At 35.2% G+C, this 144,179-nt stretch overlaps 2 long non-coding RNA genes across 2 annotated transcripts; both read left to right on the forward strand.

The window, feature by feature from the left end:
- Positions 1-47,555: 47,555 nt before the first annotated feature.
- LOC309630572 lies at positions 47,556-92,762 on the forward strand. The gene is made up of 4 exons (XR_014245758.1): positions 47,556-51,069; positions 76,474-76,532; positions 86,472-86,504; positions 91,752-92,762. It is a non-coding gene; the product is annotated as an uncharacterized lncRNA (long non-coding RNA).
- LOC309630640 lies at positions 51,081-74,368 on the forward strand. The gene is made up of 2 exons (XR_014245854.1): positions 51,081-57,524; positions 63,375-74,368. It is a non-coding gene; the product is annotated as an uncharacterized lncRNA (long non-coding RNA).
- Positions 92,763-144,179: the final 51,417 nt, after the last annotated feature.

The following is a 144,179-nucleotide window of genomic DNA, read 5'->3' on the forward strand; positions in this document are numbered from 1 at the left end:
TACGGAAACACCAAACACATAATAGACCTTCGATAAACACCCCTCCCCCTTCACCCCTTCACACACTCCATCACTTTGCAAGACTTCGGATTACATGTTCAGAGGAATTAGACTACTTCTTGTTTTAAGCTGTCAATGACACTGCTGATGTGTTGAGAATTAAGTTCCTAATATCCCCTTTCCCCTCTATGATGCAGAACTATTATCATTGACACATTTGACAACTCTGGGGGAAGTGACTGCCAACATGTTTTTGTAAAAGTTAGATTGACAGTTCAGAAACAGAATCGTCCTCTAGGTTTTATGACAGGAAATCCTTACAGCATCTTTAGCACCTTTAAAAGATTCCTTAAGAATCTCTTTCTCTTGTACTTTAGACATAGATAGAAAATCTTGAGCCCATACAGAGCATAAAACATTTAAGTGGGCTCTGACTCTCTCCAGGCATGGTGAAATAATGAATCAATTTTGATACTGACAGCTCAACTACTAGCAATAATTTTCTGCCACGTTTTACTTTCTTCTCACTGACCACATTACTTCTGTTCTCTTTAGATGTGGAACACAAGTGTTGCTTGCTTAGGAAGAACAAATTTTCATATAGACCAATGTACCACCCGAGGAAAAAAGAAGACTCCAATTTCTTCCCTTTTAAGGTTCAAGAGTATTAGATCATAAGTGCCAAGCTGAAATGGCACAGCCTATGTTAAGCAGCAGAATTAGATACTCAGGGCTGGTAAGCAGGGAGTCTTCACTTAGAGAAACCTAGACGTGCTCAGTGCTGGTTAGAGAGGGGTGGGTTCAGAAAATAGCTTCCTGCTGAGGCTAGACATCTGTCTAGGCTTAAACCACCTAGAACTGCAGATCCGCTTCGTAAACAGCAGTTGTGTTCATGAGGGTAAACAAAGAACTCCGATATACAGATTTTGAATAGCGTGGGTTGGTGGAAAGAACAATCCCTAAGTTTAACACAAGAGGGGAGACCACTGAGTTTTCCCTTCTGGACCGCGAGGAACCCTGCTAAACCAGAAATGTCATCACCACAGCCTGGTCAGGGCTGACCTGGAACAGGCTGTCTGTTTGTCTCCAACAGCAGAAATCGTCAGGTTCGGTGCCTTGGCAGAGAGAACAGGGAGCCTGGCAGCATCGAGCAGGGAGCATTTCCAAGATGACCTGCCAGCCGTGTGTGACGCCAAGTCTGACAAGGCTGGCATCGTGCAGCAGCCCCACAGGGGGCAAGGAGACCTTGGTTCTGGGTGGGCGTGAGAGACCCAGCATGAGACAGGGGGCCAGAGGGCCGGTGCTCTCACAGCAGTGATAGTGATGGTGCTGGTGACTAAAGGTGGAAAATCTGAATATACTGTTAAGAGTCAAAATATCCCGCTTCCAGATCTGAAGTAGCATCTGTAACATACCCCTATATCCCAGGTCCCCGGCATCTTGCAGTGATTATGAATCTCCCTCTCTCAAGAGTGGTTCATTTTACAATGCTGAGGAAAAATGATGGACACTGACATTGTAAGCCCTTTGGAGAGTAGAACTGACCCAGGAAGACTAGGCTTAAGAATAAGAGGAGGGTGATTTTCTAGTTCTAAGGTGGAGTTTGGGGATCAGGGCAACTTTAAAAGAAATTTTTTTTAAATTTTATTTATTTATTTATTTTTGGCTGTGTTGGGTCTTCATTGCTGCGTGTGGGCTTTCTCTAGTTGGAGCGAGCGGGGGCTACTTTTCGTTGCGGTGCGTGGGCTTCTCACTGCGGTGGCTTCCCTTGCTGCGGAGCATGGGCTGTAGGCACGTGGCCTTCAGTAGTTGTGGCTCACGGGCTCTAGAGCACAGGCTCAGTAGTTGTGGCACACGGGCTTAGTTGCTCCATGGCATAGGGAATCTTCCCGGACCAGGGATCAAACCTGTGTCCCCTGCACTGGCAGGCGGATTTTTAACCACTGCACCACCAGGGAAGCCCTCAGGGTAGCTTTTTTATTCTAAAAGATTATTGAACACACACACCTATTTTTTTTGGGGGGGGGGCGGATTTAGAAAAATGATAAAGTGGTAAAATGAAGATAAATAATAATACCCCAAGCAAAAGAAAGCTTTCAGCTAAATCCAATTTATCTATCCTTTATTCTACATGGAATACTACCATATCTTTTTATATAATTCTAAACTCTTCCTAGGTGTATTTCCTCATCTGCCAATTTTATTTATTTATTTATTTATTATTTATTTATTTAATCTCTTTTTATAAATTTAATTTTTTTGGAATATAGTTGATTTATAATTTTAAAAGGAAAACACAAAATGCTTTGGTGTTGCATAGTTTTTCTATGCTGGGCTGATCGTGTAAGCTGTTCTTTAGCATTTTATAAACAAACAAACCAAAAGGATAATTGACTCAGGATTAAATCACACCCCCAGTTACAAATAATTGTGAAGAGTAGCTTGCATGAGTTCCCTTTTACTACATAACACACCACACAACAGGGCACTGCTGGAAATCTGAGTAGCCCTTCTACTGGCGTCGCCTGGGATTACTTCTGTCGCCTGGAATTATATCTAACAGTTTAACTGGGGCTGGAGGGCCCAAGATGACCTCACACTATTTGGGGTGCAGGCGAGGCTGTTCTGACAACACTCCTGATTTTTTTTAATGCTTTTGTTCAAGCTGACAGTGTTTATTTGAAACCACCTTATATCTTTCGTATGTATTAGCAGGAGGTATTAAAAATACAACTTTGTTTCATTGGCAGTCCTAGGTCTTGTATTACTTTGATGATGGTTTGCTGGCTGGGGAGACGAGGCGTGAGATGACTTTATTTTCCAACACAAAAAATATTGGTCCTTCTGATTTCATCAACTGTGTTTAAAATGTACAGTTCTATTTTTCTTTCGGCTCTTTCTTCCTATATCTGATCCCATGACACTAAAAGAAGCCAATTAGCTTTTCAACATTCTCCCTGAAAGCCCTCTTAGGCAGTTCATACTAGCTTCCAAATTACCCCAGGCAACGTTTTGGCCAATTTTCCTGCCACTAAATAACCAAGGTCGCCTTTTCTCCAGACTCTGATGGTTTTCTTAGGGCCTTTGTAGTCTCTGGTAGCAGCCTCTTTGAAACCCTTCCCATCATCAAGTCCCAAAGTCAATGTCACATGCATTACAGTCTTTTTAACGATTATTATTACAGCAATACCACACTCATATATACTGATGTCTACGGCCTGCATTAAAAAAAAAATCCCCCAAATCAGTAGCTTAAAACAATAATACTGCATTTTTTCTCAGGATTTGATAGTGTGTTTCTTCTGTTGGTCTTCCCTGGGGTCACTTATATGGCTTTAGTTACCCGGACGCCCTGATGGGAGTTGGAGGGTATATAATGATCTCAGTCACAAGTCCAAGGCCTTCCCTAGGATGGTTGGAATGGCTGTGATATCTGGGCATCTCTCTCCACATGGTCTTTTATCCCAGACATCATCACAGTGAAAAACAGAAGTTTTTGCCCCTGTGTAGCAACTACCCTGGGAGTTTGCAGTGAAGCATCTGGTGGTTGGTCGGAGGCTCCTATTTGTGGAAGGAGTCGGCAGTCAGAAAAGAGTGCAGCGTAACACAGAAGAGTGTGAGGACAAGATGTTACCCACCGGCCACCTCTTGTTTGTCCCACATTCCATCTGACGACCAGGAACTTCAGGGAGTTAATGATGTGACCTCACTTCTGCTTTCCAAGTCACAGGCGAGTTTTCGTTTGGCCAACTCTAATCTGGAAACATTCCAAGATGGTCTCTGGGAAGAGACCCCTGCTTACCCAGGTGGAAACAATATAAACCACCATATTTCTCTCTTTAAAAAGCACTTCATTTTTCCGTGTCTCACTTCCCTCACCTACAAAATTGCAATATTAATACTGTAGCAGTTAGGGTCCCAGCAGGAAACAGATGCAACACTCATAGGTAAGGGATTTAATGGAGACACTAATTGGGTGGGGTTTAGGGAATCAAAAATGGCTCTGAAGCAACTCATTGATCTAGAGGAGCGATTCCGGCTGAGGGAACAAAAAGAACCATGAAGAATCTGGAAACCAACAGTACACTATATCCATTCCTTGGCCTGAAGGGAATGGTGTTAGAGAACGCTAAAGACAGCATAAGGCCATGGAAGAAGAACAACCCAAGCAGGTTTTAAATGAGAATGCAACACTACTCCCAGGTCTGTGCCAGGCAAGGAATAAGCAAAGGGAAGGAATCCTGCTCTCCAGACTTCTGAACCATTGCCAATCTAGCCATTGCCTGAAGCCAAGAAGAAGCTGGTGTGTAAGAAGCTTGGATGATGTGGTCTCTGAAGGTCAACTGCTTGGAGAAGAGCAAAGGGTGAAGAAGAGAAAGGGATGGATGTGGGCAAGCAAATGGGGAAGAATGGGCACAATCCAACCTTTCCAGTAGATTTCAGTAGTAGAAATTATGTGTGTGTGTGTGTGTGTGTGTGTGTGTGTGTGTGTATATATATATATATATATATATATATATATATATATATATATGTATCTTCTGTGAAGGGAGAGCAGAGGAATATCCTCTCTTTTCTCAGTCTGGGCTCTAAGTAGAGAGAAAAATAGAAATAAAAGTCTCCCTGAGAATTTCTAAGAAGAAACCTCTATTCGAGGGGTTGTGATTAGGCTTCATCTTACATACATGACCTGTAAAATCTTGAGGCAAATATTTTATAAATTCATCTTGGCTTGGTGTTGCCAACCAGGAGCCTAGCAGAAATAAACCCATATCGGGCTTCCCTGGTGGCGCAGTGGTTGAGAATCTGCCTGCTAATGCAGGGGACACGGGTTCGAGCCCTGGTCTGGGAAGATCCCACATGCCACGGAGCAGCTGGGCCCGTGAGCCACAACTACTGAGCCTGCGCGTCTGGAGCCTGTGCCCCGCAACGGGAGGGGCCGCGATAGTGAAAGGCCCGCGCACCGCGATGAAGAGTGGCCCCCACTTGCCGCAACTAGAGAAAGCCCTCGCACAGAAACGAAGACCCAACACAGCCAAATAAATAAATAAATAAATAAATAAATAAAGTAGCAAAAAAAAAAAAAAGAAATAAACCCATATCCTTGCTGAATCAACTTACCCTAAACCGAGGACTCAAAAAATTCCCCAAAAATAAGTTCCAAGAAGCATGTGTTCACAATCCCACACTAATTAAGTAGTAGAATGCAGCTGTCATGAACAACCTTCCAAATGAAGAAGTGGGTGGTCTATGGAATCAAAACTGCAGACTACAGATACTGAAATTATCAGATATAGGATAGAAAATAAGTATAATATACTTATTAGATTTAAAAAGTAACGAAATAAACTGAACAGGTTACAAAAGCAAAAGAAAATTTAATCAGGCTGATTTTTTAAATAACTAATTATATAAATGAAAAATCATAATTAAAAACATAAATTCAAATAATTGTTCAATCAGAAGCCTAAAGTGTAACTAAAGAGAGTGTTAATGGGCTGGAAAACAGAGACATCAAAGAAAGATAGGGCACTAAGAGATAAGGGGCTACACTCTTATATTTGAGAGGCGAGTATACTTTAAGGCGAGAGAGAAAAGACCTGGAATAAGCTAATCAGAATTCCAGAGGAGATAGCAGAAATTATGGGAAAGAGGCAATAATAGAAGATATAATAGCTTAATTTTTCTAAAAATAATTTTAAATGCCATTCTCCTATTCAAGAAACCCATTGAATCCGAAGAATTCCACACCTAGACACACAATAGTGACACTGCAAAAACAAGAACAACTTTAAAAATGCAGTCATACAGAGAAGAAAATTTTTCAAAAAAAAAAGGAATGACAGACTGATGATTTACTAAAGAAAATGAAATATGAATGTTTAAATTACTGAATGAATCAGAGCAAAAATAATGCCTAACTTAGAAGATAAAGACAAGTTAAATAAAAAATTCTGAAAAATAGTCATATATGATGAAAGGGAGTTGGTGAATAAAATTATTCATGAAGAGGTAAAAATATTGATTAAATTTATGTAGCGTTATATTTTAAAAGTTATGTTTAAATCACTTGAGTGATTTCAAATACTAGAAACCAAGTGTATATTTTCACACTAGTAGCAGAAAAAAAATGACATGGAAGAGAAACCCAGTCAATCCAAAAGAATGAGAAAGAAAAAGGAAGGGGAAAGTAGGGGGAAAAAAAAGATAGGAAGTCACAGGGATAGCACAAAATAGCTGAACAGAAATAGGTCTAAATATGGCAGTAAACACAAACAGTATAAGCAGATGCAATTCTTCAGTTAAAATACTGGGTAACAAAACAAACACAGCTATATTCTCTTTACAACAGCCACATCTAAAACATACAGTAGTTATAGTGACAGATCCAGCAAAAAAAAATGAAAGAGTAATTATATAGCAAATTTAAACAGCATAAAAGATCAGTAAACAAGATGGAACATGCATTACCTTTATAATTAGAACAATGTTAATTTTAAAAACTGAAAGTAAATATCTTTAAGTTCTGAGAAAAGGCTGTACTGATCAGTGTGGCTATAGGAGACACATTTTTCTTTCCACTTGGTTGTACTGTATTTGCCAAATTTTTCTACAGATATGTGTTATGTTTATAACTGGAAAGCCATGGAATAAAATAGTCATCTCACCTTAGTTGTGCAAAGAATGTTGTGCAAAGAATGTCAGTTCTCTTTCCTCTACTAAGAGGAGTTTTTTTTCTTTTTCTTCCAGTTTTACTGAGCTATTACTGACATACTAAGGGGAGTTAAGTTATTGATTGGAATATAATATTTAAGGTTCTAAAAATAACTATTTTTTTAATATTTGAAAAGAATGTGAAAGAAAAAAAGAGTGGTATTAAACATTAAACATTCATCATCGTTTTACCACATATTTTGAAGTAGCCATGTGGGTTTTGAACATTTTGACCAAGCCAAAAGATCACATAAGTAAAAAGTATTGCTTTTTGCAATAAAAAGCAAACAGAAACATAAAGATAGGTATAATTTATTGGTCCATTACTATGTGCCAGTAGTTTTGCTATATTATTTAATTCAATCTTGACAATGCTCTGAGGAAAATACTATCATTATACCCATATTACAGATGTGGAAACTTCTGACACAAAGAAATGTAGTCAATTTCCCTGTAAACTGGTAAGTGGTGGAGCATGAAATGTGTAATCTAAGGAGAAAAGAGGCACCTGCCATGAGGCTCACAGCAACTGCAAGATGCTGTCTTTCTTTCTGACAAGCATAACATCATAAGATTAGAAGAGATTACTGTACATGGTCCTCCATAACCAAATATAGCAATGACATAGACCTTGAAATACACTGTTAAGCACCAAAGTTTTCTTTAAACTGTAGAAGTGTTCTCCCCTTCTCATTCCAAGGCGATACCTTCTAATTCTAATGATGGGTCTATAAAATGCCTGCCCTTTTCCTTTCTCATTAATAAATCAATAGTAAGTAATGACAGCCTGAGAGGTTGGGGGGGGGGATGCTATTTGGTAGAAACACGAGAAGTAGTCCTTTGAAAAAGTTTAGTAAAGTATCTCCACACACACACACAAGTCCACCAATCCCTAATTAGTGAAGCCCAAACTAAAATTATAGGTTACAATTACTCTATTTCTAAAGTTATACTTCTAAGACCAGTCCCATGCTTTCCATTCTAGGGAAATCATTAAGTCATGATTTAAATTCCACTTCAATTTTCTCATTTGTTTGCTGAGAGTAAGAACACGTGAATATTATTTCTAAGAAGCATGTGACAAGCTGATCATGCAGAAAGAAAAAAAGATTTTACATTCATAAGCTTAAACTATTGCGAAAGATGGAAATATGAATAATTTAATCTACAATACCTTTCTATCCACTCTTAAGGAATTTAGAGGCAAAGTATTTGGAAATTCCACCGTCACTTTCCTCCCAATTCTTATCCTTTTCTTGGTGGCCAGAGGGACTATTTTCTGTTGATCAAACAAGAGCACATAATATATGATTCTCATCAGAATGTCTGGTTCAGTATTTATTAGAGGAAAATCACAGACCCAGAAGCAATATCAGGCGTGTGCTCCCTCATTACCTATTACTTTCTGAAGCAGCACAGGAATTTAGCAGGACTTGTCAGACATCAGATTCCTGGAGAGGAACCCTGACCCTTGAATTACGGAGATATCTAAGTTTTATGATTGGGGAAATGCCAACCTTCATCCTGGTAATAAGAGGGGCTGGGATCCAACAGCAGTGTGGCTTGAGAAGTAACGGACCCTCGGCCTTGTTCCACTGTATCATCATTTATCAGCCATGAGAAGGTAAGCCACTCTGCCTTAGGTCAGGTTCTCTAGAAGCAGACCTGAGGCAAGGATTCTTGAGCGGATTATTGATGGAAAGAGTGCTCTCAGCTGAATTCAGGGTGGGTAACTGGATTTAACTGAGGAAGGTGTTAGGCAAAGAGGTGGGTTCAGCAGAAGTCTAACCTTAGCCTGATTTAATGGGGGCAACTCTGGAGCATGAATAACACCACAGAGTTGCCCCAGCCTGAGGCAATGAAGCTGACCTTTGTGGCCAGTGTCTATTAGTAACTGGCTATGAGCTGCCTCTGAGGGAGTCCTTTACATCCCTGGCATTTCTGGGTGCATTATTCCCTTTAGTCAAGGACAATTCTCAGGAGAATGATAGAGCTGTGTGCTGTTCACAGCCAACACTCAAGCAGCAGAGGCTGAATATACCGGCTTGGTAATAAAGATCTGGGTGGGGCAACAACAGTGTCCACCAAGCCTCCAAGGTCTGATAATGGGGTCCTGGGAGACAACTCCTCAGAGGGACCCCCATCCTAATCTGATATGTTTGGGACATAGTTTTGGAGTCTCCTCATCTCCACTCTTCAGATTGTTTGTATCTTTTCCTAATATTCTTTATATCTTATGTACTAAGTGGTCAATCTATTTAAGTAGAATTGGAATCTATCATTTTTATCACATTTGTTTCAGAAACAAGTGCGGCAAGCCCATGTGGTAGTTCTGTTGGCTCACTTGGTCTGCACTGGGGTTATTTCCTTTATTTGGGGACAGGAATGGTGGAGGTCACATGGGTCATGGGGTTTAGTGCCCCCTCCTCAGGATTCCCATTTTACTGAACTATGTAGCACTGTGGAAACGGCAGGCCATCTTGGGCATACCATACCAACCAAAGGTCAACTTTTCCCACTCCTGAGGTAGATTTTGACTTTCAGTCCCTTGATTTGTTTCTATGCTTCCATGTTGGAGGCCAAGATAAATCTTCTGGTCATAGTACTGATTTCAATAACACAAAGACAAAGTCAAGATAGGACACATTTTGCTTGCTAAAAAGACTTTACTTCAGAAAATCAATGAAAACAGAAAAAAATAGTGTGTGTGCCTCCCACTGTCCACTTCAATATGGCCAGTGCACTAGAATTCAATAGGACTGGATGTAGAGTCCCAGAGAGAACCTGGCCCTTGAGTAGTGGGGATTTTTGAGTTGTGTGACTGAGAAGAGCCAGCTCCTCCTCCAGCTTGGTCAGCAGGCTGAAGTTCAAACCTGGAGACTGCAGCTGTCCAACATAACAGAAACTTGTTCTCTGGCTTGGTTCTACCACTTCAGCATTCACAGTTAGGAGGCACTAGCTTGAATACAGAATGTAGGTTGCAGCTCATTTAACTACCATTTACAGCATTTCACTATAGCCAATTTCCATAGAATCTTAGAGGAAGCCTAGAGGAGTTAGGAATCAGTCTCGAAAAAGTTAAAATCTTACATCAGTTTTCATACAGTAAAAGTGGAATCTTTTTTTACAGTGTGATCTCTCTGACTAGGAAGAAGAAACTTAGACTCATAAGATAGAGCTGAAAGGACTTTAGCATGCACCTATTCCAAAATCCACATGGTAGAATTAAAATAGAATTTTCAGTGAGATAAAGATACCAATTTCATCAAACTCCATGTGTCAGTTCATGTCCTCTGAGAAGATGCCAAGATGGGATTAGACTTACAAGAGCTTTTATGGGGAAATGACTGTCTAGGATAAAGGGAAACAAACGGGAATAGGCAGGGCAAACATTCAAACTATGATGCAGGTCTGACACTTAGGAAAGGGGAGAGATAAAGAAGGATTGGATAGAAAGAGTTTTGTACATTTCTAAGGAATTTTCTGCCAGGATGATAGGGTGTGCTCAAGATGACCTCTGAAAAACAAAGGGTTTGAATTCGAGGGTCCACTCATACGACGATTTTTTTCAATAAATATACAGTCAGCCCTCTATATTCTCTGGTTCTTCATCCCAGGATTCAATGAACCAGGGATTGCAAATTTAATACACAGTATAAGGTTGGTTGATTCTTTGGCAACAGAACCACGGATATGGCCCAGGAGGTTGTGGGCTGACCATGGGACTTGAGCATCCTCAGATTGTGGTATCCTCAGCATGTCCTGGAAGCAATCCCCCTCCTCCATATGGAGAAACAACTGTATTGTCATTATAAGTACATTTGGCAAATAAAAATATGAACGCACAGTTAAATTTAAATTTCAGATCAACAACAAATAGTTTTTAGTGAAGTATGACCTAAATATTGTAGGCATACCTATACTAAAAAATTACTAATTGTTGATTTGAAATTCAAATTTACTTGGGCATCCTGTATTTTATCTGGCAACCTTAATTAAAGGAATTCCCTGCAGGCAGGAATGGAATGGCACTAGTACCCCCACTGTGCTTAGTCATCGTGTGGGAACAACAAGAAGCAGTAATGCCTTGATACAAACATTGCAACTGAATGAAAGAGGTAGCAGCTGGCGCTGTCAGTCAACTACACACCTCACAGTAGATTATCCTGAAGGAGATGTGAGCAGCATAACCTCGCAGCTGCCACAGACTTACTAGACAACCTACAAAAACTTGGAGCACTTAATACGCATTTCCTAAAGATTGGAGACACCTAGTGGGCTGATGTCTGACTCTTGTTTGAAGAACCTAGAGGGCAAGGGAGAAGCTGGCTAGCTGTTAATGGAGGAATAAAAAATTAAAGACTGCTTTAAATGCCCTTCATTTCCAGAGTGTGTCCTGGCAAAGAATGTGTGTGTATTTTCTATTGCAAAGGTGGGTCAGAAAGAGGTGATGCCAACGTAGGGTGATCTTAAATACTGTCAATCAAAGACGACTGGCTAGGATGGACCTAGGTTAGAGACTACTGATATCATCAATGAACAGGGGCTGAGGAAGACATTAACAGCAACCCAGAGATGCATCACTGGAATCAAGGAGGCACAGGTGAGAGGTCCCAGTGAGGAGGTATCTGCAAATACAAATGAAAACTCTCTATAAGTCACATTTTGCTGTGGCAATAAGTGGCCTCCAAATCTCAATGGCTTATAATTACAAAACATATTTCTGGGTGACAAAATGGCAGCCTCCCGGAGAGCTCACATGGACAAATATTCTCTGGGGCTTCTGCCACTAGTGGCTCTGTCCCCACAGTGAGCCACAGCCAACCCCACCTCCCCAGGAGACACTCCAAGACCTACAGCTGTGTGGCTGACAGGATCTTGGTGTTCCAGCCAGGTGTCAGGCCTGAGCCTCTGAGGTGGTAGAGCCGAGTTCAGGACATTGGTCCACCAGAGACCTTCTGGCCCCAAATAATATCAATCAGCAAGAGCGCTCCCAGAGATCTCTGTCTCAACGCTAAGACCCAGCTCCACTCAGTGACCAGCAACCTCCAGTGTTAGACACTGCATGCCAAACAACTAGCAAGACAGGAACACAACACCACCCATTAGCAGAGAGGCTACCTAAAATCATACTAAGTTCACAGACACCCCAAAACACACCACTGGACATGGTCCTGCAAACTAAAAAGACAAGATCCAACCTCATCCACCAGAACACAGGCACCAGTCCCCTCTATCAGGAAGCCTACACAACCCAACACACTGAACCAACTTTACCCACTAGGGGCAGACACCAAAAACAACGGGAACAATGAGCCTGCAGCCTGTGAAAAGGAAACCCCAAACAGAGTATGTTAAGCAAAATGAGAAGACAGAGAAATATGCAGCAGATGAAGGAGCAAGGTAAAACTGACCAGACCAAACAAATGAAGAGGAAATAGGCAGTCTACCTGAAAAAGAATTCAGAGTAATGATAGTAAAGATGATACAAAATATTGGAAATAGAAAGGAGAAAATACAAGAAACGTTTAACAAGAACCTAGAAGAACTAAAAAGCAAACAAACAATGATGAACAACACAATAAATGAAATTAAAAATTCTCTAGAAGGAAACAATAGCAGAATAACTGAGGCAGAAGAACGGATAAGTGACCTGGAAGATAAAATAGTGGGAATAACCACTGCAGAGCATAATAAAGAAAAAAGAATGAAAAGAATTGAAGACAGTATCAGAGACCTCTGGGACGACGTTAAATGCACCAGCATTCAAATTATAGGGGTCCAGGAAGAAGAAGAGAAACAGAAAGGGACTGAGAAAATATTTGAAGAGATTATAATTGAAAAATTCCGTAATGTGGGAAAGGAAATAGTCAATCAACTCCAGGAAGCACAATGAGTCCCATTCAGGATAAATCCAAGGAGAAACACACCAAGGTACATATTAATCAAACTATCAAAAGCGAAATACAAAGAAAAAATATTAAAAGCAGCAAGAGAAAAGCAACAAATAACATACAAGGGAATCACCATAAGGTTAACAGCTGACCTTTCAGCAGAAACTCTGCAAGCCAGAAGGGAGTGGCAGGACATATTTAAAGTGATGAAAGGGAAAAACCTACAACCAAGATTACTCTACCCAGAAAGGATCTCATTCTGATTCGATGGAGAAATTAAAAGCTTTACAGACAAGCAAAAGCTAACAGAATTCGGCACCACCAAACCAGCTTTACAACAAATTCTAAAGGAAGTTCTCTAGGCAGGAAACACAAGAAAAGGAAAAGATCTACAATAACAAACCCAGAACAATTGAGAAAATGGCAATAGGAACATACATACCAATAATTACCTTAAATGCAAATGGATTAAATGCTCTAACCAAAAGACATAGACTGGCTGAGTGGATACAAAAACAAAACTTGTATATATGCTGTCTACAAGAGACCCACTTCAGACCTAGGGACACATACAGACTGAAAGTGAGGGGATGGAAAAAGATATTCCATGCAAATGGAAATGAAAAGAAAGCTGGAGTAGCAATATTCATATAAGACAAAATAGACTTTAAAATAAAGACTATTACAAGAGACAAAGAAGGACACTACGTAATGATCAAGGGATCAATCCAAGAAGAAGATATAACAATTGTAAATATTTATGCATCCAACATAGGAGCACCTCAATACATAAGGCAAATGCTAACAGTCATAAAAGGGGATATCGACAGTAACACAAACATAGTAGGGGACTTTAACACCCCACTTTCACCAATGGACAGATCATCCAAAATGAAAATAAATAAGGAAACACAGGCTTTAAATGATACATTAAACAAGATGGACATAATTGATATTTATAGGACATTCCATCCAAAAACAACAGAATATACTTTCTTCTCAAGTGCTCGTGGAACATTCTCCAGGATAGATCATGTCTTGGGTCACAAATCAAGCCTTGGTAAATTTAAGAAAATTGAAATCATATCAAGTATCTTTTCTGACCACAATGCTATGAGATTCAATATCAATTACAGGATAAAAAGTATAAAAAATACAAACACAGGGAGGCTAAACAATACACTACTAAATAACCAAGAGACCACTGAGGAAATCAAAGAGGAAATTAAAAAATACATAGAAACAAATGACAATGAGAATACAATGACCCAAAACCTATGAGAAGCAGCAAAAGCAATTCTAGGAGGGAAGTTTATAGCAATGCAATCCTACCTCAAGAAACAAGAAAAACCTCAAATAAACAACCTAAACTTAAACCTAAAGCAATTAGAGAAAGAAGAACAAAAAAACCCAAAATTAGCAGAAGGAAAGAAATCATAAAGATCAGATCAGAAATAAATGAAAAAGAAATGATGGAAATGATAGCAAAGATTAATAAAACTAAAAGCTGGTTCTTTGAGAAGATAAAAAAGTTGATAAACCATCATCCAGACTCATGAGGAAAAAAAGGAAGACTCAAATCAACAGAATTAGAAATGAAAAAGGAGAAGTAACAACTGACACTGCAGAAATACAAAGGATCATGAGAGATTACTACAAGTAACTATATGCCAATAAAATGGACAACCTGGAAGAAATAGACAAATTCTTAGAAAACCACAACTTTCCAAGACTGAACCAGGAAGAAATAGAAAATATAAAGAGACCATTCACAAGCACTGAAATTGAAACTGTGAATAGAAATCTTCCAAAACAAAAAAGCCCAGGATCAGATAGATTCACAGGCAAATTCTATCAAATATTTAGAGAAGAGCTAACACCTATCCTTCTCAAATGCTTCCAAAATATAGCAGAGGGAGGAACACTCCCAAACTCATTCAACCAGGCCACCATCACCCTGATACCAAAACCAGACAAAGATGTCAGAAAAAAAGAAAACTACAGGCCAATATCACTGATGAACATACATGCAAAAATCCTCAAGAAAATACTAGCAAACAGAATCCAATAGCACATTAAAAGGATCATACACCATGATCAAGTGGGGTTTATACCAGGAATTCAAGGATTCTTCAATATACACAAATCAGTCAATGTGATACACCATATTAACAAATTGAAGAATAAAAATCATATGATCATCTCAATAGATGCAGAAAAAGCTTTTGACAAAATTCAACACCCATTTATAATAAAAACTCTCCAGAAAGTAGGCATAGAGGGAACTTACCTCAACATAATAAAGGTCATATATGACAAGCCAACATCGTTCTCAATGGTGAAAAAATGAAACCATTTCCTCTAAGATCAGGAACAAGACAAGGTTGCCCACTATCACCCCTATTATTCAACATAGTTTTGGAACTTTTAGCCACAGCAATCAGAGATGAAAAAGAAATAAAAGGAATCCAAATCGGAAAAGAAGAAGTAAAACTGTCACTGTTTGCAGATGACATGATACTATTCATAGAGAATCCTAAAGATGTTACCAGAAAACTACTAGAGCTAATGAATGAATTTGGTAAAGTAGCAGGACACAAAATTAATGCACAGAAATCTCTTGCATCCTATACACTAATGATGAAAAATCTGAAAGAGAAATTAAGGAAACACTCCCATTTACCACTAAAACAAAAAGAATAAAATACCTAGGAATAAACTTAGCTAAGGAGACAAAAGACATGTATGCCGGAAAGTATAAGACACTCATGAAAGAATTTAAAGATGATACAAACAGATGGAGAGATATACCATGTTCTTGGAGTGGAAGAATCAACATTGTGAAAATAACTATATTACCCAAAGCAATCTACAGATTCAGTGCAATCCCTATCAAACTACCAATGGCATTTTTCACAGAACTAGAACAAAAAATTTCACAGTTTGTATGGAAACACAAAAGACCCTGAATAGCCGAAGCAATCTTGAGAGGCAAAAATGGAGCTGGAGGAATCGGGCTCTCTGCCTTCAGACTATACTACAAAGCTACAGTAATCAGGACAGTATGGTACTGGCACAAAAACGGAAATATAGATCAATGTAACAGGATAGAAAGCCCAGAGATAAAGCCATGCACATATGGTCACCTTATCTTTGATAAAGGAGGCAAGAATATACAATGGAGAAAAGAAAGCCTCTTCACTGAGTGGTGCTGGGAAACCTGGACAGCTACACGTAAAAGAATGAAATTAGAACACTCCCTAACACCATACACAAAAATAAACTCAAAATGGATTAAAGACCTAAACTCAAGGTCAGACACTATAAAATTCTTAGAGGAAAACATAGGCAGAACACTCTATAACATTAATCACAGAAAGATCCTTTATGATCCACCTCCTAGAGAAATGGAAATAAAAACAAAAATAAATAAATGGGACCTAATGAAACTTAAAAGTTTTTGCACAGCAAAGGAAATCATAAACAAGACGAAAAGACAACTTTCAGAATGGGAGAAAATATTTGCCAATGAAGAAACTGACAAAGGATTAATCTCCAAAATTTACAAGCAGCTCATGCAGCTCAATATCAAAAAAACAAACAACCGAATCCAAAAATGTGCAGAAGACCTAAATAGACATTTCTCCAAAGAAAATATACAGATTGCCAACAAACACGTGAAAGGATGCTCAACATCATTACTCATTAGAAAAATGCAAATCAAAACTATAATGAGATATCATCTCACACCAGTCAGAATGGCCATCATCAAAAAATCTACAAACAATAAATGCTGGAGAGGGTGTGGAGAAAAGGGAACCCTCTTGCACTGTTGGTGGGAATGTCAATTGATACAGCCACTATGCAGAACTGTATGGAGGTTCCTGAAAAAACTAAAAATAGCACTACCATATGACCCAGCAATCCCACTATTGGGCATATACCCTGAGAAAACCATAATTCAAAAACAGTCATGTACCACAATATTCATTGCAGCACTATTTATAATAGCCAGGACATGGAAGCAACCTAAGTGCCCATCGACAGACGAATGGATAAAGAAGATGTGGCACATATATACAATGGAATATTATTCGCCATAAAAAGAAATGAAATTGAGTTATTTGTAGTGAGGTGGATGGACCTAGAGTCTGTCATACAGAGTGGAGTAAGTTAGAAAGAGAAAAACATATACCGTATGCTAACACATATATATGGAATCTAAAAAAAAAAAAAAAAAAAATGGTTCTGAAGAACCTAGGGGCAGGACAGGAATAAAGACACAGATGTAGAGAATGGACTTGAGGACACAGGGAGGGCAAAGTGTAAGCTGGGAAGAAGTAAGAGAGTGGCATGGACATATACACACTACCAAATGTAAACTAGATAGCTAGTGGGAAGCAACCACATAGCACAGGAAGATCAGCTCGGTGCTTTGTGTCCACTTAGAGGGGTGGAATAGGGAGCGTGGGTGGGAGACGCAAGAGGGAAGGGATATGTGGATATATGTATACGTATAGCTGATTTCACTTTGTTATACAGCAGAAACTAACACAACAATGTAAAGCAATTATACTCCAATAAAGATGTTAAAAAAAATATTTCTCATTCTTGTTACTTGATAGCTGTGCTTTCACTGGAGATTAGATGGATTGTGAGAGCTCAGAAGTTCCTCTTTCTGTGTGTCTTATCCGTCAAGAATCTATCCTGGAAGAGAAGCAATACGGAGGGCATGCTGTTTTCATGGCAGACAACAGACTCAAAAGAGGAGGAGCTGAAACACACATGCCTGGTACCACCTCCACTCAGAACTGCTGACACTGTCACATCTGCCCATTTGAATGGACAAAGCAAGGTGTATGGCCAAGCCCAAAGCCATTAGGATGAAGTGCCGATTGGGAAGTAAGATGAAGTCACATGGCAAAGGGCATAGGAGAATAATCCTATTGAGACAGGCTGGGACCTGGGACCTGGGACCCTTTGCTGCAGTGCTTGCACCTGGACAAACGTCTCCTCCAGCAACAAAATACAAACTAACTATAAGGGACTGAAAGTAACTGTGTGTATATACAGTTGGGGCAAATTATGGACAACAAGATACAAAGTGATCCAAAAAACCCAACTGCCACTTCTGAAGAGCCCAGAGTAAAAGCAGGGTACTGCGCATGCCCCCTGCACTCAACAACACCAAAGTGGGGGGCAAAACACCTAAGCCACCCTTCCGACCTGACCTCTGGACACACCCTTACCCTCACCCCACATAAGGAACAAGCTCACCTCCCCTCAGGGAGTGAGCAAGGGAACGTGTTACTTGTTTTAGCTCCGTGATGCTGTAGCAGGGTCCCCAATAAAGCCTTGCCTGCATTTCTTTTCTGGCCTGTAATTAATGTCTATGGATTGGGGAAGGCCAAGAACCCTGGTCAGTAACACTATCACAAGGAAGAAACATCTATTTTGGAATTATTATTGGTTGAAATGTGTACCCCCCCAAAAAAAGGTATGTTGGTGTTCAAACCCCCGGTACCTCAGTATGTGCTCTTATTGGGAGACAGGGTCTTTACAGAGGCAATCGATAGAGTTAAAGTGAGGTATTAGTGAGTGGCCTAAACCAATAGGACTGATGCTTTTATTAAAAAAAAAAAAAAAAGCAATTGGGACACAGAGACACAGATACAGGGAGAAAGTCATGTGAAGTTCAAGATTTTCTCAGGTAGAGATCAGGGCAATGCAGCTACAAGTCCAGGAATGCCAAAGGTGGCCAGAAAACCACGAGGAGCTAGGAGGGATGTAAGGAACAGTCTGCCTTACAGCCCTCAACATCTTGATCTCAGACTTCCAGCCTCTAGAACTGTGAGACGCTTCATTTCTGTTGTTAAGCCACCCACTTTGTGGAACTTTGTTATAGCAGCCCTAGCAAACTCATAATGGAACAGTGATCTGATTTATCACAGATCACCAGGAGAACACATTAGTTTTAAACATCTGCCAAGTACAGAGAGTGCCCAAGCCAGATCATCACTATAGCTCACAACAAAGAGAAAATTGCCTGCTCCCTTTTCTTCTCACTCCTTTTGATACACCAACCCTTGAGGGATCAAAAACATTAGACTTCCTTGTTTAAACTGAGGCTAGAAGAATCCTCTAATTGACATAAAATTCAGAGTTTTGGTTATTATATAGGGATGGACAATTTGGTTACTGAATTGAGGTCATGTTTGTGACTGAAAGTGACCAGAAGTCTTTATAGTACTTAATAATAGTCAGAGATGTCATGGGCACCGCTGAAGTTTTTTATTCAAGGCCAAGGAAACAATTAGGCCTCAGAGCAAATTTAAAGAGGCAATAAAAAACAACAAGAAAAGTAGCTGTAATTATATTCAAGAGTTGTACTTGCTTGAAAAAAACACAGTTATTTTACAAATGAAGAAACTTGGTTTCAGGGAATGTAAATGAGTTGCTTAAGGTCAAACAACTAATTAGTGGCAGAGCTGGGACTAGATCCAGATCTTTCCCATTCCCTGTTTAATTTCCACTGAACTCTGCTAACTTATCTTGTAGACTGCAGAATTATTTTTAAACTATCAAAAGGGCCTTTTTCATACAACCACACTGGAAAACAGTTTGGCAGTTACTCAAAATATTAAGCATAGGGTAACCATAAGACCCAGCATCTCCACCCTTAGCTATATATCCGAGAAATGGAAACATATGTTCAACAAAAACTTGTACACAACTGTTCATAGAAGTGTTCGTTATTCATAATAGTCAAAAAAGTTGAAGCAAACCACTGTTCATCAACTGACGAATAGATAAACACAATGTGGTATACCATCTAAGGAAATATTATTCAGCAATAAAAAGGAATGATGTTCGTTAAATAGACTGATTGTGGCAATCACTTCTCTATATATGCAACTCTAGAGTCATTATGTGGTACACCTGAAACTAACAATGTTATATGTAAATTATACCTCAGCAAAAAACAAATAAATAAAGGAATGAAGTACTGATACATGCTACACAATGAAAAATCCTCAAAAACATTTTGCTAAGTGGAAAAACAGGTCATTAAAGACCACAAATTATATTATTCCATTTATATGAAATGTCAAGAATAGGCAAATCTATAGATAGGAAAGCAGGTTAATAACTGTCTATGACTGGGGAAATGTCAGTAAGTAACAAGAAATGATTGTTAATGGACACAGTTTCTTTTGGGGGTAGTTAAAACGTTTTGAACTTAGTGGCAGTAGTGGCACAACTCTGTGAATATATTAAAACCATTGAGTTGTACAATTTAAATGAGTGAATTTTATGATATCTGAAATACATCTCAAAAAAGATTTTTTTTAAAAACAATACATTTTCCCTAAAGTAAAATCGTTCTATAGTTAATAATTAGTTTTACTAAACCAAAAGAAATCTTCATGTGTTTACCAATTTAAATTTTTCAACAATTGTTTCCTTTTGGTCTCCAGCTTAGGCAAAAACCAGTGGAAAGCGTGGTGTCTGGTTCAAGTAAAGACTTGCCTTACTATACACACAAATAAGGCGGCTTACCAGTTTATCTAGAAAACATTGCATTGAGCTTTTCACACTAAAGCCAGCATTTTCACAGCTCTAACAAATTTTAGTGGGCCTGAATTTATTTCTTGCCCTCTTTTACAAACTCAGCAGCTCCTGTATTCATGTGTCATCACTTTGCTTAGAGCAGTCTCACTCCCAGAAGACATCTTTCATGAGTTAAGACTTAAAATGTAGTACTTTTACAATGGAAGAAATAATGACCTTCCGATACCCAAAAGAGTGTGTAGTGGTTAAGTCTCTCTCCATCCCTTCTTCAAAACACTATTAGAATCACAGGAGGATACTACGTAAGCTTAAGAAGTATAACTTTTAAAATGTCATATCCATTTCTCCACCAAGTTACGAAAGTTAACTCTTCTATAATTAGATGTATCTGTAGATAAAATATTACTATAAATCATGGTTTAAATATTTTGGAATATCAAGCACCACAAAATTTAATCACTGGTGATCATTTAACTCCATAGTGGGACCTTAACCACCTTCTTTTTCCTTTTAGTGTCTCCATCACAAACACAGTAAGTTCACTCTAGAGAAGACGTTAAACGATTTTGCAGGAAACCTTAGTGACAAAAGTGTATAAAATATTTGGAAGGTAGTTGGAAAAGTGAACTTGGGAGGTTGTTATAAAATAGATAGAGAAAATGTAAATAATATTACTGACTAAAGATACCTCACATTATTCTTAAGAAGATATTTTTGCCTTCAATCTGTCTGACCTCAAGCCTCCTTTCGTCAGCAATGATTTCCTTTACCTTGGTGAAACTCTTGCTTCTGTTGGCTCTGTAATTTTATACAAGCTTTTTTCTAAGCCTTCATTTTGCTCTGTATTTTTTGGTTCCATTCATTTTTGTCTTCCATTTTCTCTCATGAAATCATGAAAATTAAGAGCTCCCTGATCTTGGAATCTTTGTTTACCAGGGCTCTTTCTCTCTCTCTCTTTTTCTCTTTCTCTCTCTCAATTTCTCTCTCTCTTTCTGATGTATGATCTCTTGAACTCTCTCTTTAAGCAAAAGATTCTAGGCCCATAACAAAAGTAAAACAATAGATGAACAAAGAGCAAAGCATAATGTAAGTGAGAGAAATAGGAATTTGAAACATGGTATAATAGCAAAAACAAAATAAATACTAAAATATTTTAAATAATATTTCACAACGATATTGCTTGGGAAGAACATAGTAAGTGGAGGCATCATGGTTTGGAGGTTGTAACAAGAGCTTTTGCCTCTGATAAACTTGGGGCTAAATTCTAATCCTGTCACTCATTAAGTATTTTACCTTAAAAAACTTAACACATTCTCCAAGCTTCAGTTTCTACATATAAAATTTGGATAAAGTGTTCTTAGGGGTGTGTGTGTGTGTGTGTGTGTGTGTGTGTGTGTGTGTGTGTGTGTTGTAATGGTTTAAAGCAACAAGTGATGTCATATCTGTTCCCAGAACTCAACTAAAATTCACAGCTGAAAATAAAAGGCCTTAAATAATGCATTCTATGTCTAGTGAATTACCAACCTTGGGCATAGGCCCTAATCACAGGACTCGATCTGACGCATTATTTGAGCAGAACTAACACAACACTCATCCCCCTACACACCTCTGCACAAACTCTAAATCATTGCTCTATGATAATTTCTGTTATATTAAAATTCCTGAGTCAGTGGGTGGGGTGTTCAGGGGTCTGAACTGGTAAAGCTGCTAAAACATGGAGAATTTGGCAGAAAGAGATGGTGAAGCAGAAAGAGAGAGTGCCCAGTTGACAGTCTGTTTTCTAACAAAAGCATGGCAAGAATATGTGGGTTTCCATGTGAGTCAAGTGTCTAAGAATTAAAATAATCACAGCGGGCTCCAAAAACCCAATATTTGTACCCCTGCTTCATAAAGGGATGCTTTCCAATCTATTCAATCTACAGGTCTACTTTGGGGATCTCCAGGAATATTTTAAAGATTTCCTCATAGAAGTTCTGTGCAGTTTTTATCATTTTACTCCTATGTACGTTCTCTTATGCATGGTTATAGAAATGGTGTTTTTATTCTTAAAACGCCTTTTATCTGGATATAGTTTGCATATGTGATAACTACTTGTTTTTTGGGTTAGTTCTATAATCTGTTACTTTAAAATTATTACATTGTTATAGTAGTTTCTTGGTAAGTTATCTTTATATTAGTTTCCTAGTGATGCTGTAACAAATTACCGTAAACTTAATGCTTAACATAGCACTAATATACTCTCCTGCATTGCTGAAGGTCAAGAGTCTGAAATCAGTTTTGCCAGCGTAAGACAAGGTGTGGACAGGACTGGCTCCTTCTGGAGGATTTAGGGAAGAATCTCTTTCCTTGCCTATTTCAGCTTCTAGAGGCTGTCTGCATTCTTTGCCTCACAGTTCAATTTCTCCATCTTCAAGACAGCAGTGTTCCATCTTTAAATCTCTTTCTCTCTGTACTTGTACTTCCATTGTTACATCCTTTTCTATCTGACTCTGACACCTTCTGTGTCCCTCTAATAAGAACCCTTGTGATTACATCAAACTCACTCAGATTATCCAGGATTATCTCAAGTTCCTTAATTCAACCACATCTGCAAAGTTCCTTTGCCATGCAGGTCACATGTTCAGACACCCCAGTGACCAGGACCTGGGCACAGGTGGGGAGCATTATTCAGCCTATAACACTCTTTAATTTCTAAGGTATCCTATCATTTAATACACAACTAAAGAAAGTTAGACCTCTTCCTTTAAATTATTGTTATAAGTCTACTTTCTTAGCCTTGCCCAACTGCATTGGCTAAATCTGGCAGTAAAATGTTAAATGATTTCAGTGATAATGGGACATTTGGATGTGTTTTTTTGAAAAAAATGTTCAATTCCTCTGCCCATTTTTAATCAGCTTTTTTTGTTATTGAATTGTATGAGTTCTTTACATATCTTGAATATTACCCCCTTATTCAATATATGGTTCACAAATATTTTCTCACATTCCACAAGTTGCCTTTTCATTCTGTTAATTGTTTTACTATGCAAAAGATTTTTTGTTTGATGTAGTCCCACTTGTTGATTTTTGCTTTTGTTGCTTATGCTTTTGGTATCATATCCAAAAAATCATTGCCAAGACCAATGCCAAGGAAATTTTTCCCTATGTTTTCTTCTAAGAGTTTTACAGTTTCAGATCTGTGTTTAAGTCTTTAATCCATTTAAATTAACTTTTGTGAGTGCTGTAAGATAGGGGAGCAATTTTATTTTTCTGGACATGGTTCTCAATTTTTCCCAACATCATATATAAAAGAGACTATTCTTTCCCCATTGAGTATAACTGGCTCCCTTGTGAAATATTAGTTGAAGGGCTTTCTTTATTGGGAGTATTTTCATTACTGATTTAGTCTCCTTACTTGCTACTGGTCTATTTAGACTTTCTATTTCTTAATGATTCAATGTTGGTAAGTTGTATATTTCTAGGAATTCATCCATTTCCATTAGCTTATCCAATTGTTGCAATATAATTGTCCATAGTATTCTCTTATGATCTTATGTATTTCTGTGATATCAGCTGTAATGTCTCCTCTTCCATTTCTGATTTTATTTGAGTCTTCTCTTTTTTTTATTCATCTAGATAAAGGTTTGTCAATTTTGCTTATCTTTCAAAAAAAGAGCTCTTAGTTTATTGGTCTTTTCTGTTGTTTTTCTGGTCTCTATTTCATTTATTTCCCTTCTGATCTTTGTTACATTCTTCCTTCTGTTAACTCTGGGCTTAGTTTGTTCTGTTTTTTCTATTTCCTTGAGGTGTAAAGTTAGGTTATTTGAGATCTTTCTTTTTTATTAATACATGCACTCATTGCTACAAACTTCTAAGAACCACTTTTGCAGCATCTCATAGGTTTTGGTATGTTGACTTTCCATTTTCATCTGTTTGGAGATAGTTTTTGACTTCCATTTTGAGTTCTACTTTGACCCATTTGTTGATCAGGAGTGGGTTGTTTAGTTTCCACAAGTTTGTAAATTTTGTACCTTCTCTATCGTTGCTGACTTATAGTTTTATACCATTGTGGCCAGAAAAGCTACTTGGTATAATTTCAATCTTCTAAAATTTGTTAAATCTTGTCTTGTGGCTTATCATATATGACTTATCTTTGAGATTCTTCTGTGTGCACTTGAGAAGAATGTGTATTCTGCTGCAGTTTAATATATGTCTGTTAGATTCATTTGGTCTAAATGTTAGTTCAAGTCCAACGCTTCCTTACTGATTTTCTGTATGGATGATCAATTCATCACTAAAAGTTGGGGATTGAATTTCCTTATTATTATTCTATAATTGTCTATTTCTCCCTTCAGATCTGTTAGTATTTGCTTAATATATTTAGGTGGTTTAACATTGGATACATATATTTTTATGATTGTTATATCTTCTTGATGAGTTGACAACTTCGTCATTGTATAGTAACCTTCTTTGTCTCTTTTTACTGCTTTTGGGTCATGGTCTCTTTTGTCTGATGTAAGTATAGCCACACCTGCTTTCTTTTGGTTTCCACTTGCATGGGATATCTTTTTCTATGCCTTTACTTTGAGGCTATGTGTGTCCTTAAAGCTTAAGTGAGTCTCTTGTAGGTGGCATATAGTTGGGTCTTGTTTTAGGTCCTACATAGCATCTTTTGATTGAAGAATACAATCTGTTTACATTTAGAGTAATTATTGATATGTAAGGACTTGCTAATGCCATCTTATGAATTGCTCTCTGGCTCTTTTGGAGTTCTATTATTCTTTTTTTTCATCTTCTGCTGCCTACCTTTGTGAATTTCCGTAATGGTATATTCTAATTACCATCTCTTTATCTTTTGTGAATCTACTGCAGCTTTTTGCTCTGTGGTTACCATAGGCTTACATAATATATCTTACAGATATAAAGTCAATTTTATGTTGATAACTAACAACTTAACTTCAATCACATACTAAAACTGCCCTTTTATTTCCCCCCTTTTGTGTTTTTGATGTCAAAATTCACCTTTTTATATACTGTGTATTTGTTAACAAATTATAGTAGCTATAGCTACTCTTAATATTCATTTCCTTTTATCTTTATGCTATAGTTAAGTGATTAGCACACCATATTATAGATTTAGAGTTGTCTAAATCTGACCTTTACCACTGTGTTGTACATTTTTGTATGTTTTCACATTACTAAATAGCATCTCTTCATTTCAGCTTGAAGAACTACTTTCAGCATTTCTTGTAAGGTAGGTCTAGTGGTGATGAACTCCCTCAGCTTTTATTTATTGGGGTAAGTCTTTATTTATCCTTCACTTCTGAATGATAACTTTTCCAGATAGAGTATTCTTGGCTAGCAAAATTTTTCTTTTAGCACTTTGAGTATATAATTCCACTTTCTCTTGGCCTGTAAATTTTCTGCTAAGAAATCTACTCATAGCCTAATGGTTTTTTTGTTTTGTTTTGTTTTTGTAGGCTGTAATCTTTTTTCTCTTACTGCTTTCAGGATTCTCTCTTTGCCTTTGATTTTTGACAATTGCATCATAATGTGCCTTGGAGATCTTTTTAATTGAAATAATGGGGTGATCTATTAGCTTCATGAACTTGGAGGCCTAAGTTTCTCCCTGGGTTTGAGAAATTCTCAGCTATTATTTTTTTAAATAAACTTTCTGCCTCTTTCTCCCTCTCCTCTCCTTCTGGAACTCTAATGATTCTTATATTTGTTCTTTTGATGATGTCCAATAGATAATGTAGGTTTCCTTTGCAGTTTTCCTCTTTTTTTTCCTTTGTTTTCCTCTGAATGGGTTATTTCAAAGTTTTTATCCTCTAACTCACTGATTCTATCTTCTGTTTGGTCTGTTCTATTATTGATGCTCTCTAGTGCATTTATTATTTCATTCATTGAATTCTTCAGCTCCAGAATTTCTATTTGGCTCTTTATTACGATTTCTATCTCTGTGTTAAATATCCCATTTTGTTCTTGTATTCTTATCCTGATTTTGTTAAATTGTCTTTCTTTGTTTCCTTGTATTCACTGAGCTTCCGCAAAACAACTATTTTGAATTCTTTATCTGGTAATTTGCAGATCTCCATAATTTGGGTCTGGTTGCTTGAGGATTATTTTGAACTATTGACAATGTCATGTTTCCTTAATTCTTCAAGTTTCTTAGAGTTTTGCCTTGCTGTTTTTCAATTTGAAGTAGCATCTTCTCCTCCAGTCTTTACTAGCTGCCTTTAGGTAGGAGATACCTTTCACTTGACCTGCTTATATCTGGGGCTTTCTCTAACGTTGTAGGGATACACCTGGTCCATGTTTCTTGCTCCCTCTTGTGGCCAAATTCTTAAGCTTGTATGTCTTCTCTCCACCTTACAAGACACCAGGCTAGCTGTTGTTAACCTTGTTTTTGTTTTCCTGAAGGTAAAACTAGAGCTGAAGATTGTGGTTTTTCCCTTACCTGCAGACATTGGCTTGTTTTCTGTGCACACTCCTGAACTCACTTTCGCTGCCACCCTTGGAGCATGCATAAGGAACTGGCTACAGAGTGGCGGTAGGTGTGGGTTTGGCATTCAGGGCACTGGGGGTGACCATGGGCCAAGCTGGGGATTCTCCGTTGAGGTTCTCCTAGAGGCTTAGAGGTGGGCTTCCTGCTAGAGTCCAGATTTTGTTGTTGCTTTGGGTATCTGAAACTGCACTATATCAATGTACATCACATAGTAGAGGTGTAAAACATATCTACTGGTGCATCCCTATTTTAGTAAATTGCAATTACTACTATTTCATTCAACTTGCAGCTTTAAAATCATCTTCAGTTCTGATTCCACATTACCACCAATCAGTGGTTTATTCCTATTGTGTACTATTTTTAACTGTCTCTAGAAATAATTGTTTTTATTCCCACTCACATGTCTACCACCCAGATAGCGTTGTCCTGTATAATCTTTTTTTCAATTTGTATTCCATTTTATATAATCATAAATCATAGAAACAATTTTGAACTTTTTTTACATAAGGCTGTATAGGATTTAAAATGAAAGATACCTTCTTTGATGTAAACCCTATCTATGTTCACATTTTCTCAACTCCACTCTGGTCCCAAAACCATTTATTTTACAGTCGTTAGAGGAAACATCAGTTAATATTTTGTGTCCTTCTTCATCACTGTATACAATTTACAGATATACACACAGTGATTTTATATTATAAAAATTTGTATTTTAAACTACATACTTTTCATACTACATATGGTTTTGTATTTGACTTCATATTATAACTTGAACTCAGTTCTATGGCAATACGTATATTTATTGACCTCATTCTTTTTCAATATCTTTTCAAAAACCACACAAATGTCTTTGAGAATATTATAATTTCTTTAAGATAAATTTATAGGACTGGGATTGTAGGGCCAAATACTGTGCATTTTAATTTTCTATATTTTTTCACTACAATAACACAATTTCCACTACAAATATATTTTGATATATTTGCATAGTATGAGGTTATGAGACAGCTATATTTTCTTTAATCTAATATATATTAAATTGTTTAAATACCATTTACTTAATAGTCTGTTCTTTCATTAGAGTATTGAAATATCCTCTACTCAAGCATAAAATTTCCATATGTGAATGGTTCAATTTCTGGTCTGTGTTTCATCGATCTACTTATGAGTCCTTGTGCCAGTTGGTACAATATTTTAATTATGAAACCTGAACAGTAAATTTTGATACTCTGATAGCATAAATTGATCTAACATTATTTTGATCCAAAAATGGTCTTGATTTTTAGGGTATGTTTACACTTCTGAATAAAATTTAGAGTCATTATGTCAAATTTTTAAAAAATATCTTTAGCATTTTAATGAGGATTGAGTTAGATTTATGGATTAGCATGGAGCAGAATGCTGTCTTCAAATACTGAAATTTTCCCTGCAATAACTCAGTATTTTCTTTTGTTTACTTCACTTATATCATCATATTTTATACAAATTTAAGATATATTTTGTAATAAATATTTTACATTTCTTTTTTAGACCTTTTTTTGCACACGTATGTATTTGTACATAAATACACAAAAGTGTCAGTATGCACATACACCAGCCTAACAGTTGGCCAAAACTCAGGGACCCTTAGAAGACGTCTGGACTCTTTCTGCTCTAAGTTCCCAATAACCTGAAATTCCTAGTTTCCTCTTTTTATGTTTTTTCCTAGTAAGATCACTGATCTCTGGACCCCATCTCCCTATGCCTCTAGTAGAAAACCATGATGAGTACATAGCATACACAGAGGGTGGCATTTCTCTTCTCACTGATCACAGCAATGCCTTAAAAAAATTTCACCTATTTTGTTTCATTTCATACCTGTTTACTATGGGAGAGTAACTCTAATATTTATTGATCTGTTGTGGCAGGAACATGGAAGCCCTCCTACTTTTAACATATTTTTATTGTGTAATAAAAGAACCAAATAATATTATGTGCACCATAGTACGAACATGTGAATTGTAATAATAAAATGAATATTTCTTTACCTACCTCCCACTTTAGAAATGAAAACATACTAACCCTTTAAACTGCCTAACACCTTTGTACTCCATCTCTCTGGCTACCCTCCACTCCCCAGAGTCTCCCTCCTGAGCACCTCACTCCTCTGCTGTCCCTTCCTCCTTCTCCGCCTCTTCCATCTTACTGTGGTTCTCTCCCGACCTCCTGAGCTGTCCTCGCCCTTTGCCTCTTCCTCATCTTGCTCTTTCTCCTTCTTTTGAGCTTCTACTTTGATTTCTACTTGAAAAATAGTTTTCTATAACTATTTTGCTTCTTTTTCTTCTCTTACTAACATTATGTGTTATTTATTTTATTGGATATAATGCTCTTTCTTTTCCACACTCTCAATTTGGATAATAGGTTTACTAAACTTTAACCTTTATTTTTTTCTACAACTATCCCTTGCTGTATTATTAAAAATAGTCCTTGATGGACTGCTTTCACCAGGGTCCACCTGTGTTTGATATGTGATTTTTTTTCCATTATTGTTGATAAATAATTAATCTATAATTTCCATTTGAAGTTTTCCTGTGTGTCATTTAGATAAATATATTTATTTAAATAACAAAATATGGGATGTATTTAAATATATTTTGATTACTATTTTAAAAATTAATTGAACTTCAGCCAGAGGATATTGTGTAAATCGATTTTTCTTAATATGTTATTACTTTTAAAAATGTTTTATATATGCTTCAGAAGAACAGGACTATATATATATGCATGTGTATATATATATACTATGTCCATTATATATAAATCTGTGTATTTACATATGAATGATTATTACATTTTATAAATATATATTATAATTTTTATTCTACTACACTTACCAGTAATCAATACAATTGGACTGAAATCTCCTACTGTGATGAACAATGGAAAAATGGATTTTATCTATTTATTTATAATTATAGGCATATAATTATATAATATTATTATTTTAGTAGCAACATATGATTATATTTCTCTGCAATTTCATCACTATTTAAAAATTTATATATTTAAGGTTTTTTACTATTTTAATTTTTCTGGATAATTGAACATTTTATTACTTTTATATCAGTAACAGTATTTTGTCTTAAATCACAAATGTTATATGCCTGATATTTCTATAATTAACTTAGTATTATTTTCTTTAAATTGCCGACTAGTACTTTTTTCATCATTTTTTTCCACTTTTTTGATCTAATGTTTTAGCTAGGTCTCACAGTAGGATACAGAATGTAAATAAAAATCTAATATGAAAATTTCTATTTTCAAAAAGTGGATTTAATCACATTTATTTTATTTACTGTTATGTTTGAACTTGTGTCTACCATCCTACTTTTTGTTTTTGATATCCCATTTTCTCTATGTTTATTTTTATTTAGGGATTTTTTTGAATAATTGAATTATTCTACTTGTTGGGTTTCTTTTTTTCATTCTTTCACTTTACTAGTTTGGAAAGTTATATACTGTTCCTATTTCTTAGAATTTACCCTTAAATTTTGCCCTTCAAACTTAATTTATCAAAAGCAAAACTTAATCAATATATTAATCCTCCTAAATGAAAAGAAAATCTTAGAACGTACTCTCTGATCAGAAAATTTGACTGCTGCTTTTGGTCTTTTTAACTCGCTCAATTTTAACATTATCACATTATTTTATACAAATAATATCTGCTCTGTATACCCATATGGTTACCAATTTTTTTAATCAAAATTGCTTCTCTTCTTTTTTTTTTTAAACTAAAGTATATCCTTTAGAAGTTCCTTTAGTGAAGCTCTATGGGTAGCCTTAGTTGTTGTTTATCTGAAAATGTCCTTATTGCCCTTGTTCTTGAAAGATACTTTTACTGAATATGCAATTTGATTTGGTTACTTTCTCAGAATATTTTAAAGCTATTTTCCACTTTGCCTGGTTTCAATTCTTGCCACTGAAAAGTTTGCTCTGAGTTCAACTGTCCTTTCTTTGTAGAGCATCTATCTTTCTTTCCTTGGTTGTTTGTGTTTTATCAACATTATTAAGGTTTAATTAACATGTAATACAATTCACACATTTTAAGTATACAGTCTTGAGTTTTGACAAATAGATAAACACATGTAAGCACTAGCTCAATTGATGTATAGGACATTTTTATTAACTAAAAATATTTTCTTGTCCCTTTGCAATCAATTCCACTAAACCCATCCCCCAAGTGACCACTGATATGTTTGCTATTTCTGGAAATTAGCTTTACCTATTCTAAAACTTCATTCAAATGGAGTCATTCAATACGTACAATTCTGTTCTGATTTCCATTACCTGGCTATCGCTGTGTTACCACATGTTCATTTGTTTTACTGCCCATTAGTATTCCATTGTGTGAATGTCCACAATTTGCTTATGCATACACCTGTCGATGCACATTTGGCTTGTTTCTAGTTATGTTATGAATTAAGATGCTTTGAGTATTGTATACAACTCCTTTTGTGGACACACATTTTCATTTCTTTTGGTTATTTACAAGGAGTATAATTTTTGAAACATGTGGTAAGCATAAATTTAAATTTATAAACACATTGCCAATGTGTTTTCAAAAATGGTTGTATCATTTTACCATCTCGACAGTGATACAAGCATTTCAGTAGCTCTACGTTTTTGTCAGCATTTAATATTGTCAGTTTTTATAATTGTATCAATTCTAGTGGCTGTGAAGTGATATCTAATTGTGATATTAACTTGCATTTCCTTGATAAGTAAATAACATTTTGTTTTTTTCATGACCATATTAAGTGTGGGTTAATATCTGGACTTTATTCTGTTTCATTGACCTAACTGCCTATCCTCATGCAAATGCCATATATTATAGCTTTATGACACAGCTTCAGATGAAGTTTTGTATATTCTACAACCTTATTCCTTTTCAAAATTGTTGTGTGTATTAAGAAAGTCTTGAATTTTCATATAAATTTTAGAATACACTTAACAAATTCTAAAAGAACAAAAGTGTGCTGGACATTTTTTTAAGGGGGAAAGATAGTTTTGAATCTATAGATCAATTGTGAGAATAATGAACTCAATACTATTGAATTTACAATAAATAATAAATATGGTATAGTTCTCCATTTATTTAGGCTTCCCTACTGTATTCTTCATTTTTTTATACTCCTTTGGGTAAAGGGCTTGGACCTCTTTATCAAATATATTTCAAAGCAATTTATGATATTGATGGTACTTTACTGGTCTTTCTAGTTTAATTTTTGCTACTACCTAGAAATAACATTATTTTTGAATGTTGACTTCTAGTCTGTGCCCTTACTAAATTTACTAATAAATTCTACTATTTTTATCAGGGTTTACTATCCTTGTTAATATTGCTGAATTTTACTTGCTAAGATTTTGTTGAACATATTTAATTCTACGTGGAAAAGGAATATAGATCTGTAATTTTCTTTTATTTTCATTATATGTGTCAGATTTACTTATAGAAGTTATGTTAACCTAATAAAATAAGATAGAACATGCTCCTTCCTCTATTTTCTAAAGACTTTTTGCAAGGCTGGTGATATTTCTTTCTTAATTGTTTGTTAAGAATGCACCAATGAAATCACCTTGTTCTAGAGAGTTCTCCCTGGGAATATTTTTATTGTCGTTGTTACAAATTTAATTTCTTTGATAGGAATAATTCAGATTGTCTATTTCTTCTTGATTCAATTTTGATAAGAAATATATAGAAGTTGTTGAATTTTTAATGTGCCTCTTTATCTGTTTCCCACATTTTACATCTCCTTATATCTTTTAGCTCTGCTCTGAGTAATTCCTTCTGATTCTATTCTGGTGAAAGTTTTTTTTTTTTTTTTTTTTTTAGCTAAATCTAATCTGCTTTTCACCATTTTATTTACATGTTTGATGCTTCTCTATTTTGTATTTCTAAGAGTTTGATTTGTTTTATTTTCAAATCTCACCAAATAAATATGATAAACTTTTGATTCTGGCTCTTTTTCTCTTATTTCTCTCCCTTTTAAAAAAAAATTAATAGTTTATATATGGTTATATAATAATTTTAATTTGTGTGAATGCTAAGTGTCTAAATGGGAGATTCTTTTATGCAGAGAAATTTGTGATTGTTTCTTGCAAAAGCTAAGTGTTCTGCCTTCCTACAAAATTTTTAGAGCACTTGGAGGCTCTCTGGACTAGTGCAAGAGTCTCATAGGCAACTCCCCCTCATGGTGCTCTGTCCAAAGGCTCAGTCATCTAATAGAAATACAAATGCTTCTGCAAATGCTTAGTGCTCATTGCTCTGCTGTTTTCACATTTTGCTTTTATAGTGGTAGGTAACAAATACCTTAGCTTTTTTTTTTTTAACTTATTTTTTAAGCCTATCAATATATTATAAAGAATATTATTTTTTATTTCCCCAAGAGGTTGTTGTTGTTGTGTTGTTTAATAGGAGAACCCTTTAGGTAATCAAGTCCCCACAATACCTAAAGTAAGTGTTAGGGCAATGTTTTGATACCTAAAATATTTTAACAGTGTTTGCTTTAAATTTAACTACATTTACTTTAGTCTTCAATATCCTATTTACAACAGATATTCACAGAGGTTCTACTTCTGTGGACAACATCAGGAAGCAAACCTAACATACAGATTGTATGTTTTTATTTCACCTATAATAAAAAATTTCAGGGCTTCCCTGGTGGCACAGTGGTTGAGAATCTGCCTGCCAATGCAGGGGACATGGGTTCGAGCCCTGGTCTGGGAAGATCCTACATGCCACGGAGCAACTAGGCCCGTGAGCCACAACTACTGAGCCTGCGCGTCTGGAGTCTGTGCTCCGCAACAAGAGAGGCCGCGATAGTGAGAGGCCCGCGCACCGCGATGAAGAGTGGCCCCCACTTGCCGCAACTAGAGAAAGCCCTCGCACAGAAACGAAGACCCAACACAGCCATAAATAAATAAATTAATTAAAAAAAACAAAACAAAACATATACGTCACATTTTCAAAAAAAAAAAAATTTCAAATAAGTAAATCATTCAGAAAATGTATTTAATTTTCCAAAATCTAGACATAAGGTAGAAAGTTTGACATTACAATTTCTATGTGGTCATTTTTACTACTATTCACAACTTTCAATCAGTTTTTGCAAATGTCATTTACTCACCCAAATTGAGTGTTTAACTAGGTCATATCCTAGATCTGTTCACTGCAGCAGAATAATAGAATACAGAAATTACTTTAAGAAATATTATAAGAAATGTATGACTTCTTCTTTTGAATAATATGTGATTTGTTAACGTTTGAAAAAATAAAAGAAGAGAGGACTATAGGTTATACATGTCAGAAAGCTTTCTCTAGAAAAGTAACAAGGTTTAATAGTTAAACTTTTTCTTATTATGAATACACTCAGGTATTGTGAGACTTTCTCCTAAATCTTCAAGCAATCTTAGGTTATTACATTCTCCCTGAACATTTGAACATGAATATACTGCATAGTGTGGTTCTTGTTCAACACCCTTCCATAGTATATTAGCCTATCTCAAGTACATTTGCAACATCCAATAACGGAAAGCTGTTAACCATTCCTAGGTCTGAAGGGGCAATGAGAAGGAGAATATGTATTGGTTTACAAAGCCTTCCAGAACAAAGTGCCACAGACTGGGTGGCTTAAACAACACACAGTTAACCCTCAGATCCTTGGGGGATTGGTTCCAGGACCCCCACTGGGTACCAAAATCTAGAGATGCTCAAGTATCTTATACAAAATGGCATAGTATTTGCATATAACCTATGCATAGCCTCCTGTATACTTTAAATCTTCTGTACTTATAATAACTGATACAATGTAAATGCTATGTAAATAGTTCCTGGTGCATGGCAAATTCAAGTTTTGCCTTTTGGAAATTTCTGGAATTTTTTTTCCAAATATTTTTGACCCATAGTTGGTTGAATCAGCTGATGTGGAATCTACAGATACAGATAAATTTATTTTCTCACAGTCCTGGAAGCCAGAAGTCTGAGATCAAGGTATTAGTAGGGTTAGTTCCTTCTGAGGGCTGCGAGGGAAAGATCTGTTCCAGGCATTTCTCCTCAGCCTGTCCATGGCTGTCTTCTCACTGTGTCTTCACACTGTCCTCTGTACATATACCAGACCCAGAGATAGCTGTAGCTATAGGAGAGTGGCCACTTGAGAGAACCCTCTGGTAGAGGAACAGGGCTAGCCACTGGCAAACTCTAGCCCAGCAGGGAGAAACTAGGCGAATAGGTGCCCTATCCATCTCCCACCTTGTCCTCTGATCCCCTCTCAATGACAACAGCAAATCCCAAAGGAAAACACAGGGTACAGAGCCTGCTTGATTCTGTCCTTAGAAGTTGGTCTTGTGGGGTACAAAACAAGCCGGTTCACAATTCTAGTTTCTCTGATGAATTATAATACTTCAACAGCTCTTTCAAATACATGCAAACACGTCCCTCTCCCCCAATTATACATATTAAATTGTGATAGTAGGGTCTGTTTCTTATTAACTATATTTGGAAACGTGGCCACAGGGTAATGAATTATATAGTCTATCCAGACTATATAGAGATGTAAAGAATCTTAGAGAAGGTTCTTTAATAAAGGCTTTTACAACTTCTTAAATGAACCAATTTAAACAAATGAAGAATTTTCAATAGGTTAATTTACTTGGATATGGCAAATCTGAAGAGAGGTCTAGGCTAGGACCTTGCCTTCAGTTTAACACCAAGCTTATAAATATAATTTCCATAAAAACAAATTGCTACATATTTTAGCTTGTGTGAGAGATCCAATTTTCCAAAATGTTTTTGTTGTGGCAGTTGGGAACTGTACGGCCTACTTAATTTCAATTATCAGAATCATTTTGACTATTATTCTACCCACAAGGACCACAGCAAAAGCTTTCTGCGTACACACAAAGTTTGATTTCAGCTAGCAGCTGTTCATTATAAAGGAAATGCTTTTGATGGCCTTTATTCCATAACACTTAAAACTATTTGGCAACCAAGAATGCTGCTTTCCCTAGGCTTCAGTGTACTTTTTTTTTCATTTTGAGTTGTTTCTCATCTACTTTATATATCTATTTGATTGCCCCAATATGTTCCTTTCATAGAAAATAGGAAAATTCAGTTACCTATAATAAAATTGCTTTACTTGACCCACCTCTGGGTAAAAATAAAATGGACAGAAGGTTTTAAAATAGATTAAGTTACCCCAAACAGGCCCCTTTTTATGAACACTTCCCCTATAAGTAGTCCTGCCCCTTTCTGAAGGAAGGGTGGAGCCACTGCTTCTGGAATAACTATTTTTATTTGAAATCTTTAACTTTTATCTCTGAGATATATTAACATTTTTACGATCACAGTTTTTCACAGGAATATTTTAGAGACACCCATCAGACCTAAAAATATGATTATCAGTATGAAACACTTTGTCCTCAGTTTCTTCTCCCCGATATGTACATGTTCAGTCTCTGCTCTCACTAATGCTTATCCTGGAAGGGAGTTTGTTCCCTGCACAAAATTATGGGGATGGGATGGACATGGGTTCCCAAACTTCGGGTTGAGGTAAAAAGACATGTCCCCAGATATTGCAATATCTGAATTATGAAAAAATAATTTTTCTAAATGGTTGTTAGGTTGTATGGTCCTATGACCATATTTGGTCAGCTACCTTATCAACTCTTGTGGACTAACAACACGTCTTAACTATGAGTTGTAATGTTTTTCCTCGGACAAATGTTGGTCCAAGTTTCTAACAACTTGACAAAATATGTTTGGAATTTTAGTGCTTAAAAGTTGAGAACATGTTCTATTTAGGTCTCCAAAATTACTTATTTGATGAAATATAAATAAATATTTTAAATAAAAATATCTAAAAAACATCCTTTATATATATTTATAGTTGAGTAGAAAATTAAGAAAAATATTACTGCAAATGTATAGAGGATATCATGAAGAGCGGGGGGAAACAAGGCTTTAAGAGAAAATAGACCTGAATTCCTGCTCCATCACCTACAGTCTACAGGTCCTAAGGAGGCTTTCTTATCCCCTTTCTGCCTCAATTTTCTTTTCATTGCAATGGAAGTAGATACTATCTAATATAATTGTGAAAATTAAATGAGATAACATATGAAAAATATTTAGTGTGATGTTAGCCTCAGAGTGGCCCTTGTTAAATACTGAATTTCCTCCTTGCATTGTTGATCCCACAAGTATCAGAGAGCAGAATTTACGGCACAGTCAAACACCACAGTCTCAGCTAACGGCCACTTTATTTTAAGCAACAGTAGTTACCGCAATATTCCAACAAAAAAAGGAAAAAAAAATATGAACAGACTCTTGGAGATTTGTCTTCTTTTTCAAATATTTTTTGACTCCTTTACATCAACACACTCTTTCTGATTTTATTCATTGTGAAGTGGTTAAGGATAGGATTTGGGCTTTGGAATTAATTTCCTGATATGACTGCCCCAAAGGCCTTTGTGGTAAAGAGTCTCCCTGCCTCCCAGGTCCTTCCCCTTGTGTGCTTCTTAGATAAGACCCCCACAAAGCTTACCAGAACCCCATTCTTTTTGGTTTGAATTGACCAATCCAGCTCTAGCCTAGGAACCCCAAAGTACTCCACCCTTGGACCCTAATGAAGTCATGCTCCCCAGGTCCTGTCTCTCTCTGCCTGTACCCTGCCTTGATCTCCCCATGTGCCCCCCAACCCCACGCTTGACATGTACTTCCTCCAGGACCTCTGAATAATAACCTCTATTCTAATTCCTTTGTGGTATTTTATTGAACCCAGGCTCACCATCTGACACCCCTAGCCTCTACTTAACAAATGCTAATTTAACAAAGTCACAACAGGGACTTACCAAGTTATAGCCATATTTTGTTTTATAAACAGAAGCACATTACCTCATTTGATGTATACTTTATCTTCATGAGTTGACTACGTGCATTTAGTTATGTGTACAATATTAAATGTGCCAGAAAGATACCTATTTTCAAACAATTAAGGTACTTAAATGATATGCAACACACTATGAAGTTCAAACTATATTTTTAAAAAGGAAGGCTAAAAGACTTTAGGTTATATCCATATGATTTAAAAAAGATATTTCCTATCCAAGTGACCACTTCAAATAAAAACTCTATGGGAGTATGGTTTCCGGTATGCTGCTGGAGAAGCCTTCTACTGATTCTCTACCTTTCCTTAATCTTCAAATTCTATGTACTTATAATCAAACACATTAAAAATTATAATGGCAAACTGAAAAGTTTCTCCCACCCTTAGTTCCCACTCATTTTTTGTGTATCCCACTCCCATTCATTTCTTGTGTATCTCCCCAAAATTATTTTCTGTATTAACAAGAAAATTTAAATGTTATCTTTTCCCCTTGTTTAAACACCCACTCACACTATTATCTATTTCACTGTCACCATTTGGAGTCATAGATAGATAGAGAAATATATAGATATATAATATCTATATAGATATGTAGGTAGCTTTCTATGTATATACATATACATATATACACATATATACATAGACATACACTGTTATGGTTAACCATCAACTTGACTGGCCACAGGGTGCCCAGATTAAACATTATTTCAGGATGCATTTGTGGGGGTGTTACTGGATGAGATTAGCATTTGAATCACTGGACTCAGTAAAATAGATTGTCCTTCCCAGTGTGGAGGGACTGAATAGAACAAAAGGCAGAGGTAGAAGGAATTGGTCCCTTTTCTCCTGCCTCACTGCATGAGCAGAGATATCTCATATCATCTTTTCAGGCCCTCAGTCTAGAATTGACACCACTGACTCCCCTGATTCTCAGGCCTTTGAATGCAAACTGAATCACATCACTGGCTTTCTGGTTCTGCAGCTTACAGATGGCAGATGATGGGACTTCTCAGCCTCCATAATCATGTAAGCCAATTTGCCATTTATATATACATAAATAACTGAGTCTAAGAATGTATGTATTTCTAAGTTTTTTTAGAAAGTGTCAAATTGCCCTCCATGGAGGTTTGACACTTTACATCCACCAACACTTTATGATACTGGCTCTTTCCTCACAACGCACCAACAGAGGTATTGTCAAATACCTTTTGGATATGCACCAATCTAATAGGTGAGATATGATTGCTGATTATATCTTTTGTGTTGATAATCCTGCTCATAAATAGATGCATAAAGTTTCCTACTGAGAAAACTAGAAACAGTGACTTTCCCTTCTTCAGCCTGGGTTTTCCCGTATACATTCATGAGAAATATTTGTAATAGCTTTACAGAAGAAAGATGAGAGGTAACACTTTTTGAATGCTGGATATTAGGCACTGGGCTAACTGCCTTATGGATATTATCTAACTTGAATCTTACAACAACCCTATACAGAAGTTATTATTATTTACATTTTATAGATAAGAAAAAGGAGGAGGACCAGGAGAGGTCAACGAACTCACGCCAGACCACACAGATTATGAACGGTGCAATCAGATATGAACTTGAATTGGTCCGACTGCAAAGTATATTGATTACATCAGGAAGTGATTATAAGAAGGTGTGGAAGGGCATTTATCTATGCTATATGACATACTTTGCCATATTACTAGCATTTGGAAATGCATATTTTATTTGACAGTATTTATAAATCATGTGTTTCCCTCTCAGAATAACTTGTAGTGCAGAAATCCTTCCATATGCTAGAAGTTTGTCGGGTTCTTTTGATGAGGGAGAGAGTGTCGTTCTGTAGCTTGCTTGCTTATATATAATCACTCAGCTACAGCATGTATAAATTTAGAAATGGTATTCCCACAGAATTAACTCAGAACAAATTTCCATTCCTGCAGACCTCACATGACTGATAAAAGATACGTGTGCAAGGCAGTACTGTCACAAAATAATGAATTTTTAGGACTTCTTTCATTATTTATACAGGTAATAGCAATTTGCAAATTAAATGTGTATTATTTAAATTTCCAAATTCAGATACAATTAAATTCTAAACTTTTAATAAATAAGCTAGTTACTTTTCTTACAACTGTAACTCAACCTTCCCACTTGACAGCTATGTGACCTTGGAAAATTTTACCTAAAATTTCTTGGAAAACTTTTTTTTCATCTGTATATAGTGTATCAGTATACAAGTCAACACATGTTTTGAAAATCCAATGAAATAATCTATGTAACTACTTACAGTGATTTTTTTCAGCAAATGGTAATTATGATAAATAGTGGAAGTAGTATTCCATGGACTTCATTGAACACAAAGTTCTCTGTACTGGCAGTCAGGGGAACTGAGGTTTACATCCATCATGGCTCTGCTTTCCCCTTATCGATATTGAACTCGGATAAGCCACTTTAATTGGAATTCAGATTTCTCGTGTATAAAATGAGTCAAAATAAAGTCGTTTGTCAAGAAAAACTCTAAGGTCATAAGGCCATTTAAAGGCAGTTTATAGATTTTTTTCTAATTCCAAAAAATTGAGACAAGTTTTATACTCCTTTCTACCCTGAGTCTCTTGTACAAGGAAGAGCGATATGCTTCATGTCTTTCATTGCTTTAGTCAAAGTGGCTGCTGCTTCTGATACCCATTCACTCTCAGATGCGTTCCCAGGAGGTCGGCCTAAAATCTCCAAGTCAGGAGACAAAACGAAGGCACCCTTGAGCAAGAAAGGCCCTGATTCCTTAATCCTTCTCTTCTAGAAATATAAGTGTCTTCTGGACAAAGAAATATATCTTCTTCCTACAAGATACCTCTTGTATTTATTGTTCAGATCATAATTATAATACAGTGGACAGTTTTACCTAAAAAGTTTGCCCTGATAGTTTAAAAATGGCTCAGAAAAAATTCTAGATAAGAGCACTTTATTTTAAATATATTGGGCAATACTCAAAAATACATAACCTACTCACATTTTCAACTCACATTAAAAATATCATTTGATAAAAAAATAGTCCCCCAAAATAGTTTCTACCTTTTTTACATTTTTCATGATTCTGTGTTTGTAGAACTTTTCAGACCATTTAGAGTCATAGAAAATTAACTTTCCAACATATTGTGGTAGAAAGATGCTGCTGCTGACAGTGATAATATGACTCTTGTTTGAATTTTGTAAAATAAACAACAAACGATATTCTCCATCGTAAACACATATTGAATACCTACTATGTACAAGGCACTAAAGCTAGATACTGTGATGAATACAAAATTATAGGGCATTATTTATAGTTCTGAACACTTTACAATCCAGTGATAGCACATAAATATTTCAAAATAACTAAAACAAAAAGTATGAGATAACTGCTAATGTAGAAATAAAAGTCAGAATCAACAGTCGTATAAGATAAGGGGAATATATTTCTTCTGACTATCAGGTGAGACTTTTTGGTAAAGAGAGATTGATTTTGGAGTATATGGTGGATTTTTTTAAGCAGGTAGATTGTAGAAGTTTTTACATCATATGAACTGAGATAACTTAATCTCCTCAGATTTAGTTATTCAATTTTTTTTTTTTTAATCAGAGGTATTTATTTATTTATGGCTGTGTTGGGTCTTCGTTTCTGTGCGAGGGCTTTCTCTAGTTGTGGCAAGCGGGGGCCACTCTTCATCGTGGTGCGCGGGCCTCTCACTATCGCGGCCTCTCCTGCTGCGGAGCACAGGCTCCAGACGCGCAGGCTCAGTAATTGTGGCTCACGGGCCCAGTTGCTCCGCGGCATGTGGGATCTTCCCAGACCAGGGCTCGAACCCGTGTCCCCTGCATTGGCAGGCAGACTCTCAACCACTGCGCTACCAGGGAAGCCCTAGTTATTCAATTTTTATGTATCCACTCTGCCCTCTGAATTCTACTTTTATAAATGTATTGCTACATGATTTTATTTCTGTATTGTTTAAAATAATACAGAATATTAAATGAAATTTATATTTAATTTATAAATAAAACTAAATAAAATTTAATACATTAAATTTATGAATACAATAAGAATGTTGATTGTCATGTGCTGTTGGAAATATTGGCTAATGCAATAAGAGAATTCTTAGAAATAAAAGAAGAAATCTAAATTATTTGCACCTAATAGGCTTGTCTCACAAGAAAATCAAGGGAAACAGAAACAGACTCACAGACTTAGAGAATGAACTTACAGTTACCAAGGGGGAAGGGTGTGTGTGGTGGGGGGGAGGGATAGTTAGGGAGTTTGTGATTGACATGTACACATTGCCATATTTAAAATGATAACCAACAAGGACCTAGTGTATAGCACAGGGAACTACGTTCCATAGCATTATGTAACAACCTAAATGGGAAAAGAATTTGAAAACAATAGATACATATATAACTGAATCACTTTGCTGTACACCTGAAACTAACACAACATCGTTAACCACCTATACTCCAATATAAAATAAAAATTAAAAAAAAGAGAAACAGGAAAAAAAATCAATCAATTAATAGAAGAGAGCTCATTTAATTAGAAAATAAATCTGAATACACTGAAATATTTTCTTATGCAAACAAACAGTAATTAATTGCAAACGTGTGATGGGAAATTCCATTCATAAAATAAAACAAAATGTTTAAAATACTTAGGTATAATCTTAATAAGAAACATGCATACACACATTCCAATTACACTAGACTCCATTATATTACGCTATATCTTAGTGACTATGCTCAAGATATCAAAATGTAACTGAGACAGCGGCTAAACTGTTTCTAGAGGGATGGTGGGAAATCACAGGGAAACCAGATGTCACCAGAGGCTGTGCCATCCTTGTGAAAACAGCGTTGTTGGGAAATAAAGAAGGAGTTGCTTTGATGGCCTAAATCCACTTCTCTCGTGAGCCCAACTTGTTTATTTCCCTGAATTGACAATAAATTACAATCTTAAATGACCAGAGTTAAAATGTTCAGACTACTTTTGTGAATTCTAGCATTAGAGGCTTTCCAGGGAGTTTTGAAATAAGGAACTAGCAGCTGAGAAATGTGGGTTTAAGGGAAATAAAGCCTGATTATTATGGGGTGGAAACATCACACACAGTAATGTGTATCATGAAAGTGCGCCTTCAACACCAGCTAGACTGGTAGTTGACAAATTTCTAGACAAATACTGAATAACTGCCAAGATTATAGATGTGCAAAGGGGTAAAACTGAAGCAGAGAAAGGCTCATACAAATCGTCACTTATCTAGCTCTTCCTGTAAAGAAAAAGGAAATGTGTTTGTGTGTGTAGGAATTAGGCAAAAGCAAGTACATCTCACAGCAAAGAAAAAACATTAATAACATATTGATCTAATTCTCGCCAGCCTTGTTTTAATGTGTGCAGGAGCCAAACGTTATTTATTTATTTGTTTGTCTTTTTTTAATATTTTAATTTTACTGGAGTATAGTTGATTTACAATGTTGTGTTCGTTTCAGGTGTACAGTGAAGTGAATCATATATATTATACATATACATATATTCATTCTTTTTTAGATTCTTTTCTCATATAGGTAATCACAGAATATTAAGTAGAGTTCCCTGTGCTATACAGTAAGTCCTTGTTGGTTATGTATCTTATATATAGTAGCGTGTCTATGTTCACCCAATCTCTTGATTTATCCCTCCCCTCCACGTTGTTTGTCTTTTAATAGACCTTTGTTTCAGTTAGGATGAGGTTCAGGTGTTGTCTAACAGAAACCCCAATACGTGGTTTAAGAAAAGTAGAGGTTTATTTGTTTTATTTTATTTATGTCCAGAAAGGCCAGAGATAAGCAATTCGGAGTTGTCATATCAGCTACATGGTCTTCAGGGATCCAGACTCCCTTTACTTTTCTGCTCCATGGTCTTTAGTATTGATTTTCACATGTACCTCATGATCAGAGGTGGCTTTGTAAGCTCTAAGCATCACACCAATATCCCAGGCAAAGAAATGATACAAGGGAATAAAAGAAAAACTGCATAATACTGAGGTGAGCCAGCTCATTTAAGGATGCTCTAAATCACAACTTCTACTTACTTCTCATTGATCATTCCTAGCTGCAAGAAAGGCTGCAAAATTTAGGCTCTTAATGGGGATCACTCTTACTCAGAATGAAATCTGTTTTGTTTTAAGTAAGAAAAGGGAGAAAAGATATTGAATAGGTAACTAGCAGTCTATGCAACAACCTCTCTTATGAAACGGAACTGAGATTTAGAATTCTATGGTTTGCAAATAAATTTGGTTTTTAAAAACTACATTCAGAAACCTGGCCACAGAAATAAGTTTCTACTTGAAACAGATTCTCTTCAATTAAAACACTGGAACTACATTTAATCAATGAAACCTCCATACTTAAATCACAGGAAGCACTTTTTAAAATTTCCTTTGGGAAAACAGATGAATATTTAAATGTTACTGCATTGATTTACTATGCTGCACATGATTTTAAGGGTGAGCCACAATTAACTGAATTTTAATGGTTTTAAGACAATGTAGATAAATAGTTAAGAGAACTGTTATTGATTTTACTTATGTAGAGGATAACCTTCTAAGGTGTTAAAAGAAAATAAATGGAGAAATTATCTGCTACTTGAAATTTTCACAGAAATCATCCATAAAACAGTAGGGAATTGTTGCCTATTTTAAGGATAGATCTATGCTTGTTTCTTCAATATATTATATTATTAGTAGTAAAATACATAGCTATAGGTCTATTTTTTTTCAAACATTTAAAAATAATTATTGTTCCTGCAAGAAAATAATTAAATGGCAATATTTTCACAGAATTTCAAAAATCTTATCTTTTTCTTTCCCTTTCTATTGCTGTTATCCGCTAATTATATGGGAATACAGCTCTGACAAAGGAAATTTTATGTCTGTAAATTATCTGGTGTTCTCACAGAGGCAGAATGGAATTTTTTTTAACATTTGCTAATGGCAACGAGGAAGTTCATCTAGATCTGTGTATTTTGGCAATAATCAGAGGATTCTTCATAAATACTTCTTAAAGGAGGAAATAAATAAATTAATTTGAATTTCGGCTAAAATGGAAACTGAACATATTTGTTCAATTATTTGTATGACTGCAGATGATATGTTGCTGAACTAGAGAGGGAAAACTGAAATAATAGTCTTAGAGCAAGGAAAGACAGTGAGCGCAGAAAAGGTTGGAAAATCAACCTGAACTCAGAGCATTTTGAAAATCATATGTAATGTTATGCTACATTACTAAAGTGACAGCATTCCACATGTACACCTGCACTATTCCAGGTATCCACACACAAAGATTAATAAATGCCCTCTCTCACTATTCATCTCTAAGTGGGCGGTCAGTAACTAGTTTAATGTTTGTAGCAGGAAAATGCAAGATAAACATGGGGAAATTTTTGTTTTAGTCGGCATCAGAAGGGGAAAAACACTTTAAATAATGTCTAGGTATGAATTAATTCATGATAAATTCAAGGATAGATTTGTCAGATATGAGAGAAGTCTGCTAATGGCTAATACTCAAAATCTGAACAACAAAAAGTGAGTAATTACATAACAGAGCTACCATATGATCCAGCAATCCTACTTCTGGGCATATATCTGGAGAAAACTACAATTCGAACAGATACATGCACCCCAATGTTCATAGCAGCACTATTTACAATAGCCAAGACATGAAAGCAACCCAGATGTCCATTGACAGATGAATGGATAAGGAAGATGTGGTACGTATACACAATGGAATATTATTCAGCCATAAAAAAGAATAAAATAATGTCATTTGCAGCTATATGGATGGACCTAGAGATTATCGTACTAAGAGAAGTCAGACAGAAAAAGACAAATATCATATATCTCTTATATGTGGAATCTAAAAAAATGATACAAATGAACTTATTTACAAAACAGAAATAGACTCACAGACATAGAAAACAAACATGGTTACCAAAGGGAAAATTGCAGGGAGGGATAAATTAGGAGTTTGGGATTAAAATATATATACTACTATATATAAAATAAATAACCAACAAGGACCTACTGTATAGCTCAGGGAACTATACTCAATATCTTGTATAACCTATAAGGAAAAAGAATCTAAAAAAGAATATGTATACATATATATATAACAGAATCACTCTGCTGTACACCTGAAATTAACACAACACTGGAAACCAACTATATTTCAATAAATTTTTTTTTAAAAAAGAACGCAATTAGGCCTGAAAAAGCCATGAGTACATGATTATAATTAAAAGAGAAAATAAAATTATGATACAGAAAATTCAGTTCAATTGATTCTTACCTAAGTTTGCAGTCAAAAAAAAAAAAAAATGAGGGCTGCGATGTGAGGCACATCATTCCATTGACAAAGCAACTGGAAAATACTTATGTTTTCACAGCACTTTTTTGAAGTGCAAAAAAGCTTCAGAAAATGACACAAATCATGACTGTACTGGTCAATAACTTTTTACAGACTGAATACACAAGTGTAACACAAGACATTGAATATTTGTAGCATCCTACAAGACCCCTCCTAGTCACTACTGAACACTTGGCATTATCTTTTGCAAAGTGATGATTTCAAGTCCAGTGCCCATGTTTCTACTGGGTTGTCTTCCTCTTTCTTATTGGTTTGTCAGAGTAAATTTTATATTCCTAACATAAAACCTTTTCCAGATATCTAGTCTCAAATTGCGGTTTGCCTTTTTTGCTCTCGTAATAGAGAATTTGATTATTTTTATTTTAATTATTTCTAATTCATAAACTCCTTCCTTTATAATGGGTTCTTCCAATCCTGGGTTCCCTGACAGCCATAAATTCTATTTTATATTCTCCAATCCAGTAAGCCTGCCACAAAGTTTAGGTCATTATTATCTATGCAGTCTCTGCGTACCATGGAAAAATTGGCAAATTCCCAGCATGGAAAAGGCAGCATAAACTGTAGTGCTCACACTGATGAACTGTGCTTCTTTCTGGAATAAACTATTATCTATTCTCTAATGTTTTCAAATAACTACTTTTAAAATTTTTAAACAGATTTCATATTTCTCTCATCTTGAGAATTAATATGATATTATCAAAAGGAAAAAGCCCTACTGTGATTTTATAAGTCAATTACATACCTTATTCTGATCACATTTTCAAGTTATTACTGTAGTAACAGTGGTAGGCATTTGTTTTGTTTGTTTTATTAATTTGTGGTAGTCTATAATAAGTTAAGGATTTAAACTGCAATTCCTACAACAACCAGTAGAATAATAAAACAAAAAGTTATGACTTACAAAGTCCATGGCAAATGAAACTGAATACTAAAATAAAAATATAAATTTGATTAATACAAAAGAAGAAAGCAAAAGAGTAAAATAAGAACATAAAAATAATGAGAAATATAGGAAACAAATGGCAAGATGGTAGATGTAAGCCCCAAATTTTCTGTAATTTCATTAAATGTAAAGGAACTAAACATTACAATTAGACAGAGATGGTCAGATTGAATGGAAAAGCAAAATACAACTACAAACTATTTAAAATAGATGTGTTATACATATACAAACATTAAAGTTAAAAGGAAAAGCACAAAAAATATATAGCATGCAAACAGTAAGCATAAGAAAGCAATGTGGATTTATTAATTGTTATCAAAGATGTCTGGATAAAGATATTTAACAGACATATATATAGACAGAGATTTTATAGTGAAAAAAGAATCACTTCAGGAAGATGACATAAAAATTTTAATTTTACAGGAACCTAATAACAGAGCTCCAAGATTGATGAACTAAAAACTGACAGAAATAAAGGGTAAAACAGACAAATTCATGACTGTATTTGAAAAATTAAATACTTTTTCCTAAGTGATTGAGACAATCTATAGTAAAAAGTAATTAATAATATGGAAAATTTGAACATCACTATCAACCAACTTAATCGAATTGGCATATATAGGACTCTATACCCCAAAACTTCATAACACTGAATATTTTTATATGCACAGAAAATATTCAGCTAGAAAGACTATATGGTGGGCCATAAGAAATTACATTAATTCCCAGGTATTCAAACATATAATGTAAGTCTCAATTCACAGTACAATTATAAATCATAAACAAAGAGATATTTTGAAACCCTCAAATTTTTAAAAACACACAAGCATTTCTAAGTCAGCTATGAATCAAAGAAGAAATAATAAGGGAAATTAGAAAATATTTTGAACTAAATAACAATGAAATTGCAATGTAAATGTAAAAGATGCAGCTGATGTTGCATTTAAATAAACTTTTTGTTTAGAATGATAATATTGAGAAGAAAAACATAATTTCAATTATGTAAGCATCCAATTAAGAATGTAAGAAAAACAGAGCAACTTAAGCCTAAAATAAGTAGAAGGAAGGGAATAATGAAGATCAGAAATCAATGAAAAAAAGGTAGAAAAAATCAACAAAGACAGAAGTCAATTTTTTAATTGATAAACACATAGAAAGTCTGATGAGGAAAAATGGAAATATAACACAATAAAAGCATCCAGGAATGAGAGAACATACCTCAAGGACAATATCACTAATATTAAAATAATATTAAAGAAAAGTTATGAAAAACTTCATATCAATATATTGAGCAAGCCAAAACTGGACTAATTCCTTGAAAACACAATTTAATAAAAATGAGAAAAAGAACACCCAAATAGACATATATTTGTAAAATAAACTGTAAAATAAACTGTATTCATAACCACAGCTTTTACACAGAGAAAACATCAGACACAGATGGTTTCACTGATTAATTCTATCAAACATTTAATGAAGGAATAGTACTAATCTTAATGAAATTCTTTCAGGAAATTGAGAAGGAAGAAAGATTTTTAATAAATTTTATAAGGACAACATAACTCTGGTGCCAAAACCTGACAAAGACATCATGCACGGGCAAACACACACACACACAAATATACAAATTCCCTTCATGATTATAGATGTGAGCATTCTTCATAAATTATTAGCAAATCAAATCCAGCCATATATAAAGATAATACATCATGAATGATCAAAAAGTGGGGTTTATTCTAGAATGCAAGTTTGCTTCAACTTTCAAAAAAGAATTACGTGTATATGTGTATAATTCAGTACATTAAAACAATAAAGAATAAAATTATATGGTGATACTAAAGATCACATGCTTGATTTCAAGAATTACTATAAAACTACAGTATACAAGACATTGTGGTGATGGTATAAAGATAGACAAATAGATCAATGGACCAGAATATGATCCATAAATAGACTCACACACAATTCTGTCAACTGATTTATGATAAAAGGATCAAAGCAATTTAATAGGCAAAGTATATGTAGTTCGATAGATTTTAATCGATCAACTGAATGGAGAAAAAAATGAACATTTATGCTGTCTTATACAGTACTCAAAAATTAATCTGGATTTATCATAAATCTAAACATAAAAGCTAAAATTATAAAGTTTCACAAAGAAGCTTGGGGTAGGATAGAGAAATCACTGACTTTTAAGGTGTAGGATACACCTTAAACTTATAGAGAGCTGGATGTCAATTATATGTCAATTAAACTGGAAAAAACTTTAATTAAAATTCCCATTAATTCTTGAAGAAAATAAAAATGAAAATCTGAAACTTGAATAAATTGCTTGAAATATCTGTATGTCTGACAAAGGAATTATATTCAAAATATATAAATAACTCCTACAATTCAATAATTAAAAAGACAACCTGATTAAAAATGGAGCAAAATACTGGAATGGACACTTCACATAGAAGGATAGGCAAATAGATAGGTACAATATGCTCAACATTAGTTATCATTAGGAACTGCCAATTAAAACTACCATGAAATATCACTGCAGTCACTCTAAAGGTTAAGCTTTGAAAGACTGACAAAATCAAAATATTGGTGAAGAGATGAAGCAACCAGATATCTGAACACTGCTGGTGGGAGAATAAAGTGTTACAATCCTTTTGTAAGATCAGTTTATTTTAAAGTTAAACATATATGTACCCTAGGACCCAGCAATCACTTTTAAGTATTTGCCCAAAAGAAATGAAAACATATATCCACACAAAGACTTGTATTAGCATGTTCAGAACAGCTTTATCCCTAATAGATAAAAACTGGTAACAGCATATCCTCTATCAGCAGGAGAATGAAAAAAATTTTGGTATATTCATGAAATGGAATACTGCTTATCAATACAAGGAACAGAGAAAGGGATGGTGTACAAAAGAACATTAATGAATCTCAAAAATACTGCACTGAGCAAAATAAGTCAGATGCAAAGGAGCATACGTTGTAAGCTATCATTTAGATGACTTTCTAGAAAAGGCAAAACTAACCTATTGTGATAGAAAACAGGCTAAGTGCCACTAATTAGAAATGTAATGACAGGGCTTCCCTGGTGGCACGGTGGTTGAGAACCTGCCTGCTAATGCAGGGCACACGGGTTCGAGCCCTGGTCTGGGAAGATCCCACATGCCGCGGAGCAGCTGGGCCCGTGAGCCACAACTGCTGAGCCTGCGCGTCTGGAGCCTGTGCTCCGCAACGAGAGAGGCCGCGATAGTGAGAGGCCCGCGCACCGCGATGAAGAGTGGCCCCCACTTGCCGCAACTAGAGAAAGCCCTCGCACAGAAACGAAGACCCAACACAGCCATAAATAAATTAATTAATATAAAGAAAAGGGCTCAAAATATACAAAGTTAAGGGCTTCCCTGGTGGCGCAGTGGTTGAGAGTCTGCCTGCCAATGCAGGGCACACGGGTTCGAGCCCTGGTCTGGGAAGATCCCACATGCCGCGGAGCAGCTGGGCCCGTGAGCCACAACTGCTGAGCCTGCGCGTCTGGAGCCTGTGCTCCGCAACAAGAGAGGCTGCGATAGTGAGAGGCCCCCGCACCACGATGAAGAGTGGCCCCCGCTTGCCGCAACTAGAGAAAGCCCTCGCACGAAACAAAGACCCAACACAGCTAAAAAAAAAAAAAAAGAAAAGAAATGTAATGATAAAACAAGTACGTTGGTGAATATGTTCTATTGGACTTAATAGTTCTTAATTGGACAGTGGGTTACATGATTATATATGTTTGAGAAATCTCATAAAACCACAAATTTTTAAAATGTGGATTATACCTCAAAAAAAAAGAAAAAACTTTATGGGTGATATGGCAAAAAGTAAGAGTAAAATCAAATGAAAGTAAAAGGTAAAAAAAAAAGCATACTATGTAGACAAATTGGATGAAACACAGTGTCTTGTGTAGAGAAGATATATTTAGGGTTAGAATATTTTTAGATACATACTCTTCTGTTACCTATTATATTACAGACAATTTAGTTCTCTCTGAAGGTGGATTCTCCACACCAGAATGCAGGTTGTTTTATTTTTTTTAAGTATGATTTCTCTCTTACGTGGACATCTAAACAGGTAAGATAAAATTCTGCATCATATTTCTTTGGGTAATATTAAGCTCTTACTTGATAAAGAAAAGTGACTAAGGCACAAGCTAAAATATGAACAATTCAGTATATACAGTCAGAGGATATTCAAAGTTTATTCAGTTTACAATGTGACCAGGCCCTTTTTTAATCTTTTCTTTATGCTACTGTTATATACTATTTTATGACACAACAATGCCTATACTAGACATGAGATGCTGATGGTATGTGTTTAAACTCAACCATTCAATGTGACAGAAAGCAAAATTAATTGCTGATATGAGATTTGAGACTTTACAAATCCCTCTCTAACTTTATTGGAAATTTATATTCTGGTCTCATCTTTCTAACCTGTTTCTCTCCATTTCCCCAACATCTGCTGTATTTACAATTCCCTTCTCTTTTCCACAAACACTCCAAGCTCTATCTCACCTTAATGAATTTGATCACTCACTTTCTTCCGCAGCACATCTTTACTTTCTCTGAACTCTTATGGTATTTTAAAGTTAATAGCATTACGTTTAGCCCTTAAATATATAGTCTTCACTTTTTGTGTCTCATATCTTATTGCGCAAATTAGATTTTAAGCTTTTTCAGCACTTTGTTTTATATTTTTATATATGTATATATATATATACGCACATACACACACATACATAGATATGTATATATATATCAGTAAAGTTTATTGTCTACAGATTTAATAACATAAATAATTGACATGTTTTTATTTTTACTCTTCAAAGACCAAACCTTATTAGAATAGTGTCAGATAGTGGATAGAATATTGTAATAGGGCAGATGTCCATATTATAGACTTTACTCTCCCATTTACAACAAAAGTCAGCTTAGAAAATAAGTAAAAACGTTATCTCCACTTCTTTAGACTAAGAAGCCAGCAATAATATCAAGTATGCCTATCTCACCAAAAAAATACTTGTGGGAATTACATAAAATATGTGTGTAAGGAATACCAAGAAAAATAGTCTAAAATAATAACTGATTGGAGGGGGAGAAAAAAATAAGAGAATGAGGAGTGAATGAAAGGAGGATGAGGAGACGGAGGCTGTAGAGAATGAGCAACAGTGGAAAGGGGGCAGGACGAGGGTGGCCAGAGAAGAAAGAAATGGCCAAGGAGGAGGAGAAAATAAAATTATTTTCTCATGAACATACTACATAAATTCACCAAAAATACTATAACTTCAATGGAATTCAGTAGACTTAGCATTGGCTAGCCATTCAAGATGTCAAATCACCGGAAAGCAAGTCATAGGATGACTATGTCTGCCTCTGAATTTTCAAATTTAGCAGGTGCTGCAATACATTTCCTCATTGTATTAGCTTTAAAAGCTAATGGGACTTCCCTGGTGGCTCAGTGGTTAAGAATCCGTCTGCCCAGGCAGGGGACATGGGTTCGATTCCTGGTCCGGGAAGATCCCACATGCCACGGAGTGAAGATCCCACGTGCTGCAGAGCAACTAAGCCCGTGCGCCACAACTACTGAGCCTGCGCTCTAGAACCCACGAGCCACAACTACTGAAGCCCGCATGCCTAGAGCCCGTGCTCCACAACAAGAGAAGCCACCGCAAGGAGAAGCCCACGCACCGCAACGAAGAGTAGCCCCGCTCGCCGCAACTAGAGAAAGCCTGTGCGCAGCAACAGACCCAACGCAGCCAAAAAAAGCTACCACACCAAAAATGTGGACTTAACTTTTAAAATATAAACTCAGTGTGGCAGACAGATTTCTCTCCAAAACCCCCACCCCCCTGATTATTCAAACACTAATCTGTGAAGGGATTTTGTAGATGAAATTAAGGAGATGGACTTTAGAATAGGGAGAGTATCTTGGATTATTCAGGTGAGGCCAATGTAATTGCAATGAGCCCTTAAAGCAGAGAACTTGCCCCAGATGGACTCAGAGAGATGTGGTCGAAGAAGACAGAGAAAAGGGACCAAAGGAGAAATCCAATTACTCAACATTTCCTATACCTGCCATTTCTTTTTCATCTATCAGCCCTTTGTACAAGTAGTCATCATTGAAAATATAAAATGCCTTCACTCTTTTCTGTCTGACTGAAGTACCCATTCTTCAGAGCTATTTATTGCCTCTGATATGCTACCTCAGCTCCTTAGGGCACATAGTGTGTGCTTCTTTTATGATCCTTGCTTATTCAGCAAGTAACGAGTATCTCCTGTGAGCTAGCCACTGTGCCAGGTGATGAGTAAGAAACAGTCCCTGCAGTTTAAAAGTATCACCTACTAGACAGCACATAGCTTGTAGTGACTGATGTTTTCTTGTACTGATAGGAGAAAACCAACCCTACTGGAATATCTAACATAAGTATGTTTTTCTAAAGTTTCCAAGACACATGTTCTATATTTTATGATTTTAATCTAAAATATCCATTAGCTCCAAAAAGGTAACTTGATTTTATTCTCAAATAATAGCCACATTATTCTTGTTATACTCATTTATAGGGGTGTAAATATCATTTTCTTCATTAGAGGGAGAAGTAATTCCTTGATATTCCAATAACTGCACTGAATCAAACATAGATATTTCACAAGACATCATTATGTCATAAAATGTAAATAGGAAACGTGAGGAAGCTCATTGCATTTGCATCTTAGAAAGCTACGTGAGCCAAAGATTAAACACTTTAAAATAGCTTGCTTGCTGGGTCAAAAAGGCATGTGGTTATTCTTGCATCACATATCAAGACCATTATATGGTCAGAGATAAACTCTTTCAATGTGAAAAACATGCCACTTGCCATATGGCTGTTGGATTCATGGTCCAATTGTAAAGTCTATTGTGTGTGACGGTGTGGCTGTTTCTTTCTAGTTATCTATGTGAGACAGATATTTCTTTTCAGCATTCCATTCCCCTTCTGGTCTGTAACCGGCATTCTAATTTACACAAGTAGTCTCAGTTTTGTATTGTTTTTATTGGAAATACAAAAATAAGACAATGTCTAGTGTCCATAGCTTTTGGTGCAGCCTCCTAAGTACAAAAGCATGTCAGAACAGTGTTACACCCATTTTGGTTTCAGCAGAGTACAAGAGATCTTGGTTGTATACATGTTACAAAATGATTTGATAAAACAATAATATAGTATAGAGTAGTCACATGGAGTTATTTTTAAATGTTAAGTTTTAATTTCTAACAAGGGCAGTCAATTCAAAATTAAAATGTGTATTTTATTCATCTAATTATTTCTAGATATTGATACCAAACAGATAAGTTACAGATGATTTATTTCAAGTCCTCCCTACAAATACCTGCCAAATACTAAGCTTCAGAAGAAAAAATCACTTACTGTAAAAATAATTCACTATGTGATTCCTATGAGAAAAACCTTCTACCTGTTATATGAAAAATATGTAATTTTTATTTACTTATTATTATAACAAGTATTGAAATCCTTTAATGTGAGGCACTGCTCTTGGTGTAAGCTTATCACACTGAACAAATCAAATGAGGTCCATGGAGATTGATTGTAAAAATAAAATAAAAGTGAGTGAGCTATGCCTGGTGATAGGTGTTACTATTTTAGTTAGAGTGTTCAGAGAAGAAGGGTACAGACGTGAGAATCAGCTGAGGGAATGAGTGGTGGAGATACCTGTGGATAAGATTTGCAGCCTCCAGAGCCCCTGATATAAGAGTGTGGTTGACTTGCTGGACACACCACAAAGAGGTAAACAATGTAAGCTAGGAACGAAGCTGAAGGTCATGATAGAAGAAATAGCCAGGGTTAGATTACATATGACCTTCTAATCATCACAAGGATTTAGAACTCTATTTAGTTTTCTATTATAAAAAATTGGGGCAAGTGGCCAACCACTTACGTTTTTAAATTGTTACTCTGACTACTCAATGGTAAATAAATTGGTGAGAGAATGGGAACAGTGAGTCTAGTAAAGTGGCCTATGTAATAGTCCAAATAATTAATAATAATGATGTGAAACAGTATGAGAGCTATGGAAATGGCAGAAAATAGATTTGGGAAATATTTTGAAGAAAGAGTAAGAGTTTCTGGTCGATTAGATGTAAGGAATGAGAAAAAGAAAGGATACATGTAAAAGAATGAAATTAGAACATTCTCTAACACCATACACAAAAATAAACCTAAAATGGATTGAAGATCTGAATGTAAGAATGGATAATATAAAACTATTAGAGGAAATCATAGGCAGAACACTCTTTGACATAAATTGTAGCAATCTTTTTGGACTCACCTCCTAGAGTAATGAAAATAAAAACAAAAATAAACAAATGGGACCTAATTAAACTTAAAAGCTTTTGCAAAGCAAAGGAAACCATAAACAAAAAGACAACCCAGAGAATGGGAGAAAATATTTGCAAATGATGCAACTGACAAGGGATTAATCTCCAAAATATACAAACAGCGCATGCAGCTCAATATCAAAAAAACAAACAACCTAATCTAGAAAGGGCAGAGGATCTAAATTTGGCATTTCTCCAAAGAAGACAGATGGCCAACAGGCATGTGAAAAGATGTTCAACATTGCTAATTATTGGAGAAATGCAAATCAAATCTACAATGAGGTATCACCTCACACGAGTCAGAATGGCCATCAATAAAAAGTCTACAAACAATAAATGCTGCAGAGGGTGTGGAGAAAAGGGAACCCTCTTACACTGTTGGTAGGAATGTAAATAGGTACAGCCACTATGGATAACAGTATGGAGGTTCCTTAAAAAACTAAAAATAGAGCTACCATATGATCCAGCAATCCCACTTCTGGGCATATATCCAGAAAAAACCATAATTAGAAAAGATACATGCACCGTAATGTTCAATGCAGCACTATTTACAATAGCCGAGACATGGAAGCAACCTAAATGTCTATCGACAGAGGAATGGATAAAGAAGATGTGGTACATATATACAATGGAATATTACTCAGCCATAAAAAAAAGAATGAAATAATGTCATTTGCAGCAGCATGGATGGACCTAGAGATTACCATAAATACTAAGTGAAGTAAGTCAGACAGAGAAGGACAAATATTATATGATATCACTTACACAGGGAGACTAAAAAAAAAAGATACAAATGAACTTATTTACAAAACAGAAATAGACTCAGACTTAGAAAACAAACTTATGGTTACCAAAAAGGAAAGGTGGTGGGGGGGAGGCTTAAATTAGGAGTTTGGGATGAACATATACACACTACTATATATAAAATAGATAATCAACAAGAACCTACTTTACAGCACAGGGAATTCTACTCAACGTTATGTAATAACTTAAACGGGAAAAGAATTTGAAAAAGAATAGATACATGTACATGTATAACTGAATCACTTTGCTGTACACCTGAAACTAACAGAACACTGTAAATCAACTATACTCCAATATAAAATTTAAAAAATTTTTTAAAAAGGGGATACAAGAAAGTCTCTAAGGTCCTTTCCCTGGGCAAGTGGGTGAATGGTGATGTCCTTCCTTAAGATGGGGAGTAGCGGGGTTCAGGGTTCAAAAAACTATAGTTGCATCTATTGAGTTCAAGACACTTGTTAGACAACCAATGGAGATATCAAGTTTGATATTGGATATATGAATGTGGACCTCAGGGAAAAAGATGTGACTTGAGATACAAATTTAGGAGTCATTAATCTTTAAATTGAATTTAAAAGTATGGGACTCCATGACATGACTTAGAGAACAGACATGAAGTCCATGGTCTAAGTCATGAGACATCATAATATTTAGAGTGTAAAATGATAAAGACATTAAAACTCAGGAAAGAAAGTGAAGTTGGAGAAAAACAGGAGTGTGTGGTCTCCATGACAAAGTGAAGAAAAAGTTTCAAGAATGAGAGAGTGATTGACTGAATCAGATAGTTTTGAGGGTGGAGTAGGTTGTGGACTGAATATAGAACTTTGGATTTGGCAATGTCTGAAGTCCTGATTTAAATGGATGCAAGAAATAAAGTAGAGAAGGGAATACAAATACAGAGTCAAAGAACTATGGATGACTTTAGTGAAATGGTAGTTGGAGATAGACATGGTGGTGTGAGTATCAAGGTAGCCAGGAACTTGCTAGGAAGTAGGTGGTCACAATGGCCTGGGGGGTGATGATAAGCAAGGGGAGTCTCTACAAACTGTAGGCTAGGTAATTCATGGGAAGTGAAGGGATTTTTCAAAGAAGAACTTAAGGTTATAAGGAAATTTGAGTTTCTAGAGAGCACATTGGAAGTGTTGAGAGTCTAGGAAAGGATGTACAATCAGGACAGCTTGAATATGAGGGTAAGAGTCCTGGTGATCAGAAATAGCCTGGGAAACTTGGACTTTTTGTGATTAGGTTAATTGGCATCATCCTAAGCCTGACTGTTGTTTCAATAGATAATGGATTCCAATTCTACTTGGGACTGGTCTCTCTGGCATTCTGTAGTGTTATGGCTGGAATTTCTGGTAAGAGAGGAAGGACGGGGACAGGGTCTCTATAGGAGCATGATTAGCTCTGCTGATCAAAGTATTGTGGAAGCCAGCTTGGGGTCTTTGGGACAACTCTGTAGAGAAAGAATGATTATATGAAGTGAGTACATGTATGAGTGTGAGAGTGAGTGTGTGTGTGTGCTTTTCTCTTCATTCAACAAATATATTTTGTATGTTTTCAATGTGCTGGATTCTGTGTTAGTACTGGAGAGACAACAGTGAGCAGAATTGAGATACTTCCTTTCATGTCACAGTTGTTTCTTTTATCTTCATTGTGGCCTAGATAGATTTCAAAATCTACCTATAGGTTAAAATCCCTAAATAGTAAGTTGTCTCTTAAAAATGCTACATTACCAACTTTATTCTCATTTTAAAAATAATCTTGGAAAATACAATCCCAAAATAACATCTGACAATTTACAATCTGTGGACACCAGATCCCTATTTTAGAGGCGTCTGGTAGTCATTTAGTTTCCCACTAAATTGTATATGTTTAGCATAAACTCAATATCTTAAAGTTTGTGAGATGTTAAGTTTCATACTTATGATTTCTCTTAGCACTGTTTCTTAATTGTCTATAAAATCTTTGCACATCAGAATTGCTGTTGGTTAATAAGAGAAATGAAATCCAGTTTAGAGATTTCAATTTATAAATAAAAAGACATTCATCTGACTTTCCTCTAGCTCCTGTGAGAAAGCTAATTTAACAGTATAAAATATTCCCTCCAGGTATCTAATCCTTCATAAATTGACTTAAGAGATTTTCTATTTGACATAATAACCTTCCAAGAGACAGGATTGCTTAATTTAGGCAGGTTTAATTGCCTCTGTAACCACAATTTCGAAAAAAGCATTCAAAAATATTAAACAGCTTACACTTTGTCTCTTTGAGAAAAATAACAAAATGCTTCTAATGCTTCTGCTTCTATTAATTTTGAGATTTTATACGAGGTTTGTAAGGGTATTCAGAATTGGATGAGGGCTGATACCTACAGTCCTTAATTATAAGAATTGATTCATGTCACAACAATATATAAAAGGGAATATAATTATTTTTTTAAGCAACTAATTTTTCTTTGTCTACAGACCCTGACACATGTTCTATTATGTATTTATGACATCATTAGTATGGAGAAGTAAAACATGCAAAAATAAGAAAAGAGTAAACTGGATCATTCATAATTTTAAATTTGTCATCCAAATTTTGCAAATCCAAAAGAAAAATTACAGACATTTCAACACTTAAGATCTACTTTTTTCCTAAGATGGCAAAGAACAGGTGTATACGACATGTCAGACTTACATGGAAAGGATGCCAGAGACATTTGTAGTGAATTGGATCCAGACCACAATGACCTCAATTGAAATTGAAAACTTCACAGGAGACTGATTACAGAAGTGGGAAGTTAAAGATATGGAAATTACACTTGATAGACATGACACAATTTTAGCTAAAAATAAGAGCACTAAAAGCTATAAAAATGGAAAGTAATGGCCTGGAAAACAAGCAAGGAGCATGCAGCACCCAGGGCTTTTTTCTCGAAATAGAGATTTTTTTAATTGTACAGAAAAATAATTGTTATTGCTCTGATTTAATTGCTCACAGAAAACTAATGTTGTATACTCTCCCAAAATGTGGAACTTTTGAAACATCTGAAAATACTTCCTCAATTAAAATGCATGTGAATAATTTCAAGAACTTTCTCTACTTGGAAAACTCTATGGTTGAATACTAATGAGGGAGGAACATGAAAGAATTTAGTTGACAATTTAGCACTATTTGCAAAGCTTAGATCTTATATATTCTCAAAATATTTGTGATGTGGAGGCAAGCTCCATTTTAGACTATAAACTCCTTGAAAGTGATAGCAAATTCATATATAACTTTTTAACACTCACTCCCGAAACATCTCTGGCGATTCTTTTTTAAGAAGCAACGACCCTTCCACCTTCTCCACTTGGCCTTTAAGTATATAAATGCGTGAGAGCTCAGAAATTCACCCAGAGCTCATCTGTATTTACTCTTCCTTCCAAGATGATCTCGTGTCTCATGGATTTTAGTGTCCTAACCTTTCTGTTGAGCCCAAGAGTTTATGTGCAACAGTACACAAAAGCCTTCAATAACTGCACATGGAAGTCAAATACATAACTCAGAGCTGATATTGCCAAAACAGAATTGTATTTTTTCTTCATCCCTCAAACCTTCTAGCCCCAAGATTTCACCTTTTCAGTAGAAAGCATCATACCCCAAATACCTGGGATAGAAGACTCTGTCACCTCTGATATTTCTCTTTCTCTCACATCTCATACTCTGTTTCTTAGCATGTCGTATCAGCTCTACCTCCAAAAACAGTATATAAAAATCAAATTCTCACTATCTCTTCCTAGTTCAACACTCCTTGTAGTACGCTGTGGATCACTGACATTTGAATGGAAACACAATAAATTTATCACTAGGGAAGTCAAAGTTTCTGCCTAAGACCTAAAAACGGAAACTTGGTTCAATTTATTTCAAAAAGCATTTATTCAGCAGTGAAGTTCCAGAGACTGCAGAAATAAAATGAATACGACATAATTTTTTTACTTACCCAAACTTCTGTAACATTTACTCCATGAAAGCCCTATTGAAAACATTTTGCACATATTAACTCTTTTAATCTTATAGTGGCCTGTAAGGTACAGGCTGTCGCTGCCCAAATTAAATTTCACAGATGGGGGAACTGAGGCTCAAAGGGATTCAGGGAAGTTCCCAAGGGCACATGGCCTGATACACAGCAGAGCCAAGAGTTGAACCTGAGCCTCTGGCTTCAGTTCCTGAGCAGTTCACCATCGCACTGAGCTCTCATTGTCCCTGAACAAATATATACCCAGTGGGGGAACCGTAAGAACAATTTTAGTGCATAAAAGAATGCGTTGAAATAAAGTCATGGCCACCGTGTTATAGAAACACTCAAGGGTTTTTTTTGTTTGGTTTGGTTTTTTTAGTGGGTAATATTTTCTAATTTAAGACATGTTGAAATACATTCAGTGAAAAGAAAATGCTATGGGAAAAGCTGAGAGGTGGGAAATAGCATTTTTATTAGGACCAAACTTCACTTGGCAAAGGGAATCAGATTCATTTTCCCATTTAAAGTATGTTTGTTTAGTACCTCCTGCAGGGCAGGTCTCATTCTAGGCAGGAGGGATACAGGATATATTAAGCCCCTGCTTCTAGATTCTAGAGGGAGGAGAGAGAAAATAATCAATTAGCCAAAGACATCCAGATAATAAAGAATACTGTGAAGGAAACAAAATGGGATGAACTAACAGAGTGACACACATGAGGGAAGAGCACCATTGTGAGATGAGAACACCTCTTCCAGAGGCCATAGGGCAGAAATAAGATTGTTGGTTCTGGAATTGTGATGAATGTCATTGTGCTTGAACAAGGAACTGTAAAAGGAACTGTGTAAGATGAACTCTGGGAGTAGGCCGGGTCTATACAATAGAGAGCCTTAAAGGTCATGGTGAGGAGCTTTCAGTCGGCCCTAAATGTGATAAGAAACCTTTCCAGGGTTGAAACAGGAAAGCAACAGTATTTGTTTTATATTTTGAAACTTAGCTGAGCTGCTGTGTAAAACCACAGAATTTGTTACAGTCTGCTGTGGGTCCACACCACTTATCTACTTTACTCTGAGATCCAGACGGAAGAAACAAGCCCTGTCTAGGGCCTCATTGTTCTAGCGGGAAAAGAAAATTAGCAATGGTACCACCACATGATGTCCTTAAAAGTTCTGTCTCAGAGGTGATAGACATCACTTTCACTCGCATTCTAATAGGCAAAGCGACTCATATGGCAGAGTCTAAAGAGTGGGGCAAGGAAGTATACATAATCCTTTACAGGGAGGGGCCACGAATAATTTGAGAAGGTAAAATGACCTACAGTAATCATGGTTGCTGTAAAAAATTTCTAAAAACAGAAAATTAGACTTTGAGGGTAAGCGGTGTAGTCTAAGCAAGTCTAAGCAAGTATACATAATCCTCTAAGCAAGTATACATAATCCTTTACAGGGAGGGGCCACGAATAATTTGAGAAGGTAAAATGACCTACAAAAATCATGGTTGCTGTAAAAAATTTCTAAAAATAGAAAATTAGACTTTGAGGGTAGACAAGTAGTCTAAGCAAGAGGTGACTTTGACTCGACTGAGAGTGACAGAAGAGGAAACGGAGAGAAGTAGACAGATTTGGGATATGTTGTGATGACCACGCTGATAGGAGTTGATGATGGACTGAATGAGGATAGGGTGGGGAGGGAGAGGGAAGAATGAAGGATGACTCCTGTTTATAATAGGAGAAGCTGAAGATATCCTTGACTTGTGATGGTTTGCACCATTCAAGTAGTATCGAAAACTTTTCATCTAAATATGGCAACTCCTGATATTTTGTCACCAATGTCATAGCTTACCTCCTTTCTCCATTTCCAGGAATAATAGATTGCACAAATATCAAAATTATGTAGACCTTTTATAAAAACTAGAAAAGTATTTTAACAGCAAGAAAGAGCCGAGGTTGCCATGATTTATTTCTGTTTAATTAATGAACAAGGAAATAAAGGACTATAATAGTGCCTACCACTAGAGAACACACTAAAAGAATTATGAACAAAGCCTTTTTATTTTCAGATCCCCGTCATGTGATATAGATGTGCAGAACAGCATACCATCCACCCCAAAATGATATGAAGCTCCTAACCTACCAGACACATATATTTTCAGTGATTAAAAAATAATAATAAAAACCATTGTTGGCACAAGTTGAGTAAAAAGACACTTTCACATAATCCTGGAGGAGGCATAAATCAATCCAATCTTCTACAGTACAATCTGACAGCACAAACTGAGTTATGAAATGTATCCATTTTTTACTCCGAAGATTTCTATTCCTAGGACTCTATCCTAGACAAATAGATATAGTAATAGAATCTCCTTCATACCATCGCGAATATCCACTGAATCCACACAAGTAGAGCTCTTAAAGGAGTGTGCCACATAGTAAATGTTTATCAAATGCTAGCTATTATTCATTTTACACTTATGTTAATAGCAATGGGTGTAGTTTTTAAAAATCTGGAATGAAATACTCAAAATTTTAGTAAAAAGTCATCAAAACCTTTATTTTTATTTATTTTCCACATTTTCTAAAATAAGCATATATTATTTTCTTAAGTCTAGGTAGGAAAAATGTTTTTAAAGAGGTACAAGTTAAAGCTAAGACCACATGACAGAATAAGTTCATTTCTTAGCTTGAATACATGAGTCTATTGCAAGGACTCAGTTGAATATGAAGATATAATAATCTACTGCAAGAAAAATATCAAACAACGTCACTTGCGGGGCTAGGGTTTCAATACATACATTTGCAGGGGACAGGGGTAGGCACAAACATTCAGTCCATAACACCTAAGAAGTGCAAGAAAGATTTTCTACAAACTTTACTTTTGATGGGGAACTCATAATTGGATTAGATTGGCATAACTCTCAATCTCAGTCACTTTCTTCAATTCTGAAAATTATGTCTTAGTTTCCAAGATTTAGTGTTAAGGTTGCCACCACCTGTGAGGGATCTTTTGTTCATACATTGTACCTGTGAGACACCTGCCTTACCTTTTCACATGACCCATGGTGAGTTCTCTGTTATATTTGGGCCATGTTTAGAATATGGGAATATTTTGCAAGGCTACTGATGGGTAAATAATCCAGACAGTCCGAATAATTATTCTTGCTCAGGGTGCTCTTGATTCTCCCAAAGTATTGCTGAAAAAATGATACATGTTCTTTATTTTTTAGGGGCTCTTGGGACCCACAAACCTGTCTCTCTTTTCCCTTCTGCAAAACTGAGGCAAAATCTTTCACAAGAACTTCTCCAAAGCATGATATCTAAGCCATGGATCCATTTTCTTATGTTGTTCACATTTCTAAAATAAGACTTTGGAGGCAAAGTCTGTATTTTTCTTTTCTATTATGTCACAGACTCTTCCCTGAGGGTATTATTTCAGGATACGCTGCCATCTTAAAGGTATGGAAGGAAAAATTTTAAACACAGGGAGCAAAAAAAAAACACTCAATATAAATTAACACCTCAAGATTGGAGAATGAAAGGTTTTCCATTGGATTTGGCAATAAGGAAATTGTTGGTACTTCAGAGAGAGGTGTTTTAGTGGAATAATTGTGCTAGAAGGCAGAATGCAATTGGTAGAAATTTGAATGAGACATAAGAAATTGCAAACAGCAAACAGACTGAAGAAACATGGCTATGAAGAAAGAGAAATATAGAGTGTTAAATAAAAGAAAATAAGGGGTTCATGGAAAAAATTACTTGTGAAACAAAACTATGTTACTTATTGACATTGGATATAGACAGTATATTTTCTATATCAAAAATCACATCCCTGTATATATGTGTTAGCATACGGTATTTGTTTTCTCTTTCTGACTTACTTCACTCTGTATGACAGACTCTAGGTCCATCCACCTCACTACAAATAACTCAATTTCGTTTCTTTTTATGGCTGAGTAATATTCCATTGTATATATGTGCCACATCTTCTATATCCATATATATGGAATCCCAAAAAAAGGTTCTGAAGAACCTAGGGGCAGGACAGGAATAAAGACGCCAACATAGAGAATGGACTTGAGGACATGGGGAGGGGGAAGGGTAAGCTGGGACAAAGTAAGAGAGTGACATGGACTTATACTACCAAATGTAAAATAGATAGCTAGGAAGCAGCCGCATAGCACAGGGAGATATGTATAGCTGATTCACTTTGTTATAAAGCAGAAATTAACACACCATTGTAAAACAATTATACTCCAATAAAGATGTTAAAAAAATTTTTTTAATTAAAAAAAAAAATCACACCCCTTCATGCACCTTGTACAACTATTAAAACTACTGTCTCTTTTGCCACAAAAGGAGATAATATTTTAAATCAGCACCATCCAGAATTAACATCTTGGACAAACTCACTTTCTAGAGCAATATGAAATAGATTTTTTTCATGAAAGCATCAGCCTTTCAAATAAAAAAATAATGGACAAAAGATGAACCAACTACCTACTGGTCCCATCTAAGAAATTGCTTAACCTAACGAACAAGCAATGACTCTGAGTGGTAATTCATAAACATTTATATGCTAAAATATGCTAAGGGATTACCTAAATGCCCTTCCCATACCCAACTTACATGAATCAGTTAAGAATATGTCACAGTTACCTCTCTCACCCTCTTTAAATTTATTCCCCTCTTCCAGAACCCCAAACATCTGCAAAAAATATTATTTCATCTATGGGCACGTAATGTTTGTTAAGTGTATTACAAATCAGAGTGAATAGCTATTCCACTGATTTAGCAATTTTGTAATTGTGAGAAATTTTAAGAGGTGTGGTGCATTTCACGATTTATCATTTTGCCCTTACGGAACTCAACAATATTTGGGGGAATTAATTTTGTGTAATAAATGGAGATAAGGGGATATAGTTTAAAATAGACTTCCTTTTAATTTGTCATAAAACCTATTCTTAAAACTGACACATTTTAATAAAAATTTAATACTAAGACTAGTAGGACTTTATTTGATATATTCATAATCAATATGTAGGAGTAACAGAGTCAAACACTTAAACCCAGTAACATTGAATGATACACTAATACAATTGATACAATAATAAATACAATTGATTTTTTATGACTAGTTGAAAATATGATAAATAAGATAAACAGAATATTATCCTTCTGGGTTCTAGTAAGACTTATAATTTTAGGATGAGAGCCAATAGGTTTTATAATAAAAAGAAATTACGTCATAAGCAGAATAAAAAGCATCAAGGTAAATTTATTAATATGTACCTTTATTACATGACACATGGCGAGCTAACAAAATTCATCATAAATCCTTTACAAAATTGGCCTTAAATTAAAAGACACGTGAAAAGGAGCCCATCTAAGTAAAAATCAATGTGCTAAATTGAGTTACTCCTTCCAGTCTGTTATATATAAAAGTCAAGTATCTCCCTCAGTTGAAATATCTCAACATAACATCAGCTGAAAAAAGGTCTACATGGGGAAAAATAGAATCTGATGAGAAAAAAAAAACACATTAAAAAAAATGTTGGTTATACTACATTTAAAGTTATTACAAAATATTGGCTATATTCCCCGGGATATACCTTACAACTTTGAGCCTAAGTTAAACCCAATAGTTTGTACCTTCCACTCCCCCATCCCTCTATTGCCCCTCCCTCACCTCCCCCACTGGTAACCACTAGTTCGTTCTCTATATCTAGGAGTCTATTTCTTTTTTTTTATATTCACTAATTTGTGGTATTTTTTAGATTCCACATGTAAGTGATGTCATACAATATTTGTCTTTCTCTGTCTGACTTATTTCACTTAGCATAATGCCTTCCAAGTCCATCCATGTTGCTGCAAATGGCATAATTTCATTCTTTTTTATGGCTGAGTATTATTCCACTGCATATATATGCCACATCTTCTTTAGCCATTCATCTGTTGATGGACACTTAAGGTTGCTTCCATACCTTGACAATTGTAAATAATGCTGCTATGAACAATGGGGCGCCTGTATCTTTTCTAGTTAGTGATTTTGGTTTTTCAGGATATATATCCAGGAGTGGAATTGCTGGGTCTTACAGTAGTTCTATTTTTAGTGTTTTGAGAAACCTCCAAATTGTTTTCCACAGTAGCTGCACCAATTTACATTCCCACTAACAATGCAGGAGTGTCCCCTTTTCTCCATATCCTCACCAACATATGTTATTTGTGATCTTTTTGATAATAGCCACTCTGACAGGTGTGAGGTGATATCTTATCTTGGTTTTAATTTGCATTTCCCTGATGATTAGCAATGTTGAGCATCTTTTCATGTGCCTGTTGGCCATCTGCATTTCCTCTTTGGAAAAACGCCTCTTCAGTTCTTCTGTCCATTTTTTAATCACATTGTTTGTTTTCTTGATGTCGACTTGTATGAACTGTTTATATGTGTTGGATATTAATCCCTGACCAGTCATATAATTTGCAAATATTTTCTCCCATTCAGTAGTTTGTCTTTTCATTTTGTCCAATGTTTTCCTTTGATGTGCAAAAGCTTTTAAGTTTAATTAGGTCCCATTTGTTTATTTTTGCTTTTCTTTCCTTTAGGAGATGGATCCAAAAAAATTGCTGCGATTTATGTTGAAGCGTGTTCTGCCTATGTTTTACTCTAGACGTTTTATGGTTTCTGGTCTTACATTTAGGTTTTTAATCCATTTTGAGTTTATTTTTGTATATGGTGTTAGAGAATGTTCTAATTTCATTGTTTTACATGAAGCTGTTCAGTTTTCCCAGCACCACTTATTGAAGAGACTATATTCTTGCCTCCTTTGTCATAGATTACTTGACCATAGGTGTGTGGGTTTATTTCTGGGCTCTTTATCCTGTTCCATTGATCTATGTATCTGTTTTTGTGCCAACACCATACTGTTTTGATTACTGTAGCTTTGCAGTACAGTCTGAAGTCAGGAAGCATGATTCCTCCAGCTCTATTCTTCTTTCTCAAGATTGTTTTTGCTATTTGGGGTCCTTTGTATTTCCATTCAAATTTTAAAATAATTTGTTCTAGTTCTGTGAAAAATGCCATTTTAAAATTGAGTACAACAAACAATAAATGTTGGTTGATATAGATGAAGATAAAGACATATAGGTAGGTATAGAGATACAGAAATAGATATATGCTTAGTTAACAAATATTGACTGAGTTTAAATGAACAATTTAATAATAATTCCTTTTTTTAAAAAAGGCAATGGGGTCATGATTAGCAAAGTGTACACTCAGTTCACCGATTAACAAGTCACTTTTAACATTTTTCTTCCTTGTTTTCTATCTTTAATTCCTAACAATTAATATCTCCAAAATGCAGACAAGTCTGAAATTTAAACCTGTCCATTTTACTGCTTATCAGCACTTCTTACACTGGATGAGTAGGAGGAGATGCATAAGCTCATGATTAAAGGGATATTCTCCATTAGCTCCATGCTGAATCATTATGAGTATGTCTTATGCCTCCCTTTCACTAATATGAAAGTGAACAATTATTAGAACATTCTAATAAATATATCTCTGCATTAAGTACACAAATATCCATTAACAAACGGGTATTTCACGTTTATTCTTGTTTCTAAAGGAGCATCATTATCCCTGACTTCACTGTTCTCTTAAATTTCAGGAATTCCACCCAACTCTAAGCATGTTTTAAAACAATGTAAACAGGCATGCACTATATGTATCAGACAGCCTAATTCGATAGAAATGATTTAAAACAACAGAGGAGCATGACCTAGATAAAGTTTTGCACCACCTGCTTTATTTTGCATTTATGTAACACCGGAAATCCAAGATTAAATAACTTGAAACTGTCTTACTCCCACAGAATCTAATTCACTGTTTTTCTCTAGACACTGCCTATATTTTCCAGATATATTTTTCCAAAGCAAATAACATAAATTAATAAAATGAAAGTTGTTTTAATTCTTAAAGTATGCTGCAGATATCATCCCTTCTTGCTTTCTCTATGACCTAAATCAGTTAAATTCCATTCAGGCCTTGAAGCAGTAATTTTTCCACATCACGGTTTCTTTCTTGCTGCCTATAATTAAGGCATACCTTCCCTAAACTGAAGGATACCCCCCTTTATCCATGTCTTTTCCGTACTTTTGCACTAATTCCTGAAATTGTAGACTCTACTTGACACATTTTTTTGTTGTCAATGCAGTTCATTTTAATGTTTAACTTCATCTATGGAATTAACTTTTATAAATATTCTGCAATAAACTAGGACCTATTTAACATTTAGCACATGAGTATCCTGAGCCTTGAGATGGTTGTGAACTATCTACAGCCACACTGGCAACAAAATGCATGACAAAGTCAAGCTAGACTATAGCTCCTAACTTCTGTGCATATCGTTCAAGCATTTTTTTTTGAAGTCTCAGATTAGTGAATACTCTCAAAAGTTTATAATATTTCTGCTGAACCATAAATCATAAGATATTATAAACACAAAAAATTGAGGACAAAATTTAAAGACAATTTTTTACTTGCTATTTCACCGGCAAACTTTTAAACTGAGTAATCCACACCAGCTACCTCCGTTTCTCACCGTCCCTGTCCCTTCATGCTCTGTCATTTGACTCTCAATAGTCTACTACTCTAACCCCAGTGATGAAGGCCGCATTGAGCTGCTATTTGAACACGTTTAGGCTTTTTGAAAATTTCTCATCCTTTGGCTTCTGTGAGAATAGACTGCTACACTATGCTAACTTTCCTTCTGCATCATCAATCACCTCTTCTCTTATTCCATTTGTCCATCACACTCCTCAAATATGAGTAAGTTTCAAGGTGGTCTTCAGCACTCTGTGTCTTAGTCTACATTTCTTTTTCAGATTACAACAAATCTTGTAGTTTCATTTTTATTTCTATTCATGTGACCTACTAAACATGCAAACATACACATATCCATAGACTTAAGTCTACATGCACATTCTTGGATGTTCATATATGCATGCACATATATTTTCATATATACATGGATACGTGGATATGTCATTTATGTTATTTGTGTGTATGTGAGGATACATGTGAAGATAAAAGGATACAGACAGATGAATATATAGATATAAATCTCATGTCTCCCCTGAGCCCAATTATCTAATAATCTACTATATATGTGTGTGTGTGTGTGTGTGTGTGTGTGTGTGTGTGTGTGTATATATATATATATATATATATATATACACACATATATATATATCTACCTCAATGCCCTATCATGCCAAATACTATATACTTAAAATGAAATCTGTTAGAATTGTCCTCTCGTGGAACTACCTTAGCTCTGTTGTCTTTTAGTTGTACATATGAGCCTATCTTTTTTTTTTTCATAATACAACCGATGACTTTATAACATCACTCCTTTTTTTACCCTTTTTTTTCTTAGTCTAAGTTTTTATAAACTTACGCCAACTATATTTATAATTTCTAACAATATTTGTCTATAATCTTCTTTGTGGACATTTTAATTTATTCCCATTTCTAGTGAAATATGATTCTAAAAATAATTTAATTGTAAAAATAAAACAAATATTAACTAGGCAAATGGAATTTATAGGTTTTTTTTTTTTTTTGGCTACTCAAACCTCAAACTTCTGTAAAGTCTTCACCTCTTTCACTGAAGCTGAAGTAGTAAGACAATTTTTGTTATTTTTTCCCACTGAATTCTGTAGTTCCCTTACCTGCCACATTGCCTGAGTTGTGGACCTAAAATATAGGCCTAAGAAATCCTACAAGCATTTCTGCAAAATCTAAAATATGTATGTGGCTATATCTTTGGATATTATGAAATTATCTGCTCAGACATAATGGACCTATTGAAAAAATAATTACAACATTTTATTTGCATGGCAAACCCTTCTCTAAAGACCTAACTTTTTTTTTTCTCCTTCATTTCTCTAACTTACAAAGAGTCATTCACTCATCCTGCCTGGAAGATGATTTACATTAACTTCTGGGTCATAATTACATTATCTGTGACTAATACATTTACCTCATTAATTTGGGAATGGATTATCTACAAATATATCACAAATGGTTTTTCCATTTTGATTGGTATTCAAAATCATGTAAAAGTGAAAACAAACATACTGCTCATCCTCAAAGTTCTAATTTCTTACATTAGATAAAATTAAACTCTGCAGGGTTGACTTAAACTACCAATATTCTGTAGATTGTGCAGTACAAAAGTAAAATAATAATAGTAATAATAATATGATAGCTAAAGAAATATGGTAAATATGATTAATTACTCTGTCTCACATTTCATTTAGACTGCCACACAGTTAAGACTGTTGTAATGACTGATAATAACCACATTGAAAAAAGTAATAAAACACAGATATCTCCTTTAAAGATGGCATTAAGTTACATCTAGTTAAGAAAAGTAAAATCAGAATTGGATGGAAAAATTCCATCAGTATGAACTGACCGGCTTGAGCAAGTTCAGGGAAGGTAAATCTCTACTCTCTTCTTTTAGTTTTTATAATTGTGTTTCCTCCATATTAAGCTGATTTTATTTATTTATTTTTTACTTGTATCATCCATTTTATTCATTAGGTTTTATTTGAAAAATAGAATTCTTTTAAAAAAAAAAGTGTAGGTAACTGCAAGTCTATCCCAATCCATCAAGAATCTATTTCACTTATATTTTGGAGGCATTTATATCCCCTTTTCCATAGACTGAAGAACATTTTTCATTGTGTGATAATCCCTACAGGAGATACCCACCTTTCATTATTATAATTATTATATGTTCTTTTCCCCTGCAAATCTCTTTTTCTCCCATCTTTTCTTTCCTTTCTTCACGTATATCAGAATGAAGAGTGTACAATATACAATAAGGATATCACTGTCAGAGGCAGCATCGGGAAGATTCCAGAAGAAATTTAAAAATTCAGTTTCTTCCTTTATATAGGTTTAAAAAATTGAGCCAAATTCATTTTTCAAGATGAATCATGTTTGCTTGGGATCATCACCCAGCCTCAACTCCATAAACAAAGAAACTATTTTAGCAATTATTGAATGGAATATCAAGGATTATCCATCAAGAATTATCTGTATAATAATTTTACAAATGTTGACTGAATTTGGCAAATGATATATAAACCTTTATCTAAAACAGCAGGCTATTTATTCTAAGATTTATTAATATAAATGTTTTAAAGAAGACATAGTTCTTATCAAATTGAAATTCAGTTAAGATGAATATGTAAAGCTTATTTTATATGTACAATAAATATTTCACATCTAGCAGCTCTCTATATAATTTTTCAGTACATGCAACATTATTACAACATGGGTTAGCATTAAATGAGAAAAAGGAATTATAATTGAATGTAGATTACAAGAAATGAAGGGTAAAAGGCAATAATGTTCAGTATATAAACAGATACTAACAGGAGATGCTTACTTAATTTTATCTAGGCAATATTGCTTGAAATTAAAACTTTAATGAATGTAATTACTAGTGCATAAGTAAAAGAATATTAAATCCAGGTATAATTTTTCATTAAAGATTTTAAATCACTTCCTTTTTTTATTCTGTGGTATAGTCAAGAAAAATATCAACTCATACATTATTGTTATTAAAATAATTATCTCTTTTTATGTAGTTAAGAACTTAATCTATATGCAGAAAATACTACAGAATAATTAAAGGAGGAAGTTATAAATGTTTAAATGTGCTAAATATCAGATATACTGAAGAAATTTAATAATAGTTCATTGCCTACTTACTATTCTGTTATAAATGGAAAAAGAAGTTGCTTATAAAATATTAAGATCCCATTTTCAACTACTACAAAGCCACGAATTTCCATATTTAAAATAAAGTCTATTTATAAAATCATATGTCAACAGTTATTCAGCATCAAAAGCAGAAGATGTTTCAAGTTATTTGAAGTTGTTATTCTTGACCCATTTTAGAAATAATACATAGGGCTCAAAAAAAGATTACTTTCAAATGAAAGAATATAATCTGACACATGTGAGAACAAATATTTTCATATGATATATGAGAGTAGTGCAACAAAACAAATTAAATATTCATTGGTGTTCAAAGGCACATAATCATAGAGTATATCATAATTTCTTATAGAACTGAAACTAATTATAGGATGGAAATCTCCCACTGGACGTTTAAATATGGATTCATAATTTGTATCTTTTATACAATTAGTTTCTATTTCTATGTTAATGTCTATAGGAAGCAGCATTATTGCCTCAAGACCTTCTGAAATTTATCTACAAACTATTCTCATGTAGGTTTATTTAAAAAAATACTTTATGTCCCAACCTACTGATATTCAGTCTTTGGGAATTTTTAATAATGTACGTTCCCAGGCCTTATCTATAAAGGCAAAATATCTGGGAAACAATATGACAAAACTGCTCGATTCCCTTTTACAGTCATCAGAATGTCTTTAAAGTCCATGTGCCATGAAGCAAACTGAAAATCAGGAAGAATCCAATTAAAACTGTAGTCATTTGTTTAGGTATATATTGTCAATCTTTCTATAATATGTAATCAATTAATCACAAATACATTATTCTGTAATACTGAAAACAATGTTATACGTTCTATTATAGCAAATATTTTAAGTATTAATTAATTGTAATAATATTAAGTATTATCTAATAATATTGATACTAATGTTGCTACTTAGATACATACATTTTCTTTTCAAGCTAGGCTTAAATAACACCTTTAAAGATTATAACGAGATAGGAGGCAGTGCTTCATGATATTAAATCTTTATCTTCTATAAATAGCAATAGCAAACCTTCATCTAGCAGTTGTGTGTGTTCAGCATTGTTCCAAAAGCCATATAAATATTAACTCTTATAACCCTTAAAACCTTATCAGTGTTGTTATTTTACAAATAAGGAAACAGGAACATAAAAATAAGTATTTTGCCAACATCATGTAACTAGTATGAGACAGAGCAGGGATTCACACTCAAGTAGTCTGACTCCAGAACCATACTCTGTGGTTATTATGCATCGTAATTTATACATGGTATTATTTCCTTGGTGATTTAGAGCATTTGACTTTGGATTGAGTGTGTTAGTGTATATAGAAATATCTGCCACCTGGCAGGCATTGTCAGTTTTGGTTTTTTTTTTTTTCATTTCTGTCCTGCGGTAGGATGCAAGTTTCCATTTTCATCTACAGCACTCTCTTCCATCATGAACCATGCATGGTTCCTTTTACATAGGTGGCTTCAATCCAAGACCTATCTCTGAATAAGTGTAACAGTAAAGGGCATTTATTTCTTGCTGGTAACTTGGCTCCAAGTCAGTTTCCTTTTATATGAAGAAGAATCACAAGCAAAGATTTATTGGAAACCATCTTTATTACTAATTAATCAAACCTAGATAGGATTTCCCTCTCTACTTTCAGAACAGCAGATTTAAATTGAAAGGAAAACCAGACCTATTTTTGCATTTTTGAAAATTAAAAATACTAACAGTACACCACATCAGTCGAAAATTTGATCAAAACCTCAGGATTAAAACCAATGTATCATTTTCAAAAGAACAAGATTTCTGGCTCTTTGTGATATTTTAAAATTCACACAAGAGATGGAGAATGAGTGACAAAATGGGTAATAGAAGGTATTGGGGGATTATATACCAAGGTTACTTATTCTAGAAGATGCAGAACTGCACCAGAGACTGATACTTTGGCAGGATGAAATATGGTATTTCATGGAGAATTTCCCCCAGTACTTCATAAGCAAATCTTCAATAATGCTGACAATTTTCATTTCCAATAACTACTGATAATTTATTTGCACAAAGGCAATTGTCCTTATTAAATATATAGAAAATTTGAGATAGGCTGTAAAGATTTACAAATGGCTTTCCTAATATTTAAAACACCAATGATTTACCAATTTATTTATTTTCCCTCTCTGTACTGGCCACCAGCTTTTCAGGGGGAATCAATTACCATTTCCATATATCTTTTCAATTGACTTTGACCTTCCATGCTTGGAGATCCTCTCCAACAGCAAATGATCTCTCTGGATCCGTCAGCATCTTAGTCCCTGGATAGCCACAACTTTTATTTTTAAATCTTCCTTTCAGCAGTTCTACAGCACTAAAGTTAATGGCTTGCTAAACCCTGGAATACCATTAAAAGCAGGAGTCTGCACATTTGTCTTTTAACTTCGTGTCTGTTCTACTTTCCATTCTTCTTTAAACAGTTGCTCTTCTGTAAAGGCTCAGTAGGGAGCTGTTCCCTACAGACTCAGTCAAGTGTTCACTTTCACTGGGCTTTCTAGCAGCAGATTTAATACATTTATTTGGACAAAATCAAGCCTTTGTGATACGTGGTAAGCTCTCAATTTACCTAACAGCAAAACAAAAAACAAACCAAAAAGACAAAACAGACCCTTGTATTACCAATCTTAAAGACATAACATCTGTCAAATATTTCTTAATAAATTATTTTTAAAGAATCAACACTTTATAACTCCATAAACAAGGAAGAAACTCCCATATATCTCCTTCATATAAAAAATAAGTAAAAATAAAAATCCTCTCTATAGTTTTTATAGCTCTGCCCTTTGTTTTGAAATGTAAATTATAAGAAAACAACAAATGTTCTGTATTAAAATATTTAAAAGTAATAAGTTTACCTAAATTTCTGATGATATCATGTATCTAATCTAAAAGTCATTCAAACTCAAGAAAGAAGGGTATTGCCTACATCAGGTAAATAATAAGCTAATATTAAGGCTTTTTTCATGAACTATCAGCGCAACTCATAACCAACCAATAATGGAAGTAGTATTATATAGAAATTTTTCAAGCCTTTAGCTAGTGGTATTTGAAGGAGTGTGTATAAACAATGCCATATCCAAACACACACACAAGACTGAATTAGTATTCCTTATATTGTAGGAAGAAATATTGAACGCACACACATATTCGAATCAAATACAAGAAATGAGTACACAACCACAGAATCTCAATTTCAATTAAAATTAGCAGATGAGAGAAGGTAATACACTGTAGTTTGTCATTAGCACAAAGAGGATCTGATTAGTATCAATGAAACTTATGGCAACACAGTACTACTAGGCCTTACAACAGGTTTCACTTGGACCCAACATTAAGTTAATAAGAGTTTTTAAAGCAAACATCATCTTATTTTCCTGGATATCTCATCTTCTCTTGAATGCTGGATGCATAATTAATGAAACCAATTCAAGTACAGGATATGCAATACTAAGAATAAATTGTAGGAAAATATTCATCTCATTAGTCTTGATATAAAATCACTTAACATAGGAAAAGGGGAAAACAAATCTGTTCTACTTGCTCTGTGAATGATCTAATCACTTTTAAAAATGGCAGGAGAGGGGTAGATGTGGATCAAGGGGAAGAGAGAACATACAATAAACCTCAAATGTCATTCATCAAAGGATTTAATTCTAGAGTCATTGCTTTATTAAATTTTGTCTACCCTCTCCATACTTCTAAATAAAAAACAAACATGAGTTAATACCTGGGCCTGAGATTCCATCACAGCAACTCTCACTGAAAATGTCACCTTACAGTTAGGAATTTGATATAATTGTACTAATTACATCTGATTTAGATTCCTTGCTGAAATTTTATTTTAACAATATGTCCTTTTAGCAATGTTTCACCATCTAATAATTAAAATATACTCCCTAATGATGGTAGATACACTTTTTTAATTCATAAAAAGTAAAACTGAAAATTAAAACTAACTCCCAGTGTTTATAAAGAACAGGGAAGTTTTAATTGCATTATCACCAAACATTGCATGAGAGAGGAATACGTCGATGACACAGTTGTAACTCATGAGAAGTAGTATGTAGTAGAAGTAGAATGTAAGTAATGGTTAGTCATTCTGACCTAGCAAGATGTTTCTGTTTGTCATAATGGAAAATCCCTCTTGGTGAAGATGGAATGTGTGTCTTTAATAGTATTCAAATTCTCTGTTCGTAGTCACCCACAGGCAGACATTTCCAAACAACCAAGCAGTTGGTATTGTGTAAAAAAAATTCCATACACTTCTCAGTGTGTTAAATCTGTTTAGCTATTGTACCACACTTTAACTTATACCAAAATGCATGATCCTCAACATAAAATCTATGTGAATCAAAAAACGGTAGCAAGTCAAATCAGACATGTCTTTCCAAAAATATATTTAAATGCTGCAGTTTCTTAGAGAGGAAGCCTCGGCTTTAAAACAAACCAAAATAAAGTTGTTTTGTTTTTTTGTTTTTTTTTGCTAGGAACAACTGATTCCTTTTTTAGAGTTCATGAAACACTGCCAAAGGAAGCAAGGGCAATGGTAAGCAGAGAATGACTTGGGCTCTCCTTTTGTTATAGTCTATATGGCATTCTGAGTAATACTTCATCTAGGGGACAAAAAAGGTTTCCATCGCTTGAATAAACATTAGAAATTTTCTGTATTACACCACAACTGCTATCATTGCCTTTGCAAAGACTTGAGAGAAGACAGGATAAATCAAAGACTAGCCAACTAGAACAAGAATTGAACCAAAAAAAATGGGGATACATAAAGAGTTCAGGAGCATACAATGACTCAGAATTTCCTGAATAAATGGGAAATTTCACTCACCATTTCCTCGTTGTGTAATGTCACTCTCAATTCTACCATAATTCATCTTGTCTCATTAGAAAATGAGATATTAACATTTACGATTATGTCTACCTGTTGGGAGGTAGTTTGTTTCCCTGTCAATGAGAGGGCATTGGTGCTCCTCATCTTTTAAATATATCCTTAGCCTTATCTGTTAAAAATGAATCAAGTATAGATTATTCATGACACGATGTCACAATTGTGATCTGTTAATATTTTCTAGCCATCATTGTGATAATAGCCTACTTAACTCTCCAACATTAAAATACTTATTTTCAATTTGGAAAATCTTTTTTCTTCCAAAATAAAATAACTACATGTCTAAAATCTGTCATGAGCTAGTAGGAAGAAAGTGCCTCTGTACTCAGTGTTCTACTGAATCACAGTACTTGTACTCTAAGGACCATCAACATTATTTTAATTATCCCCACTAAAAAATATTTTAAAGTACCCATACTCTTTAGAATACAGTTGTGTATATATTCTAAAATATCCCATTAGCCTGTGGTAAATATGACTCCTTAAACCATAAAGTCACATTTTCACCTGAAGAATTGCTTTGGAAACTGAAAAATGATACCATGTGCCTCCAATATGTGCACTGGATTTCTGTAGCAAATGCTTTGTGGGAATGAAAAATATTTTCACCCTAAATTATTCTGAACTTCGTATTATGACACACAGAACTGAATAAGCACGTGTTAAAGAGAGCAAACTAAACACCTAACCAACTGAGTTTATTCCTGATCACAGGGACTTCTAAGGATTACAGGCATCAGTGCTGCCAGGATGGAGGTCGCCCAAAATGGGTAATAGTGTTCAGCCTATCTAAATTCCCCATATGGGTTCATTTAACTATGGTAGACTTCCTTTCATGTTCTGAACTATTATGTTGTGATTACAGATAGCTGCTGAATTTACTGATGGGAAAATTAAAAACTGAGTAAATAATCTATATCAGTGTATCAAATATTATGGAATCATTTCAAAGAAAAGAAAAGGCTCTTAGTGCATACCAATATTTAAAATAATTAGTTATATCTCAAAGGAAATTTTTAGATACACTTTTCAGTTGTCAGCAATCATGGAAAATAGAGCAATACTTTAAAAAAATTATTTTTTCATTCACAGCATGTCTTCTCTTACATATTATACAGGTTCTTACGATTAAGGATAAAATAAACTTCTAAAAATATAATTAAGAAAATATTAAAATAAGCAAAATTAGAAAAAAAAAGTGTAATTTAACAACCAGTAGATAAGACAGAATATATAAAGTGATGAAAAATTCTGCATAATTATTGTGTTTATAAATCAAAAAACTGAATTAATTTTAATAATTTAAATTTAGTCAATAATCCAATATAATAGCTTAAAAAGTGAAAAATGCAGAAGACTGAGTTTAGGAAAGTAATAAGATCACTAAGGAATATTCTCTCTCCACACAGTGTCCAACCCTTTACCCTCAATACACACACACACACACACACACACACATTAGCATCTATTCAAAAATGACCAGCACTAGACATATTTAGTACTATATTAGGTCAGACTTGGAAAATAATTATAGCAATTCCATCATTACATAAAAGTTTCCAAAATTTTAGAAAGTAATTAGAAGTTACATATGAATTTTTAAAAGCAAAACTAATCAAGCTGATATAAAAAACATACTTCTAACTAAATCTTCATCAACATAAAACAATACCCTAACCTACTGAGTATAACAAAGCATTAAAAAATAAAAGCCATGGCCATACTTTTTATCAAAAAATAGAGAGGAAATAACTTTATTTCTCTACACCTTCCACATATTTTCTTTTTGTTTTAATCTAGGTCTTTCATGTTAAAAGCTCTTCTCAGATGTCTAGGGACCCATTTATGTCTTCCCATATTTAAGGCAGCAGTTAAAAACTATAAGGAAACGCCATGGTGCAGAACCAGAATGTTTTGATTTGTTGGCTTTACTATAGAGTAATCCTGCTGGGTCACTTCGGTGAGGAGAACACTAAACAATAGTACATTTATATTGTTTCTTTGGAGCTAGTTAGGTTTCCCAGAAGAAAAGCCTATCAATTTCCTACCTGGAAACCACTACCACTATGGAAGCCTAGAAGAATAAGTGACTCACTCTACAGTATGGAGAATTTACTTAATTTTTCTTTAGTGTATGGTACAAACTAGTTCATAGTTCAGTAGTTCAAATTCAGTTGAGATCAGCTTCTCCAGAAAATAAACCTCTAGACTTCTGCTAGCATTTGTCTTTGTGTGTGTGTGTGTGTGTGTGTGTGTGTGTGTGTCTATGTGAAGGATAATCCCAGTTTCTGGCAACTTACTAAACAAAGCTTCAACTGATATTACTGTTTGCATACCCACATCCAGCCTCATTTTCAGAGGGACCTCATGCCATCACTCCTGAGTATTTGATAGATTTTTTTAGAGCAAACATGTTAGGCTTCTTGTACTGCTAGCTTTATTTCAGCTTTCTCTAGTCATCTTAGTCAGTCACAATGTATGAAAATATATTGAAAATCTGAGGGAACTAGTCAAATTCTATGCATTCTAAGCTTTTTAAAATTGTCTATTAGATAATTGCAAATAAATGAGTAACATACCCAAAAACAATAATACACTTATTAGGGTGCTACCAAGGAAAATGGAAGTGTAGGGAGCACTTAAGTTCCATTCCTCCACTGAAACAGTGATTGATCTGGCAAAAACTGTCAGAATCAACTTTTTCAGAATATTGGAATCTAATAAAAATCTTACAAAAAATCAAGGGAGTGCTTAATGAATAAATAAGCTCCTCAACTTTTGTAAGAGAATGTTGTGGAATTTTGCTTACCTGCCTACCACCCACCCCTCATTACCTAGATCAGAGGTGACCATAGGGATGTAAGACCATGTTTCTTGTGAAACTTCCTGGTATCACTGAGGTGCAAGAACAAGAGTACAGATCTTGTTCTCAAAGAATTATTATTATACATCAAGTCCTGTCTTGTAGCCCCCTATGGAATCTTCTCAAGGATTTGTTTTTGTTTCCCCTCCTTTGGAATTCTGTCAGAGCTGGAATGACCACTCTGTGGCAATTATTGAAAGCATTTAAAGATATACACTACCTGCTACCATCTGGGGTAAGATAAAACAGATGGGGCAAGCAGCAGACAGACCAAAAAGCCTAGGAAGTAAGAGGTTGGGGTAGGAGGAGATACCTTTGAAATAAAGCTGTTAAAGAACTCCTGTATGGGGATTCCAGAAGTCTGTTGCATGTGCCCAAAGCTAGATGAATTCTCAGAAAAGAACTGAGAAGAGGATAAGCTTCCACTTCTGGCTATCTTTAAACAGTAAGTGAAGGGTAAGGCAGAAATTCAAATAGTCTGACTAAGCATTGAAGGAGAAATAATATTTGAAATAATAATGCCTGAAAACCTTCCAAAACTGATGAAAGACATGAATCTACACATTCAAGAAGGTTACCGAACTCCAAATAAAGTCAATGTTAAAATATTCACAGCAAGATACAATCAAACTTTTGAAAGACAAAGAGAGGAGCTTGAAAGCAGCAAGAGAAAAAATGACTTGCCATTGACAAGGGAGCCACAATAAGATTAACAGCCAATTTCTCATCAGAAACTGTGGAAGTCAGAAGGCAGTGGAATAACATATTTAAAGTGCTGGGAAAAAATGTCAACCCCAAATTTCATATCCAGCAAAACTAACCTTCAAAAATGAAGGAGAAATAAAGACATTCCCAGAAGAAAATAAAAGCAGAGGGAAATACTGGCACTTGACCTGGCCTCAAAGAAGTGCCAAACAGATCAGTAAACCCAAGCCATATGAAGAAATAAAGGACACCAGTCAAAGAAACTACATAGGTAAATGTAAAAAAGTTGTATTATTGTATATTTGGTTTGTAATCATTTTTGTTCTCTATAATATTTAAAAGACAAATGAATGCATAATAATTATAAATCTATGTTAATGAGTACACAGCATATGAAAGATATAATTTGTGACAATAACACAAAGAGGGAGAGATGAAGTAGTATAGGAGCAAAGATTTTGTATACCATCAAACTTAAGTAGGTATTAATTCAAACTATTTTTTAATAGATTTATCCCCATGGTAATCATTAAGAAAAAAATCTTTTAAAATATACAGAAAAAGAAATGAGAAGGAAATTAAAATCATGCCCTACAAAAAAGTTAAACACAAAAGAAGGCAGTATTGAAGGAAAAGAAAGAAAGAATAAAAATTGTATAAGACATATAGAAAAAAAGGCAAAATGGCAGAAGTAAGTACTTCCTTACCAGTAATTACTTCATTTGTAAATTTTTAAGCTCTCCAATCAAAGGGCAGAGTTGGCAGATTAGAATTTAATAAAAATGACCCAACTATATGCTGTCTACAAGATACTCAATTTAGATCCAAAGATACAAATAGGATGAAAGTGAAAGGATGTAAAATCAGATACTATGTAAATAGTAACCAAAAGAGAGCTTGGGTAGTTATAATAACATCAGATGCAATAGACTTTAAGTCAAAAATTGTTACAAGAGACAGAGAAAGACATCATATATTCAAGAAAGCATCACTCCATCGAGAAGATATAACAAATATAATCAGAGCCTCAAAACAGAGGCCCAAAATATATGAAACAAAAATGGACAAAAATGAAGAGAAATAGTTCTACAATAATGGAGTATTCAATGTCCCACTTTCAATAATGGATAGAATAACTATACAGAAGTTCAGTAAGGAAAAAGAGGAACTGAACAACACTGTAAACCAACTAGACATTAACAGAAAAATATAGAACATTCCACCCAAAAACATCAAAATAGACACCCTCTTCAATGCATATGAAACATTTCCCCAAGACAGATCACAAATATTAGGCCACAAAACAAATCTAAGTAAAATTTAACAAACTAAAAATCATACAATCTATCTTCTCCAAATACAGTGGAATGAAGTTAATAACAGAAATCAATAACAAATGGGAAACTGGAAAAATTGCATATATGTGGAAATTAAACAACAAATTCTTCAACAACAAATGGTTCAAAGAAAAAAATCACAAGGAAAATGAGAAAATACTTTTGAGATAAATTAAAAGCACAGCATAACAAAACTTATGGGATGAGGCAAAAGCAGTGCTCAAAGGGAAATGTATAGCTGTATACGCCCATTGAAAAGGAAGGAAGTTCTCAAGTCAATAATACAGCCTTTCACCTTAAGAAACTAGGAAAAGAAGAGAAAACTGAGCTCAAAGCTAGCAGAAGGAAGAATATAATAAAGGTTAATGCATAAACAAAATTAAGAATAGAAAATAATAGAGGGAACCTATAAAACAAAAAGTTGATTCTTAGAAAAGTTTTTAAAAAATTGGCAAACCTACAGCTAGATTAACTAAGAAGAATGAGAGAAAATGAAAATTAATAAAATCAAAATTGACAGTAGATCCATTACTATTAAACTTATAGAAATAAAGGTGATTATAGGATAATACTATAAACAATTGTATACCAACAAAATAGCTAGTCTTGATTAAATGGACCAATTCCTAGAAAGACATAAACTTCCAAAATTGAGTCAAAAAGAAATATAAAATCTGAACAGATCTGTCACACATAAGGAGATTGAATCATTAATTAAAAACCCTCCCAAAAAAGAAAGGTACAGTACCAGATGGCTTTGCTGCTGAATTCTACCAAACATTAAAAGCAGAATTAGCTGGGCTTCCCTGGTGGCGCAGTGGTTGGGAATCTGCCTGCCAATGCAGGGGACACGGGTTTGAGCCCTGGTCTGGGAAGATCCCACATGCCGCAGAGCAACTAGGCCCGTGAGCCACAATTACTGAGCCTGCGCGTCTGGAGCCTGTGCTCTGCAACAGGAGAGGCCGCGATAGTGAGAGGCCCGCGCATCGCGATGAAGAGTGGCCCCCGCTTGCCGCAACTGGAGAAAGCCCTCGCACAGAAACGAAGACCCAACACAGCCATAAATAAATAAATAAATAAATTTAAAATAAATGTGATTTGAATAAAATATAAAATCTGGTAAAAAAAAAAAAAAAAAAAAAAAGCAGAATTAGCACCAATCTTTCTCAAGCTTTTCCAAAAAATAGAAGAGGAGATAACATGTCCTAATTCATTCCACGAGATCAGCATTACCCTGATACCAAAGCCAGAAAAAGACATTAAAGGGGAAAAAAAGTTACAGGCCAATAAGACTTATGAATATAAATGCAAAAAATTCTCAACAAAATACTAGCAACCTGAATTCAACAGTATATAAAAAGGGGTATACATCATGACCAAGTGATATTTATCTCAGGAATGTAAGTATATTTTAACATAAGAAAAATCAACGTAATACACCACATTAAGAGAACTAGGGGAAAAACACATGATTATCTCAATTTATGGAGAGAAAGCATTTGACATATTTGAACATTTCATGATAAAAAAAATTCATCAAAATAGGAGTAGAAGAGAATTTCTTCAACATGATGAAGGATATTTATAAGAAAATCCCCAACTACCATCATACTCAATGGTGAAAGACTGACTTTTTCACCCTAAGATCAGAAACAAGACAAGAATGCCCACTTTTGGCCCTGCTATTCAACATTTTACTGGAAGTTGTAGACAGGCAATTAGGTAAGTAAAATAAATAAAAGGCATTCAAATGGGAAAGGAATAAGTAAAACCATCTCTAATCACAGATAGCATGATTCTATACATAGAAAATTCTAAAGTTTACACACACACAACTATTAAAGTTAATGAACAAATTCAACATTGTTGCAGAGGACAATATCAACACACAAAAATCAGCAATCAATTGTATTTCATTACACTAACAATGAATACTCTGGAAAGGAAACTAAGAAAATAATTTGATTTGTAATGGCAACAAAAAAAAATTATTTAGGAATAAATTTAACCAAAGAGGTACAGGACCTGTATAGCAAAAACTAAAGTCCTGCTGAATGGAATTAAAGAAGATCTAGATAAGAAATATATCCCATGTACATGGATTGGAACATTTATTATTTTTAAGAAGGAAATAATATCCAAAGAAATCTGCAAATACAATGCAATCCTTACCAAATCTTGACAGCCTTTCTTGCAGAAATATAAAACCTGATTCTAGAATTCATATGAAATTGCAAGGGACTCCACATAGAGAAAATAATCTTGAAAAAGAAAAACAAAGTTGGAGGGCTCACACATCTTGATTTCAACACTTAGTACAAAGCTACAGCAATAGAAGCACTGTGGTACAGACATAAGAATAGACATACAGATAAATGGAATAAAATTGAGAATCCAGAAGTAAACCCACACACGTACGATCATTAATCTTCAACAAAGGAGGCAAGAATATACAACGGAGAAAAGACAGTCTCTTCAGCAAGTGGTGCTAGGAAACCCAGACAGCCACATGTAACTCAATGAAGTTATAACTCTCCTTCACAGAATACACAAAAATAAACTCAAAATGGCTTAAAGACTTAAATATAAGACATGACACCATAAAACTCCCAGAAGAGATCATAGGCAAAACATCCTCTGACATAAATTGTACCAATGTTTTCCTAGGTCAGCCTCCCAAGGCAACAGAAATAAAAGCAAGAATAATCAAATGGGACCTAATCAAACTTATAATCCTTTGAACAGTGAAGGAAACCATAAACAAAACGTAAAGACAACCTGTGCATGGGGAGAAAACATTTCCAAATGATGCCACCACCAAGGGCTTGATTTCCAAAATATACAAACAGCTTATACAACTGAACAACAAAAAAGCAAACGACCCAATTGAAAAATGGGCAGAAAACCTAAATAGATATTTCTCCAAAGAAGACATACAGATGGCCAAAAGGCACATGAAAAGATGCTCAACATCACTAATTATTAGTGAAATGCAAATCAAAACTACAATGAGGTACCATTTCACACCGGTCAAAATGGCCATCACTAAGAAGTCTACAAATAACAAATGCTGGAGAGGGTGTGGAGAAAAGGGAACCCTCTTGCACTGTTGGTGGAAATGTAAATTGGTGCAGCCACTATGGAGAACGGTATGGAGGTTCCTTAAAAAACTAATAATTAGTGATGTTGAACATCTTTTCACGTGCCTGTTGGCCATCTGTATGTCTTCTTTGAAGAAATGTCTATTTAGATTTTCTGCCCATTTTTTGATTGGGTTGTTTGTTTTTTTGATATTAAGCTGCATGAGCTGTTTGTATATTTTGGAGATTAATCCCTTGTTGGTTGTTTCATTTAAAAATAGAATTACCATATGATCCAGCAATCCCACTCCTGGGCATATATCCAGACAAAACTAATTCAAAAAGATACATGCACCCCTATGTTCATAGCAGCAGTATTCACAATAGCCAAGACATGGAAATAACTTAAATGTCCATCAACAGATGAATGGATAAAGAAAATGTGGTACATACATACAATGGAATACTACTCAGCCATAAAAAAGAACAAAATAATGCCATTTTCAGCAACATGGATGGACCTAGAGATTATCATACTAAGTAAAGTCAGAAGGAGAAAGATAAACACCATATGATATCACTTATATGTGGAATCTAAAATATGGCACAAATGAACCTATCTATGAAACAGAAACAGACTCACAGACATAGAGAACAGACTTGTGGTTTCCAACGGGGTGGGGTGGTGGGGGAGGAATGGAGTGGGAGTTTGGGATTAGCAGATGCAAACTATTATATACAGGATGGATAAACAACAAGGTCCTACTGTATAGCACAGGGAACTATATTCAATATCCTGTGATAAACCAAAATGGAAAAGAATATGAAAAAGTATATATATATATCTATATCTATATATATATATATCTATATCTATAAATATATAGATATGTATAACTGAATCACTTTGCTGTACAGGAGAAATTAACAACATTGTAAATCAACTATACTTCAATAAAATAAATTTAAAAATAAAAAACACTGATGGGGGAAGAAAGTAATATTGTCCACAGTCTATACTCACACACGTGCTTCACACACATATACATATATATGTGAAAGCTTTTTGAAAACATGAGAAAATGGAAGAATATTTAGTAAAATTAACATCAATAATTTCAATTCACCTCATGAGATAACACAAAGATTGGATTATCAAATCACACTCAGATGTATCAGTGATTAGGTGATATCCACACTTACTAAGCAATTTTAATAATACCAGTAATTTCAAGGCTCAGGCAAAACAGAGTGGTCTGGGACTGCTGATTAGCCCCCCATCTCAAGTCAACATTGAAATCTCTACGTAATAAATACAGTCCTATCAATTACACAAGAGGGAGTTGTTTCAGACTTGAAATACCTCCATTTTACACTTAGAGTTACAAAGCTTACATGACGTTTTCTAGGGAGCATTGCTCCACAAGTTAATACATTTCTGGTTTCTTGATCATAAGAAATACTAGATTAACCAGGTATATTTTGCTAAATGCATTTCACAGATAAGGATTCTCCCAATAGTAAATACTATTAACATATCTGACAAGAATTCTGTCTGTGTTTACAAGGGCATTTGACCAAGACATCTTTTTTTCTTTACCAGGGACATCATTTTAGGAAGGAAAGAGAACAGAAGGTAAGCCTGTTGTTAACCATTTCTGTCGGGCTTTACTATAAACAGCAAAAGAATTTGTTCAAATACTTCGTTCAAAGAATTCAATGTTCAAATAAAGAATAAAATAACAATCTTATCTTTATTTAAGCAATAACAACAAATAAAATATTGAAATAAAACATAGAATTTAAAACTCTGTGGATTATAATTTAAATCACAATAAAAATATTCTAGAAATAAATTTTTTCACATGTGATACAGAGTCCACATGTGTTTTATAAAAAGAATTCATTCAAGTTTACAAGAAAAATGACAGGTCACAATAATAAACTTTGAAACATATAAATAGTGAAAACAAGAGAAAATAAAAAGAGTGAGTAAATAATTGGGAAAATGTTTATCTTCGATAATATGAAGAAAAGTTAAGTGATGACTTTTACATTCTAGGCTAGCAAAACATTGTTTTCAATAATGATACAAATCTTCTTAAGGCTAAAAAGAAGCTTATTTTCTAAATTTATAGTTTATTTTATAAATTGGTTCAATTTTGAAGAAAAATATGAGTATATGTATAATTTAGATATAAAATCATTACATTACTAAAAGAATTAAGTTTATAATTCACAGAATTCAAAGTTCATTGCATAACAATATCTTTGTGGAATTATAGTTGAACAAAAATTTGGTAAAAACAGGTGAATAATACTGGAGAAATTATTAATATTTTATTTAAAATTAATTCAATTATAGTAAATAGAACAATCATAAAATGTTTATAAAATGTATTTTACATATAAAATTACTAAATATCTATGCTATAAAGTTAAAATACACAAAACAGACTCCATTTTATTATGGTCATTTTCAGTGCAAATATGTAAAGAATGTAAGCAGTCCAAAGATAGAAAGATTCACAAGTGAAAACAATTTTTTTAATATTATAAAAAATTTGAATGCTTATGTTGCCTTTTTCTAAATGGTATCCGCAATTGTTATATGTCCAGTTGAAAATTTAGGAGAAAGAAACTAATCCAAAGAAGTTAATGGTTACATATAAAGGTATTTACCCTGGATTAATTCATTCATTCAACAAATAGTTATTGAATATCTTCTAAGTGCCAGGTGCTTGAAATATATAAGTGAATAGATAAAACCGTTAGTATCTTATTCCTTTTTATCTAACAAAAAATAGTGTTATTTTTCCCATTCATATACTTCTTTAAAATATTAAATGTCCCATCATGTCTTTAAGACATTAAATTTTTGTCTAAAATAGCACAGAAACTAGATAATCTTTCAATTTTTTACCACATTTTCAAAAAATGTAAAAAAAGGTCATAAACAAGGGAAAGCAATTGAGAAAAATCAAACCATTTTAGAGAAAAATTTGGTCATGATACATATGTATATTTACAAACAAAAAGCTGGCAACTTCAGATTTAACATAGTCAAAATAGATTTCAAAATATCCATAGTATAATCTATAGCTTGGTTCCAAATATACTTCTCGCTACATATTCTCTTTGAATTCAAATTCAATTAATTATTTTTAATTGCTTAAATACCTATGCTTTCTCTCTCACCTGGGAACCCGGCACCTGCTGTCGCCTTGTCTAGGACACTGCCTACCCTTAGATCACATTCTTGGTTTAATCAACTTATACTCAATCTTCAAGACATTTCTTCATTAGGCTTCCCTCAGTGTTGGTTTGCAAACTCAGGAGCTTCCTGTGTGACATCTGAAATTTGTCCCCATACAGAAGAAGAAGGAGAGACCAAAGAAAGAGGCAGACCACTCCAGATTTGTAGACAGCAGTTTTAATAAGCAAGGGAACCTACCAGGCTTGTCTTGGGCAGCTGCATGATGCGTAGATCTCTGCACCCACCCTCCAGAACCTTAAGAGTTTATTAGGAGGTCTGAAGGGTTCAGTCACATCTACTGTCCAGATGGTCTCAAGGACACATTGCTCTCTGGAGTCTGTGTCCTTGAAAAGGTCGCAGCTGTGGGAACCCTGGGCAGAATATACATTCTAAGAATGGGGGAAGGATGCGGTGCCTCTGCCTGCCTGCATCCAGTTTGTGGGTCAACTTGCATCACATCTGGATGACTTCCTCTAATACTCAGAGAGAATTTACCTGACTTCATAAAGATGTTGATTTTCCTTATTATGTTTTCCATTGTATTTTATTTCTCTATTTGACAGCTTTTGGTTATTTTCTTTACACCAAATTGTTAGGTCCTTGGAGTCATGGGCCATTAACATCACTGTGCTCCTCCACAAGTGTGCCTGGCTTATCATAGGTGCCATCCAATGAGTGCATAAGACACAACCACTGTTCCCAAGAAGCTCATCATCTTTAGTAGATGGTCACATGGATAATGGTATAACAATACATTAAAATAAGTGTAGTAATGGAGAAAGTTTTATAAGGAGAACAAAAAAAAAACTCTAGAGAAAATTATATTCTAATTTAAAATATTTAATCTGGGGGCTTCAAAGATGTTCTTCAGTAGTCAAGATCAATAACAACGTTTCAAGGAGAGAGGTTTTTGGTGCAAAAACTGTACAAGAGGATGTTGTTTGAGAACCTATAGATATTTACACATGGTACAGATATTTACATACAGCTGAAGCATCAGATGGAAAAGAAGGTGGATATGGGATGAATTCAAAGAAACAGATAGAATTTACTGTGCCTGATGTAGAATGAGAAACAGGCAAAATACTATGAAACCTCACAAGGAAAAGGAAAAAGATTCAGTAAGGAAAACTTAGAAGGGATGTTCACAAAGATGGGATAAAATAAGAATATCTTAAATATAGTTCACAACAGGCATTTCAAAATAAACAGATCCAAAGCAGAATTCGGAATTACCCACAACCCACTTCCACCTATTCCTCCCAAGTCTATCCCATCGGAGAAAATGGCAGTACGTTCATTTGCTGTGAGCAAAAACCTGGGAGTCATCATTGAGGACTCTTCTTCAGCCCCTACATCAAATCCGTGACAAGTCTCATTGACTCTACTTCTACATCAAACTATAAATCTGTCTACTCTCTTCGTGTCCAGTGTTACTCCCCTATTCAAACCACTTCCCTCTATCACCTAGTCCACTGCAATAGCTCCCCATGTGATCTCCTTTCTTCCATTTCTGGCTTCCTAAAGTATCTCCACACAATAAAAAGAATGATTTTTTTCAAAATGAAATCAGATTACGCCATTCCTCTACTAAAAAACTCTAACTGCTCCCTATTTCATATAGAATAAAATCCATCTTTTTGTAAAAACTCATGAGGTCCTTCATTACATAGTACTATCAATTTCTGAAACAAGGATAAACCAGGAAAGGAGACACACGATAGAGGATATACTGGGGTTATAGAAGAAATGGAAATAGAGGGTGATGGCGAAAGTGTGCTAAATCCTCATCTTCCATAGAAATGACAGTAGATGATATTTAACGTCATTAAGCAAAAAAGGAGCAGTAAAATTATATTATTTAGAAATGCTGAGGTGTTTACTAAAAAAAAATATTTGAAAGTTTCAGTAAGAGGTCACTCTTTTTATTAAAAATTATTTATTTAATGAATGCAAGGTGATTGAAATTTAATTTTCAAGTGGTAGATAATTCCTTGGATATGAAAATATATCAGATCATCGTATACAGCAGACTGCCTGCCAACTTATTTTGCAATGCTAGTATGCAAACCTCTTATCACAAACTAATAAAGGAAAAAATCTCAATTGTATTTATAAAAACAAATGATAAATTAAAAATACATGATTAACAAAAAAGCCCAGCAGCATTTTAAAAGAATAATGCAGCATGACAAGTTAGGACTTATCCCATGAATAAAAAGATGATTCAATCATTAGAATACCTGTCAACAAAATTCCTTTTACTAAAATATTTAAGGATCAAGTTTATGAAGAACCATTAGAAAGAACTTGATAAATTTTGCAGCCATACCAGAGCTATCTTTAAGCATGGTAGAGTAGAAAGTTTCCAAGTCCAATAAGTACTGAGGTAGGAACCAAAAGTAAAGGTCTACTTTTAATAAAGATTACTAAAATCAGTTTCAATAAAACCAGAAAGAAGACAGGGCTGACCCTTATTGCTTCTGACACTGAATAGTGATGAGAAATTTCTAACTAATGCAATGAGAGAAGGCACTGAAACTGAATTACAAAATCCTATACAAAAGGTGGGAGGTGACATTATCATTTTTGATAAATGATGAGATTATATCATTAGAAACCTAAAAGGCTCTACTAAAAATATCAGAACAATAAGAATTCAACTATAAATCATTTTTTGCTACCATTAACCAAAGAGATATGGAATTAACAAAAATCAGCAAAATTATAAAATGTCAAAGTAAATAAAAAAGAATGCCAAAAGACCCTCTTGCAGAATCACTACTTAATTATGTTAAATGACAAAACAGGACAACAGTAAATGGAGAAACAGGTCATCTTCCATTAGGTAAAAACCTAAAAACCTAACATTATTAAAAATAAGTTTCTCCCTAATTAATATATGAATTAAATTGTGATTGCTGCCTCAATGTTTTAAGATGTTTTAGTATTCTTGTACGTGGCGACAGGAATTGACAAACTGATTTCTCTAATTATGAGTCTCAATTATGGGACTCTCATTTCCCTGGCTGGTGACTGGTTTAATAATGGGCTTATGAGCATTTTTGGTCTGTCAGACATGTTAGAAAATCTGTAGAGTAAGACTTCTGGGAAAGTATCCACTGTTCCTAAGGTATAGTTAGAGGAAAACAGTCCCAGCCCCATTTTCCTAGGAATGTTGCTGTATCCAGATAGGAAATCTGGACCTGGAATTGGTGTTACCAAGTCAACAGAGGATGGGAACACACAGATGACACTCGAACTATTTCTGATGAGAAACAATAACTTTCCTTATCATTTAAGCCAGTTTGAGTCAAGATTATTTGCTGCTTAAAGGAGTCCAAATGATATAACTTAGTTGCACATTTGAAAAAGCAGTATGAGCAAGTCTAAACAGTGGGCCTGAAACATGCTAAGAGGTTATTAGGCAGGAAGTTCTGTACTAGATAAGGTAAATGATGAAAGAGGCAGAAAATGTTGATGTATACCTTTGAAAGTAGCCGCCAACAATGTAATATAAGTGAGGTCAATATAAGTGTAAGAAGGATACCCAGTATAAGAAGGATATTTTTGTGTCACCATATAATTTTATTTTCTTCTAATATCCCACATTTCCTGTTTTTTTAGATAAAGCCACTCATATGCACATTTGAATGTCATGAAATACCAACAGCCCACAAAAAAGAAATATGCTACACTGAAACATGGAAAATAAATACAGGATCTCCAGATGGGGCTTGTTCTTCCCATCTCTGCTGATAAGCCCTCCTGAGAATGCTCTAATGGAATACGTGTTTGAGACGAGGAAGGAGATGAACTGGCAGGGGATTTACAACGTGAACCAGTGAATGTGAATATATGGAAATTATATACACCTTCATGAAAGTTCACACATGGGATCTGGACTGAGAATTTGCATGGCCTGTCCTGAAAATGTTTATCAGTGTAGCACGTAAAGCTAGTTTCTGAAGAAACCATGAGTCAGAATGGTTTCTGTTTTCATAAGATTAACATAAAATTACTGGGATGCTGTTTCTACTGCAGAATGGTAATATGCAGAAATCAGTTTGTAGAAAATTATTTTTCCGAAACAATTAAGCCACTGTTGCCTTCGATCACTGGCACTGATGAATCTTTGTGAATGCATGACTCTGTTTCAGTGGAAATGCAACCCTAGTTATAAATTATCTGCCCGACAATGATAGATTCTAGAGAATTATTAGTTGATTCTATCTTTAAATGAAAATTGATTAGGCATCCTTGGGAAAAGATACTATATGCTTAGCCAAAATGAATTGGACTTATATTAAAAGTGCCCCTTCAGGTTTAAATAGCATTATAAATTGGTAAGTATTCAAAAATATTAAGAATAAAAGGTATACAAATAGCAGTGGTCAAAGAACTGGATAGGTCTCTTGTATTATTACCTTTCATCTCTGTCTATTTTTATAATAAATGATAAAGGTTCACTTAAGTTTTTTATTGAAGTTTAGTTTTAATTCTAAAAGAGAAAGAATATCTTAATATGACACATGTGCATTTTTATATAGGTGCATTTGCCAGGTTTTATAATGACTTTGAAGTTTTATTGCTTTGTTTGTGTAATGATTGGAACAAAATTAAATTTCAGCTGTGAGACCAATTCCATTGTCTTTACTCAAGTATAGATTACCATGACTGTATGATTAGGTCCAACACATTAAATGAGTATTAAAGAATAGCTTTAAAACAAACAAAAAATGTGGAAATCTAAAGCTGAAGCTCATACAACATGGGAACAGAAAAGTACACATCGTAAGTGCAGAAAATCCTTTCACTGCTCTGCTCCAATGAAGCCTAAAATGCCAAGAACTGAATAAGTTAAAGTTCTACTGATATTCCAAACTGCTCTAGTTTGTTCATTAAATAATAATTCATTTTAAGAAAGTGTGCTAATAAGAATAGTTGTTAAAACTTTTACAGTTATTCCATCCTGATGATCCCCACAGAATTAATAACGGTCTATGCTGGAAAGCTTTTTAATGCACATTTTTTTGTAGTAGCATTTTCATTACTAGCTAGTTCGGAATGGTTATCTCTCTTAACTCTTATGACAAATGAAGTCTGGCTTTGGTGTCATGTGCCCTGTCCAGTCACCAAGTTTGTGATTCTGTGAGCTTTAACATGTTAAATATTTGGAATCTCGTACATTAGTCCATGGATCAATTTTGAAGTGTCACTGAAAATTACTAAACTTTCTAATGAATGAGAAGACTGTGTTTGCAAGAGGAATTAACTATTATTTTCAATAAAAACTTAATCAAATATTGCATGCACCTCAAATTACGAAGAATTATCAGAAGTAATATCTGATTTTAGGGTAGCTATTATTTGTTCATAATTTTGGGCATCCCACAAAGTCAACACATAAACAGTCCTTGTCATTTCACTTCAATCCAATTCAAACTCTTTGTTCCTTTAGTGCTACCAAATAAACACTGTACTTCACATTACACCCTTTTACTACTTTAGTTAATGATGCTATGTCAATGCTGGATAAATTATTTTAAAAAGTCAAACCAAACAAGAACATTCGGTCGTTTTCACTCTATCTGTGGAGAAGCAACACCTAGCAGTAAGTAGGGGAAAAAAATGTAGACATATGATGAAGGTTCAGTGAATGAAGTGAACTAAAACACCCATGTGCACTAGGGTGTTTTCAGATCATGTTAGGGCAATCTATCTGAGACATAGTACAATTTAGCAAGGAAAGCCACTGTAAATATATTGTATATCCCAGTAAGACTTGACTGAGAGTGTGTGAACCCACCATCACAAATGGAGTTCTTTCATTAGGAAAGAAAACTCAAAGTCCTTGCATTAATATGAAGGTCAATAACAGCATTTTTTTACTAATAACAATTTTAGCTAAAATTATGATCCATCTGCCACTGAGCTAAGCACTGGACATGTATTGCCTCATTTAATGCTCATAACATTTTTCTGAACCTGTTCCAGTACCATCTTACATACGAAGAAAATGAGATTGAGAGAAATTAAATAATTGCTGAAGGTTGTGCAGCTATGAGAATACAGAGAAGAAATGTAAAATTGAAATGGAATGTCATTAAAAAATAATATGTCAAAAATATGATGCTATTAAATTTCAGTAAAGCATAAAGAGATCAGCTGAATCCAATCAGGCCTTGCAAATTTAAATAGTAACCAGGAAACACTGCAAAACTTACTTCGAGTGAAGAAAATGGATTAGGGTTCACAGCAGTTATTAAGAAAATAAGAATCATCATATATATCACTAGCTATGTAAAATCTTCCTGAAATCATATGATCTTCATATCCCGTGTCCTCACATAAAATCTGTGCCCGAAACACAATCATATACCAACCCAGATCTTTGACCCCACCCTCCATCCTAGATGATAAAACTAGTCCTACTAGCTGAGTTAGTAACTAAGACTAAAAATTAAATCAGTTCAATTTTAATCAAAATAATCAAAGATCAAGAAAAAGTGATTGCTAAATAAAGGGACTGCTGTACTGTTATATAAAGATTATTAGATTTGTAAACAATATAAAAACAATGATTGAGAAACCACTAAAAAACAAAAAGGGTAAAGTGGTATAGCTAAAAGCCATAAATAAGTAAATATGGAACTCCTCAAATATTTAAATAAGTCAAAATAAGAAGGGAAGGAGGGACAGGGAAATGCAGGCAACAAGTAGAGCAGAGAAAAGAGTAAAATTATAGTTGACAATTGAAACATAGCAATAATTAAATTATCAATGGTATAAATACTCCAATTGAAAGCAAAGACTGTCAAAATAGATAAGTAACCCAATCATATGCTATTTACAGAAGACACGATATTAAATATAAATAAAAAAGATAGGATGAAAGTAAATTATGGGGAAATGTATATATTATATATATATATATATATACACATATATATGTATATATATATATATATATATATATATATGGAACATGCCAGCAGTAAGTATAAGAAGACTGGAGTATGGATTTCTACTTCTGACCAAGATGGAGTAAAAGGCACAGGTTTTACCCTCCCACCTTAAAATACAATAACACCAAACAAAATGGATGAAAAATAGACTTCAAACCTTAAACAGCAGCACATTACACTGATTCTTGGGAGAAGTGAGCAAATGAGGTGACTACAATTGCCCCAGACAATGCCTAAAGTGAGTTTCCAGAGTCATAGACAGGGGAAGCTCAGATGTCGCCCATCAATCTCCCTCAGTTCTGGGGAAAGTGTCACAGCCTTCAGGGCAGAGTGCTGGAGAAGACAAAACTACACCAAGAGACAACTCTGATGATCTTCAGTGGGTCCCCCTCCAGTCCTCAGCTGAGTCCTGATTAGCACACATGTGTGAGAACATTGACTCACAAGGGAAGAAACCCTAAAGGAAAAAGCAGAGCAATCACCAGATCTCATTGAGTACTAGGAATACGTATTGTTCCCACCAACCATAGTGAAGAATCATTGTAAGAAACAGGGCACTGGTTAGAGAACTCAGATGGGCCCTGCCTCAGTAGTGGGGCAAAATTAGCTCTAGACAAAAGGTTGATCTGATCTGGTCTAACAAAGCTTAAAACAAGCTTCAAAAGAATAAAATATTTACAAGTAACTGCATCCCAGGAAAAGCTCAAAACAACTTAAAAATATTTTAGCACCCACCATGGTAAAATTCGTATTGTCTGGCATACAATAAAACATGGACAGGAATTCAAAGAAACAGAAAGCTATGAGCCAAAATAAACAGGAAAAACAATCAACTAAAACTGACCTCAAAACAATACAGATGACAAGACTGGTAAACATGGATATTAAAATACCTATTTTAACTATATTCCATATGTTCAAGTAGGTAGCAGAAACCATAAACATGTAAATGAGAGATACATACAGAAGATGTAAAAAAAAAGTTGCAAATCAGAATCCAAGGGATGGAAAAGGACATCTACAAACAAGCTATAATTAACTATAATTAACATCATACTTTATGGTGAAAGATCAAATGTTTTCCTTAGAAATGAAAACTCCCTGGAAGCAATATTTTTGTCCTTGGGCATACTTGTATGTCTGATACCATCCCTTGGCCAACATAGGGAAGAGATGGACTATCTGGTGACTTAATATACTGTTTAAATTTTGAAACTCCCTGGAGGTATTCAGGGCTGTTTTTCTACATTTTTTAGAGATGAATGGATTGATGGCTTATACCTAGTATAACTGATATAATTGGTCACACAGTCTAGCTTAACTATTTGACCAGTGAAGCATTAAAGAATGTGCTGGAAACCTTTTCCAAGCTTCTGTAACACCAATTTTCTCCCACATATCTTGATTTATAATCCAGTGATGAAATGCATTCTGTTAAACTGAGAATGAACCCTAAGAAGTTTTCCCTGGATATGCCAACAATCACATTAAATGTAAATAGAACAAACATTCCAATGAAAAGGTGGAGATTGTCATCTACATGCCACCTATATGAAACACATATTAAATGAAAATAAATATGTTAAAAGTGAAAGGACAGAAAAAAAGCATACCATGCTAACAACAGTAAAATAAAAGCTGTAGTTGCTGTATTAATAAAAGACATTGTAGATTTCAGAACAAAGCTGTTTAACAGGAGCTAAAAAGGAGCATTTCAGAATGATAAATTATGTCACCAAGAAGAAATAATAATCCAAATTTTTCCCACTAATAACAGAATTCAAAATACATGAAGAAAAATGTGATAGAGCTGCAAGGAGAATTAAATAAATCCACCATTACAGTTAGAAATTTCAATAATCAAAAGAACAAGTAGACAGACTATAAACACGGATGTGGAAGACTTGAATCACATGGATCTAAATGACATATGGAGAACACAACACCAAACATCAGCAGAGTAGACATTCTTTTCAGGTGTCAGGGAACATTTGCCAAGGTAGTCCATATTTGGGGCCCTAAAAAAGTTTCCAAAAATTTGCACAGATTCAAGTCATAAAAAGAATGTTCTCTCACTACAGTGAAATTTAATTAGAAGTAAATAATATAATGCCATCTGGAAGATCCCCAGATATTTGAAAACTAAATCACATACTACAAAATATTGCTTATATCAAAAAAATCACAAGGGAAATTATAAAGTATTTTCAACTGAATGAAAATGAAAACAGAACATAGCAAAATTTGTTAGTTGCCTATACAGGAGTATTTAGAGAACATTTTAAAGCTTCAAATGCCTATATTAGAAAAGGACACAGAATGCCATTTGCAGCAACATGGATGGACCTAGAGATTCTCATACTGAGTGAAGTAAGTCAGACAGAGAAAGACAAATATCATATGATATCGCTTATATGTGGAATCTAAAAAAGGGCTACAAATGAACTTATCTACAAACCAAAATAGAGTTACAGATGCAGAAAATAAACTTATGGTTATCAGGGGTTAAAAGAGAGGGAGGGATAATTTGGAAGATTGGGATTGACACACTACTACATATAACATAGATAACTAATAAGCACCTACTGTATAGCATAGGGAACTCTACTCAATACTCTGTAATGGCCTATATGGGAAAGGAATCTAAAAACTAGTGGATATGTGTGTTTGTATAACAGATTCACTTTGCTTTACACCTGAAACTAACATAACATTGCAAATCAGTTATACCCCAATAAAAATTTTATAAGAAGTAAAGCACACAAATCTCAAATCAATAATCTTAGCTTTCAGCTTAAAAAGCTTGGGAAAAAATAGAACTTATTTCCAAAGTAAGCAAAAGAAATAAAATGAGATTAAAGCAGAAAACAAGGACATAGAAACAGACAACAGAAAAAAAAGAATCAATGAACCAGATCAATGAATCAAAAAAGCTAGTTCTTTGAGAAAAAGCAATAAAATAGAAACTCACCCAGTCAGACTGATCAGGAAAAAAGAAACAACTATCAGTACCAGGAATGACAGAAGTGACACCACTACAGATTGCAATTCCACAGATACTATAAAGACTATAAGGGAAAAGTATCAACAAGTTTTGCCAAAATCTTCAACAAGTTACATTAAACAGACAAATTCCTTGAGAAACACAAACACCAAAGAACTTTCAGGAAGAAAAAGGTAACATGAATACACACATGTCTGTGGTTAAAAACTTTCCACAAATAAAACTCAAGACCCATATAGATTTACTGGTGAATCCATTCAAACTTATAAAGAATTAATAATACAAATTCTATAAAGACTCTTATAGAAAATTGAAGAGGAGTAAATATTCCCCAACTCATTCTATGAGGACATCATAACCATGATGCCAAACCCACCCAAAGGCATTATAAGAAAATAGTCCAAAGCTACAGCCCAATGCTTAACAGAATGTAGCAAATAAAGTATAAAAATATATGAAAAAAAGCTGATATCATGATCAAGTAGTGTTTATTTCAAGAATGAAAGTTTGGTTTAACATAAAAAAAATCAATTGACAAATACATCAGATTCAGAAAAAGCATTTGATAATCAAATATTCATTCTCAATAAAAAGTCTCAGCAAACTAGGAAATAGCAGGGAATGCATTCAATGCAAATAAATGACATCTTCCATAAACCTTCAGTTTACATTACACTTAATGGTGAAAGACTGAATGTTTTGCCCCTATGATCAGAAACAAGACTCCTCTCACCACTTCTGCTCACCATGAAACTGGAGGTGCTAGCCAGTGCCAAAAGGCAAGGAAAATAAATAAGAGCCATCCACACAGGAAAGAAGTAAAGCTGTCATTACTTGCAGATGAAATGATCATACAGGCAGAACTCTAATGAAATATTCAAAAAGTTAATAAAACTAATGTTTGTTTAGTTATCAGGATTACAGGATACAAGATCAACATATTAAAAATCAACTTCAATTTTATATACTAACAGCAAGCAATTGAAATTTATATTTGAACAGTATAATTTGCATAGCATCAAAAATATGAAATCCATTGGAGTAAATCTGAAAAAAGGTGTGTGAGACACACACACTGACAACCAGAAAACATTGTTGAGAGGGATTAAAGAAGGCCTACCTAAAGATAGAGATACATCTTTTTTTCACGGGTTGGAAGGCTCAATGTTGATAAGATGTCAATGTTTCCTTTATTGATTTCTTGATTCAGTGTAATCCCAATCCAAATTTCAGGAGACTTTTTTTGTAGAAACTGACAAACTGATACTAAAATTCATGAAGAAATGCAAAAGACCTAGAATAGCTAAATAGCCAAGAATAAGCATAAAAAAATTTTTTTAAAAGAGCAAAGACAATGTTGTGTTTTCATACAGATAGTCAAATAGATCAAGAGACTAACACAAATGGATAACTGATTTTTGACAACGTTGCAAATATAATTCAGAGAATAAAGGATAGTTTTTTCAACAAATGGTGCTAGAACAACTGGATTTCCCTAGTCAAAGGGAAAAAAAAGGGATCCTGAGCCATACTTCATACCAAATACAAAAATCACTTGAAAACAAGTGTTATACCTAAATATAACTAAAATTCTAATACTTCTAGAAGAAAAAAAAATGGAAGAAATACTTGTTTACTTAGATTAGGAAAAATGTCTTAGATATGACACCAAAACACAATCCATGAAGGAGTAAATTTATAAATTAGACTTCATCAAAATTGAAAACGTTTGTTTTTCAACATATATTGTTAAGAATATGAAAAGCAAAGCAAAGGCAGTGATAAAATATTTGAAAGTTACATATTTGGTAAAGGGCTAGAATATATAAAGAACTCTTGAAACTCAAAAATAAGAAAACAAGCAAGCCAATGGAGAAGAAACTGGACAAAAGATTTGAACAGACACTTCATGAAAGAAGATATACGGAAGACACATAACACAGAAAAGATCCTCAACATCAGCAGACATCAGAGAAATGCACATTAAAACCACAACGAGCTACCACTCTACATCTATTAGGATGTTTAAGATTAAGAACATTGACTATTTCAAGTATTGGTGAGCTTATGGAGGAACTGGAACTCTCATACACTGCTGGAAGGAATGTAAGATTGTATAACCGTTTTGGAAAAGAGTTTGGCAATTCGCTCAAAAGTTAAACCACACACCTACCGTACGATCTCTCCATCCCACTCAGGTAATTACCTAAGAGAACTGTAATACCTCCAAACTGGAAACAACACAGTGTCCACCAAGCAATAATTGGAAAAACAAATTTCAGTATATCAGTATAATGGAATACTAATTAGCCACAGAAAGGAATAAACTGTTCATACACACAACAACATGGATGAATCTTAAAATACATACTTTGAGTGAAAGAAGATAGACACCCAAAAAAGGTCATAACATATAGGCCCACTTATTTAAAATTCTAGAGAAAGTAATTAATCTAGTGTGACAGAAAGGAGGTTGTGGTTAACTAGTGGTAGAGAGAGTATGGGATGAGAGGGAGGGATTACAAAATAGTTTAAGGAAACTTTGAGGTGATGTATATATTCACCATTTTGAGGGTGGTAATCGTTTCACGGGTGTATGCACATGTTCAAATGCATCAAATTGTACATTTAAAAATGTACAGTCTATTTATTGCTGCACATTTCAGTAAGAGAAAGAGACTCAATACAGGAATATGATTCTCTCTTCTGGCAAGAGGAATTTGATTTAATTTTCTTCTTATTTATTTGTTAAAAAAAGAATGAAATCCAAAATTTGAATCTAATGAGGAAATCATTTAAACTGAATAAATAAAAGTAATATATTATTATAAACTACAGGTACACATATTTTAGATTCTCTTTTTTTATAAAATGTATTTTAGCACTATGAATATTAATCCATTTTCTTTAAATATATGTTGCATCTATTTTCCCATATTATGCTTTCTTTCAATTTTATGAGTTCATTTTAAAAATTTTATTATACTATTCACAAGGAAGAAATAAACATTTTTTAAAACTATAAAAATACCAAAAAAAAATGGAATAACATACCATAATCTGGAATAAAGAAAAAGCCTTTTACATCTTATACAAACATTCCAACATTTTAAAAGAAAAATTTAACTAAATAACTAAAAGCTCAGAAGTAGAACTCTTAGCAATTTATTCTTATGTAGAATGAAATAGGAATCTAAAATCCTTTTCTACAATTCTAATTGTCATGCAATGACATACAAGATTGGCTGTACTTCCATACTCTTCATCTTGGTCTATGAGATTTGTTTATATCTACAACTGTATCAAAATGGTTTTATTTATATACATATAAAATTTCATATTAATGAAATTAGTTCCCAATCATTGTTTTCTTCTTCAAAAATTCCTTGGCAATTTATTCACCCAGATAAATTTTGTTGTATAATTTTTAAGCTTAAAACGAGCACTGTCTTAAATTTTATTAACTTTATATTAATTAATTAATTAACTGATTAAGAAGGACTGACACATTTAACATGTTTTGTTTCCTAGCCTGGAGCATCTATCATTGAGGTTGTTCCTTATGCATTTAGTGAAGTAAAGTCAGTTTCTTCACATTGCTGTCACTTCACATATAACTATAAATAGTACTAGCAAAGGTGTGTGCATATTATATTCAGTAAACTTGAAAAGAATGGTTTTGGCAATTTACCAATATTAAATCCACTGCCAATAACAAAAAAAGAAGAATAAGTTATCTTTGGAAAATAGTTATATTCGTCTAATGAAAAACCTGATCCTCAGAAATTCTAAAATGTTATTTTTAAAATGACAGTACTATTGGAATTACCTGTACTAAATTCTCCATAGGAAATTACTTCACAGATTGAATTTTGTCTGCATAATATGCCTACATAATGGTGACACATCTCTTTGTCACCATTCAAATACTGGCATGACTGTGAAGAAAACGAAAATTAGTCCCTTTACTTTATTGCTGCAATTTATACATCTTTGTATGTCCCGAAGCATTTAGCACAGTAATGTAATCATATCATAAAACTGAAGGCTATTTCTCTAAACACAAAACACAAAAAAATTTTGTGATTTTTTTTGTTTGTTTGTTTCAAAATATGTAGCCCTCTTTCATGTATATTGATAAGGAAAACACAGTCTCCACTCTATAAACCCCCTCCTGGGAAAAAAAAATTACTAACTATAGCTGAAACAGTTTCATACACAAAATGTGTAACTCTGAAAGGCCTCATTGCAATAAATGTCCTCTAAACACTGAGAAAATAACTGAATGACTGAATGTGTGTGGTGTGAGAAAATACTTCAGTTTCTATTTATTTATTTATTTATTATTTATTTATTTTGGCTGCGTTGGGTCTTCGTTGCTGCACGTGGCTTTCTCTAGTTGCGGCAAGCAGGGTCTGTCTACTCTTCGTTGTGGTGCCCGGGCTTCTCACTGCGGTGGCTTCTCTTGTTGTGGAGCATGGGCTCTAGGCGCGTGGGCTCAGTAGTTGTGGCACACGGGTTTAGTTGCTCCACAGCATGTGGGATCTTCCTGGACCAGGGCTCGAACCCACGTCCCCTGCATTGGCAGATTCTTAACCACTGCACCACCAGGGAAGCCCAATTCTCCAGTGTCTGAGCACTAAGCTATGAAGTTTTTATCCTGTTCTCATTTTCCCCAGTGATTCCAATAATGTGTTTTCATCTCTAGCAGAAAGGAGGCTAAATTTTTTTCCTTCCAACCAATATCTCTAGCCATTTTGTAGAGTGTCATTTTGCTGTCATTCAATACACAAAAGCAGATGCCCCTTTGCTCCCATTTCCCAGCTTCCATTGTCCCTGCTGCACATTTTTCAATGATTCTTTGAATGGGCTGAAGACGATTTCATTCTATCAGCCCTTCCTTTTTATGAACATTCAGGGGCTACAATAAGACAGGGCCTGGTATAAGCGGACAGAAAGCAAGGCATTATATTCAGAAATGTGAAGTCAACAGTAAGTCGAGAAAGAGATCAGTAGAGCTTAGGGAAACATTTACTCTAGTGCTTCCAAGAAAAGTGGGTTGACGGCTGATATGTATTATCTCGAAAAACTTTCTTCTTATAGAAAAAAATATAAAAACAAGGATTGTAAACAGAATCATTAAAGGTTGGGGCCATTTTCCATCCAATTACGTTTCTCCTTTTTCCATAGTAATAGGGTTTTAACTGAACATATAGTTACCTAGCTAAAGATTACATTAACCAACTTCTTTTTCAGCTAGTGGTGGTGAGGTAATAAAGTTCTCAATGAGGATGTGTGAGTGGAAACGATGCTTATAACTTCTGAGTAACTAGCTTAAAAGAAAATTACCTGGCCTTTACTTTCTCTCTTTCCCCTTCTCTCAGACTGAAACATGATATAGTGCTGGCCCAGCTTTGACTTGACAAATAAGGAAAACATTCTTTGAGAAGAAAAGATGGAAGGAACCTGGGTTCCTGATGGTCTTGTCAGGTTGAGCCCCTGTCTGTCTGAATAACCTCCAGACTCTTACGTGAGAACTAAGTTTTATCTTATATCTTTATCTTACTTAAGCAACTGTATTTTGGGGTCTCTGTTTCAATACATGAGTCTTAATTCTAACTAAAATAGGGGTTTACATATAAACCTGACGTTCAGCTTAAAATCTGAAGAAATATTGTGTTAACACTCAAATAGACAGTGAGGAATTTATGAGTGACTAAAGGGAAAACAAAAGAGGGAGCAGGAAGAAAAATTTCTGCAATCCTATACATATATATAGGAAAATAATATTTTTTTAAGATTTAATACAAAAACTATAGGAAAAATTTAAATCATTTGCACCTGTTATCAGAAATATATAAAATAAAAAGTTGGCCTGTAAGAAACAAAATAAAATATGAAATGGAAAATAACAGACTATATATAAACTGAGATGAAAAGAAAGCTGACTGAAATAAGCTGTGATTGCAAAGAAACTAAAATTTTAAATTAGTAAATTCAATCTGCCTATTGGAAGATTTAAAGAATTAGAATCTCATCACAGAAAATACAATTAGTTATGAAGAGTAAAATGAACAATGAGATTAAAATGATGGGACAATAGGCATTTTATCAGAAAGAAATTTAAAAAGTGAATAATAATAATAATAAATATTTAAGATAAAACTATGAGTTGAAAGAAAAACATATGATTTTTTTTGTTACATGTTTGTTTAAAGAATAAATTTCTACAAAGATCCAAGGAGAGAAAAAAAATGGGCTATTTATAAGGAAATGGAAACTAGGCTTTAAGTACCTAATACTGCATCTAAAAAATATTTTAAAACACCAGCTGAGTGATGCTTAACAGACAGAGAAGAGTATGGCAAAAAATATACTCAAGGAAGTTATCGTTTTTTTGTGGTTACTGGAATGATATTCACTGATATGTAAAGACTCCATGAAAATATGCTATTCACGGACTCCATGAAAATTACATGAAGGCATACTCCATCAATCTGCAAATGAACCAAATAATAGATTTTAAAATAATGGAGTAATCATTTATACCATGTAAGGATTAAAATTTTTTAGTTAGGAAAGAAGTAAAAAGAATGAGATAAGGATGTGTACTTTTAGAGCCAGATACTAGTTAATAATTGGGAGACAGGAGGAACTTGAGAAGATGACTGAACCCGAAAGTTCTAAAAATGAGACATCCAAACACATGCTGAAACTTTTGTTTTAGTCCTGTAAGACTCATTCTGGAGTTCTGACCTTCAGAACAGAACGGTAAGAGAATGAATTTATGTTATTTCAACCACTAAGTTTGTGGTATTTGTTGATTTTGCCAACATGGGGTTTTTGTTGATTCTTTCAGTGAAAGGTCAGGAAAGGTGCTGCAGACAAAGCCAGATGGAGAGGGGTAGTAATAGAATTTGAGGGAGTGGAGATAAATACAAAAACTCTTTCATAAAAAGTGGGGAATAGATGAAGAAAGGGTATATGGTTACGAAAATGAATTTTAAATTGGTAACAGAAGAACCTGAGAAAATAACTGAACCCCACAGTTCTAAAAATGGGACATCCAAAGGCATATTTCCTCACAAAAGAAAGCTGTGATCATCGCACACGCCTTATAGAAGGAAGTGTACGTATTCTAACTTTGGGAATGTTTTATGTACATGGGTGGGACCTGGGAACACGACATTGTGCACAGAGGCTCCAGATAGACTGAGTAGTTGGGTAGCTCACGTGGCTCTGCACACATAAGTGATGAATAACAAACCAAAATCATGCAAACAAAAATGTATTGTTTTCTACATTTTTGCAAAACTTGCCGGGAGCTGACAACAAGCTAAAAAGGATATTCTGTTAACTCTGAAGTTAAAATATGAGTTATCTCTAAATAGATATTAGGAACGTGTTTTTAATAAATGCAAAATTAAAAGGATTTCTAAATTTATCTAATAATCTATATAATTTTTTAAATAAATAAATTTATTTATTCATTTATTTATTTATTTATTTTTGGCTGCGTTGGGTCTTTGCTGCTGCAGGCGGGCTTTCTCTAGTTGTGTTGAGCGGGGGCTACTTTTCATTGCAGTGCGCAGGCTTCTCATTGTGGTGGCTTCTCTTGTTGCGGAGCACGGGCTCTAGGCACACGGGCTTCAGTAGCTGTGGCACGCTGGCTCAGTAGCTGTGGCTCGCGGGCTCTAAAGCACAGGCTCAGTAGTTGTGGTGCACGGGCTTAGTTGCTCTGCAGCATGTGGGATCTTCCTGTACCAGGGCTCGAACCTGTGTCCCCTGCATTGGCAGGCATTTTCCTAACTACTGCACCACCAGGGAAGTCCCATAATCTATATAAATTAACAAGTTTTACAAAATGGAAATTTAGAGATAATTAAGTTTCCAATTTTGCATAAAGGACAAAGTTGTTGATTTATTCTTGGATGTAGTGTAATTAGTTTAAGGTCCACATTGGGCAAAGAATGTCAGATTGGTCTGTAAGTCTTCCACCTTCGGTCATCGTATTTAAAATTCAGACTCCTCCTCCTCTTGAAGCACCCTTTTCCCTTGGGTTCTGTGACATCACACTCTCTTGGGGTTTCTTTCTTTATTTTCTAGGTCTACTGTTTCTTTCCCATCCTCTTGAGCAGGGGCTCAAAAACTATGCTCCCTGGGCTAAATCTGGACTTTTTTTTTTTTTTGTATATAAAGTGTTATTTTTAAAAATGAACAGCCCTGCTTATGTGTTAACATGTTGTCTATGGCTGCATTCACACTACAGTGGCAAGGTTGAGTAGTTACAACAGAGATCATATGGCCTTCAAAATTTTAAAATACTTACCATCTGGCCCTATACAGAAAAAGTGTACCGGTCCTGCTCTTGGGTACTGTCATTATTCAGTCTTGTCCCAAGCCTTCCTCTCTTCTTATTCTACATAGTGTTCCTGATTACAAAATCCACTCATACAACTTCATTGTGGTCACAACTCTCAGGCCCACAGCTGCAGGCCAGACCTCGCCCCTGACCTTCAGACTTCCGTGTCCAACACTGTTGGGGTGTATCCACTTGGATGTTTTCCTCATTCTCAGTGTATCCAAACATAAACTCACTGTTCTCTTTTTACCAAATCCTAATATTCTTGTTTCTCAGCAAATGTAACCACTATTCACCTGTTTTTTATAAATAAGTAATAGAACTGCTAACTCCTTCTTCTCTCCCAGATTAAACACTCACTCCAGTGTGCCACCTGTACCATCTCAAATCCTTCTCGTCTTCCTCCATACACCACTCTCGCCCAAGATACCATCATCTCTTCTCTGAATTATGGAAACATTCTTTAGTTGTCATGTCTGCAGAATGTCTTCACACTAAACCAACATTATTCTTTAGACATAAACGTCAAAGCAATACATGTGTTCTACTCTAGTCCCTGATATCTAGTAAGTGATGGGTATTTTTGAGTGAATAAATAAATGAATGAATAAATAACACCCACAAGATATTAAGGAATAGAAGAAATACTCAGTGAATAGATCTGAATACATTATTAGGATGGAGGATGGTATGAATTCAACATCCTCATTTTAGATCATAAATATTAATTAGAATAGTATAGCAGAGATTCTAAGCAGATCATCAAACATGATTATCTGGACACACAAGTTGACTATGTTTCCCATATTTGTTTTTGTTTTTTATTTTGCAGTTATATTTGGATATATGAAAGGTTTCTCTTGAGTATAATGTAAGAGGAAGTGGTAATTCACTTCTAGGACTCACCCTGAAACACTTTACATTTGTGATCCTCTATGCACTTTCCCTTTTGTATTCAATGAAAGAAAGGATGGCAAGTTTGACTTATTTGTGTTTGAGATGGCAGAGGCAGAAAAAAAAAGAGAGAGATAAAGAGAAAGAAAGAGAAAGAGAGAAAGAAAGAAAAAAGAAAGGAAAAAGAAAGGAAAAGAAAGAGAAAGGATGGAAGGAAGGAAGGAAGGAAGGAAGGGGGGAGGGAGGAAGAGAAAAGACAAGACCCTGAGATTCTGAATCACCACTTAAAGGAAAAGTACCTTCTTATCAAGAACACTGTTATGATTCCCCAAATGTGTCATGTACTAATCCCATGAACTTGTGAATGTTAATTTATGTGGCAAAAGAGGCTTTGCAGATAAGATTAAATTAATGATGCTGACTGTTACATTAGCCTGGATTACCCAGGAGGGCCCGAGGTAATCACAATGATTCGCATAAGAGGGACACAAGAGGAACAGAGTTAGAATTGAAGAAAGGGGGCAAGGGGTTAATGGAAGCAGAGGGAGGAGACAGAATGTGATGTGGGACCAGGATCAGGAAATGAGACAGACCCTACAAGACAGAAAAGGCAAGGAATGGATTCTCCCCAGAACCTCCAGAAGGAGCCAGAACTGCTGAAACTTTAGTATAGTCCTGTAAGACTCATTTTGGACTTCTGACCTTCAGAACTGTAAGAGAATGAATTTCTGTCATTTCAGCCACTAAGTTTGTGGTAATTTGTTGATGTTGGCAACAAGGTGTTTTTGTTGATTCCATCAGTGAAAAATCAGAGAAGGGTTTGGAGACAAAGCCAGATGGAGAGAGGATGTAACAGAATTTGACGAAGTGGAGATAAATACAAAACCTCTTTCATAAAAAGTGGGGAATAGATGAAGAAAGAGTATGTGGTTAAGAAAAGGAACTTTAAATTGGTGGATACTGGAGCGTGTATGGACTCTGAGAATAACCACTCATTTGCGAGGGAGAAACAGACAACACGGGGAGAATGGAGATAATTGCAGGAGAAAAGTCCTGCTAAGGGGAAAGGGATTTGGTGAGAATCAAGTGAGGATATACTGACCTTTGATGAGGGGTCTCTTCTTTAAGATTATAGGAGAAGATGGGCACAGGTGCTTACACATATAAAGACTGGGTGATGGCAAGGGTGAGAGCCTTTACACATGAGGGTCTACTTTCCCCAGGAAGGAAAGGGCAACCGCTGAAATTACAGAAACATATAGAATAAGAAGTTTGACAGGTTATGAAAGGATATGATTTGGCAGGAAAGTGATTTTATAAAGTTTACAGTTCTTAGAGTTTATAGTCTTGTTTTAAAATTGATGATTATGCATGTATAGTGACATCAACATGGGTGATCATGTGTGTTTTCTCCAACAATATTCAGCTACAGGAGTGCAAGCATAGAGAAGGTGGAGGTTTGCAGGAAGAAAGTGGAAAGACATTGGAGAATATTCACAAAGGAGTAACAAGTAGTAGGAATCATCACAAATCATGGACTCTAAACTAGAAGAGTAGACACGAGGAGGTGGAAATAGAGTGAAAATGGTACCAATGAATTCAAGATGTCCACAGGATCACTCAAACAAACGATCCTCATTGTCAAGTATCGCCAAAGAGGGCCTGGGCTGGAGTTAAAGATGCAGACAGAAAAACACAGGCAAAATATGCTAGCCGATAGGATGTACTTGAAGCTTACGTACCCCCAGTGGGAACTTTGAAATCACGTGGGGTGTAGCACTTAGTGAGAAGATTCTGCACTTCCAATCTTAGAACCTAGAAAGAGCAAGTAAGAGCAAGAGCCACAGAAATACAGCGTAATACTATTATTTGACTTCACTTTAAATTTCTCCAAATATTGTAAAGCCTTATACATGAACCCATATGCCCGTTTGGGGATGGTTACAAATGTAATAAATGGTCATCTGACCTCTCACACTAGCACTCAAGAACTCAGTAAACATGCCATGTTACTATGTCAGTTCTTAATCTTTTAATTTGAGAAACCTTACTTGTTAACATACCCAGAGAAGATCCACTAACCAAGTTCACACAATGTAAATATAAAATCAGAATGAAAATATAAAATTGAAAGAATTATAAAAGTATTAGAATACTGATGATAAAAACGTGCCCTCCCTAAAGGAACACCGACACTGGACAACTAATTTTAAAAAAATAAATAAATAAAAAAGTTTTTATGATCATACAATTAGGACAAGTGTAAACAGTTGAAAGAAATATTTAAGAGTACCTTATTTTTTTTTTATTTTGAAATGGATACAATAGGTGTTTAACAGCACTCATTTCATTTATCTCATAATAGGGATGTTCTTGCCCCCAAAATTTAAAAGTCGAATTATTCACTGACTTCAACTCCCTGATCCTAGCTAACTACCTAACCTTCAGGTAAGTAGAGTATTAAAAAGGGTATTTGCTTCTGAGTTATGTTTTGTGCATCAATTTAGCGACAAAAATTTATACTTATTACACTTGTGAGAAAGTAAATGCACATCATGGAGCCCTGTAATAACTGTAAGTTCTTCCTATGACTCTCCTGAAAAAACTGGCCAAGAGATAGCTACAGGACAGGAATGAAGGAGGAGGAGGAGGAGGGTAGAAGGGCATTCATATTTAAAATACAATGAGTGATGAAGGTGTCCTACCTCAGAAAATATAGGTGATGTGGATGAAAATGGAAAAAAGAGCTATAGTTCTGGGCCATTCAAGAAATAGGAATATGTGAATTTATTATGTTTCCATGAAATTAAGGGAGCTTTGTTTATTGTTATTCTCTTCCCTTAATTCTAAGCTTTACCAACTTTTTACTCAATTTTCCCACCAGAAATAATCGAATAAAAAATAGTTTACTACATCAATACCATTTATCTAATACTGAAAATCTAAAGTAAGGAATACAGGGAAGGAAATATTCAAGGGAAAACACAAAAATGGTTAGAAAGGGTAAAGATAGGTCACTGAGCACATCTTATATCATGGTAAAGGCAAAGTGAGTACAGACAGATATTATAATTTTATATTATAAAATTTCTATAATATAAAAATTTTATAATATAAAAGTGTATACTATATATAATTTTATGAATTTATAAAATTATATACTATATATAATAAATTCCTCCTTCCCCTCCACTTGCATTAAAAAATTATGTCTATGTATTACTTATCATAGGTTTCCATTTAACTCAATATTTAGGAGAGTACTGAAGTTGTTTAAATATATTCATAAACCTAAACTAAATAAACGAAACTCTGTGGCCATACATCCCCATGGTGATACACCTGATTAGGGTAAAGATTTCAAGTTCTTTGAGATACACCCTCTGCTGTCCTCACAGGGTTTATTCCCTGTTTTCTCCTAACTATCCTTGAGCTGTTGGCTGCACACCTCATCTTAACCCTCCCAGTCACCAAGACACTGGTAATAGCTCCGAGGTACTCGTTTTATATGACAATCCAAGTCAGCTTTCCAAGTCAGCTATCACCCTCACTGGTCCAAGTTCAGGCCTGCTTCAGGTATCTCCCTGAACTGTGCCTTAAAAATCCACCTAAGATTAGTTAAATGTACAGACTTCTGAAAAATCACATTTAGGTAGAAGATAGATGGTATGGATTATTTAATAGGACTCTTGAATAACTTTAAAAGTGAGTCAAGACTGAACAGTGTATTTCAAGTTTAGCCATGTATACAAAGCTTAAGGGAGAAATGGATTACAAGAAAAAGGAATCTTAAAGAGTGATGTGTGGATAAATACGAAAACTAAGAAAATGCATTGCACAAGGAAAAAATATGCATTATGTATAAAATTCAGCTCTAGAAGGAAGTAGTATGGAAAAATAAGTCAAAATAAAACAATTGGACTCTAGCTTTATTCAATGTTAACTATTAAAGGTTGGAATTAATAAAACAGTAGCAATGTGGTAAATGAAAGTCTCTTACAAATGGAAGTTTTACACTATAATTTGAAAAAGACCCTAAGGTTATCTTTAAAGCTGTGATCAGAAACAGAAGTTCTGATAGATCAAAGTAACATCTTCTATTTCATGTGTCTCTGCAGAACAATTAAGGATTCTGTTATTAACCATCAGCTAGGTTGGGGTTTTATTTTAAATGAGCTAAAAAGAACAGGATACACCATCTCAGGACTGTATTTGAGTCATCATATGCAGGAACGTTTGTTTACATTAGAATGATATTTTTTTGCCATAGAGTCTTAGTAAAGGACACTTTCACAGGAACTGATGAATTATATGCTACGGTCAGACAAGGTAATGGCGTCAACCAGAAAATCTCTCATTAGATAAGGTTATGAAAATTGTGAAGTTATAATAGTTGTGAATAAGATGGGTACCAACTAAAATGTCCAAAAAGCTAAAACTAAGAGTTCCTCTTTCACAGCAGTGCATTATACAAGAATTTTTCCTCTCCTTAATTTTCAATAAAATTGGATAAAATTAAGGGTCAAGCGTTTAAGCTTTAAAAATTAAGTCTCATTCTGTCATAGTTGGAAAACGCACTAGGCAGGAGAAGATCATTCATAAAATTTTGGAAATGAAAGATATTTTTTTCAGTGACAACCTTTACAACACTTTCTGTGGAAATCTCTTCTTGCTTTAATTAAAATATTTTTAACCAATAATACATAATGTGTCTCAGGGGATAGGAGAAAGACAAAACTAATGGGAAAAGAAATCCATCATTTGCATTTTGTTAGAGTATTCAGAGAAACATTTAAATATCCAGAAAAGAAAAAAAAATCCTTTAAACAAAAACATATAGCCATATTTGGTCAAATACAAAAATATTTTTTGAATCTTACATTCTCTTGTCATCAGCACTTTGAAATCAGGGGCAGCTGTTAAGTTTCATTCTAGTCCATGGGTCATGATGGGTCTTCTAAACTTTGAATGGGGGGGGCGTTCTATAAAGAAACAAGACACCTTCATCTTCAAAATTATTTCTTTGAAGATGTCTCTCTATTCCATATCTGAAGGTAAATGCCTGGAATAAAAATTGACTCTCAAATTCTAGTCTAATTGGTAACTGGTTGTTGAGGAAAAATACAGAACTGCTTCATTTATGCTTAAATTCAATTGATTTTTTATACACAATGTTTTTGTATGATCACTGTTTATTCAGAAACCTTAGAATTGTAAAACGTAAGATCTGGAAGGTATCGTACAGAATATCCGAAACAAGGTCATCGTTAGGAAGATTAAATGTAGCACAGAGTGGAAGGAGACCTCACCTGATTCCTACTCTCCTAACCAGACAGTGAGCAGCCCTGAAGCACTGGGAACCACAGGTCTTTTTTTTGGGCAATGATGATTCATCAGAGAAGAAGCAGGTAATCTCCCTGAGAAAGGGGAGAGGATTTTATAGCTGATCACCTTCCCTCTGAGAAGCAAAAACAGGAAAGGCTGAGGATCCCAGAGTCCAGCTTGTAGAGTCCCACTTATTTCTCCTATTTTCACTGCCTGTGTCACCCCTGCCTTATACTAGCCTTACTACGTCCAGTGCCCATAAGATGAGAACACCTCTGCTCCAATTTCTCCAAAGAATGAAGCTCCTCTCACTTTCTTCCTGAGAAGCTGGAGGGGGTAGTCGCTTGGCGGCATGAAGGGAGGGTGTTGCGGATCTAAGGTTTCTGTTTACAGACGTCTTCGAGCAGTCACCTCTGCTCAGGGCTGTTCCTGCCCTGCGCCTTCGGCACTACCTGGTACTGCCAACCACATAATTTTTTTAGGAATTCTGCAGGAACATTCCCCCCCACCTGCAGGGTCCATAACCCTTAATACGGAAAACACTTATGATTTTACTCCACCACCCCTCTACCCTTTTGGAAAACGTTGCTGAGATTTAAACTCCTTTGCTGTCTTTCCTGTTGTTTTTATCCCTGTTGGTTAATACCATTTTTGTTTCCTTATCATTTTCACTGTATGAGGTTTTCATAAGGTACAAAACATACCCATATATGATAAATTACCAAATTTAATATTATTTCTCTTAAATTGATGTGTATATTTTAAAGTCTAGGCATGCAATTATATGTGAGCTAGGATAAAAGCTCCATGAAGATTTTGTCTGTTCTGACCTCCACTGTTTCTTCATCATCTAGAACACAGGGCTTGATCAATAATTACTTTTGCATGAATGCACACACACATTTTATCAAATTGGAGTCTTTTTATGTGAAATATTTTCATAATGCAATTCTAAATCATGTTCTTTTTATTGACATTTCATTGCTATTTCAGGTTGCCATTGAAACGTACCTTCTTCGTATTATTCCACTGCATGGGATGTTTGTAAATGTAGACTCACATTATTGCTAAGAGCAAATCTACGTTATATAGAAGGAATTAGGAATAACTGAGAAAATCTGTGTGTGTCTGTGTATGTGCAGTCTCTGATTTAAATGAACAACATCTTCTCCTTATGTTTATTGTTAGCAGTTAAGCTGAAGTATCTTTGAGCCATATATAAAATCATTCCCAGAGATAGAAAACTTGAGCAACACTTGTGTTTTGACATAAAAATGTAGGCCTAACCTTGAGTTATATAGGGCACCTTCACTCTGTGACAGATAACCACCTCATGTAATTTAGAAAGGACCTTCATACACTTTGATTGCACAGAACCCAGTCTATTACATAAAATACACCCAACATAAAGTTCAACAGGGAAAAATTGGAAAGTATGTCTCTTTCCACATTTGAGGAACTCAACAACTTTCATTTTTGGTTAAAAAATCCTCAAATCATTGCACTTATTTTCATTTTCAAAATTTTAATTTACTAGAGCTATACAGTATAGTGCAAACTGAAGACCAATTCTCTTTTATTTTTATTTTTTTGTATTTTCTTCCTGACTTCCCTTGTCTTTTATTTTTATTCTGTCTTCTTTCCTTACCCCCCTGGCTGTTTTAATATTTCTCATTTTTCTTTTCCTTCTGTGCTTTTTCTATGTCCTCTTCCATTATCTTTCAATGATGAAAGTTTTTTGAAAAACCAGATTAAATGGGCAGGCCTGAGATTCATGCTCCAAAAAATTATATCCCTCTTGTCTTTTGTATATAATGCCTAATTTGCTGAAGGTTTATTACTATGAATTGAAAAAGGTACTATTCAAGTAAAGTTGGGGTAATCTGAGACTAAACACCATGAGAAAATAGAGAGAGGGGAAGTGGGGAGAGAAAGACAGACAGAGACAGAGACCCAGAGACAGAGAGAGAGAAGGAGGGAGGCATTTAGGAAGTTAGAATTGTGTTGAGGAAGAATTGAGGGAAAACTATAATAAAATATATGGGATTAATTATAATGCCATTCATATTGCACCTTATGGCCATCTGTTATGAGGAAAAAACAATGGAAAATTTCATCTTTCTCTCTCAATCTCTCTTTCTCTCTGAGTGTGTGCGTGTGTGTGTGTGTGTGTGTGTGTGTGTGTGTGTGTAGCATAAAGGTAAAGACTGTAGACTATTCAGTCATAAAGATTTAATTTGAATTTTTATTCAGCTATTGATTACATGAGCAAAGTACTAATTTCGCTAAGTCCCAGCCCTCCTTTCCACAATGAGGACACTAATACTTGCTTCTCAGGTTGTTTTCATAGTATTTAAATAATATATATCTAGGTATTTATTTGGCATAGATCCTGGTGAACACTCAGTTGTGGCAAAAACTGCTAGCAAAATCCACGTTCTCAATTCTTTCAGATCACAGCAAGATCACAATTGCTAGCTGCCTCTGAAGATAAAAGAGCCATGTAGTGGAACTACTGTGAATAGATATGAGCAAAAGTGATGTACACTATTCTGGCCAATAACTACCTTACAAGTATCATTCTCCCTGCTCTTCTTCAGCTGGTGACAAAGCTTGACCTTGGAAGCCTGTGTCAATTCTTTCTCTACCCCTCTGAAATGTATGTAAATCTTCTCCCAACCTCCTTCCAACTTTATGCCTCAGAACATATCTTTCTCAAGGACCTAGGAACCATATCTTTGAAATATAAAGATGGAAAGATACAACACCCCCATCTCTCAGTCCCTGTGGGAGGGTGGAAGTGTTACTTCAATGGGAGGCCAATGAGCAAACATGGATGGCCTAATCTCAGAGAAAAACAATCGTAAACTCAGGAATAACTCAATGTGTGAGCACATTCCACTGATCAACCTCCCCTCTCCCCAAAATCCTCCAATACTTTTTTACTAGCTCACTCCAGTGCTTAAAAACTCTCCAGCCATTTGCTTCAGCAAAGTTGAGTTCAGTCTCTCTCCTTTACAGCAATAGTCTTGAATAAAGTCTTCCTTATGGGTGAACTTTGGTGCAATTTCTACTTTGCTAACTGCAACCAGCCACTTTTCATTATTATGTGAAAAACAGCATCGATTGTGTTGGAGTTATTAGAAATATGATTTTTTAAATTTATATATGTTTAATATTATTTTATCTTGTTTTTAAAATGATGGGAGCCTATGTGTGACTCAGAAATTGGAAACTTGAATTGGGTGATGTAATAAGAAAAACCTGAAAAACATAGACAATAAGGTGCTGCGTGGGTTGAGAGGCAACCGTTGAGAGGTTGAGGCTTTTATAAGAAAATAGATTCTGAGGCTGGAAGGCTGGATAGCCCTGATAAGCTGTGTCAAAACATTAGGTAAAACTCTGGTAACTCTGAATGTAGACCGATTGCTTTGGAAAGTAGCAAGAGCTACAATATTATGTGTTTAGTTTGTTTCTTACTCCTTATATTCCAGTATTACAATAAAGATATGAGCTCAGGAAAGAGCTTCTGGTTTGAAAGCAGAAATGCAAGTGAATAAAGTCCAAGATTTTGGGATCCTTAAGGGTCGAAAAGTAAATTGCTTCTGTAACTCAAGAATAGGAAATAAAACTGAAACAGCATTTGGTTGAGAAAAGTTCCTGTGATTTTATGGTTTATCAGAGGAATGCACTCCTCAGGCAGAGCCTATTATTCAAATGGCCTCAACCACAATTTAGCTGAGAAAAAGAAATAAAATGAGAAGAAGAAAAGGAAGGAAAGTAGGAAAGGAGGGAGGGAGGGAGGGATGGAGGGAAGAAGGAAAAAAATCCAATTGTGCCTAAGCTACTGTACCTTATTGGAGTTTGGGTACCAGACATTCTATACCAACATTGGGTGAATCATATGGGCATGCTGATAGGAGCATCAGAAAAGGTTTTCATGTTCTTAAATGCAGTATGGTGTAGGGAAGGGTCCTAGGCTTTTGATCTAAATTCATGGCCTTGCTATGCTTTGTATCCTTCAGTAATTCAATTTATTGTCTTTGACTCAATTTCACATTTATAATGAACGTTGGAATTGATCACTTATGCTCCTTTTACCTGATTTTTGTACTTTCAAATACACTCTGATAATAATCACAAGGAATATAACTAAACTCTTAGATAGGAACCCAAATCTTAGGGTCAATTATTTTAATTCAGTTCACTTGAAAATTAAAGGCCCTGTGCTCCCTGGCAGGGCACTTGTGCCACCTGAGAAAGCACGTCAACCTACACACCACCTCCAGCTCCTTGAAGAGCTAAGGGAATAAGAATTGCACAGATATGCAGGCATCTAAATAAGCATATTCTACATTATTAAAAAAACCTTGAGAATATTTTTAGAGCAGAATGGTATAGTAAGATATTTTTTCTTTGTTGAAGAAACCAGTCAGAACAAATAGTATTTCTCTGTTCATGATAGCTTGATACTTGTATACAGACCTTTGCAATTGATTGGAGTAGTGCAGAATTTTAAAGAGCATCAATCTAGTTCTCTTATAGTTGAGTGGCCTAGATATTAATAAGGATATACATACTAATGACGATGAACCAGCTGTCCATGGAAAAGCTGATTTACAGCATATTCAGTTTTATCATTCTGACAGCTCACATGGGGAAACATACTGTATTCATTCCCTTTCCTTGTGCTAGAGTCAAATTAGAATTCCATTTAAAGATAAGGAGCCAATATCATAGCATTTTACTTTCTCATCTTTATGACCTACTTATTTTTAATACTTGCTGTTAAGAGGCGGGCATTCTTCATTGTCAGATGGGAGTGGTTTTATTTCTGTCTATATTTTCTGTTTTAGTGATTTTTTGAAATAAAGATTTCTTCCATCCCAACACACTTTCTTTAATGTATCTGAGATCATCTTGATTTTTTTTTTCCATTTAAACATTCCTTCGCGAGGAGGACCTCTTTTGGCATTTTCTTATTTCTTACTTAGTATGACTTCATTATATTTAAGCCCTAATTTAATAGTGTGGCATTCATTTCTAATTAGTGGTAGATAATTAGTTTCTAATTTGAAACAAATAACAGTAATATATGCCTCTGTGTGTAGTATTTTAAATGACAATAATCAATAATAACATTTTCATCAAAAGAACTAATTATTAATCCAACTTTCTAATGCCCTCTTTGGCAACTGAACTAAAAGGGGACAGAAATTAGCAGACTGCATCAGGGCACAGAGATGGGGGAAAAAGAGAAGTAAACAAAGTTAAGATTTCATGTATCAATTTTCTTTGGAAAATACTATAGCATTAGCACTAGTGTTGCTTATAACAAGGGCAGGTACAGTGAATGTTATGCTGAGCTAGTAATTTCTGAATCATTTGCACTGTTGACTCTTTTTTTTCTACAGGGTACAATGGTCTCAAGTTACCCAAGAGCCTGTATTTCTTTCTCCCGTTCTACAAAGCATCCATGGATCCACACTATTAATGTCATATGGTACAGATACTGGGTTTACTGGGACAAAACTCCCAGGCAGAGAAGGAGTGGAATTCATGTGGTCCCCTAAGGTCTCATTTTACAGCCCAGGCTGGGCATACAAGCATCATAGCCAACAATCCTGTACCGGGAGGTCCCTACACTGTAATGCGCTATGTATTTACAGGAACAGATATGGGGGTAGGAAGTGGCAGGGAGTGGGGAAACATTTATAATCCAAGGTAACAATAGAAAATGGTCTTGTTCAAAAGGTGGAGTCACGGAACCAACACCTATTCCAGTAGCTGGAATTAGCCTAGGGTTTTTGTTGAGCTAATTCATCTGCTGAGCCAGCTCTTGGCTCACCTAGCACAGTGGTGAGGAAACCAGCCTCCAAAGCCATCCAAATGGGTCTTCCCACACCCCCATGAAAAATTTCCTATCTTGTCACCTATTTCTCAGGGTCCTGATGTTTGCTAAAGAAGTCACAAGTCAAGGTTGCCATTGTATTAAAAGGCTGTGAGGTTGTTACCTTACACAGGTAAATGTAATAATCATAATTATAGCACTCATAATGATAATAAAAGAATGTTTATTAAATCTTTACTCTGCGCCAAGCTCTATGCTAAGCACTTTATAGGCATTAAGTCATTCGATGTAACCCTTACAAGAATTCCATGAAATAAATATTATTAGCCACAAAATATCTGGATATTAAAAGGGTACATTAGAAAATTATACCTTCACCAAAAGAATTGAATTTAAAAAAGAGAATTTAAACACCGTCACATTCTGTATGGGAAAGACATATGAGAGAGAGCTATACCTTTCAGTTTTACTCAAATCATAACCAATTCTGATTGCTTTTTACTCCTATGAAAAGGCACAGATCAGCTTGCTTTCCAGAAATATCCTAAAATATCTAGAAATAAAGGTGTGAAGCATAAATTTCCGTGTACTGGAGATTAAACGGAGACAGCAGCCCTCATAAATTAACCGCAGCCAATTTAAGCAGATACCCTCTGTAGGGAAAGCACAAAACAATATAAATTAAGTATTCTCTTCAATTTCTAGAAGCTCTGTCTTCTGAAAATATATAATTCATGCATCTATCAGGTCACTCTGTTGTCAGCGTCACAAAGGGAAATGGGGAGGAAGGGCCATTTTTACACTAATCAGTCAAAGAATATTTACATTGCAGCCAACTGCTGTTCCTTAAATGTGCACAATTGCTGCAAAAGCCTGAATGTCTTATGAGTTATTAAAGCAACCAGACTGAGTTGGAACATTGGCATTTTTTAAAGTAGACTGTAAAAAAATTACCATTCAATTCCCTTTACCCTTTTCTGCCTACCATTAGTTCCTCATTTAACAACCTGAGGTCTCTCTAATAGGCCTTTGATTCCCGTATTCTTTTGCCACTTTTGCAGTAACTGCTTTGGAATCTTGAAGCTGAGAGCAGTCGCCCTCATTTGCCCTGCTCTTATCCAGCAACAGATCACTACTTAATCCCCATCTATTTTAAAAGGAGTTCTCCAAGATGTTTTAGGGGGAAGAAAAGAATACTAAACACTCTAATTGCCCTAAAAGTGCTGTTTCCATTGTCAGTTTCACCTTAGAAGTAGAGGAGAGACCTTAAAGGCTTGGGTTGAGATAGATACTGCCTCGTGAACGGCTGTTCAGCAAATGCCCTGGTTTTCGTAAGTACACAAAACGGTAAGGTCGTGCACAGCAAATAGCATGAGTTAAGAACTGAAACCCTGGTACTTTATTCTCCTCTCTAAACCCCCAATTCAAACAAACACATAAAATCCGTGATACAGACCTATGCAGGCTGCCAAGCTTCTCTTTTTGTTTTGTTTTGTTTTGTTCTGGTGGCACTAGGAGGTGTTCTTTTCGCTGCCTAGTTTCGTTTATTCTCTGTGCTTCAGAGAACAGGACTCCTCCCAGATGCTTTGGAAAACGATGCCCTAGTTTAATAGATGTCACAAGCACAGAGGAACTTTCATGATGTTGTGACTAAATTTTTCTTTTCTTAATTGCATACCATTATTCCTAATTATGTTTACGGGTATGGTGCTAAGTAATTATGCTCCCTTCTTCCTGTTAACACCCTTCAGATATTAGCAGCAGTTATGTCCCTCATTAATTTTAACTGAGAAAGCTATGTATATTTAATTTTGTATTATTTTCCAGATTTGTGTCAAATTTTCTTCTTCTTCCTAGATGTTTTGCTCCCCTACACACAGAGTGCTTCTGTATCTTTCAGAGAAGATAGTTTTCTCACCTTCTGATCTCTTTGGCCCCCAATCTGAAGAGCAACTGACATTTCATTTTTCACTTTTTTACATGATCTCTAGCAAAATCCTACCTTTGTCTTCACAATCTTGCTATAATCCATCCTCGTCTCCCCTCACCTGCAACTAGACTGTCTTGACAACCTGCCTTAGTCTGTTTGGGATGGTGTAACAAAATACCACAGACTGGGTGGCTTATAAACGACAGAAATTCCTTTCTCACGGTTCTGGAGGCTGGAAGTCCAAGACCGAAGGCCTCTGGCAGATTGGTGTCCAGTGAGAAGCTGCTTTTTGATTCATAGATGGCTCTTCTCACTGTGTCCACATAGCAGATGAACTCGGGAGCTATCAGGGGTCTCTTGTGTAAGGGCACTAATCCCATTCATGACCCAATCGCCTCCCAAAGACCCCACCTCCTAATACCATCGTATTGGCGATTAGGCTCCAACATAAGAATTGGGGGGGGGGGGGTGGTGACACAAAGTCAGTCTATAGCACATCCTTTTCAGAAAATTGCCCTCCTAAACTCTTGACCTCTCTCTCTTGACCTGCGTATCGTGATGCTCCAGGTCCTCTCAGCTCTCCTACCTTTAGTTCCAGCTCAAGGTACAGATGCAGCCATCTCTTCTGGCGTGGCTTCCGACCACCTCGATGCCAAGTGTAGTCTAAGAGTGCTGATCTCATGCCCAAGCTTCTCGCCTCTCGCCTCCAGCTCAAGGCTTCTTTGTTGGTGCCCAAGCGAAGAGGCTACAGGAACCCTGCTATTTGTACATGATGCAGGGGTGGAGGGTACATGAATCAGTGCTTCACAGGGTAACACCTAGCCCTGAGGGGCCAGAGCTGGCAAGTAGCTCCTCTCCCTTCCTTGCTCCACGCAAGTCCCCAGCCTCTTGGGCTGAAAAGCAGGTTGTCTCACTCAGGGCAGCCCCTCTCAGTAACACACCTTTGCCTGGTTCCCCTGTCACTCACCCTGGCTTCCCTGGTCGAACCCCTTAGGAAATATCAGCATGTAAGCCTTTGCTTCAGGCTCCACTTTCAGGTGAGCCCAGGCTAAGGCAAGTAATTTGCCATCCTTCACAAAATTACTCCAGTAAAAAAGAATCAGTTATTCAATTGCCCCCCCCTCGTATTTTATATCTTTCTTTAGTTAATTCATTCAAAAATATTGAAAAATATGGAATGCAGAAGGGAAACATCAATTGAAAATGGCAAAGAAACACTAAGAAGAAAAAGGAGACAGGGAGGGAGATGAAATTCATGGCAGTTCATTTGTTATCTTGTTTAATTCTCACAAATTCTATGAAATAGATATGGATATTGGTCTTTTAGCCACATGCTTAGAAAGTTTAAATATTGAGTGTGTGGCAGACTCACTCCTTTCTCTTTGTGAACATAGGTTTTTAATACAAAAGACTTACAATTTGTGTTAGTTATCTTTGCTGCATAACAAAAAAATCCCAAAACTTAGTGGGTTAGAACACACATTTATAATCTCACAGCTTTTAGGGGTCAGGATCTTAGCATAGCATAGCTGTGCTGTTGCAGAATCACTCAATGAAGATATCAACTAGGCTGCAGTCATCTTAAGGCTCCATTAGGGAAGGATTTGCTTCTACATCCTGGCCATTGGCACGATTTGATTCAGTTTGCAATGTGTTGTTGAATTGAGGGCCTCAGTGCCTCACTGACTGCTGGCCAGTAGCTGCGATTAGGTCTTTGTTACATCAGCCCCTCCAACACATCAGCTTGTTTACCAACGTGTGCAAGCTGAGGAGGCAATAGGAGAGCATGCTTGCAAGATGGAAGCGACAGTCTTCTGCAATTTAATCATGGAAGTGACGTCCATCAACGCCACTGCATTCTACTGGCTAGAAGCAAGTTATTCAAGAGGAGGGATTACACAAGGTCATGAATACTTAGGAAGGCAGGAGCCATTGGCGCCATCTTAGAAGCTTTCCTACCATGCAATTCAATTTGGTAAACAAGACGTACAGCAAAAATCTGAGATTGTTCTAAGGTGCAAATTATAGATTATAGGCTGTAATGTCGCACATGCCTAATAAGTTATAGCCAATTTTTCTGAGTCCATAACTTCTCTTCCCACCAAACCATGTCACTTTTCTAGAGGCAGAGCATTCCCACTGCTGACAGCTGTTAGAAAAGCTACATAGGAAGGATTAGGTCCTTGACTCCAGCTTGGAAAGTTTGGATTTGATTCAATTTAGGCATTTGGCAATCTCTGTGTATTCTTTGGCTTAAAATTGGTGTATTCTCAATAAACCTATATGGTAGATGGCTTGCAAAAATGGCTGTAAGTCTCCACATCCTTGCTGAAACTATACTCTTTGCAATGTGACTTTGCTGCTCTACCTGTCCAGAGGTGGAACCTTGAATATGGGCTGGTTTTTGTCTGTTTTAGCCAATAAAATGCAAAGGAAGTGACAGCATGCTTGTTCTGAACTAAACCTCAAGCAGCAGATTTCCACACTTCTGATGTCTTTCTTGAAACCCTGACACCTCGATGAGAATAAACCCAAGCAAGCCTACTGAAAAGTGGGAGGCCACATTGAGCAGAGCCAAGTCAGCCGAGCTCCCCAGGTGAATGAAGTATGTTATGTGGGATCAAGCCCAGCAAAGATCGACAAGGCTATCTAGCTGACTCTCATCTGATCAAAGACCTCAGGCCAGTCCAGGTCACTAGAACAATCTGGCCAACTGGTAGAGTCATAAGAAACAGGAGGTAGTTTTTATTTTAAGCCACTCAACTTGGGGTGATTTATTCTGTAGCAGTATTTAAATGACAATCAGTAGTTAGTTATAGAGAAGGTCAATTTAGGAAGGAAAAACTGAAGTCAAGCCATTATTAGAAAACTAACACTTTGAGGTAATAAGGCCCTGAGTCACAGTAGTAGCAGTCAGGAGGACATTCCAATGTTCCAAAGTTCAAGAGGCCATGTTTAATAATAGTCCTTGAAATTCTGATGAGATGTCACTGTTTGGCATCTGATGCTCCCGCCTCATGCCAGATGTTTGGGGGGACCGGAGCCTTATAACCTAACAAGAAAATTTTCCTGAAGACAGTTCAGAGAGATTATCCTATGCTTAGTCTCACTTTACATTTTTAAATAGATAATTATAAATACTAAAAACAATAGTATTTTAGAAAAGACATAGAAGCAATTTCAAAGTAAAACCACAAAATTAGACACATTTCTCTCATAATCTGTAGGGAGCCTCCATGATTCATAGGAAGGACACCCTCACTAGGTATGTGACTGGTTTTCCGTGTTTTCATACTGTAAGACTTGCAAATGAAAAAACAGATACATGTATAATATGTGTAACTGAACCACTTTGCTGTACACCTGAAACTAACACAGCATTGGTAATTAACTATACTCCAATATAAAATAAAAATTTTAAAGAAAGAAAGATGATACTGCCCAACATGCATTTGAAAACCAAAGTGGTCCTAAGATTAGTGCCAAATGTGGAAGGATCATTTAATCCAACAGGTTTTTGTTAAACAGCTTCCACGGATGATATTCCTCAGTGAATATAACAAGTTTCATTGGCTAGCTCATCTGATCTTGGCTCTAAAGGTTAGTTCTTCCATATATTTAACCAAAATCCATCTCCTCATGGCTTCCATTCATTGGTTATGGTTCTGCCCCCCAGAACTGTAGCACAATGAATATAATTCCTCTCCTCTGTGCCAATTTTTCAAATATTTGAAGGCAGCTGGTGCAGGCCTCCAAAGTATTCTCCTTTTAAAGATTAATAACCCACAGCCTCACTTCCTTCCTTATCTCCCATTTGACCAGTTTTCAATCCCCAAAATATACCCATGGATTCCCCATGAATTCAAATTAAAAGTAAGCCAAATAATAAATTCAAATCAACACAAAAGTAAATCAAAAAAATTTTTAACGTAGTACATATAACTCAAGGCGATCGTCCAGTTCCTATGGAACTTTAGTCAACTAAAACTCCACGTCATTTTAATACGTAGCTTCATCATACCCTCCATTCTCTCATTCTCCCACCTATGTCTGTTCAACTTGTACGGTATATAAATATCAGATTTGTATTATGTATTATATATGTATATATATTATTTGTACTGGGGAACTAGATTAGATGCAGGGCTGGCTTTATACAAATGTACTATGTCTGTGCCTATGTCTGTGCAATTATACACACACATACACACACACACACATATGTATAATTAGGCCCCAAGTGCCAGTTGGCCCACATTATCGATCTCTCCTTGCTTCTGAGTAATCACAAACTTTCAGGATGCTGAAGTCACTGAGTAAATGTTAACAAGTACAAAGACTAAGAAGGAGACTCTATATAAAGTCTCCAGCATCCTCCAGCCAGGCTGACACTGATTCATGGGTAAGCACTTGTGGGACATTTTAACACCTATTATGAAACCACCTGAGTGTGCTGTCATTCTCCCCATTTATCTCAAACTCATACTCGACCATGTTATGTTAGAGTTGATATATACTAAGTGTACAACACTTCTGTGACCGATCATCTCTTGTTCAATATGAAGAAACATTATAATGACAGGTCTTGGTTTTATTCTTTATCTGTGGTATAAAAGATAAAACTCCATAAGCTGTTACAGCCATTGCGTAACTTTGAATATTAAAATTTTTTTTTAATAATTGATACCTTAAATTTCTGTTAGATGCTTTTCACATATATATTTTTTTCAAGTGAATTTTTATTAAATTACTAATCATATGACTACATAATGATCGTCTTACTTCTCGTTACCCCGTTACATGATTCCAACTACACTGAGAAACTTTGCTGTTGTTAGTATTCCAACCCTGTGTTCATTGGTGTCACTATTTTCAGAATCACACTATCTGTAGATGGGATAGATTTGAGCAGAGAGAGTTCTCTGAGGGACCAGATTAATCACCCACAATCCTGAAGTAAAATAAAAAGCAGAAATGCAAAATGATGGGAATGACTTTGTACAAGTTTTAATGTAATGTAAATCAACTCAGATCAGTAGATATTCACTAAATGCCTACATCTCAAAGCTGTGAGCCAGGAACTGTGGAGAATATAAAATATATAAATGCTGTTTTGTGAGGAAAGAGAATACATAATCAAGTGAAGAGAGAAAAGAAAGACCAAAATATTTAAATAACAGCACCAGACAATTATAAAAGAGATGTCACAAGGCAGAACATGATTCATTGCCAGATGAATTATTCAGACAATAAATTTTACAAGAGTTCGGGAGAGGGAGGGACCACTTCAGGCTGGGGTGGGCAGGTCTGTGAAGATAGATGGAAGCTGGGATGGAAGCTAGTTAAATGGGTAAACTTCAGACAGGGAGAGGGCAAAGGAGAGAGGACTTTGGGAACGTGGCACAGCCTCTGCAGAAGTATTTGCTGCAATGAATGGAGTGTTAGTCAAACTTTTTTGGAAAGGCTTTTAGAAACTGTCAGAAAGAAAGAGGAACAGTCAGTAAGTTCTTGGAGGAGATAGTGGCATATTTTTGGAAAGAAGATTGAGAAAGCTATCTGGAGAGAGGTGATGATTTGTGAAATGGCTTGGAATGGGAGCAGGCAGAAAACATGAGCCGTGGTTACGTAGGTAGTCTTGTCAGCAGTAGAGTTTTCAGGAGCAGAACATGAGAGCATAGAAAAGAAAACAGAGGCCAAGGATACCTCTGGAATGGCACTGGAAAATGGCAAAGGATTCTTCTATGTTTCATCCTTTGTCTTTTTTTTTTTTAATAGATCTTTATTGGAGTATAATTGCTTCAGAATACTGCGTTAGTTTCTGTTGTACAACAAAGTGCATCAGCTATATGCATACATATAGCCCCATATCCCCTCCCTCTTGAGCCTCCCAAACCTAGTGGCAGGGCAGGAATAAAGATGCAGACATAGAGAATGGACTTGAGGACACGGTGGGGTTGGGGGGAGGGGGAAGCTGGGGCAAAGTGAAAGTAGCCTCCTCTGTCTTTTAAAAATCAATGCAGAAGTAAAGATGGAATGGGGGTTTCATAATTCCTTACTCATCTGGTTATTTAGTTATAGACACATAAGACTGCATAAATGTGTCTGTTGTACTCAAGCAATAAAATCATTGTTTAACTAGGAAAAAAAAACCAAAACATATCACTTTTCATATGTAGTCACTGCAAAAATCTCTGTGAAAATGTCCTGTGCAGGAGAATATGTTTTAAAGCTAATGTGGATATTTAAGAAGATTTTTTCCTTCCCCTCATCTCAGCAGTTCAATCATAAACAATTATTTATGTAGTGTGGCAGGTCATCCACAATTAAGTGTTCACGGCACCACTTCCTTTCACCAAATGTTTTCTAAAATGGCATTCTTGTTGGTCTTCCCTAAGATACTCCACAAACACATTTTAGCTGCTAGTTTCCAGCTAAGAAAATAGGCAGGCTTTCAATCAGGATTCTTAAAAGAATGTCTCCCACTGATGAATAAATTACTGGAGAAGACAGTAACAATTAAATTCCCCAGAGTGTACCCAACTTACTAGTAGAAGAATGACTTCAAATTACTGGTAAAAGAATTTGTTTGAAAAACTCCATAGACCAAAAGCATAGATGATATGGATGTTCCGTTTCTAATAATGAGGTCTGTATTACATATTTTTCATAATATGTGCATATACACATTTTCCCAGGATGCTTATTTTTCTAAATCAACAGAAAACAAGCATGAAAATTAAAACAAATGAAGGCCCTTGTGTTAAAGTTGATATGACAAAAAAGAGACATAGCAATGTTTTGACGTATAGCAGGCTTGAGATTTCTGTCATCTTTGATGTAAAATAGGTGAAATACCTTCAACCACAATGCCAGAAAAACTACCACTTATTTAAATGAATATGTTTCTACATCTATAAAACACTAAAGGAAGCTGATTATTTAAATGGTAGAACTAATGTAATTATTATGTAAATGTTATATCTAAGCATCTAAATTATAACCAAACTAGTAAAATTTTTTTACTAGAATTTTTTTTTTTTTTTATATTTGTGGAAAATTGAAGCAGTATAGTGCCTGGAGAAATCCTAAGTGTGATGATAACAAAAATAAATGTCTATTGTTGAAAACTTATTTTATGATAACGGACAATATAGTTTTCAAAATATGTAACAACTGCATTTTTAAGTATAAAAGACAATTTTTAATTAAAAATTAGGCTACTTTTCACTATATAGAGTATGTTAAAACAAAAAATGATTACTGTAGTTGTTCAAAATATAATTACATAGAGGTATTAAATCAAAGAGATTTAAACTGACAATCATAGATTCTGACAGAAAAATGACTATCCCACAGTAGTTCTTAATTTTCCTATTTGTAAAATTATGATAAAATGTTTGCTTTTCCTTCCTGTTGGGATTTTTGTAAGAATCAGATGAAATAATTTAGAAAGAGCATTTTTATACATGCAATGTATTTATTTTTATAATTAATAATTTGACTATATTTCAGTCAGTTTGTTGACATAGGATAAAGCAAAAGTCTCCCCACCCCTGTTCCTCTCTATCTTTTTCTCTTTTCCCTGGAAATAATATTTTTTTCTTTCAGTGATCACTATCCTTGGCCCTGGGGGTACGATGGTTAAGTGATGCACAGGCTCTATTTTAAAGACCTCTCAAACTGTTAGGAAATACAGAGACAGCAAGCGGGTCAACAAAGTGTGTGCCCTCCTTTGCATAGTGGGGCTCTGTCACTCGGAGGGAGCTGAATAGTAGGAAACTGCATTTCCCCACCCCTCGTACCTTCAGACTTGGCCCAGGGCAGGAGAGGGACTAGCTAGTGGTAAAATTTAAAGATGCTTGCAAGTGCTGACCCTACACTGCTGAAATCCAGACATCAAGCACCGCTTTAAACTTTGTGCCTTAGGTGGCTTGCTTGCCTCACATGTGACCAGTTCCCACAAATAGAAAGTGAGCAGAAGTCGCCTGTGTTTCCTCCTGACTGGCGTATGTAAGACGCTGGTGTGCCTTCACCACTGTCTATATAGTAAGTGTATGCTTAACTCCTAAGAAATTGCCAAGCGGTTTTCCACAGTGGCTGGACCATGTTACCTCCCCACCAGCAGTGTAATAAAGTGCCAGGATCTCCACATCTTCATCAACACTTGCTGCGGTCATTGTAATTTAGCCATGCTGGTGGGCGTGCAGTGGTATCGAATGTGATTTTAATTTGCATTTCCCTAATGACTAATGATGTTGACACTCCTTTCACATGATTTTCAAAGCCATTCATTTGGCCGTCATTAGTGACTTGTTTGTTATCAGTAGTTTGAAAATGATCTTTGCTACTTCTAGGAAGCCTTTTTTCTTTTAATTCTTCATCTTTAGGTTTGATTCCCATATCCCTTCCAGGAGGAACTGCTTTGCTAAGGGCTTTCTCTATCTTGAATACTCTGCTCTTTTTTTTTTTTTTTTTGTCTCGCTAATTACTGGGCTCCTTGTGATTTTATGTTGTCTGATGATTAGGTTTTAAGTCTGGCTTCTGGAGGCCTCTGGGCAGTACCATCCAGGTGAGAAGGGTGCACTGGGGGCTCGATCCTTGGGGCCTGCAGACATGGCAGCAGGCAAGATGCCACTCTCCCGGCAAAGCACCAAAAGGAAGACACTTCTGTCCACAAGTCACTTTGAACTTTCCTAAACCTTATGGCAGAGAGACTCTGCATCCATTTGGTGCCACCTCACATTCTAAAGCAAGAGACAGCAGACACACTGTCCCATTTAGACCACCTGTGAGTCCATCTTTTCTTTCATCACTAATATTGTACACTTTTCACCACTCTCTTGTTCTCTGAGTCACGATTTCAAGGATTTTTTCGGTTAAGAATTAACCAGTTCTTTGTTTTATTTAGCTAATTTTCAATTTTTTTCCTTTTTTTTTCCCCCCTGTGTTTTTGTTTCAATTTTCATTTGGCAGGAGTACTTCCTTGAGTATTTTTCACCAAATGGATACTTGGTAAAGATTCTAGCCTGTGCATTTCTAAAGTGTCTTACATTTTCTTCTCTCAAAAACTGTGCGGAATATAATAGTTCCTCCTTTACCTCTGTCAAGTTTTGAAAATGATCTTCTGGTTTCCAGTACTGCAGAAGAAAAGCCCACACAGCTACATAGCTGATGTGATTCAATTGTCTATTTTAATATATTCCTTTATTCCTCTGATGTTCTTAGAATTCAGAACATTTATAGGAATACATTTGTGTCTGTTTCTGAATTAATCCTTTTGTTCGACTAATAAGAACTTTTATTCTGATAGGTTACCTCAGAAATATTTTCTCTCATAATTTTTGATTAATGAATTCTTCTTTTATTTCCTGCCTTATTATTTAGGTAAATTTTCCAGGGTATATTCTCCAGAATATATCTTTGCATTTAATAATAAAAGATTATTTGCTTATTATTAAATATGTATGTATGTATGTATGTATGTATGCATGTATGAGTGAGTGAGGGTAAGGAGGTAACTCTTGAAGTTGATCTTCTAAATCTCATTTAGTTTGCTGTCATTTTTTAAACCTAATTTACAGGTTCAGTTAATTATTTTCCTTTGTTCATGACACACTGTAATCTTTGATCTTGCTAGATAGAACCTCCTTCCTTAAATTTATTTGTTCTACTTTTTGTCCTAATTCCCCACGTTTATTCCTTTACCTTCTTATATAACTAGTCTAGAGGCTTTCATGTATATCTTTTGATTAGTCTGTGTCCTTCCAAACCATTGCATTGTTTTGTGTGTACTGTTTTTGTGTATATATAACTTGCATAAATGGTATTTGTGCCATAGATCTATCTTTCCTCCTTCCCAAAGCACTATATTTTTAAGATATATCCATGTTATTTTGTGTGCTTCTAGTCAATTGCTTCCAATGTGCACATCCACAACATTACACTTATTAACACCACCAGAATTAGACACCAAGGTTGCCTGCAACTTCCAGCTTCTAGGGATAATGTTGTGAGGAAAATCTTCTAGTGAGTTTCCTATGCGGATCTGTGTGAGAATTTCCCTGGACTGTATGTATGTCCAGGAGGCCGATCATTTGTCAAAGAGTATGCAAACACTTAATCTGACTAAGTTCTGGCAGATAACTCTCCAGAATGACTTTTCTAGTCTCTTATCTCCAATAGGATACATGAGGATTCCTATATGCTAACATCTCTTCCAACATTTAGTACTGTTCTGCTTTATAATGTTTGCCAGTCTGATGGATGTAAAATAATATGTCATTATTGTTTTAATTTATAATTCTTTTGGTGAGTATGAATTTGAGCATGCCCCTTCACCACTGCTAGAAATTTGGTTTTCTCCTCTATGAATTGCCTGTTTGTATCATTTGTTCATTTTTCTATTCTGTTTCCTCTTTCTGTTGTTGTTTTTGCTACAAAATATCAAGAAATGGCTGTGAGTGAAAGGAAAATACCTATATGAAGTAAAACGCACAACTAAAATGTATATACAAAGTGAAAGATTCAAGAGAGCAGTTGTATAATATACAAAGTGAAAGACTCAAGAGAGCAGTTGTATAATACCTCATGGCAACTACCCTGAGGAAAAAGAAGGACATGATATTGTGGTGGGGGGCAGGGGGGGAGTTTCATTTTGAAGGGGAAATTCCAAGTCAGAAAGAAAATCTTGCTCTAACTCCAATATTTAGGATAATGAATAGTGCCAGTTTCTGCTATCTGGATGAATGACCTCAGATCATCAGAAAATTATTTGCTACAGGGAAAAAAATCAAATTAAAAAAGGTTATTTGCATATGACACCTAAGGTTATGGCATGCAATACTTTACTGGTACATTTTAGGCTTAAATTTCCTTCTAACCAAATACCCAACATTGTTCTTTTGAATATTCAGGAACTGAATTTTACCTGGTATGTTCAAATGTTATTAACCTTACCCCTTCAAAAAAAAAAAAAGAAGAGTATTTTCCAGAATTAAACTCAACAAAAGTAAAACCAGCTCTCTTGGAGTTCTTTCACTTTTCTGTACCTTCTCATTTCCTTTTAGTTTTATTTTGTGCCTCTTCTTTAGGAGAAATTAGATTTTTAAAAAAGCATCTTAATGATCTTTCCTTTAATTAAATAACTTCCTTCTAATCAAATATTCAAATATTATGAAAGAGCATTTGGGCAAAAGGTGTAACATACTGGAAAAAAATAATGCCCATTTACAAATTAGCACTTATTTGTCGTACAACAGTCCAGGTTTCACTAAATATGGGGTATTTGCATGTTGCTTAACTTCCCAGCTTCTTTACTTGTAAAATGTGGGTTAAAAATAATACTAGAGTATTTAAGCATTAAATGAAATGATACTTCATACTACCTCCTTCTCAGATATTTAAATCCTCACTTTTCTCCTCACTTCAGACATATGACCTCACATTCTACAGAGATTATTTACAATAGCCAAGACATGGACACAATCAAAGTGTCTATCAATGGATGAATGATTTTAAAAATGTGACATATCTACAGTACCAAACATAAAATAGATACCTAGTGGGAAGCAGCTGCATAGCACAGGGAGATCAGCTCGGTGCTTTGTGACCACCTAGAGGGGTGGGATAGGGAGGGTGGGAGGGAGACACAAGAGGGAGGGGATATGGGGATATATGTATACGTATAGCTGATTCACTTTGTTATAGAGCAGAAACTAACACAACATTGTAAAGCAATTATACTCCAATAAGGATATTAAAGGAAAAAATGTGATATATATAATATACACACACAAACACACACACACACACATAAAAAGAAGGAAATCCTGCCATTTGCAGCAACATGGGTAGACCTTGAGGGCATAATGTTAAGTGATAAAAGTCTGACAGAAAAAGACAAGTACCATGTGATCTCACTTATATGTGGAATCTAAAAAAATCAAACAAACAAATTCATAGATACAGAGAACAGATATCTGGTTACCAGAGGCAGGGTTGTGTAGGGTCGGTGAAAGAGGTGAAGAGGGTCAAAATATACTAAATTCCAGTTATTAAATAATGAAGTCCTAGGGGTGTAATGTACAGCATGGTGACAATAGTTAATGATGCTGTATTGCATATTTGAAAGTGACTAAGAGAGTAGATCTTGAAAGTTCTCAAAACAAGAAAAAAATTATTAACTGTGTCATTATGGCATTAACTAAACTTGCTGTGGTGATAAATTCATGTTATTTACAAATTGTACATTGCATCATTATGTTGCACACCTTAGACTAATACAATGTTATATGTCAATTATATTTCAACCAAAAAAAACAAAGTTTCTTTTTAAAACTGTCATGGATATTGAATCTGAAAAAAATGATTATTCTGAAATTAAAAGAAAGTAGTCAGCAAATTATTTCAACCACCACCAAACTACTGCACACGATCACTGTGGATTTAACCAGCAGTGACCTGTCAAACTGTGGAAAGGAACCCCTATGTGTTCACATCACCCTTATCTGGGTTTTGTGCCCTGCCTCCTGCTGGTAAGCACCCACTTTTTTTGTTTTGTTTTCTTTCTCCCCTTACAGGTTTGCATTTACCAAATAAATAAAACCATAGAATATGTAACATTTTGATTCTGATTTATTTCAGTACGCTTAATAAATCCATCCATATTTTTGTTTGTATCAATAACATGTTCCTTTTCATCTCTGATTCATATTCCATTGTATGTATACAACTCAGTTTGTTCATCTACTATTCCCCAATTCAGGGACGTTTGGGTTGTTAATAGTTTTTGGCAATTATAAATAAAACCAAATACAAAGTAAAATAAATTTGTGTACAGGTTTTATGTAAACATAGTTTTCATTTTACTTGGATACAGTTGTAAATAAGTATGTAATTTCATTAAAAATATCAAACTGTTTTCTCAAACTGTTTTCTCAATGTTTTGCATTCTTTCCAATAATTTGTGAATATTCCAAACACTCTATATCCTTGCCAGTACTTAGTATTGTCAAGTTTTTGTTTATGTGTTTATTTGGGCTGTTCTTATAGGTATGTAGAAGTATCCCAGGGTAATTTTAATTGTTTTCCTAATGACTAGTGATGTTGAGAATTTTCCATGTGCTTATTTACCATCCATATATCTTCTTTGATAAAATGTGCATTCAAAATTTTTGCCCATTTTTAATTGTGATTTTTTTTGTTTTCTTATAATGGATTTTTTAAAGTTCTTTATATAACTGTACACAAGTCTTTTATCAGATATGTGATTTTTAAATATTTTCTCTCATTTTTTACCTTGTGTTTTTCTTAAGTCTTTCAAAGAGTAGTTCTTAGTTTTGATAAAGTTTAATTTATTCATTTTTTTCTTTTATAAATCATACTCTCAGTGTTATGTCTAAGAAACAGATCCCTAACTCATGGTCATAAGGATCTTACCCAATGTTTTCTCCTAGAAATTTTATAGTTTTAGGTTTATATTTACATCATCTGTGATGAATTAATCTACACTAGGGTGCAAGATACAGGTCAAGGTTCTTTTTTTTTAATTCATCCCCAACTGATTTAACACAATTTATTAAAAACTATTATTTCTTCTTTGTGTTATCATTGCACCTGTGTTGAAAATAAATTGATCACATAAGTATAGGTCTACTTCAGGAATCTATTTGGTTACATTGATCTACACATTTCCCCTTTCTCCAAAACCACAATATCTCTATTATTATAGCTTTAGTAGATTTAAAAATCCAATCCTTTGAGTGTCAAACTTTGTTCTGTTTCAAAATTGTTTGGACTGTTATGTTTCTTTACCTTTGCATATAAATTTTAGATTTAGCTTGTAGGTTTCTACTAAAATTTTTACAAGAATTTTAATTGTAATTATGTTCGGGTCTGGCTATTTTCATTTAAGTTTTCTATCAATTACTGCAAAAGGAGTTTTAAAGCCTAATGGTAATTCTGGATTTGTCTTTTTCTCCTTTACATTCTATCACTTTTTATTAATGTATGTGAACCTCTTTTTTTAGGTTCCTATATACTTACGATTTTTATATTTTCTTGTAAATTGCTCCTTTCATCATCATGCAAGGTCCTTCATTATTCCTGCCAGTATTACCTGATTTGAAATCCACGTTGTTGAATTTTAATGTATCTTCTCCAGCTTTTTCTTGCTTAGTATTTGCATGGACTAGCTTTTCCATCCTTTTACCTTTAGCCTGTCTATGCCTTTACATTTACAGTGTTTCTCTTAGTTGGCTTTTACTTATTTATATGTTTGTGTACATATTTAATATATATATATATTAAACTGTTTGATATGTGCTACACTCTTAAATATTCCATTTTCTATCTTTTTTTCTCTTTGTACTTCAGCTTGGGTAATTCCTTTCTAATATTTTTAAAGTTCACTTATTCTTTCCTTGACTGTGTCAAGTCTACAAACCAGCCCCTTCAAGCCATGCTTTCTATTACTGTGTTTCTGGTTTTCCAGGATTTTCTTTTATATTTTCTTATATTTTTTATCTCTCTGATGAAATTACCCATCTGATCATGTGCATTGTTCACTTTCCACTAGATAATGTAACATATTAATAACAGTTATTTTAACTTCTCTGTCTGGCAATTCCATCATCTATGCTTTACCTAAGTCTAGTTCTATTCACTGTTTTCTCTAGCACTTTATCCTTGATTTTTTTTATGCCTTACTTTTGTTGTTATTGAAAGCAAGACATTTTAAATAGGGGAAAAGAGACTAAAGGTAATTTTTTTTAATCAATATCTGCAAATGGTCATTCTTTCCTTCTACTAGGTCTTTAGTGTAGTGGATGAATCCATCAAGTCAGGAGTTGAACTGGGCTTGAGATGTGTTTCTGTGGTTACTTTAAATGAACTAAGAAAGCATTTCTTTGATGCTATGGTTCCTCTCCTGTTTCTTCTTCAGCAGTAGACCACCGTTCCTTGTTACGTGAATCTTGTAGCCTTTTACTGGAGTGCAGGGAGGAGGGTTGTTCTCTCTTTTCTACTTAAGCTTCAGTCTTAGGACCATATCATTGGGTCTTGGGAATAGGGCTTCTCAGTTATCCTGCCTCACCTCCAGCTGTAGGTTTAGATCCAACACAAATTCCCGCCACTGTTTCACTGGTAGATGACTTTATACTCTTTCCTTTCCTTAGCCAGAATTGGTTTTCACTAGTACCCTAGGGGTAATAACATTTTTGGACCTTCCCTCAGCAGTTTAAAGCTTTACCTCTTTGGGAGAGATAGGTGTGGAGGATCTAGATGAGATTTCCTGCCTCTATCACAGTGACTGCTGTTCCAATACCCTAGTCTGCACCCTGAGAGAGGATTACTCCAAATTTTGGTGGATCCTTTTTGTAAATATTTCATGATGTCTGAGAAGGATCTGTTAGTGCATACAAATTCACCTTGTGTCTGTGGCCCTAGGGATTTTATATTCTCTTGTAAGCTTACATTTGGCCTTTAATGTTTGTTAAAAAGCTTAGCTGAATTCTTCTGACCAGTATCTATCAGTATCTATTCCAGTTAAACAAGTGGTCGTGTCCCATTTCTTCCTAGAGATGCGTGTCTTCCTTAGATTCTGTGTTAGCCAGCTGTGCTGCCATCTCAGTTCTTGAACAGACTCAAGAAAAATTGAGATTTTTATACTGTCATGTACTTCTCATTATTTTAACATTATGATGTTCTTTCCAGCTTTCTGCACCTTGAAGGGAAGCCAGGAGTCTAATCCATTTATTCTCCATCAGAGCCAGAGAATACTTTCTGAAACATATCTAACTCCTCTTCCTGATTAACAAGGTTCTAAGATTTCTTATTGCCTTTAGGATTAGAAGGAAACTTCTTAGCATGATTTATAATTTCCTACAGCCCCATATTTCACAAATTTTCCTCTTACGTATTACAGTCCAACCTATTAATATTAGTATATTAATGCTGCCCTCCCTCTCTCCCTCTCTCTCTCTCCCCCGCACCCCACCCCACCACCCCACCTCTCTTTCTCTCCCTTCCTCTCTGTAGTGTTATGCCTGACATGAGGCTTTTGGTTGCCAAGACATCCATTCAAAGACATCCATCTGAAAAAAACATATTGCCACCTATATAACACAACTACTCACAAAACAACTAAATAAGGAACCAGGTCACCCCCTCCCATGAAGTTCCCCTTTTAGAAAGACCTAGATAACTAATGGTTTCAGTGATCCTGTTTCTCCCTTTCCTGCACCTTAATTCTCACACTTAAGCTTTAAATTAGCCAATAGGAGTGAACCCTTAAAACCCTAGGCATGCCACCCTCAGACCCTAATAAAGACAACACCTCAGGTACACACTTCATTCCTCGTTCTCTCTCCCTCTCTCTCTTCCCGTGTGGCCCCAATTGTGCTGTGTACGCTCCAGAGACTATGAGTAATAAATCTTGTTCTTCAAAGTTCCCTGATGATTTTGCTGAGGTGCATCCTGCAATCGTAATAAGAACCACAAGGGCTGGTCCAGCCACAACACTGGCCCCAGTGGAAGTGGGGGGCAAATATCTTTGGGGCTCATTATGGGTAAATATAGGCCCAGGTGAGTGCCTTAGGCATTCCTAGATGAGAACATCACTGTCAATAGCGGAGACTCACACAGTACTCACTCTCTCTCTTTCTCTCCCCACACCTCAAATTATCCATTCTTTCCTGTATCTCATCTTTTGCATTTACTGTTCCACCTGCTTCAGAACTGCCCTACTGTTACCAAGAGTCCCTTCTCTGAATGATTATTATGTGATGGACCCTTTCAATAATTTTACTAAGTAAGATATGCATTACTTTAATCTAAAAACTTACATCACCTACGACAGATCCCTCTTCCCACCTTATCACTGTTATTTCTTAATTTTGTGTTTACTCTGTTTGTACTATTATTTTCTCTCTCTGTTTCTCTCATGAGTTGAGAAATAGTCTTTACCAGGACATTTATCTTTACCTCATACACCAGAAACAGTGTCTTGTTTTCTCTCTACTTATATCTGTGGATGGCTTTCAATACAATTTTATTTTACAGACACATCATGACATAGAGAAAAATAAATACCTCAGTTACTCAGTATCCTTCAGTGTATATAATGACATTATGAAACTACAAATATAAATTGTATTTTATATATATACATACACACAACTTTATATATTGTGTGTATATATATATATATATATACAATTTTAATGTAGATGCAATTAAACTAGAGATTATGCCTTGAAACATGTCTCAAGAATTGTCTAAAAGCTTCATTTCAAAATCAAATTACTAATATCCTAGTATATACTGTATTAGTATTCTTTAATTCACAGAGAAAATGCCTATGTTCAGTGTATTTTTTAGGCTTTAATTCATTATAGGAGGAAAGTACTTTCAAATAAGAGACAATATGTAACACCCATCTGAATAAAAATCTATTTAAATAATTGGTTTTACTTATACACACTTTAAAACATTTGAATTTACTGTATATTTCTCTCATATGTAAAATGTTCATTTATAGGTATATATACCCCCATGTGGGCTGACTGAAATTGTTGAAATTTCAAAAAATCATTTATGAACCTTAGGATTACTAGCTCAGCCTGGAGTCAAATGAGGTATTTGTCCTAAGGTTTTAAAAAAATGCTTTTCTCTGCCTTTCCCTCAGTTTTAAATTTTTAGTAGTTTTCAATGTATCTTTAGCTTTCCTTCTCCTAACTGATCACAACCCAAAGAAAACACATTTGCACATGTCACATCTCTCTTCCCAAATATGTTAGGGAGGGCGCTAAACAATCGCCAGAATATACATAAGGTTGTCCAGGCGCTGTTAATAATGAGCACTCTGCAAGCAATAGACCAGAATTGGAAAATCCTTACGTATAAACTGTGACCTGAAGGAATATATTTAACCTCACTGAACCTCATTTTATCTATTTATAAGGCTAACCATACCAAAATATTGTTTAGATTAAAATTTTTTAAGCTAGGCAATGGAAACTCCTTGAAATCACACCTAATATAAATTTGTAATAGACTTTACCTACTACTACCTTTATTAACTATTTTTATTGTTACATGAAAGAGATTATTTGTCAGAGTGTGGATAGCACATGTATTGCAAAATGAACACTCTCTGTAAAGCACTGGAGCCAACTTTTAAATTATTTATGACCATACACATTTTTCTAAGTGTTTCCCTAGAAGACAATTTCTATGTGTACTATCAAAGGAAAATTGCACCAAGTGGAGTTAAAGAGCCAAGGAAGACTTTATTCAAGACTATAGCAAGAGGGGTTCCAGTCTGAGATGGCGCCATAAGAAGACCCTGAACTCACCTCCTCTCAAGAACATATCAAATCCACACCTACATATAGAGCAATTCCTCCTGAAGAAGAAGAAGGCTGACTGAACAGCTGCCTCTCAACAAACAATAAAGGGATCACATTGAGATAGGGAGGAAACACAGAGCCATGGCGTCAATGGGAACCCCATCCCAGACACAGAGACTTGCAGTAGGGAGAGAAATCACTGAAGGGCCTGCACTAAGACTCACCTACCATGGGACACAGTGAAGAAACAGCAGTGTAAAGGGCATATAGACTATACATAAAAGAAACACATTCACTAACCCTAGAGTATATGCCAAATGGGCAGGGGACTGCTAAAACTCTCTCAAGGGTCAGAGGCACCAGAGAGCACCATTTTTTGTGCCCTCTCCCTTGACAGCCCAGACAAAAACATGGTACAGGCACTCTAGCCAGTCTTCCAAGGCTGCACCAGCACACCCGAGGCCCCTAGCCAACACCAGCTCCAGCTGGCACCCAAGGCGGCCACAGTGCAGCATCCCTTGGACCCCTGCCCACACCGACCCCAACTCTAGCTGCTCCACCAAGGAGGCCTGGCATGGTGCACCCCAGGATCCCTCCAGCCCACACCCACCCCAGATCCAGCCATCCTGCCAACTCAGCCCCAGTGCAACATGCTCTGGGACCCTCCCAGGCAATGCTCATTCCAGATCCAGGTGGTCTGCCAAAGCCATCCACACACACAATCACACAGACGATGTGCTGACAGACGGCCATACATTCAAGACCAGGAGAAGTAACTGTTTCACCTAATTCATTAAACAAACAAGCAAAGAAAAAAAAAACAAACATAAAGACCCACACACACAGTAAGTCAAACAAAGTGAGGACACAGAGGAACATATTCCAAATGAAGGAACAAATAAAGCCCCAGAAAGAAACACCTAAATGAAGCAGAGATAAGTGATTATCTGAGGAAGAGTTCAACTAATGTTCACAGATATGCTCCCCAAACTCAAAAGAAGAATGGAGGAACACAGTGAAAATGTCAACAAATAGCTAGAAAATAGAAGGAAGAACAAATCAGAGATGAGGAAGACCATAACTAAAATGAAAAATACACTAGAGATAATCAAAAGCAGATTAGATGATACGGAAGAATGGATCAGGGACATGGAAGACAAAATAGTGGAAATCACCCAATCAGAAGAGCAAAAAGAAAAAAACAATTTTAAAAAACGTGGGTAGTTTAAGGGATCTCTGGGACATCAAATGCACTCTTTCACATTGTATGAGTACCAGAAAGAGAAGAGAGAAAGTAAAGGGCAGAAAACTTATTTGAAGAAAAAATGGATGAAAATATATAGATATACATGAATCTCATGGTAAGCACAAACCAAAACCCTATAAAAGATACAAAAAGTACTAAAGAGAAAGAAGCTCAAACATAAAATTAAGGAAAATCCTCAAGCCGCAAAAGATGAGACCAAGAGAAGAAAGAACAGAGAACTACAAAAGCAAGGAGAAAGTGATGAACAAAATGGCATTAAGTACATACCTATCAATAACCAAGTTAAATATAAATGGAATAAATGATCCAGTCAGAAGACACAGGGTGGCTGAATGGATAAAAAAACAGCAACTGTAGATTGTTTTGGGTAGTATAGCCATTTTCACAATATTGATTCTTCCAATCCAGGAGCATGGTATATCTCTCTATCTGTTTGTGTCATCTTTGATTTCTTTCATCAGTGTTTTATAATTTTCTGAGTAGAGGCCTTTTGCCAACTTAGGTAGGTTTATTCCTAGGTATGTTATTCTTTTTGTTGCAATGGTAAATGGGACTGTTTCCTTAATTTCTCTTTCTGATCTTTTGTTGTTATAGTGTAGAGGAAAGCAAGAGATTTCTGTGCATTAATTTTGTATCCTGCAACCTTACCAAATTCATTGATTTGTTCTAGTAGTTTTCTGGTGGCATCTTTAGGATTCTCTATGTATAGTATCATGTCATCTGCAAACAATGACAGTTTTACTTCTTGTTTTCCAATTTGTATTCCTCTTATTTCTTTTTCTTCTCTGATTGCCGTGGCTAGGACTTCCAATACTATGTTGAATAATAGTGGCGAAAGTAGACATCTTTATTTTGTTCCTGATCTTAGAGGAAATGCTTTCAGTTTTCCACCATTGAGAATACTACCCAAAGCAATCTACAGGTTCAATGCAATCCCTATCAAATTACCAATAAAATTTTTCACAGAATTAGAACAAAAAATTATACAATTTGTATGGAAACACAAAAGACCCCAAATAGTCAAAGCAATCTTGAGAAGAAAAACACAGTTGGAGCAATCAGGCTCCCCAACTTCAGACTATACTACAAAGCTACAGTAATCAAGAAAATAAGGTACTGGCACAAAAACAGAAATATAGATCAATGGTACAGGATAGAAAGCCCAGAGATAAATCCACGCACCTATGGTCACCTAATCTATGACAATGGAGGCAAGAATATAAAATGGAGACAAGACAGCCTCTTCAATAAATGGTGCTGGGAAAACTGGACAACTACATGTAAAAGAATGAAATTAGAATACTACCTAACACCATACACAAAAATAAACTCAAAAGGGATTAAAGACCTAAATGTAAGACCAGACACTGTAAAACTCTTAGACAAAAGCATAGGAAACACTCTTTGACATAAACCACAGCAAGATCTTTTATGACCCACCTCCTAGAGTAGTGAAAATAAAAACAAAAATAAGTGAATGGGACCTAATGAAACTTAAAAGCTTTTGCACAGCAAAGGAAACCATAAACAAGACAAAAAGACAACCCACAGAATGAAAGAAAATATTTGCAAATGAAGCAACAGACAAAGGATTAATCTCCAAAATATACAAACAGCTCATGCAGCTCAATATCAAAAAACAAACAACCCAATCAAACAATGGTCTGAAGACCTAAATAGACATTCTAGCAAAGAAGACATACAGATGGCCAAGAGGCACATGAAAAGATGCTCAACAGTGCTAATTATTAGAGAAATGCAAATCAAAACTACAATGAGGTATCACCTCACACTGGTCAGAATGGCCATCATCACGAAATCTACAAACAATAAATGCTGGAGAGGGTGTGGAGAAAAGGGAACCCTCTTGCACTGTTGGTGGGAATGTAAATTGATACAGCCACTGTGGAGAACAGTATGGAGGTTCCTTAGAAAACTAAAAATAGAACTACCATATGACCCAGCAATCCCACTACTGGGCATATACTCTGAGAAAACCATAATTCAAAAATACACAGGTACCCCAATGTTCATTGCAGCACTATTTACAATAGCCAGGACATGGAAACAACCTAAATGTCCATCACAGATGAATGGCTAAAGAAGATGTGCTACATTTATATAATGGAATATTACTCAGCCATAAAAAGAAATGAAATTGGGTCATTTGTAGAGATGTGGATGGACCTAGAGTCTGTCATACAGACGGAAGTAAGTCAGAAAGAGAAAAACAAATATCATATATTAAGGCATATACATGGAATCTAGAAAAATGGTACAGATGAACCTATTTGCAGGACAGGAATAGAAAGGCAGATGTAGAGAACGGATGTGTGGACCCAGGGTTGGGGGAAGGGTGGGATGAACTGGGAGATTAGGTTTGACATAAATACACTACCATATGTAAAATAAGTAGCTAGTGGGATCCTGCTGTATAGCACAGGGAGCTCAGCTAAAGGATTTCTATCATATCATATTTTCCTTTTTTATTTTCATATTTTCAGGCTCAGCCTTAAAAGTGGTAGGGTCAACTTTTCTATACTGAAAGAAACTTAACAGTTACTCCATTTGACCCACTCCCTAACAGAATCAAAAGAAGAGGAAATTCCTTCTTTATGCAAGGCTGGATTTTATGACCATTTTTACAAAAATGACAGATCAACAATCCCTTTCTTCTTCAGGTTAACAAAGTCAAGATGCTATATATACATATATCTCACACATGCATATATATATATATATATTCTCATTTAATATTCCTAACTTACTTTGAAATTACTGTTCTAATTTTAGATATAGGAAGCACAGAAAAGCACAGAGTTTGAAAATCTCACCCAAGTTTCCTCACAGTTGACATAAAACTGGAATTCTGAAATTCAAACCCAAAGCTGTTTTGTTTCAAAGTTGACTCTTTCTGCTCTAAAATGCAGACTTTTCCACATAAAAATGAATAATGTATCCAATGACTTTTCCTCCAGACACCATCTGGAAGAATAGTTTGAAGACATCCTAACTGAGAATGAGATACAACACAAGGTACCGAGAAGCAGTTATATTGGAACTTTGCAGACTCTGTGTAAACTTCAGTGGCTGGATGTCTCTGAAATGGGCCCTATGTCTTACTCGGAGAAGCCTGGGAAGCATAGTAGTGGCCTGGCCTGCATAACCAGGTAATGTGCCCTTCCAACTGTGTGTAGAATTCTACTCAGACTACTTCACAGTTAAACATTTCTCCCCCTATAGCCAGTGTTTTTCAAGTTGTTATCATTCTCAAACAACCTTCATGGTTTGGTCACATCTTGACTTGCCTATATTATTATTTAGGATTTTTATTTAAATAACATTTTTATATTTGAACAAATTTATTTTTAAGACAATTGCATATTACTACCTCAAAGGGAAAACTGGTGGCACTTAGAAAAATAGACAATGACCATAAGTATATACAGACAGAAAAGAAAATAATTTTATGACACTTAAAAAGCTTAAATTAAAAATAAAAAATGAAATTAAAGTAATAAATCAACTTCTTAAATGCAAATATTTTTTAAATGAGAAGAATGCACCTGTTTATAATCAGCAGTACATTTATATTTGTTGGGACATAATTTTATTAGAGATATGGTAGATAGTCTTATACTAATGAGAGTATTTTACTTTAAAATTGTACTCTTAACCAGCAATTTAACCTAGAGGAATTACTGGATTTGAGACACAAATCTGATCTATCTATAATCTCTTCCTCCACTTGTGTTACCTCCCACACACCATACTACTGAAGTCTTTACAAATCTGCACCAGAGCCTGTTGAGTGCCTGAGTCCATGACTAAGGTGAGAATCTTTCTCCTCCAAATGGGTACACCTCTCACTGCCCAGACCACATAAATACACCACAAGATGCCACCTGAGCAGGGCTTCTATTTGGCTGCTTCACTGTGCTTCATTACTACTGGAACATGCGTGTAGAGGATAGATTCTTGGTTAGACGAGAAACACAGCACTAATTTGAGTGGCGCATGATGCGTGTAGGTTAAAGACCCCCAGTGCCTCATTGTGATAATCATTTTTCAATATATATGCATATCAAATCATCACACTGTACATGT

This window comes from Balaenoptera borealis, assembly GCF_965194805.1.
Source record: "Balaenoptera borealis genome assembly, chromosome: 1".
Lineage (NCBI taxonomy): Eukaryota > Metazoa > Chordata > Mammalia > Artiodactyla > Balaenopteridae > Balaenoptera > Balaenoptera borealis.